Source organism: Ostrea edulis, chromosome 6, assembly GCF_947568905.1.
Source record: "Ostrea edulis chromosome 6, xbOstEdul1.1, whole genome shotgun sequence".
Classification (NCBI taxonomy): Eukaryota; Metazoa; Mollusca; class Bivalvia; order Ostreida; family Ostreidae; genus Ostrea; species Ostrea edulis.
Window position 1 is genome coordinate 65,204,708 of NC_079169.1, and position 144,179 is coordinate 65,348,886.

The 144,179-nt window shown below is 35.1% G+C and overlaps 4 protein-coding genes and 1 long non-coding RNA gene across 59 annotated transcripts in view; 1 reads left to right on the plus strand and 4 right to left on the minus strand.

Annotated features, from left to right (window-relative positions):
- Positions 1-1,654: 1,654 nt before the first annotated feature.
- LOC125683210 (di-N-acetylchitobiase-like) lies at positions 1,655-21,227 on the minus strand. 2 transcript variants are annotated; one of them, XR_007372826.2, is made up of 9 exons: positions 20,707-21,148; positions 17,835-17,985; positions 16,097-16,311; positions 15,051-15,225; positions 13,745-13,845; positions 13,333-13,524; positions 11,707-11,794; positions 5,493-6,298; positions 1,655-5,446 (listed from the first exon to the last, which is right to left on the minus strand). XR_007372826.2 is itself a non-coding variant. In XM_048924095.2 (8 exons), the coding sequence occupies exons 1-8, from the start codon at positions 20,833-20,835 to the stop codon at positions 6,006-6,008; spliced, it is 1,344 nt and encodes a 447-aa protein (XP_048780052.2). In that variant the 5' UTR covers positions 20,836-21,227; the 3' UTR covers positions 1,655-6,005. The 2 variants fall into 2 exon arrangements, 1 of the variants encoding a protein (XP_048780052.2); XM_048924095.2 differs by having other exon boundaries at positions 1,655-6,298; positions 20,707-21,227.
- A 3,387-nt stretch (positions 21,228-24,614) lies between these two features.
- On the minus strand, positions 24,615-66,950 carry LOC125646145 (calcineurin-binding protein cabin-1-like). Its single transcript, XM_056140420.1, has 41 exons — positions 66,817-66,950; positions 66,568-66,654; positions 65,114-65,224; positions 61,059-61,196; positions 60,164-60,265; positions 59,770-59,848; positions 58,963-59,092; positions 58,733-58,781; positions 58,339-58,439; positions 58,051-58,117; positions 57,411-57,912; positions 56,556-56,683; positions 56,018-56,100; positions 55,676-55,761; positions 55,264-55,492; positions 54,561-54,600; positions 54,263-54,339; positions 53,713-53,840; positions 50,335-50,405; positions 49,994-50,084; positions 49,001-49,140; positions 48,714-48,800; positions 48,399-48,523; positions 47,023-47,193; positions 44,891-44,992; positions 43,117-43,411; positions 42,642-42,696; positions 42,189-42,270; positions 37,721-37,783; positions 37,099-37,210; positions 34,437-34,604; positions 33,957-34,178; positions 32,754-32,855; positions 32,490-32,638; positions 31,081-31,910; positions 30,098-30,960; positions 28,151-28,261; positions 27,789-27,952; positions 27,033-27,273; positions 26,682-26,762; positions 24,615-26,439 (listed from the first exon to the last, which is right to left on the minus strand). Exons 1-41 carry the CDS (start codon positions 66,817-66,819, stop codon positions 24,937-24,939), a joined length of 7,968 nt encoding a protein of 2,655 aa, XP_055996395.1. The 5' UTR covers positions 66,820-66,950; the 3' UTR covers positions 24,615-24,936.
- Positions 66,951-71,074: 4,124 nt separating this feature from the next.
- Positions 71,075-129,273, plus strand: LOC125647905 (titin-like). 50 transcript variants are annotated; one of them, XM_056140423.1, is made up of 15 exons: positions 71,103-71,180; positions 77,867-77,991; positions 83,798-83,978; positions 92,332-93,547; positions 93,814-93,950; positions 98,155-98,241; positions 102,638-102,701; positions 112,323-112,365; positions 114,273-114,318; positions 117,599-119,332; positions 119,747-119,782; positions 124,255-124,317; positions 124,927-124,971; positions 126,181-126,323; positions 127,586-129,273. In XM_056140423.1, the coding sequence occupies exons 3-15, from the start codon at positions 83,802-83,804 to the stop codon at positions 127,758-127,760; spliced, it is 3,966 nt and encodes a 1,321-aa protein (XP_055996398.1). In that variant the 5' UTR covers positions 71,103-71,180; positions 77,867-77,991; positions 83,798-83,801; the 3' UTR covers positions 127,761-129,273. The 50 variants fall into 50 exon arrangements, 38 of the variants coding, with proteins under 38 accessions (XP_055996419.1, XP_055996398.1, XP_055996403.1 ...); XM_056140425.1 differs by lacking the exon at positions 71,103-71,180 and adding an exon at positions 71,532-71,773; XM_048874744.2 differs by lacking the exon at positions 71,103-71,180 and adding an exon at positions 71,891-71,971.
- LOC130046900 (uncharacterized) lies at positions 77,029-102,211 on the minus strand. 3 transcript variants are annotated; one of them, XR_008795963.1, is made up of 4 exons: positions 101,460-102,211; positions 94,900-94,954; positions 82,712-82,848; positions 77,029-77,414 (listed from the first exon to the last, which is right to left on the minus strand). It is a non-coding gene; the product is annotated as an uncharacterized LOC130046900 (long non-coding RNA). The 3 variants fall into 3 exon arrangements; XR_008795962.1 differs by lacking the exon at positions 94,900-94,954 and adding an exon at positions 99,265-99,383; XR_008795961.1 differs by lacking the exon at positions 94,900-94,954.
- The window catches only part of LOC125647907 (uncharacterized), a 21,019-nt gene continuing 5,719 nt past the window's right edge, over positions 128,880-144,179 (minus strand). For all 3 annotated transcript variants that reach the window (XM_048874767.2, XM_048874766.2, XM_048874765.2), the window contains exons 4-7: positions 143,143-143,280; positions 141,566-141,694; positions 136,762-136,853; positions 128,880-134,407 (exon numbers count right to left, since the gene is read on the minus strand). In XM_048874767.2, coding sequence (XP_048730724.1) covers positions 134,269-134,407; positions 136,762-136,853; positions 141,566-141,694; positions 143,143-143,280 — 498 coding nt within the window. In that variant the 3' untranslated portion in view covers positions 128,880-134,268. The remainder of the gene's footprint in view (positions 134,408-136,761; positions 136,854-141,565; positions 141,695-143,142; positions 143,281-144,179) is intronic.

The following is a 144,179-nucleotide window of genomic DNA, read 5'->3' on the forward strand; positions in this document are numbered from 1 at the left end:
ATATTGTACAAAGTCTCAAGTCTATCCAATACGCTATACAGAAGGAGAAGCGTTCACAAGATTTTGTAACAGACAGACGGACAGATTTAAAGTACAAAAACAATTGATCATATACCTCAGTATGAAAATTCTATGCGATGCGTAATCTGATTGGTTTAGACAGTCACGTGCCAGGGATGATAAAACATCATATCTCCCCATCATATTTCACCTCTTCTGCAGCCTCGTGCATTTTCAATAAATTTTAAGGTTAGGTAAACATAGTTTATTGTGACGTCACAATACGTCCGAGTCATTGTACTTCCATAGTTCATAAGGCTCAAAATATGCGGGTCTCTGATACACAGTTAAAATCGCCTGATTTTGGTTGATCAATACAAAGACAAGCAAGTAAATTAGCATTCAAGGAGAATGGAAATACAACAAGAGGCCCATGGGCCACATCGCTCACCTGAGTCACCTTGGCCCATATCTGAAGACTTTCCATATATATTTGCATGTAAAACCTTAGTCACTATTATGGCCCAAACTACCCTTTGCAAACTTGAATCTACACTATGTCAGAAAGTTTTCATGTATATGTCAACTTCTTTGGCCCAATGGTTCTTGAGAAGATTTTTAAAGCTTTTTCCTATATTTGTATGTAAAACTTTGACCCCCCCCCCCCCACTTGTGGCCCCACCCTACCCCCGGGGGCCATGATTTGAACAAACTTGAATCTGCACTATGTCAGAAAGTTTTCTTGTAAATATCAGCTTTTCTGACTCAGTGGTTATTGAGAAAAAGATTTTAACTATATATTTGTATGTAAAACTTTGATCCCCCTTGTGGCCCCATCCTACCCTTGGGGGCCATGATTTGAACAAACTTGAATCTGCACTATGTCAGAAAGTTTTCATGTAAAAATCAGCTTTTCTGGCTCAGTGGTTCTTGAGAAGAAGATTTTTCCTATATATTTGTATGTAAAACTTTGATCCCCTATTGTGGCCCCATCCAACCTCCGGAGCCCATGATTTGAACAAACTTGAATATGCATTATGTCAGGAAGCTTTCATGTAAATCTCAGCTTTTCTGGCTTAGTGGTTCTTGAGAAGATTTTTAAATGACCCCACCCCATTTTTGTGATTATCTCCCCTTTGAAAGGGACATGGCCCTTCATTTGAACAAACTTGAAAGCCCTTCACCCAAGGATGCTTTTGGCCATGTTTGGTTGAAATTGGCCCAGTGGTTCTGGAGAAGAAGTCGAAAATGTTAAAAGTTTAACAGACAGACAGACAGACGACGGACAAAAAGCGATCAGAAAAGCTCACTTTAGCTTTCAGCTCAGGTGAGCTAAAAACTGGCTATCACATCACTGTATTTCGTTGTTTAAACTTTCTATTTTGTTGACGTAACAGTGTTACCGTTAGGACAATGTCATCTAAAATACAATGTATAGATGAGCGGACCTAATTGCAAATGAATTTTCTTAGTCTTGCTTTGTTTTGGTATAATAGACAATTTATTGCATGAATGTTCGGGAGATATGAAGATTTATTCACCCAAGAAAAATCATATTCCCCGATGGTTTTCATAAATATTTTTACACGAGTCTTTTTCACAGAAGACATGTACATGTAGCATTTCACTGATCATTAAAAAGACAAAACAACACTATTCTTTTCTGCATTTCATTGGGCATCAAAATTGTATCATCGTGCAATAAAATTAAATGTTTAAAAATTACACAAATTACCATTTCAAAAATCAATCTTAAAAAAAAAAATCACACAAATCATCTAAAATGAAAGATCATGGCATTGATATGTATTCATTGTAAAAAAAAAAATTAAAATAGAAAAACATACATATTCAATTAATATGTTGACATAAAATTAATATTTTTTTTGTCCAGTTAAACACTACAGCACAAGATTTTGTGAATGTATTGTCGTAGGAAAGCATCAACACAGAAATACAGCAAGCAGCACATCAAAAAATATTTCAGCACACACTGCAATCCACTGATCACATTCAAGTACATATCAAAAAAATAATTGCCATACTGACAGAGAGGACGAAAAAAAATTAACTGTAGAAATTACAAAACTTTTTATTTTTCAAACTTCAAAATATTAAATTTTCTTTGAAATACAAAATATGTCTTTCTTTTTTTCAAGAAAATATAACGTGAAATTTTGGGGGTACAGTGTATATGCCCTTTATATAACTACATGCATAAACAATTTCTAATTCAGATACAGGCTCACGTACCTTGAATAAAGCTATTTGTATTTCTACTGAAGGGGTGGGTCTAATTTTCTACTCGCGAATTGAAGTCCCCACAAGAAAGTGAACTAAAGTAAAACTCATTTAGTGCGGACACGGCTACAGCGAATTTACAGATATAACAAAGTTTTTCTGATGTATTGACAGCATTCTTCATACTTCCTTCATTAAAAACCTGATAAGAATTTGGTTATAACAAGCTAATTTTTATTCCCACATGTATTAAAACTGTCTGTAATGAATTCTTTTTCATAGAAAATCATTGTGAATTACATGTGACTGATTGACCTCATTGTGAATTACATGTGACTGATTGACCTCATTGTGAATTACATGTGACTGATTGACCTCATCGTGAATTACATGTGACTGATTGACCTCATTTTGAATAACATGTGACTGATTGACCTCATTTTTCGCATTGTTTCTACTTTTCTTCTTTATCTTTGGAGTAGTTTGGACATCTCATTACTAATATTTTATGCACTCATTTCTCCATTAGTAACCTCTCATAATTAATATGTCTATGAAGAGAATTATCATGATTAACCATGTGTTCTAACAAGTGGCAGGTAAATCATGTTTCAGGTGGTGTGATATTCTAATTTAAAAAAACTAGCCAAATTTTATTTTAATCAAAGAATCTATTAATGATCATACTGTTAAATGTACTTAAAAAAATAAATTTTATATGGCGAGTTTAATTTTCTGAGTCAGTTGATTTAAAATAGTACACACAATTAAACAGCTGTAAGTTTCCATAATAAGCTAATACACTGTCATATTTCATCGCAATAATCAATTTTTTTTACCATCTACAGAAAGATGGGTATTTCGCATATTCTATGCTTTGTAAATTGTCCTTGCATCAAATTGTTATAAATTGTAAAAATAATTTGTTATACAAATGTAGTGAATTACAGCTGTATCGAAGTGTCAATCAATGGGACCCCAGGTATTCGCCGTAACCGAGTTTCACTGTACCACCACGAATGACAACTTTACAAGAATGAAATTATGCTCCCAACAAACACACACACAAAAAAATCTCAGACCATGGACATTTGTGATTTAACAGTTCATATGGTTTTCTACAGATTTGCGCGACATCTAATGCAGATTACAATTTTGAACCCATGCATAGTACATTTTTTTTACACAATGTGTACTGACAGAAAAAAGAAATAAAATGATACACATTCTGCACTCTAGTATATACCTCTGCAATAAAATGTGATAGTGTCCCGGTACTCAAATTTACAGCTTGTAATTGATACTTAACTTTTTCATTCAAAAGAAAACATCAATAGCAATGAGTAATAAAAGGCTTAATACAACAATGTATTTTATCTAAATATAGAGGGGCTAAAATGATATATATTGTACACACAATCAGTATTCAAATAAGGTTATCCCTGTTGAAAATTATTCCTTGTTACAGCATGCAGTTATTTCACATTGTGTACAGTGTTTGAATAAATCAATATTGAACTCTTCCCCTTTCTATCATAAAGTAAAAGATACAATGCATGTCAAAATTCAATTTTAAAACAACTTTGGTTTCTACACAAGAACATCATCAGTAATGTGCTATAAATTCATATAACAAAAATATTTACAGGTACAATACACAAATTCTACATCTCTCTTTAGCTTTGACATATAACATGTATGATAAAAAAGAACTGCAGTACAAAATGACTGTCATCTTATTTTATTTTCTTCTTCGATAACCAATATTTCCCCCCAATACATTTTCTAAAACTCTTATAATTTACCATGCAATAGATCTAGTAAATTCATACCGGTATAAGGTAAAAGTTCTAATCAAACCTGTAACAAACCCATTTTAAATGGTATCTGTTATCTGACACTGTCTTTTGCATAGTATATATTAAGTTTGTAAGGGAATTGCATTAGACAGTATATAAATTTGAAAAACTAAATTCTACTGTCACTTCATACTGGAATTAATTTCAGTTGCCCATTGGGTGATTTTAAAACATAGCAAAAATAAATTTATTCATAACTTTAATGTAGCAACTCTGGGCAGATTTAAACCTGGGGAAAATCCTTTTTCTGCTATACAGAACTGTTCCATCTGGTCGTCAGTGAAATTAATCATAGCATGATTAGTTGCACATTGGTATAGATGCACATTGGTATAAATAAAACTTGAATATGATCACATCCACGGGGAATTTAAGAATAAAATATTGTGAAACCAACAAACACAACACTTAATTAACTGCACCACACTAAGAATGCCACACCCCAGTATCACAACATCTATAACTCCTACACAGACTTTTGATAAAAAAAATTTAAGTAGTAAATGTATGTTATGAAATTTAACATTGAAACCGTAATATGAAACGTACAGTGAAATTCAATATGAAATGTTTGTTTGTGAATGTGACTCTTAGTTTACAACAATGATCCATGACTAAATGATCAATTTTAAAATTTACATGTAAGATGATACACGCAATTCATCATCTTTAAAAATGAAAAAAAAAAGAAGCCAAACTTATAAATGCTTTGCCCTCTAGTGGTGACAATTCCCTTTTCAAACTTCTGTTTGGTTTAATTATGTTGAATTCTAATCACCTACAAATGGTAGACTTAAATTGTTAAATCTCCATTGGTAAAAATGATTCAGCTACAATGAGATTATTTCAATCTTGATTCTCCTTTGACCTACCTCGTAAATAACTACATCCCATCACTAACGGATTTATAAAACGAATCCTGATCTTAAAAGATTCTGAATGTTACAGTGGTTTTAAATAAATCTTAAACAGACATCAACAAGACAAAAATAGACTGACAAGCAGGTACCCCTAGTCATCAACCAACAAGCAGGTGCCCCTAGTCATCAACCAACAAGCAGGTACCCCTAGTCATTAACCAACAAGCAGGTACCTCTAGTCATGAATCAACAAGCAGGTACCCCTAGTCATGAATCAACCAGAGGCATGAAAGGAGCACCCTAAATAGATCCTAAGTTGATGTGTTTTATTTTGTACACATGCTATATACATGAAGATAGCATGCATATCACTGATTTGTAGAAGTTTTCTCTCTAGCAGTGCATGTTATCATGTTACACTTCAAAATAAGATATAGACAGAATCTGGTGGGAACAGATCTACGTATGAAACGTATTCACATACACCTATACAATATACACGTATCTACGTATGAAATGTATTCACATACACCTATACAATATACACGTATCTACATATGAAATGTATTCACATACAGCTATACAATATACACATATCTACATACCATTGCACACAGATTATTGCGTGGTAGTTAATAAATAAAAATGATCATGCATAACAAATACAAAAGCGGAATGTACAAGTATATGTCTTACTAGGGTAACATTTTGTTTATGAAGAGGTGAGATTTCTATTCTCTGTTACCCAAGATCTAGCTCTATCTGTAGAAACAGGACATTTTGAGGAAAATCTGATGCAATACAATAACTTGGATAAACATGGGTACTTGAAATGCTATGATGATTTTGATCAGAGAACTCGGTGCACCGAAGGATTTCAACAACAGCTATTCATTCAATTCTAGTCAATTACAAAACAATAAGAGTAACCTTTGATTACTTGGTTAATAAACCCTCTCTCTCAGAAACTGCTTCTGGATAACTTAGAGAGAAATAATGAATTTTACAAATTGACAATAACTAACATGAGAATTGAATGCCTGTTCTATAGTGTGTTATCATCATCGTGGAAATCCGTCTCCTCTTCGTCTTTGTGGAACGGAAGTCTGAGGCCCCTCCTGTTCATTCTTCTCCTCATTAATGCACAACCAAATGCAAATCCCAGCAGACTGCCCAAGACAAAGCAGGCAACACTGACCCCTGCCACAGTGCCCGCCATGTTCAGATCGTGTTCCTGTATCTCGCCTTTACTAAACAGACCGTGAAGAATCCAGTTCCACTCCACGTCATCTTCAATACCTTTTGCAGATAAATCATCCCCGGTCCAAATCACCATTCCTAGAAAAATAAAATCAGTCACTTCACTGGATATCAACTCAGTATCTGCTACAATTATTGGCTATAGGTGTAGTTTCATAGATTTGTCACTCGATTAAATTAGAGAAAGTTGAAAATATGTGCACCTTTTAAGGAGATCAACCTAAATACATGATGGTCTTAAAACTGTGATAGATAAGAATATTCAACTAAAAAAATCAAATAATGTTTTGCAACTTTTTACAAGAAATCGTGAGTTATTGAATGTTCAAATTTTTCCTGTATGGATGTACTTCTTGGCAGAATATAAAAAAACAGCATTTTCACTTTATGCATTGTGGTCAATCTGCATAAGATAACCTTTCATCATCTCTTGTGAAATTTTCATCTGATTTTACCTTGGTAAAGTGGGGGATCTCCTTGCAAAAAGGCTTATCGTAAGATAACATTACTGCAAGTGCTATTGAAATCAAAACGTGGAAGTTTGAAATTTCCATTCCAATATTTTACATTTCACCTTGAAAACCAGTAGGATCCTAAATATTGGTGCATGGCAGTTTTCTTATAATATGTATATTTGAAATATATGCCCTCTTCTACTCATAACCAACATATGAAATATCATTATGATCAAGTGAATATTTCTCAAGATATTGAGTGGACAACATGTGGTCTACCAACCGACATACCAACAGGTGCAAAGCAACATGCCCCTTTTCTTTGAAGGGGGGCATAATAAAAACAAGACTATCAGTAAAACTGATGGATGCGCCCCGGACTACATCTAACCAAAGAACTACTTCATGATAAATGACAAGCACAATGATCAACAACTGTTGAAATATTGTTGAAATGGAGGTATTTTCATATACAGTAAAATATCTCTATCTCGAAGTCCGAGGGACCTCGAAAAAACTTCCGAGATATCCGGGGGTTCGAGATATCCAAAATCGATCTTGGATATTTTTTGAAGGAGGATATTTGATGCATAGTATGGGATTCGCATTATAAACAAACAAGAGGCCCATGGGCCACATCGCTCACCTGAGTCACCTTGGCCCATACCTGAAGACTTTCCATATATATTTGCATGTAAAACCTTGGTCCCTATTATGGCCCAAACTACCCTTTGCAAACTTGAATCTACACTATGTCAGAAAGCTTTCATGTAAATGTCAACTTCTTTGGCCCAATGGTTCTTTTAAAGCTTTTTTCTATATTTGTATGTAAAACTTTGAACCAACCCAACCCCCCCCCCCCCCCCCCCCCCCACTTGTGGCCCCATCCTACACCCCGGGGACCATGATTTGAACAAACTTGAATCTGCACTATGTCAGAAAGTTTTCTTGTAAATATCAGCTTTTCTGACTCAGTGGTTATTGAGAAAAAGATTTTAACTATATATTTGTATGTAAAACTTTGATCCCCCTTGTGGCCCCATCCTACCCCCGGAGCCCATGATTTGAACAAACTTGAATCTGCACTATGTCAGAAAGTTTTCATGTAAAAATCAGCTTTTCTGGCTCAGTGGTTCTTGAGAAGAAGATTTTTCCTATATATTTGTATGTAAAACTTTGATCCCCTATTGTGGCCCCATCCAACCCCCGGAGCCCATGATTTGAACAAACTTGAATTTGCATTATGTAAGGAAGCTTCCATGTAAATCTCAGTTTTTCTGGCTTAGTGGTTCTTGAGAAGAAGATTTTTAAAGTTTTTCCCTATATATTTGTATGTAAAACTTTGATCCCCCCTTGTGGCCCCATCCTACCACCGGGGGCCATGATTTGAACAAACTTGAATCTGCAATATGTCAGGAAGCTTTCAGGTAAATTTCAGCTCTTCTGGCTCAGTGGTTCTTGAGAAGAAGATTTTTAAATGACCCCACCCTATTTTTGCATTTTTGTGATTATCTCCCCTTTGAAAGGGACATGGCCCTTCATTTGAACAAACTTGAAAGCCCTTCACCTAAGGATGCTTTTGGCCAAGTTAGGTTGAAATTGGCCCAGTGGTTCTGTAGAAGAAGTCGAAAATGTGAAAAGTTTACAGACAGACGGACAGACAGACAGACGGACGCCGGACAAAATGTGATCAGAATAGCTCACTTGAACCTTCGGTTCAGGTGAGCTAAAAACCTGTTGCTGTTTCTTATAGTTTAATTCAAGTTGATAAATTAATATTGTGGAATTTCAAAGACAAACATTTCGTTTTTTTAAATATATATAAACATCCAATTGAATTCACAATGTGTTTCAAAATTAAGATGATCGTGCCTGTATGCTTACTTTAAGTTTACTGATGTCGCTCGACTGGGATGTAGTTTTTGCGTTGTAATGAAAGAACCCATCACGTAAGAAACAAAAAAGACGGATTAAAAAAAAAACTTTTAAATGTCTATTAAATAAATTTTCGTGTTTTCTCTGTACTAGTTTTAATGATGAAGCGTGTATTATTAAATGCGTTATCGTTATTAAGAGCGTAAGCTTCAAGCGTACTTCGACGATTTTGTGCGTTTATCTAACCCACATGTTAATGATAGAGCATGCGTCATTCAAAACACTGTCCCTGGAATCGGGTGTGTTAGTTCATAATTGGCAGTGAACTTTAGCCGTAATGTTGGATGGCTTCACTAATCACCTAAGCTGTTGGACTATTTATTGCGACCTGGGTCTGCTTGGAAAAGCGAGCGTGGATTAGCGGTCATTAATTATAATTTATGTAGCCCCGGGTGTGAATGTGCGACTTAACGACGCCAGGTATGGTAAGCAGAGCGGAAAATTTACTGCACTTCGAGATAAACCAGGTGAATTTAGGGTATGGGACCTAGAAAATACTTCGACATAAGCGGAGTATTCGAGATTACCGTGTTCGAAATATCAGAAGTTTTTTAAATCATTTATATAGGGAAAACGACCGGGACCAGCGGTCGACTTCGACTCAAGCGGGGTATTCGAGATAAACCATATTCTCGATACAGATATTTTACTGTATAAGGTTATGTTCTGAACGGCCTTGACCTTTATAAATTGACTCTGAGTCATCTTCGTCTGAACGCCATTTGCTTGTTATCTGTTGAAATAAGGAATTTTTTTTCCTTTTTAAGGTATATGTTCTGAGTGACCTTGACCTTTCCAAAATGACCTTGGTACAAAAGGAATTATGATAAATTTCTAATGATAAGAGATATGAGCTTGGATTGACGAGCGGACACAATGGCAACTATATGCTCCCTGGAAAATTTTTGGGGAGCTTAAGTAGTTGAGAAGAAATTTGACCCCCCCCCCCCTTCCAGAGACTTTGACTTCTCACTTTTCTGCATGAAAAGTTTGATAAAAATTGAACAAGAAATACAACTAATATCTTACACAGCAAAAATTTTAATTTCCTGTACAGTAGTGACCTTGACATTTACATTACTTTGGAAACCAATAAGAAAACAGGTCTTTAATTACTAATGGAAAGGCCGTGCTTTCACGTATCCGGTTTTAAATTTTAAACACCGACTAGAAAGTTCCGGTTATAACTTCTTTGTCTGTTTGTAGTTTACGAGAACTGTATGAGTCAAATTTAGCATTCAAATGTGAATCTTCAGATATATTTACCATGAATTATTATAGTGTCAAGTCCTCACTAGCTCCAATGGTACAAAGCAATGTAATATCTACACTGATCTCTAAAAGGCTCATAGCTTGCAATCTAAGGCTGAAGAAGTTAAAAATCATACATAGGCGTGACCCTCACAGTGGAATTCAAACTGTTTTAGTGTGTGGTTCAAAGAAACCCAGAATTACAAAGTCTCAGAAAATCATCAGCAAAGTTGTTGAATATTTGAACTTTTCTTCATACCAGTAAGTACTTTCAAGAAACAAAATTATTTGTATATGAGTTGTAGTTGCTAGAATCTACACGTATGTTACACTACATTTATTTTTTCTACAAGTGTGATATAGCATGTATGTATTTTTATGTAAGATATGATTGATAGCAAAAAAATAACACACACACACAAAAATTGTGAGAAAAAGGAAGGGGTGGGGGTGAAAATTTTCAGTATGTTTTACATATATATATATATATATATTGTTATATTCTGTTAATCTTGATTTTAAGACTGTATTTGCTTGCTGTTACATTTTACTATTTTCAAAGTGTGCAAAAAATAATTGTAAAACTTAAATTAAAAAATGGGAGTTTACATATTCAAGAGACCATTTTGCAAAATATATCTGGTCAACTACGGTAAAATATGTTTTTTTGTTAACCTTAGATATAATTCTAAATATTTTTAAAGAAAAACTGGGATGTAAACAATTAGATTTTGAGAATTTTTCAAAATTGCGATATTCTGTGATTTTGTTCTGAAGGATGTGAGTAGATTAAACAGCAATTATGTGTGTTTTCAATTGAATATCTTTAAAAATTGTCTCAGTAAATGAATATCTATTGGTTTTTATATATTATAGCTTAATATGATGTGCTTTGGTGCATAAATAAATAAAATATGAGATCATGCATCCTTGTGTTAAAATTTGGCAATTGCATTTGGGGATATATGTGCTCTGTAGCACATAGTATAAAAATGAACCCGCAAAGGTATGTTTAATATGGGTTTTTTAGTTTAATAGTTTATGAGTTGTTAAAGTTATTTAAATGAAAAAAAAATTTGATTGACAGAAATTTTGAATAGTATTTACCTACCTTAAAGTTGGATAAAGAAAACTGGATGATAAATGTTAGAATTTAGCTTTAATCTTGTATACAATAAATTTTTTAATTACCCTCCAGTAACCTTCAGTTTTCACCAGTAATCTTGAAAACCAATAGAAACCAAGGTCTTTGTACATAACGCTATACCTCATAGTCAGTCAAAATCTTTATTACAAGAAATTTTGGAATTTCCAATCATGAACTTGATCATTTATCTCTTAACTTTGAGAAGTGATAAGAAGCTTTCACAATCATGCAAGTCTAACAAAATTTGCATATAGATGGAGAAATCTTGTCCTTAAGCTACTTAATGATTTCCCTTAAAGTGACCTTGAGCTTTCACCTATAACCTTCAATATTTATAGGAACCAAATTCTCAAAAAGGACGTAAAACAACACAATGTAGCATTCCTAAAATTCAATATGAGGTCAAACGAAAGAACACGAATGGATGACAATCAATTCCAGAGTCCAAAAAGTGTTCCATGATATAAAATCAATGAAGACAATGCATCATCACGCGTGACAATGTAATTATGGTTTGTATAATTGCAAGGTCATTAAATCAATCATTCATATTCAGGTGTGTAGGCTGATCAATAGTAGTTAATTCTGAAATGATATCGGAATAATTTTCTTCTGCCTCAACAAAGCAAGTGTAACAACTGAATACAATAGAATTTCTGAATTGGTCAAACCTGACACTATAAATGCATGTGACTGACCTTTCAACTGTAGGCTTCTGATGAACATGTATTTGTCTAGGAGACTGTCATGTCCTTCATACCAAATCTGATGCTGCTGTCCATTTTTCTGTAATGAAGGCATCGCTGTGTTAAAGTATTCTGGCGTTTTATAGTCCCAATATTATATGCACAAATAACATTCATATCTATCGAAAATAAAAGATTAGATTATGTAAATTATGGTGTATGTCATGAGTTACTGTGTATGTTGTAAATTAGAGTGTATGTTGTAAGTTACTGTGTATATTGTAAGTTAAAGTGTATGTTGTAACTTACAGTGTATGTTGTAAATTAGAGTGTATGTTGTAAGTTACTGTGTATATTGTAAGTTAAAGTGTATGTTGTAACTTACAGTGTATGTTGTAAATTAGAGTGTATGTTGTAAGTTAGAGTGTATGTTGTAACTTACAGTGTATGTTGTAACTTACAGTGTATGTTGTAAATTAGAGTGTATGTTGTCAATTAGAGTGTATGCTGTCAATTAGAGTGTATGTTGTAACTTACAGTGTATGTTGTAAATTAGAGTGTATGTTGTCAATTAGAGTGTATGTTGTAAGTTAGAGTGTATGTTGTAACTTACAGTGTATGTTGTAAATTAGAGTGTATGTTGTCAATTAGAGTGTATGTTGTAACTTACAGTGTATGTTGTAACTTAGTGTATGTTGTAACTTACAGTGTATGTTGTAAGTTAGAGTGTATGTTGTAACTTAGTGTATGTTGTCAATTAGAGTGTATGTTGTCAATTAGAGTGTATGCTGTCAATTAGAGTGTATGTTGTAACTTACAGTGTATGTTGTAAATTAGAGTGTATGTTGTAAATTAGAGTGTATGTTGTAAGTTAGAGTGTATGTTGTAACTTACAGTGTATGTTGTAAATTAGAGTGTATGTTGTAAGTTAGAGTGTATGTTGTAACTTACAGTGTATGTTGTAAATTAGAGTGTATGTTGTCAATTAGAGTGTATGCTGTCAATTAGAGTGTATGTTGTAACTTACAGTGTATGTTGTAAATTAGAGTGTATGTTGTAAATTAGAGTGTATGTTGTAAGTTAGAGTGTATGTTGTAACTTACAGTGTATGTTGTAAATTAGAGTGTATGTTGTCAATTAGAGTGTATGCTGTCAATTACAGTGTATGTTGTAACTTACAGTGTATGTTGTAACTTACAGTGTATGTTGTAACTTACAGTGTATGTTGCAAATTAGAGTGTAGGTTGTGACTTAGTGTAATGTATGACTGATTGTATATCATAATGATGTGACTTATATTCCTCCTGATTAGTAAAATAAAGGAAGGAAAACAAAGCAAATGTAGCTGTTTGTAGCTCCTTACTATGACAGAATTTTACTGCGAGATTATCATAATGCCTACAGAATTTTTTCCATCCCAGACTGAACCCAACACTTGCACTCATCACCCCCCCCCCCCCCTCACTCCATATTCACCTCTATGACCCTATATCAAATTCAAGGAGATTCCAGCCCTCCACAGTGTCAGGCAAAATCTACCCACTATATCCTCACAGCTTCGATTGTAGTTTAAATCTACTGGATGCTATCATCAAAAGTTTCTACAATTACTCAGTGCATGGTATTTTAACAACTTACCATTACATTGATGTAGTCAGATCTGTAGATTTTTTGGAAATGATGCGACTTGGCAGACTTGTATTGCTCTGGATAGCTTGCCTTGATTTCTGCCAGGCTTATTTTCTTTCTATGGGACAAATCACACACTTCAGAGCCATTTTCTTTAGCAAATTTGCAGGTCATTTCGTCTTTCCTCCCTCCAGCTTTTTTCTGCAGGTTTAGTACAAAAATATTGTTAGTCATCAACATTATCTATAATCATGCAAGAAGTATGAAATGTTAAATTATTTTGTTTTGTCTAAAATGGGTATACTGTACACAATTTCTAAAACATAATGAGTTTCACTTGAAATCAGACTTTCAATATGAATTAATCCATCAGAGAAAATGGTTATCAAACAGTCCTAATCTTCTGAAGAGTCTTACGTACGTTTTTAGTAATATTCACACAAGTATAATCAAAACCATGCCAAGGAATTCCGATAATCAGCTTGTCTGGGGAAATGCCATGATCAATGTATAATTCCACACCTTCAAAGAGACAAGAAAATGTGTAATTAATCAGCCGTAAGAGCTTTATAGATCACAGCAATCTGTTAGCTGAAAATACAGGTAACTTCATTTATTAATTTGTCACTGTGTGTCGGAGTCATCTGTAAGAATAAGTAAGAGAATAATATCCTGCATTTCCAAAATGGAAAAAAGTCAGCTGTCTTTGGAAGAAAAGGAAACTTTTCGCCTGTGAAAGCATGTGTAGCCAGTATGATTCTGATTGATTATCTACGAAACAATAACCTGAATCACAGATCAAATATAGCTCTGGAGCACCAGCTGCAACAGGCTCTTAAAGTATTCAATGTACATGTATAATGAAAGATGATTGAACAATATTTGAATGATCTAAATGTTTATTGTAAAACAATGATGAGAGTGAGGTAGATCAAATTCACATGACTGGTAAGTGATTAGCAGTTGATCTTTTTTGCACTCAAGAATTTTTGGAAGAGTTATCTACCCTTGATAAAAATAAGAAATTTTTTATTTTCTAATTATATGAGTGGGAAATAATCAATTTTATTTCATAAAGACAATGGTTATGTAACTTTTCATTAAGAAATTAGTAAGAAAATATAATTTCCTTAAAAGATACTATAAAATATGCTCTTTCCATAGACTTCTATGTAAAATTCAAGGTAAAATAAATTAAACAGTCATCAAAATTTCGTAAATTCCTATGGTGAATTACTAAGTTTAACAAACTCTTCCACCATCCATTTATTATTATGAAATATGTTTGTTAACATGGAATACCTTAATTCTTATCCATACACAAGTATTAATGTTTTCATGATAAAACCCTTACCAAATAGTGAAGCTGTCATTATAAAACATTTATCAAAGACTAAAATTGTCATGATGAATCCTTACCAAACACTAACATGATAAAATCCTTACCAAACACTAACATGATAAAATTCTTACCAAACACTAACATGATAAAATCCTTACCAAACACTAACATGATCAAATCCTTACCAAACACTAACATGATCAAATCCTTACCAAACACTAACATGATCAAATCCTTACCAAACACTAACATGATCAAATCCTTACCAAACACTAACATGATAAAATCCTTACAAAATACTGACACTGTCATGATAAAATTCTTACAAAACATTACTAGTAACAGCTGTCAATGTAAATACTAACAAATCACTAAAAATACTTACCAAACACTACAGATGTCATTGGCATAGTAGCTTTGGCAATGCAATTTGTGTTGGTATCACACGTAATAAAACTTTCAGGACTCGTGATAAAAGCTGCACAGTGCTCTGCCATGTATTTGGACAAGCTGCAGTCACCGTTGTAACAGGGCGGCTTGTAGGGAACTATACAGAGCAACTGTAAATCAAAGCACACCAACAGGTAGGCTTATCATCAAAAGCTGGTCATAATGGTAAATTGCGGCCAAAAATTTTACAATCTGTTATTTTTTCAGGCAGAGTAAAACTTGCAGAATTGCATCTATTTGTCATTCAAATGATTTCAATGTCTTCAAAAATATTACTATATATTGAAAGTGAATCTTCTGATAATGTACATACTAGTAGGTACGGTACAGTGTAACCATAATCTTTACAGAACCTTTAAGGAGGATAACTAGTGATGAAACGATTGTCGCCGATGATCGATTGTCAGTCGTTCAGAGACCTACGATGCTACTAACTGATTACAAAATAAAAGTCGCCGACATCGTTGACCAAACAAAATCCGGAAATCACTTCAACTTTGTTCAAATCTTATTTTCTGTATGTCAAAACCGATCAAAAATAAGCAAACAAAATGGCGGGAGATATGAAGGATGGTAACAACGACATTCAGGAGTCAAATAAAGGAGTCTATCTCTGATATCTTTGATACATTGAGATTATAGATAAATTCCACTACTTGATATATTGAAATTCTGATTTATTCACCTGTGAACAAATGAAACAAAGAAGAATTCAAATGTTGTTTCCATACATTTAATGATTCTGTTATCTATTTTGAGGGAAAACACTTAAATGCCAATTCCAATTATAATCGATTACATGTGTCCGATTATTGCCGATAATCGATTATGGTTTTTGGTCCGACTGCCCATCACTAAGGATAATGCATCACAGAAACCTGATATGGATGGAACAACTTCAAAGTGGGGGATATGTACAACAATAAGGAAATCAGCCATTACAATAATGTGTCATACCTCCTAAGATGAACTCATTCTTACCTCAGCATTCTGTGTCGTGAAAGATTTGGTGACTATGAACTTCAGCAACTCCAACACTTCTGTGACATGGGTATTGTCAGCCTGGCATTGTCCTAACAGCTCAAGCAAATCTAAGGCTACATAGTCTGCATAAAGCCTATCTCTCTTTTTAATCACCTTGTCTAACCAACTTAACAGAGCTGGATCAGATGTGTTTGTATTTGTCGGTACTTTCTCTGAAAACCAAACAAAGCCTCGGTATTAGGGACTCAACTCCTTTGGTTATTCATGTCTAGGAAATTTACATTTTTATCCATTCGCAAAATTTTACAAGTACTAATGAATCCTTTACAATGATAAATCCTATATACAACTTACAAAATTTGGAATCAAGCAATAGTAAGTACTTATACTGAATAATTAAGGTGTTTGGCATATTTATGATATCTGTATTGTAAATATATATCCCTTACTGTATACACTGTGTATGATAATCTCGGCTGAGATTCGGCTTGGCTGACTATTTGGACTGACACCTTCACCAAATCTCGGAGCAGTCTTTCATAATTCATGTCTGGAAATTTACTTTTGGCTTTGGTTGGTGCTAGCAATTAATGAGCACTCGGGTAAATCTGCTGTTCGCTTCAAATAAGTGATTTGACTGTTAAAATTATCTCTCTATCACTATTAATTTTTCATTGCTTACCATCTAAGTATGAAAATCCGAAAATGAAAATAGTCACTAAATTTTTCGTTCAAATGATGACTTCCATGGTGCAATATTTTATCTCCCAAAATTGAAGAGTTCCAATAGTTTTTTTTTTTAAATTAGCGATATACAAGATGGTATGTGGAGATAAAATGTATCAGTAACTCGAAAATACAGACTATAGGAACTCTTCAATTTCAGGAGATAAAATATTGTGCCATGGAAGTCATCATTTGATCAGAAAATTTAGTGACTATTTTCATTTTCGGATTTTCACACTTAGACGGTAAGCAATGCAAAATTAATAGTGATAGAGAGATAATTTAACAGTCAAATCACTTATTTGAAGCGAACAGCAGAGTCACCTAAGTGCACATTAATTGCTAGCACCGACCAAAGCCGAAAGTAAATTTCCAGACTTGAAACTATGAAGGACTGCACCGAGATTCAGCGAAGGCACCCGTCCAAATATTTAGCCAAGCCGAATCTCAGCCGAGAGTATGTGTATGACTGTACCCTCAACCCATTAAGTGGCATCAATAGATTTATTTCATCAATCTGTATTTTGCAAGTAACATATATGTTTTGCATGTTGCTCTTTACTTGTATGCCCTTAAGGGTAGGGCTGAAAAGATACGCCCCCTTCACGATACGATACATATTGCAATACTTATGCCACAATTCAATACTTTCAATACGATGCAATTTACAGAAGAAACCAAAAATAACCATAAAGAAAAATTTAATTACTGTATTTTAAACTGATAAAGTTTATTATCATTTTTGGAAGACTTAAGGCAAACAACAGTACAGACCAAGCCTGATGTATTTTACTGAACCAGTTTGTAATTAACGTATCGAACCGAAAATTGAGGCAATGAATTGAACATTGAATCGAGAGTTTATATTGAACAGTATCAATATTTCAATTAATTGTTTCAGTCCTACTTAAGGCCCCAAATTGGTTTCAATAAAATCTGTTGTTGCATACGTATTTTATCAGAAAAACATACTAGATAAACTTTTTTGAAAAAACAGTTGATGCATTACCTGTAAATGCAAAGTTGGCATGATTTTGGTGGGCAGTACACATAAGTTTCTGGGCTTTAGATTCACTGACAGTCTCTGTGGCAATGACTGTGGTGATGTCATGCCAGAGCCATTTCGTGTGGTCTGTTTTGCCTTCTGCAACAATTGCTACCTGTTATGATAAAAATACATTTCAATGCTAATAAATTATTTCAAACTAGTTTAACATAACTTTACTGTTAGTCATTATGACTGTGAATACTCTGAATAATGAAGGGAAATTAACCTTACTGGTAATATGTCAAAACGTGCATTCATTAACAATGTTCAAATTAACAAGGAGATATATTCAAGAGCAGGTCAAATTCTTCAGCATTAAAGACACTGATATCATAATAATTTTAAGACCCAAATGATCTTTAAGTTTTTGAAAACTGTCAATCTGAAGGTTTGTTCACCATTGTTCAGATTTTTTACTGGTACATGTATTTTAATCAGTACCACATGGTCCTAATGTCCATTAAATCCCTCATTTAGCAGTAATACAGTCAATTCATTTTTAAAAGCGCTCAGAAAACATTGCTAACTTTTCTGTAAATTCGAATTTCCTCCCTTTTTTTGATGGTAATGTGTTATAATGAAGATTCGCCAATTATTTCCACTTGCTAAATTGACTTCAAAGTTATTAGGTATGTATCAATTAGACAAAATACATTTTTATTTTTCTCAATTTCATTAAATTCTCGATTCGATTTTCCCAGAATAAGCTGGTGGATTCCTACAGTTAACCTTTCCTTGGTTTTCCTTGTCACTATGAGGATGCCTAGAACAGAAATGTTTAAAATGCATTTTAGAGAATGTGAATATATATCCTTGACCTTCAAAATGAATGCCGACAATGTTTTAAAAGTCATATTGCTGTGACGCGAAAAGAACAGGGAAGGAAACTTAAAGTAAGTACAAGAAATATGAAGAGAAGGACCACCGCCCAGGCTCAGAATCAGATTGATTGTTTTGCTGTTTTCCACCACTCAACAATTTTTCAGTTATCTGGTGGCGCCCAGTTTTTATTGGTGGAAGAGAGAACCCAGATACAATTAGACCACCGACCTTCCAAAAGTAAACGGGGAAACTTTCTCACTTACCAGTACAAGCGGGATTCGAACCCGCGCCGACCAGAGATGAGAGGCCATGTGATTTTGAGCATGATGCTCTAACAACTCGGCCCTCTCAGAATCAGAAGAAAAAGAACAAACTGATTCATAAAACTGACCTATCTAAGACGGTATTTAATATAAATATGGAATTCAAATGGAACAAAGTAATGAAACTTTTAATTTAGAAATCTTATTAATTTTTGAGAACATTCCATTTGGCTGGAGTGAAAATGTGAAATCCACTAGCCCTACTGGCTAGGATAAGTTTTCATGAAGACTGGCACTGGTGTCAAATTATTAAATCCAAGTTAAATCTTGCTGAGATTACATGTAGTATAATGTACAGTAATACTGTATGTATGGATGAGTGCAAGAGGCACATGGGCCACATCTCTCACACGAGTCATCTTGGCCCACATTTAAAGATTTTTCCCTATATATTTGTATGTAAAACTTTGATCCCCTACTTTGGCCCTATCCTACCCCTGGGGGCCATGATTTTAACAAACTTCAATCTGCAGTGTTAGGAAGTTTTCATGTAAATGGCCCTTCATTTGAACAACTTGAATCCCATTCACCCAAGGATGATTTGTGCCAAGTTTGGTTGAAATTGGCCCAGTGGTTCTGGGGAAGATGAAAATTGACGACGGACAACTTTTGATCAGAAAAGCTCACTTGAGCCTTTGGCTCAGGTTCGCTAAACAGTCAATGGACAACAGGCGATCAGAAAAGCTCACTTGGGCTTTCAGCTCAGGTGAACTAAAAAATTTACGAATATAAAACCAAGTGAGATTTAAACTCTGCTTTAAACAGGTTGAGATCACTTCCCCCATAGTGAGGTTTTCTTGCTAAATTGCAACTATCCCTCTTTAGAAAGTAAACATTAATTCCCATAAACAGGTGTTGTGATGTTTTGATTGGAAATAATGGCAAATTCTGTGCAATGCTGAACAAGTGTGACACACACTCAACATGGCATGAATTGTCTCTATAGAATTGACAATTATTAATAGTCAAGAAATTTATGCATGTCCTTTAGTTTGTATATAATGTCTCTAATCAGTAGTGTTCTTTCACGTTATTGCCCCTTGAGGGTTCATAATTGGTCGATAAATCATATAAAATTCATATCATATCAACATCGCTGCATAAGACTCTTCAAGAGGGAAGGAGGCTAAAATACAATGCATATCATGTGTTTTAGTTTTGATTTGTATACAGTTTGCAGAAGTATCAAGACATTTTAGCATTTATTTTTTCTTCTTTTGACATGAAGCACAGAGATGTACCCCATGGGTGTTTTTCTCGGTTGTGCAGGATATATCAATTTACTCTCACTAAAGAGGAATAATCGCATTTTCTTGAGAACATATCGCTGTAGGGGAAGTGTTTACAACCTGTTAAAAGTTAAATACAGGACGTCCAATTCCACAGGCATCTGAATTTTAATCAGTAAATAGATATAAAATAAATAGAAAAAAGAAAAAAGCTATATCTATTTATATATATTGTGTGTGTGTGTAATTTTTTTTCTTCTTTCTATTTTAATATATCTATTTACTGATTAAAATTCAGATACGTACCGTTCCTATTCCGATACATTGTCATTTCAACACTTGTAAGGCATCGACTAAGACGAGTCGTACAGCTGTGCATTTACCTTCCCAATATGTTACCATTTAAAAAAAAAATAAACAAACAAATAAAAAGAAAGAACGTTGATGAGAACAACCAACCTCTTGATTGAAGGAATATTTATGAACTCTGCAGTACATCGGGTCGCATGGACACTGCTTCACGGCATAATCAGCTAAGGCCACACAGATATACGGTATGACGGAAAACATTAAGCTCGAAACTCTCATTCTGAGAGTTTGTATCACTGGGGTTATATTCAACAACTTGCGTTCACGCCAAAGTCAAGGAAAATTTCATTTCCGGAAATACAGGTAGTCTTCCGGTCTTTCAAAGGTATTTCGACTTTGAACAGTCAATCTTTAGCTCACTAATCTAATAATGTGGGTTTGGTTTGTTGTTGTTGTTTTTTTCCTCAGAATGAGGAAGAACTATAGTTTATACAACCACAGGCACCTGAATTTCTGTCAATAAGTGGCTAAATAAAGCCAAAGATCGAAAAATCCTACCCCATCTATACATGTATGAAATTCAGGTGCCTGTGATACAACTAAACCTCGGTGCTGTACTTTCTAAGTTTTTTTAATACACATACAATCAAGCTGGGCTTGAACATAGAAGTGATTCACGCCTGAGCATGCTAAATACATTAAAACAAATATTACTAGGGGGCTGGTGAGGAATAGACTGGTTCCCACGTTTTGAGTTTAATCTACGTCATAACAACATAAAGTGGAGCCAAAAGTTGTCTCTCTTCCTTTCAAAATTGCATACATGTTTTTAATTTTTACCATCAAATGTTAAAATTGTATAATATAACAATTAACAAACTATACATTTTAAAATACTTTCTTAATATTCTAATGAAAATTGCAGGATTTATATAATATTTTGTAGGAATTCGTATACCGTTTTCGAAACCTTTAAATATAATTCAACTAAATAAACTTTATAATGGCAGGCCACTACTTCTTAAATATAATCAAGTTTAGAAGACAAAATGATCCCATACAGTGTGCAAATTCATGTGTCGCCTGCAAAGGGTAAAATTAAATTTTAGATCCTGTTCAATACAGGAAAATTAATGTGAATATGTTGTAAAACTATTCAACATTTAAAAATTTCAAAGGTGGGCGAAATTATTTTGTTATGACTTGTGGACATAAGGAAAAAGTGAAGATAACTGTGGCCAATGTCAAATCCTATAAAGAATACAAAATTAAAAGAAAGATAATAATCACAGATTGACCCCTGGACACACCAGAGGTGGGATCAGGTGCCTAGGAGGATTAAGCATCCCCTTTTAACCATTCACACCCTGCGTAAGCCTAGTAACTATCTAATCAGATAAATGGAGCGAATTGACTTGTTTTTAAATTCTTATAAAGCAGAGTTTATTCAAAAGCTTAACATGTATTAAGAAGAGAGAAACTCTTTCTGTGACCTTCAATTTAACATTTAGATATATCAAGGATGTTTTTTCAACTATTAATTAACAATTTTCTTTTTCATGCATGTCAATTCAATATATATCCCTGTGAACTCGAAATAAAAGACATTGGAGTCTTCCACATCTGCTTTGTACTTAGATATTTTATTGAATTTTCAAAATAAATATTAATGGCAAACAACTCAACTTTTTTGACAAATGGGATGATTAAATCAGCTAAATCTCCATTGTCAACTTCCCATATTTATGTACATGATTGAAGCAATATTTCAATTATATGTTTTACGGTGTGACCGTTGAGTCGAGCGAAGACCCTTTCCATCTTGCAATGTTCAACAACTTTAGACATTTAATCTGCCTATCTATTTAATGCAGGAACTATAAAGCAATCGATGTAAAAAAGTGCATTGTGATGTCATATCAGCTGCAATGTTTTTGCTTTCCCTTTCAAACAAAGCAATAACAAAATATACGAAGGTAGGAGAAAGCTTGTCTGGAATTTAAAAACGTTTTTATTGGTTCTTTCCAAACAATTTATTTTATATCAGGGCCGGGTTGTCAATGAAGTATGTACCTCAGTGATAGATACATTTTTCAGAAGCATTGTGGGTAATCCCCTTAATTTTTCAGCTGATGAAGAGCAAATTATGTGACTCGCATGTGTAATCATTGGAGCAAGTTCGTCACGTTGCTTCGCTTGCTATCACCTGCACATGGTGTTTATCTCTCTCAACTCATTCGATACGCAAGAGCTTGTTCTGCATATGATCAGTTTTTAAATCAAGGCAGGCTACTGACAAACAAGTTGATGTTACAGGGGTTTTGACAGTCTCGTTTAAAGTCAGCATTTCGCAAATTCTATGGCCGTTATAATGATCAAGTTTGTCAAAACAACCTATCTTTGGGTCAAATGCTCTCCGACGCATTTCATACCGACTGATACCTTTTTTGGCACACCAATTTTGACAACGGATTACTCCGTTTACCTGATCAAGATATAGTGCTTATGGCAGATGTGACTGGTCGACATGGGATGCTTTTTGTTTCATGACACACCTTCTCAAGGTGCATCAAATGTCATGAGAGTCCTCACAGTGTGAAAGATATGACCCAGACATGATATACTTAACAGATGGGAAAGCCTATACTAGAAAACGGGTGCATGTATAATGATTTGACCTTGGGGTCAATACTTTAGGTTGCTGTTGGGCTATAACACATCATTTTATGGTGATATAAGAAAAATGAATAAAGCAGGCAAAAGGTTACACCATTTGATGAAACATGAATATGTCAAAATCTCGGACAGTCCCAGAAAGACATTAAATTAGTATTAAGCCTTTGTGAATCAGTACCCTAGAAATGCACAGGGTCTTTCTTCAACCATACGAAATCGTGTTGTAAAAATAGTACCATTATGTGACTATTTCATGTGAATTAGGTGGCTACTTGATGGTATCACTTTGACAATGTAGGTTTATATTTCAGGAGCAAGGCCCGGTGGTGAAAGGGTACTCCAATCCATTGACGTACCTAGATTCATGTAAACTGTTCATTGAGGGTCGTCCATGAAGTTTATGGACAAGAGTCGTTTGACACAACTAGCATCATACACTTACGAAATTCATACTAAAACTGGAACTAACAATGACCAGTAAAATGTTTATCACTTGTGTTTTATGAAAAAGTAACTTTTATAAAATATATGTACATGTTTTTTTTTAAAAATATTAAGTTTAAATTGTGAAACCAGTTTTCATTACACATAGAAGAGGGAGAGAGAAAATATACGTACATTATTTGATTTAATACTTTAAGGCTAGCTGCATAACAAATGCTACATGAACTCAAATTCTTTATGTAATTGCAATGAGAATTACCTCATTTGTGTCCTAAAACTATTTTTATGTCTCGATTTAAATCTGGATTATCTGGCACTGATCCTATTCCCACCATTACACTTTGTAGTGACATTATGTCAATGATACTTCCAAATGGCGTAGTTGTGTCACAGGTAATTTATAATCATTTAAGGAGGTATGCTACGCCAGAGAAATTTGATATGGATGAAAAGTGGAGGATATGTATAACAATATTTTGAAATTAAAAACTTTCAAATTTACATTATGTAGTCATAAAATACAGTTTCAGTTGAAAGCAATCTGGGAAAAATTTAAAACCCCTCCTGGGCTCAAACATGTGATCTAAAGTACATCAGTCGATGTGCTAACCTACTGTGCTACTCAGCTAGACGAGAATTATTTAAACGGAATAGACAAATATTGCTGATATTTATATTTTCATTCATGTTTTAAAAGGAAGTCAGCCATTATGATGATGTAGAGTACCTCCTTAAAGGAGAGATCTACTAAATATCTATAACACACAAACACAGCAATTTTCAATATGACACTGATCAACTAGTTTAAAAAGTACGAAGCATTTCCATGAACTTTATGGACAACCTGTCATACATGTATTTTAGGATTATCTTTGAATGATACCATAACTTCAAAAAGCTCTCAGAATGTCTATACATCAAATTCAATAAAAACTCCATCTATTTCAAACTTTTAATGTACCAATAGAATGAATGTAAAAACAAACATTCTATTTCTGTTGTACATACATAAAATCCATGATTTCCACAATGCTGCAAAATTTTCTAACATCCACATGACCATTCATCCACTTGAACAATTCTTTTCAAAATTCAAATCCATCATTGATAATTCACACATCTTCCTCTCAAGATACATTTATTGTCTTCTACATCTGATCACCATTACCATCAACTACAGACTGTTGTTAAACAGAATGTTTACCAACAGCCAGATTCTCAACAGGCCACACAAGCATCCACTCAGTCACCATTACACACTTAGCAATCTTCCACCATCAGTTCATCCTCAAATGAGATATTCTCCGGGTTGGCTACGTATACACTATTCTGGCTGTCGGAATCTGTCACAAACAACCCTGTGGATGGATCTAGATAGGGGAGCTCCTTCTCTGACATCTCATCCTTCCCAGGACCAGACTCTTTATCTGCTTCAATCTTTGAATCACCTTCCCCACATACCATACTAGAATTTGGATCATTTAGATCTTCACTTTCATCTATATCAGTTTTCAAAGTAGCACTAGATGTTTTTACATTTATTTCCATCTTCTGTTCTTGGCCAGTTCTTTTTTCGACTATTTCCTCACTGTCCTTCGTAAACAGTTGCTGGTTTGTTTCTAATCCCTTTGAAAAAGAAGGCTTGCTATTGGTTGAAAGTTTTACAGCCTCTTCCATGTCTTCTCCCTCATCAGATGATATAATTTCAATCACATCTTCAAGCAGAAGAGCTTTTTTCTTGGGATGATGCAGCTGGAGAGCTGGTCTTTTTGCTCCAGCAGTGGGCCCTGGTGATGACGCTTTGTAAATTCTGGGAGTAGGTGGGGTCTTTACTGGACCCGGTGGTTCATCACTCGCACTTTCAGTTCTTTCTTTCTCCATTTTCTGTTTGTTAGCTTTACTGATACCATCCTCAATCAAGGAGGATATCAGTGAAATAGCAGATATTCCGGAAGTTGATGGTTTTGGACTAATTGACAAATTATCACTGGACCTGCTTTGTTCACTTTTCGAAGCTGTACCCCGAGGTTCCTCTTTTGGTGGAGTTTTTTTTGTCAGTTCGGGCAGATTTTGAGGTGCTACATGCATTTGTAGTTTGGTGAGCTGTATGACTGGCTGTTGAGGTCTTGGTGCCAGTGAAGTTGACATTTTAACAGGTGATTGAGATGCTTGTGGCTTATTGGGTGGCACTTGCTGTTGAGGTCTTGGTGCCAGTGAAGTTGACATTTTAACAGGTGATTGAGGTGCTTGTGGCTTATTGGGTGGCACTTGCTGTTGAGGTCTTGGTGCCAGTGAAGTTGACATTTTAACAGGTGATTGAGGTGCTTGTGGCTTATTGGGTGGCACTTGCTGTTGAGGTCTTGGTGCCAGTGAGGTTGACATTTTAACAAGTGATAGAGGTGCGTGTGGCTTATTTGGTGGCACTTGCTGTTGAGGTCTTGGTGCCAATGAGGTTGACATTTTAACAGGTGATTGAGGTGCTTGTGGCTTATTGGTTGGCACTTGCTGTTGAGGTCTTGGTGTTGATGAAGTTGACATTCTGACGGGTGATTGAGGTGTCTGTACTTTACTGGTTGGTACTTGTAAAGAGGTGATGAGGGACTGCTGACTTTTTATTTGTGGGATAGGTGAGGTATTGTTATGAAACATTTTAATAGGAGATTGGGGTGTTCCTGAAGACCTGAAAGGATTGCTTAGAGCACGATCTGGAGAAAATATGGAGGAATCAGATTGACTGGTGTCCACATTTGTCCGAACAGTTCCCTATAATAAAAAATGAAAAACTGGTTACTGAATATCAAAGGAGAGGCCCTAGGGCCACAATGCTCATCTCTCATCTTAATACAAATTAAGTTTAACAATCTTATAGAGAGTGTTCATGTAGGTAATATGTGTTGTCCATTACTTCTGAGCATACTGAGTAGAATTTGTTAAAATTCAATCTTAGAATAGACTTAGAGACATTACCAGAGTCTACAGTCAGTACAGGTGTAACAAACGATTACCTGTCTCTGTATTGTGTTTTGCTGTTGGTAAAGCTGACACATTTTTATGGCTTGTTCAAGCAATGGCTTGTCTGTAGAAACCTTGGAAGAATTACATATATAATTAATTACATTTGTTCTGCACATGTTTATCATATACGTTATTCCAGCATGAGAGGGGAAGAAAAAAATTCAAATCTAACACGGGCTTCCTGAAACAAGCTCACATGTACTAAGATCCTTCTCTTCTGAAGACATTTCAATATGATAAAGTAATTCAAAAACAAAACAGAATTTTAGCCTATTGCTCTAATAATTTTCTCTCTCTCTGTACAATGAATGCAATCCAGCAATATGTCCCAGAGTATTTACCTCCTCCTTCATGACTGCCTTGTAAGTCGCTGCTAACAGGTTACTGATTCGGGGTCCAGCCGTTGTCTTCTGTTTGGAGATTCCATAGTTGTAAACCTTATAAGTCTCCATCAACAGTTGAATGGATTTTTGGGAGTCCTGTAATTCTCTGATTTCTGGAAGCCGATTCTTTACGGCACAGAGACAGTAATCTAGAGCCAGTCGTGAATAATGCAGTCGTTCCGAGTCACGCAAGTATCTCCTTCAACAACAACCAAAAAATACAAGTCCTGCATTTGACAAATCTAAAGTTAAGAACAGAGCATTCGACTAATGTAGGTTTTTCAGAACAACATTGATATTCCACATGCTGAAGAAATTTAGTCAACATTGCACTATGAGCTAGAGGCCCATGGGCCACCACACCCACCCGAGTCATCTTGTTCTTATCTTGAAAAAGAGTATCTTATGATCTTCAGATTTTGTTTTATCACATGCAGTGTGATCTATTTTGTTAACTCTCTTTTCATATAAATACTTGCACTAAAAATCACATATATTTAGTGTGACTATTTCCACAACCTTGCTTGTTTCGGTGAAATGTACTTTTCACGAATATTCAATTCATTTCATCAAGACATATACATACAAACTTATTCATTAGAACTACATTTTCACAAAAAGACACTCTTGTAAATCAATAGGAAAATAGAACTATGTAAGATGAAATTGATCGACAGTAGTTGTACAGAATGATGTTGATATACAGTCGCTTACTTTTCTGCATCAGGTGTCCTGTTGAACTGTAAGTGGAGATGGTACAGCATCGGAACATCCGTCTGCTCCAACAGAACCTTCAGTAGCAGGAGGACAGCTCTGTTGAGGTGTGTAGCAAAACTGCCAGCTCTCTCCACCTCGCTGATGGGGAGTCTCCACGTACCCTAGTACCCAACAAGTGGATCTTAGTCCATCAATCCATTTCATGTTTTAAAATATTTTTAACATTTCTTCTGAATCAATATCTTTATTAATTCCCTGAACTTGAAGTACTTTTCTTAATATTTATCTTAATCTGCAACACAATAACTCAGTTCTACTGAAGGGATTGAAAACAACATCCCGTTTATTTTTGTACCTACCTGAAAGAAGTTGTTAACTTTCTTCTCACTGAACAGTCCCTGTGCTGGCATGTAGCTCAGAGTCTGCCACTGGGGATTCCCCAGCAAAAGATCTCGAGCATACTGGAGGTTCTGTCAAAAATGAAATACCTCTGTTTGAAATGCCACAACTACATTGTTTTAAATTTACACAAAAGAATCCCTTGTTGAGAAATAACTTGAGATTTTACCAGCTTTGCAAGTCAACTACTTACTATGGAAGTAGCTATCAATACACATTTAAATATCAAACAAGATCTTCCAATTTCTTTCCAAGGCTTGAAGACCCATTTTGTGACCATATGATTACTGATAAAGGAGGTTGGTCCTAATCAAAACAGGTGTTATTTACCTAAAGTGGCCAGGGTCTACTACATGCTAATTGCTATACACAAAAGAAATACACAGAACATTTACAATTCCCCCCAACCTGATCAATACATTTGAACTCTGATGCTGGATCAACTTTCTTGGCTGAATGCTGTCAATCAGGGTCTGAGCTATTGTCTCTTATTTAACGTAGTTCCACCCTCTTGTGATGTCATAAGATTTCTCAGTCAGTGATTTAATAAGATTTATGCATGAGAGGAACTTAAATTTTGTTGGAGTCTTTTTCAAAAGTTATTGTACAAAATCTTGTTAACCATAAAATATTTAAAAAGTCTAAGTTATTTATGAATAATCAATTATATGTTTCTAAATATTGAATCCAAGGGTAATAACTCTGTTTTCATTAAATCATTTATCAAGTCCATTATGCGATAGATTTCCTTTATTTTTCATAAACATTTTGTAGATTTTTTTTTTAAAGAAACAGTTTCATGAAATTGTTATGGGTACTTTTATATCATTTTAACCAGTTTTTGTGAAATTCTGATAAAGCTGTTTAAGGAAAATTGCAATTTTCTGATGTTGATAACAGGTTTATGTTTGCTAATTGATAAAAAAAATTCATTAATACTGCAACATACGTATTTTATCATTTTTTATTTGTTACCAAGATATATCATTTGAAGAATCAACAATCAAATATAAGATTGAACCTATAATTCTAGAAGGGTGGAATTACCTTAATTGACAAGTGGTATGTTTTTGATCTTGGTCCTAATATATTTAAAGGGAGGTAACTTAAAAATAGGAAGTTAAGTACCGATTGATCGATTGTATCTTGCTTAACGTCTCTCTCGAGAATTTTTCACTCACATGGAGACGTCACCAAGACCAGTGAAGGGCTTCAAATTTAGGCCTATGCTCGGCGCTTATGGCCATTAAGCAGTGAGGGTTCTTTATCGTGCCACAACTACTGCGACACGTGATATAAGTTTTTAAGGTAATCTCCGAGGACCCGTGACATTCACACCTGATGCCGGGTGTTTGGCGATGGAACTATCACTACCTATTTTAACAATTTAGGTCTCTCGCAGCTGGGATTCAAACCCCGGCCTTCCGCATGCGGGGCGAACGCTCTAACCTCTTGGCCACCGCGGCGGCTTGTTAAGTACTGTAAAAGTGGTTATTTATGTTGGGGATTAAGTACACGTTTTTCCACGTCCAACATTATGCGTGGGGGAAAATATATATCATATCAAATATTTATAACTCAATGCATAAATAACGACTTTTACAGTACATTTACTTTTTTAGCGACCGTTTCTAAATAATAACTTGATATCAACAACTTCAAAACATACTGTAAATGTATTACATTTGGCTGTGTATTCTATTTAGCGCCTTTGGCGGAACGCAGCTTCCGCTAAATCAAGTACATCGCTAAATGCCATCCGTAAATCTAGATGTTTAAAGTAATTCAGGAATGCGCTAAATCAAATCTACGCTAACTTGTTGAAAAAACCATTTCCGCCAAATATCGTACACGCCAAATATAATACGTTTACAGTATATCAGCTTTCCACGTGTAATTGTTTATACCTTATGATATGGTGAATAGAAATACACATAGGCCAGTCTGTACGTGGATTTGTAGTGTGTGGGAAACCTGGACAAACACAGGTGTAATGCAGCCATGCACTTCTCTATCAAATCCTTACGAAGGGCAGTCCCCTCCAGTCTAGGCTTTGTCTCCTTTTCTACAGGCTTACTGGACTCGTCTTTTGTTGTGACCTGTTCCACCGATTTTGTCTCTTTTTCCACCGATTTTGTCTCTTTTTCCACCGATTTTGTCTCTTTCTCTACAGGTTTACTAGACTCTTCTTTCTTTGTGAGCTGATCTACAGATTTGGTCTCTTTTTCTGCAGGTTTAATAGAGTCGTCTTTCGTTGTGAGCTGTTGTACAGATTTCGTCTCTTTTTCTACAGGTTTACTAGACTCGACTTTTGTTGGGAGCTGTTCTACAGATTTTGTCTCTTTCTCTACAGGCTTACTAGGCTCGACTTTTGTGGTGAGCTGTTGTACAGATTTCATTTCTTTTTCTACAGATTTATTAGACTCGACTTTCGTGGCAACCTGTCCCACAGATTTTGTCTCTTTCTCTACAGGTTTACTAGACTCGTCCTTTGTGCTGACCTGTTTCTCTGCATGATCACCCCCTCCTTTGTGTAGAAGTTCAACGTTGCTGGTCTCTATTTTAACTCCAACATCCCGACACGGACCTCCACTTTGGGTCTGCCCTTGATCAGGTCTTGTAAACGGAGATTCAATCTCGACACACGTTGTCTTTGGTGATTCCTCTACAACGCTGGTTTTATCAGAAAGAGAACTAAGAATCTCCGCACTTGCCTTCAATGTCTCTTCTTCCATTAATCCCCCTGATGGTTTTTCTTCATTTTCATTTCCTTAAAATTCATTTTAAAAAATCATCATTACATCAACATACGAAGTACACTGTGTGTGTGTGTGCATGTGCGTGTGTGTGTGTGTGCCCGTGTGTGTGTTTATAATGCTACACTGCTTACCTTCTACTACAGCCAGTGATTTATCCTCAGTATGCTTTACGCTGCCTATTTTCTCCTCAGGGTCTTTCCGACTGTCTCGGGTTTGAATATCACCCAGTGTTTTTGTGTCCAGCACAGCACCTGCTGCTTTTTCACCTGACATAACAGAATCTTTGTTCTCTGCACTCTGTACAGAGCATGACGTCACAATTTCCATAACGGATTTTTCGGATACAACATTGGGCTGATCATTGGGTAGGAAAAACTTAGGTCGCACACTAGGGTCTACAGGTTCAGGAGAGGAGAAAATTTCGATGACATCCATGTTATTCTTCACGACCTCTGAAGCATTCATCACATTTAAATTACATGTAGAATGTGACTTTGACTCATCCACCATTTCTGAAGGAACAAACCCCAAAGACTTTTGTTTGGACAAAGGGTCTCTGTTGTCTAAATCTTTAGATGCACTTTCTTCCAAATTTGGTACTTTGTCACCCGAGTCCAGCTCCTCAGCTGATAATTCCATTGTTTGTGGCAGCTGACAGGATTCATGATGCCTAAATGGATTGGTAGAAAATATCTGCATACTGTCTTCTGTTTCCATGGCGCCTGCAACATCCTGTGAGGATTCGGAAGGCTCGGCACTTGGGAAATACTCGCTGCTGTCCATGCTGTTGTTGGCCGAGTCCTCGTTCTTCTCATCCATACTGTCAGCAGAATCCACACTGACCTTACTTTTGTCAACATTCTCCATCATGTTGGTTGATTCTTTGAGTTTTGAGTACGTGTGGTCTTGTTGGTTGGTCGTTGTCTTGTCCTGCTTTGTGTCATCGTAGTCCATGGACACACTAAAACCAACAGCAAAATCTGTATCACACAGGAATATTTACTACATTCACCGATGTTTTGGTAATAATAAAGTTATGCTAGTTCAATACTCATATAGGGAACATGTGCTTTTATCACAAACGGGCTTATTTTCTATGGAAAATTATTCAGAGTACAAAAATACATACCTTTCTACAAGATATAAATACAAGGAATAAAAGTCTGGGTTGTTTTCATCATAGGAGTTATATATATTACTGAAGATTCCTAAATATACACGAGGAAATTATTGCGTAATTTAGCAAGAAGCACCACTAGCGAAATAAAGTTACTCGCTTTTATTCAAATATTGCTGAAATACATGCAAGAATTCTAAATCAACACTCCATTCTCAAATCCATATTCTTATGATTTTGATGTCTATGAGTCAGTTCGAGATAAAGCACTCGCATAAAATAAAGATTTTACGGTACTCCATGAATACCCCAATAAAGCAAACAACACAGACATTTATTCCACAGATATACGAATGTGCATTGTTGGTGTAAATAAATCAAAAGCGTACAGTCAAACATGACTGACAACTAAATTCCACCTACTTTCCAGACTCTTCGTCTTTTTTCTCACATCCTTTGGCAAATGGAGAATTAGCTGCCTCGTCTATATAGTCAGCGAACAAATGGTACTCCTCTGAGTGGGAGCCCTTCATCAACAGCTTTAGTATGGAGACATGAAGACGGTAAAACATCTGTAAAACAAGGGCACATTTACGTGCTGCACAAATTCTTCTTTGATAATGTCCATTGTAATGTGTTTACATTATTTTACATTGCAATTTTTTTTTGACATATACACAAACTTGCCTCCAGTGCCTCCACAGCTAACCTGGGAGATGTGTGAGCTGTGTAGGCATAGGTAATTTTTTTCGGGTATGTGGCATTTTCTTCATGTAGTGCAAATGCAGCCTGAAACATGCAAGTTTGATAACAGAAATACCATATACTACATTGCAAAGAAAAAATATATGTTCTACTTGTATACATTTATAGTATTTTATGCTGTCCCCACAATGTAAATGGTTTTTCTGCCAATCCAAAATGAGTAAGTAAAAATCAACATTTGCCACTAGTCTTCTTTCTGATCACTGAAAAGTACGAGAAAACAGACATTAATAGCACATGCATCAGGTAAAATACACAAAATACTCTTTCATTGTTATTCAGATAACCTGTCCATAATCAACACAAACCTGTCTATAGTAATCTACACAAACCTGTCTATAGTAATCTACACAAACCTGTCTATAGTAATCACAAACCTGTCCATAATCAACACAAACCTGTCTATAGTAATCTACACAAACCTGTCTATAGTAATCTACACAAACCTGTCTATAGTAATCTACACAAACCTGTCTATAGTAATCTACACAAACTTGTCTATAGTAATCTACACAAACCTGTCTATAGTAATCTACACAAACCTGTCTATAGTAATCTACACAAACCTGTCTATAGTAATCTACACAAACCTGTCTACAGTAATCTATACAAACCTGTCTATAGTAATCTAACAAACTTGTCTATAGTAATCACAAATCTGTCTATAGTAATCTACACAAACCTGTCTATAGTAATCTACACAAACCTGTCTATAGTAATCTACACAAATCTGTCTACAGTAATCTACACAAACCTGTCTATAGTAATCTACACAAACTTGTCTATAGTAATCTACACAAACCTGTCTATAGTAATCTACACAAACCTGTCTATAGTAATCACAAACCTGTCTATAGTAATCTACACAAACCTGTCTATAGTAATCACAAACCTGTCTATAGTAATCTACACAAACCTGTCTATAGTAATCTACACAAACCTGTCTATAGTAATCACAAACCTGTCTATAGTAATCTACACAAACCTGTCTATAGTAATCTACACAAACCTGTCTATAGTAATCTACCAAACTTGTCTATAGTAATCACAAACCTGTCTATAGTAATCTACACAAACCTGTCTATAGTAATTCACACAAACCTGTCTATAGTAATCTACACAAACCTGTCTATAGTAATCTAGGTATTCCTTAGGAGACTTGTGCATCTTCTCCAGACACTTCCCCATCATGTAGTCCGTCAGCCATTCCTCGCTTTCCTCGTCCACACACTGTGACGCACTCTTATAACACATGTAGGCCAACTCCAACATCTCCACCTTAAAGCTGGAGGCTAACTGCTGCAGATCAGGCTGCAGAAAATCCTCATCACATTCAAGTTTTTTCTCCTAATAAAATACACAAAAATAACAATAGTAATAAATAAACATGTATGAATGAGCGTTGTCATTGATTAAAATCATATGTACGTATTCAATGGCTGTCATAGTATATTTTTTATCCAACATTGAAATTTTTTATGTTGTCCCAAAGAGGATTTGTGACAAAGACTCCAAAATACAAATATTGCTAATATTCTGTATGTATACATACTGTACCTGTTCTCATCGACAAAATTCATACAATGTACACGTCATATATCTCACCTGATTAAAGTTGAGTTGCTTGGAGGAATGAGCATGAAGCTGGTAGGACAGCGAGCCGTACTCCATCCAGAGTTTGCCATACGCATCCTCAATGTCTACCGCCCTCTCAAAACACCGCAGTGCTGCTCGAGAACGTTTCTGTAGTGACACGTCCAATTTAAGATCAGTCTGGGGGGGAAAAAAAAGACAATTTCAGACTTTAATGGTTAAAACACTACTATTTACATTCACTGAATCTTTTCTCTTATATTTCTATTGAAATTGCTTTCATCTGTGACAGTGAATGCATGTTTGTTGCAAACTAGTTCGATTCGGTTTTTTAGCACCACCTGTCCATGTAATCATTACCAAATATGGAGTGTCATTGGCTGTTCCATTTCACGTAATGAATGGGTCAACCATATGGTATTTTAGTACTTACATCTAGTTCATATTTTAAAACAATACATAAAAATATAAATATAAACAATAAAATGTCTTTCTTTGTTGTTTCATCGGGTGATGAAGGTAGCAATCATCGCAGAAAAAATTTACATAACCCAAGTTTTTCTGCAATGCTACTGTAGCTACCTTCATCACCCAATGAAACAATAAAGAAAGCATTCTATTGTTTACATCAGAGTAAACCTTTTTTTTTTTTCATTGAACAAGGCAAGAACAGTCTGTAGAAAATTCCCCATCTAATAAGACAACCATCTACTTTTATCAAAACAAGAGGCCCATGGGCCACATCGCTCACCTAAGTCACCTTGGCCCAAATTCAAAGATTTTCCCTACATATTCGCATGTAAAACTTTGATCCTTATTGTGGCCCCAAGGGGCCATGATTTTTACAAACTTGAATCTGCACTACATCAGAAAGCTTTCATGTAAATGTATACTTTTCTGGCCCAGTGATTCTTGAGAAGATTTTTAAAGATTTTCCCTAATTATTTGTATGTAAAACTTTGATCCCTTATTGTGGCCCCATCCTAACTCCGGGGGCCATGATCTGAACAAACTTGAATTTACTTTATATCAGGAAGCTTTCAGGTAAATCTCCACTCCTATGGCCCAGTGGTTTTTAAGAAGAAGACTTTTAAAGATTTTACCTATAGTTTAGCATTCCCTATTGTAGTCACACCCAACTCCTGGGGGTCATGGTTTTCACAAACTTGAATCTGCACCAAGTCAGGAAGCTTTCATGTAAATTTCTGCTTTTCCGGCCCAGTGGTTCTTGCGAAGACAATTCTTAAATGACCCCACCCTATTTTTGCATTTTTGTGATCATCTCCCCTTTGAAGGGAGATGACAATCCATTTGAACAAACTTGAATTCCCTTCATTCAAGTTTGGTTGAAATTGGCACATTAGTTCTAGAAAAGATGATTTTCTTATATATCAGCATGTAAAACTTTGATCCCCTATTATAGCCCCACCCTACCTCTGAGGGTCATGATCTGAACAAACATGAACTTACTTTATACCAGAAAGCTTTCAAGTACATCTCCACTCTTATAGCCCAGTGGTTCTTGAGAAGACTTTTAAAGATTTTCCCTATATATGTGCACATAAAAATTTGATCCCCTATTGTGGCCCCACCCTACCCCCAGAGGTCATGATTTTAACAAAGTTGAATCTCCACTATTACAAGAAGCTTTCATGTAAATTTCAACTTTTCTGGTCAAGTGGTTCTTGAGAAGATTTTTAAATTACCCCACCCTATTTTTGCACTTTTGTAATAATCTCCCCTTTGAAGAGGTCATGGCTCTTCATTTGAACAAACTTGAATCCCTTCCCCCAAGGATGATTTGTACCAAGTTTGGTTGAAATTGCTCCAGTGGCTCTGGAGGAGAAGTCAAATGTATGAAAAGTTTACAAATAGACAGATGGACAGACGATGGACAACTGGTGATCAGAAAAGCTCACTTGAGATTTCAGTTCAGGTCCGTTAAGGAGGTATGCTACATCAGAGAAATTTGATATGGATGAAAAGTGGTGGATATGTACAACACTATTTGGAAATTGAAAACTTTCAAATTTACTTTATCAGTCAAAAAATGCAGTTTTAATAGAAAGCAATCTCGAAAAAAATTTGAAACCCCTGCTGGACTCGAACTAGAGATCTACAGTTCAGTAGTTGATGTGCTAATCTACTGAGCTACTCAGCTAGGCGATGATTTTTGAAATGAATAAACAAATATTGCTTCGACGCACTTGCTCTAATGATTACACATATGAGTCACGTGATTTGCTTTTCAACAGCTGAAAAAAGATGAGTATTACCCGTAATGCATCTGGAAAAATGTCGCTGTCACTGCGATATACTTCAATGATAACCCCGTAAATAAGATAAATTGTTTAAAAAGTGCCACAAATGTTTTTAAATTCCAGACAAGCTTTCTTTTAGCTTCGTACGTTTTGTTTTGGTTTGAAAGAAAAATCATTGCAGCTAATATGACGTCACAATGCAAATGCGTTATATTTTCCCGCGTTAAATGAATAGGCGGATTGAATGTCTGGAAGTCATGTTGCAAGATGTTAATGGGCTTCACTCGTCTCAACGGTCACACCGTACAACATATTATTTTCATCCATGTTTTAAAAAGAAGTTAGCCATTATGACAATGTAGAGTACCTCCTTAAGAAGAACATACACAAAAAAGCCATTATGAAGAACATACAGAGTTGAGTTTCTGCTCCAGCTGAGACATTCTTGCCAGAGCGAGACCTGCCCAGGAGTCTAGTCGTTGTGGACAAACACAGATATCGTGCATGTAAAACTTGATGGCCTTCCTGGAAATGAAGGATACTTCAATACAGTAACTTCTCAACGAGACATAAAAGTAACAGCTTCACCAACTAAACATTCCTAGGGACATAAAAGTAACAGCTTCACCAACTAAATATTTCTAGGGACATAAAAGTAACAGCTTCACCAACTAAACATTCCTAGGGACATAAAAGTAACAGCTTCACCAACTAAACAAACTTTGTGACATTCTCAATGAACTTCAATTGAATTTTACTTTAGATTGTTTTGCATAAGAAAAAGTTTGTAAAGTAAAATTGTTGAGTTCGTTTTCACAGAAATTGTGCAATGTTATAAATACTAATTTACAAAGTCCTTTTATTGTGCATTGATTTCAGAATTTTGGGGTCAATCGAGAGTGATTAAAAGTAAATTTCAATACCGTAACATTTTTTTGTACTTGTTATTTGAGCTAACTTAACAATATGTGTTCCATGCCTAGAGGTGTCTTTGCTCTCTGACCTAGGTGAACTTACAATGTGTTCTGTACTTACGGATGTTCGTTGTTCTTAAAGTAATAGTCAGCCAGTAGGTAATATACTTCTTGTGTTATTGGCCTGAAATGAAAAATTAGCGATGCAAATAAAGAACAAGGTGCGAGAATTAGAAATACTTCTAACTCTCATGAGATCAATCAATGTTCACGAATTAGGAACACTTCTAACTCTCACGAGATCAATCAATGTCCTGTCATGAAACAAACAAGTTTCAGTATTTTGGGAAGAAAATGCACACATGTATACACGGATGAGCAATTTTTCAGTTCCTTTCACAAATAGAAAATGCATGCATTGATCCACAAGGATGTACATGTACAATGATAGACAGGTCCCTGGGGTCGTGAGTTAAATACAACACTGTCCTACAAGTACAAAATATAAACTGAATCCTTTTTGTAATCGTAAAAAAAATCACTCCAGTTTGTTCTTCATTCCAGACAATTTACATTACAGTAAAACACAGTTACACCAAATACACTTATAATGAATTCATGCTTACAGCAAAGTGATTTTCATTCACTGTAGTAAATAGAAATCTTACACTGATTGGATATAACAAATTACATTTACAATGAATCAAAATTTTTCGTCCCTGGCATTTTGCTTAATGCATGTTTTCCTGTAATTACAAAAATGAATAACAAGAGGCCCATGGGCCACATCGCTCACCTGAGTCCCCTTGGCTCATATTTAAAGATTTTTCCTATATATTCACATGTAAAACTTTGATCCCTAATGTGGCCCCAACTTACTCCCGGGGGCCATGATTTTTTCAAAATTGAATCCGGACTATGTCAGGAAGCTTTTATGTGAATGTAAACTTTTCTGGCCCAGTGATTTTTCAGAAGATTTTTAATGATTTTCCCTATATATTTGTATGTAAAACTTTGATCCCCTAGTGTAGCCTCATCTTACCGATTTTTAAAGATTTTCCCTATATCTTTGTATGAAAAACTTTGATCCCCTATTGTGGCCCCATCCTATCCTTGGGGGCCATAATTTTAACAAACTTGAATCTGCACTATGTTAGAAAACTTTCATGTAAATTTCCACTTTCCTGGCTCAGTAGTTTTTGAGAAGAAGATTTTAAAAGATTTTCCCTATATATTTATATGCAAAAATTTGATCCCCCTTGTGGCCCCATCCTACATCCAGGGGCCATGATTTTTACAAACTTAAATCTGCACTATGTCAGGAAGCTTTCATGTTATATCAGCTTTTCTGGCTTAGTGGTTCTTGAGAAGACGATTTTTAAAGATTTTCCCTATATATTTATATGTAAAACTTTGATCCCCTATTGTGGCCACAGGCACTTGTTTCTGTAAATGACTTATGACCTCTGTATACTAATAACAACACAAGGTACCTAGCTTCAAATGACACAGAATGGCACCCCCTGAGAATGTCGGCCTTTTGAGCCTCCAGGGAATATGCAATGCTAATGTATTTACTACCGTTGTATTGTACAATCATTCAACTTAAAAACCATGTATGACATGGCTGCATTCATTGCCTCTTATCGCCGAAAACTGCAACAAAAAATGGATTTTCCGTTTTATACCACGAAGTGCTATGTACTGATACCGCACAGAATACGTGGGCGATTTTGACTGGCTAGCACGCTCTTCTAAAATTACGTTTGGAATTCTTTAGAGTTATTTATAGAAAGATAGAGCATCAGAGATGAATTAAAAATAACAGGCAAAAGGATGATTTTAATGGTGACCATTAACCACAATTGATCTTATTTTATATAATTTAGTTACTAACATTAGAGGGGAAGTGCTACAAAAAATAAAGGGGACTCCATCCCCCCATATTTTTTCCCACAGACACCTGATAACTATAATCCTTCTGATTTTTTTTTTTGCGGTGACAATGCCTCCAAAATGTGTGGATTCCTTGTCTCTCTCAACCCAATTTCGATTGATGTAGTTGTTTCACGCTTTTCACAAACTTTAGAGATTGGCCTTCTACTGGACTGGTATAATATAGAATATACTTATTATAAACAGTATAAGATATTTAAGGCTTACAAAAAAGCAAGTTTACGATTACATAAATCGAAATTAGGATGGAATAAACGGGGAATCCACACATTTCGGAGAAATAATCGCCGCCCCAAAAAATCAGAAAGGGGGGGGGGGGGGGGGGGGGGGGGTGGTGGCCATACTTCAGATGCCTGTAGATTTTTCCATATCGGGACAGATCCGTAATATTAGGGATACGGGGAGGGGGTTCGTCGGAGAAGTTGTAAGTTGCACATGGCTTGTTTAAATTTCCTGACAGACAATGATAAAAATATGATAGTCATGATAAAGACCTTCAGAACCTTAATTAGTGTGTGCAAGGGGGTGGGGGGGGTGGGGGTGGGGGTGGGTGGGTGTTATAGTGTTCGTCATTGCTGTCTCAATTTTTTTCCCCCAGGCTGGGGGTGGGGTGGGGTGTCATTCTTTGCTCCAGGGCTTCAATTCATAACTTTCAAGCTTACATGCATTAATATCTTCTCATTCACTACTACATAGTACTATCAAAAATAGTGGAGGGACCATTCTCGCAATATATCTTCATTTACATGCATGAAAATAACAGTTAATGTTAAGGGTTGGCCAGTCGCCTCCGAAAAACATTGATATGTGCCTGCAGCGTTCTTGGTACTTATGGTGGGTTTCATAAAACTTCAATGTAACAACAGGTACTTGCCACATCAATACATATCACAAAGTCAATAACACATCACTAAAAAAACTTTCCTTGCTCCATTTTGCATACTTTCAAATAATCTTTTATCTGTATTTTCTCTGACTTTCCATAGATCTGCATGAAACATGCAATTGGCAGAAATATTTCTCATACTAGTTAACGAAGTTGTATTTACAGTAAGTCATAATTTCATTATTATCTTCATCAGAAATGATTCTGACACGAAAATATTTTTAAATCTCCACTCGGGAGGTCTTAGCTTCTATCTTCTGATGAGATATAAAATCCCGAAACGTACGAACAGCTTTGGTTTTTTTGAGTAACTAAAAATAGCGTACAGCGTCTTCAATTCAAAATTTTTATTTTGTTAACAAAGCAATATGTTCAAGATTTTTTGGTAATAAACATCGTATTAATTTATTGTGATAATAAAACAATGAGACTTTATTTTTCAACACAACGAATATACAATTTTCATTCTGTGCGGTATCAGTACATAGCACTTCGTGGTATAAAACGGAAAATCCATGTTTTGTTGCAGTTTTCGGCGATAAGAGGCAATGAATGCAGCCATGTCATACATGGTTTTTAAGTTGAATGATTGTACAATACAACGGTAGTAAATACATTTACATAGCATATTCCCTGGAAGCTCAAAAGACCGACATTCTCAGGGGGTGCCATTCTGTGTCATTTGAAGCTAGGTACCTTGTGTTGTTATTAGTATACAGAGGTCATAAGTCATTTACAGAAACAAGTGCCTGTGATTGTGGCCCCATCCAACCCCCAGGGGCCATGATTTTAACAAACTTGAATCTGCACTATGTCAGGAAGCTTTCAGGTAAATTTCAGCTTTTCTGGCCCAGTGGTTCTTGAGAAGTAGATTTTTAAATGGCCCCACCCTATTTTTACATTTTTGTGATTATCTCCGCTTTGAAAGGGACATGGCCCTTCATTTGATAAAACTTGAAAGCCCTTCACCCAAGGATGCTTTTGGCCAAGTTTGGTTTAAATGGCCCAGTAGTTCTGGAGAAGTCGAAAATGTAAAAAGTTTACAGACAGACGGACAGAGACAGACGACGGACGTGCGATCAGAAAAGCTCACTTGAACTTTCAGCTCAGGTGAGCTAAAAACCAAGTCTTTATCTACTCATAAGACATTCAGTGACTCTGCCAGGTGCCTCTCCACATCTCTTCGTTTTGTTAGGTACAAAGAAAAATACTTAATTAAAAGCATGTGTTCCATAATCAAAAACAAAACCTTAAACAGATACAAAAAATTCAATTTGACTGTTGAAGACATAGATCCCATGCTTTTGAATATATGTCATTCCAACTATTTTTTCTTTTCTGTAGTTTGTGTTCACCTTTTTGGGCAGCACAAACAATATTTTCTTCCATTCTCCATCTCCTTTACCTCATATTTAGATCTCTTTCACAGAAAATTTCATTTTTCTCTCTTTTTTAACAATCATAAAAGTTTGTTTGTCATTATTTTGAATCTTCAAGTTTAAGGTGTACTTATGTGCAAAAAGGTAAGGCAATGTAACATGCTTTTTGTGAAATGGATGAAATTATTATGCAGAATGTATGATGTTAATTGCTAAGCAGGACGTAAATAAGTAGGCTTTGTAAAACACTATCCAGAATACTATGCAATCTACATTAGACAATGTACACAGAGATTGCTGAGAGTACGGCAGCTCCAAATTCACATTACCGTTTAAAATCTTTATGTTTTCTAAACCATCAAACTTACAAAAATTCAATTCCTTCGGCTGTAGAGGGAGCCACGCTGCTGATGCCATCAATAAAGTCCTGTACCTTGTCCAATCTGTTGGCTGTAAAGAATTAAATAAACTGTTCAGTCTGTTGACTGTAAAGAATTAAATAAACTGTTATGTCTGTTGGCTGTAAAGAATTAAATAAACTAAGTTCACGTTGTAACAAAAGCTTGTTCAGACAGAACCATGGCTGTAAAGAATTAAATAAACTAAGTTCACGTTGTAACACAAGATTGTCAAGATTGAACAATTGGCTGTACAGAATTAAATAATGAACAATTGGCTGTACAGAATTAAATAAACTAAGTTCACATTGAAACATGAACTTGTTCAGATTGTAACACAAGTTTGTTCAGATTGTAACACAAGCTTCTTCAAATCCTAACACAAGCTTGTTCAGACTGAACCATTCAGCGGGCATATCCTACCTGGTTTTTCCTTTTCAGGTATAAATTGAACAATTCTTCTCAAAAGAGTTTCCACCTAAAATTAAAGGAGATGAATCAAAACTAGAGAAAATCAAAGTATAAAAGTTATTGTAGGCATGTTACAGCCGATCTTGTTACTATTCATGTGTGTGAAACCAGTAAAAATTACACCAAACTCAAACATTTTAAGAAAAGGACTATATATACATGTATATGTATGATAACAGCATTCTTGGTCCCATTAAAATTGAAAAAATGTTTAAGCTTTAAAGATAAATTTAATCATACTCAACATAGTGTGACAATAAATGACTCAAATATATGAGTTAATTTTAGTACACATCATCAAAAGTGATGAAATTTCTAAGTTTTACTAAAAAATTTACTTAAATTTCTTATTTTTGTGAACATATACATGTACACAAGGCTTTCCATGGATTCTCTGATATACAGAACCTGTATCTGTAGTACGCACCTCGGCTGACACTGTGTCTGTTTTAAAACTGTCAAACTCTGGCAAATTCTTCGGCTTGAAGTATTCAAATAGCTGGATGGCCTGATTCAGGGTGAGGGAGATGGGGGGCACATTGTGATCCTGCAGGTGCCTGGCTTTGCCCTTCTTGTTTGGATGACCATACAGACAGTAAACACACTGCTCATACATCTGCCTCAGGTCGTCCGTATACTTACAACTGTCCCTCATCTTCTTTTGCAAGATTTCCAGGAAAAATATCAGGAATTTCCCATTTGACTTGGTGCACCATGAGTGGCTGTAAATGTTTCAGAAATGAATTCAATGCATGATTGTAGGGTGTCATGGGTACAGAGAAAATCTAAATTAGCCATTTTTTTGTCATATGCAACTACTTTGGAAAATAAGCCCTTCATTTCTGGCAATGAATACATGTACATGTAATTCTCGAAAACATAACACATATTTGTATTGATTTCAGTAACATTGGGCAATAGAAAAGAGCAAGGGTCAGGTTTGGAAGAATTTTTTATTGAAGGCTCTCCTATTTTAACTGCATCCATTCAAACAGGCTTTTGTTTGACAAGAATCAAACTCATGTACACAACATCTGTTCACCTTACACACCCATATCCCAATTTGTTAATATACACACTGTAGCTAATGTACTGATATTTCATGACAACATATGTAACCCTCGACAGCACTGATATTTCATGACAACATACATAACCCTTGACAGCACTGATATTTCATGACAATAAATGAGTCAATCTACAAGCATTTCCCTGTAATAGCCTTATTCTTTTCAATACTCTCTTTAATTGTACTTGTTCAATTTTCATCTATCGAAATGTATGAAATTACAAACTTCTGCAGTAATACATTTTGTAAACACCACTATCTGTTAATTTTCTGGATGATCTGCGAGCTGTTGCATGCATGTATAATCAATTATCAATATAACAGGGTATCACTACTCATTACTAACAAGAGTACCGCAAATGGTACATAATACGCCCGTGAAAATGCTTACATAGGGTGATTTTCTTAAGCTATATTAAATTTGTAGAACTTTGCTTCCGGTCGTATCAGCCATCATCAGGCTGTGACATACTTTCTTTGCATTGTATAAATAAAGGGTCTTAGCCTAAGCTTTGACAAGAGGTAAATAGACAAACAAAGAGTTTTGTGTAAAATATTTCCCCCAATTTGACCAAGTTCAAAAACCTGTAAATATCTAAGACATAATTTTTTTTTAGAAATTGTTAAGAATTAAAATTCTTGCACTATGCATATCTTCAAGTTATCTACAAAGACCCTAGCTTCTAAACTGTGAGAGGAGTTAAAAGGACAAACGATGTTCTTTGTTTAATATATTTCCTAAAAACGGACAAAGATCAACAACCTGTAATTTTCTCAAATAATAAAGGAAATCAGAATCCTTGCAACATGATCTAGAGTGATCCACAAAGAAGCTGCATAGCAAGTTTCAGCTTGATATGTGACAGAGAAATGAAATTAGAAACAGAAAACCCCGAATGGACGGACAGACGGAAGGACATACAGACATTGCTGTACCATAATACATCCTGTCTAAAGACGAGCGTATAAAAATAACAAAACATGACCACAAAAAGAAAAAGTTGCCAGCCAACCAGAAATGCCATACTACTGAGCTTAATAATAACCTTTCAAGGACAGATCTACATGTATAACAATTGCTTTTCAAATCAAAACCTTTGACGAGTACATTGTACATGTATTACATCCCTACCTTCCTAAATACTCATGGGACACACTGAGCAGCATCAGTGATGAGGGCAGGCTGTCGTTTGTGCTTGGGGCCTGGGATTCTTGTTCTTCTTTCTCTTCTTCACTGTTTAAAGCATTGATAAATACAGTAACATTATGTTGGTGCACATTTTGTACAGTTAATTTAAATCTTAAACAAGGTGGAACAGGCAAGGCATACAGTGCCCTCTCCATTCCATTCCCTCCTTACATCAAAATTAAATCCCATCAGCCAAAAAATTAAATCCCATCAGCCAAAAACTGAGGAGTTTCTCTTTAAAAAAGTGGAATTCTTTGTGAGTTTCATAAAAGAGCTGCGATCATCAGTACATACATGCCAACTTTCCCGATTTGTGCGGGATTTTCCCGATTTGAAGCAGTTGAAAAGGCAAATCCCGATACCCCAATCGGGATTGCAAAAATACCCCGAAATCCCGATTTTCTAAAAATATCTCCCATTTTACGACAACAAACCCCCATTTCCAACCGGAATTTGAAATCCCGCGTCATTTCTGAACTGGCCAATCAGAAATCGGGACAATAGTCAGCCATTGCTGTTTACTTGTGTCGCATGGTATCGGAGTGATGTAATTTACTTGGTCTGCCCGTGTCGGGGTGCTTATTGGACAGTGCGAAGCATGTTTTGATAGTAATTAATCGGGAAGACGGATTTCAAATTGACATATCCTTTACACAAACGTGAATGGCAATGATAATAGTATCACCACCAAACAATCGGACATTCCCGATTTTTGCCTCTCGCTGACAGCATCCAAAATATGCAATATTAAAGGTACGTAAAATATATGTTTTTCCAACTATGATAATATAGGCTACCCGAATCTATCTGTCTATAGCGATGTATTACATAGTCTATATAGTGTAATATTTAATAGACTTTGTGATGCGTAATTTGCACAAGTCTGTACTGAATTTTATATTAGCAAGTAGCCTTTAATATTTTACAAGTAAAAACGTATATTTTGATGTGTTTTTTCCTGGTAATTATTTCAGATGTCATGGGTGCAAAGGTTTTGTTCGCAAACTTCATAGCAGGGCAGATCACTTCTTTTCTTGTTGCAATGCAGATTGTTCCACCAGACTCTGCAAGCCCATGAAATTGTTTACAGACAAGCAAGATCGCCTTTGTAGTCGTACCTAAATGCATGTGCTTTAATTTAAATTTTGATATATAGACCAGCCAATGTATATATGGTGTAAAAGGATGCAACTTTAAGTATTATTTGATAATATGTATGTGATTTGTTGGAGAGGATTTTTTGCTGAATAGATGATTTTAATAAAATACTTATCTATATCTTTCAAAGTTTTTTTTTTATTTAGTTTTGTTAAAGTTAATGGTCAAACACACTTGATGTATGATACATGTATAATGATTAGATTGATATTTTATTTGAAAAGACAAATATTTATTTTCATGGTAAAATGTCGTGAATTTTGAGCGTTGAAAAAAGGTCGTCGCGCGCAAAATCCCCCATGGGGATTTTAAAAAGTTGGCATGTATGTCAGTAGTCTTCAGAGACATTTTTAAGCACTGACCATTAGAGTCTCTGTTAACGACACACTGACCATTAGAGTCTCTGTTAACGACACACTGACCATTAGAGTCTCTGTTAACGACACACTGACCATTAGAGTCTCTGTTAACGAGACACTAGCCCAAATCAAACACAAAGTATTACTTTTTTCCAGTTCTGAAAAGAACTTTAAAGAGAGATTGAGTACATTAAACCACTGACAGAGTTTTAGTCAAACTTAGCTCAAGTACATTAGAAACACTATGTTTACTATAATTCTGATTCCAATCCTCACTCCAGTAGTAATATTGATGACAAGCACAGGCCTGATGACCTCGTACATGTAACGATTTTATAAGCCAAAACAACTTGGATTTTAGGCCTTAGGCTAATTTGGAAGACTGGGTCAGGGAATAAAACAGAAATTCAGATGAACAGATAGATAATTTGAGAATTAGGATATGTATCTGGTCAACTGAAATACCTAATTGTAAACTAAGTAAATGGACACATGACATGAGAATTCAGATGGAATTGCTTTCGAACAACATTTAAATGAAAGATGACTTGAACGTACAAGCTGATGACAGAGTAGAGAATCATCCATGGCAACACACTTCCTATTGGCATGTCTGTGGCCTTCTCCGGCACCGACATCATGATATCTATGACAGACATCAGATCTGAGGTCAGGCGAATCTTACGAGGCACAGTCAGCTCCCGCAAACTCTCTGGCTTCTCCAGATTTCTGTTAAAAACACAAAATTCCCAAAAATATGATAGTCAAAAAGATTTATAATAATTTGAATCTTTTCCCCTTTTATTATACGGTGTCCTTTTTAAAAATGAAGCAAACAAACAAGTCATATCTGTAAACACTTCATCAAAGTAACCAAATACAGTCAAACATGGTTATAAATAACCTCCAGAGCAGCAGAAAACAGTTCATTATAACCAAATTTCGTTATACAGTAAAAACTACAACTGTCCTAATGGGACTAATACCCCCCGCGGGGCATATAAGATGATGGGAAATATTTAAAGCAAGCACATTGGATATTTTCACATTATCTACAGGGCAATCAATTTGAACTTCTTTCCACTTCTTCAATTCCTGATTGACTTATGAGTGTAAAACGGTATTAGAAATAAACTCTGGACAAATTGTGTCTATTACTACAAGTACAACCAAACCAGAAAATGTCCGTAACTTCCATAACTGTTAAAATATTTCAATGAAAATAGAAGATGCACAACTACATTATATATATAAGATGAGAATAAAGTTTGAATAAAATCTGTTCAACGGTATTAGAATTAAACTCTGGACAAAGTGCGCAACCCCCAAAATGAAAAGAAAATGTGCGTAACTTCTATAACTGTTAAAATATTTCAATGAAAATAGGAGATGCACAACTATATAATATATAGAAGATGGACATAAAGTTTGAATGAAATATGTCCAGCGGTATTAGAAATAAACTTCGGACAAATTGCGTCTACGGACAAACGGACGGACAGACGGACGGACAAAGTGATTCCAGTATACCCCCCCCCCCCCAAAGGGTATAAAAACCAGTTATAATGAACCTCCAGAGCAGCAGAAAACAGTTCATTATAACCAAATTTCATTATACAGTAAATAACAGTTATAATGAACCTCCAGAGCAGCAGAAAACAGTTCATCATAACCAAACTTTGTTACAGTAAAACAGTTATAACGAACCTCCAGGTAGCAGAAAACAGTTTGTAATAACCAAACTTTTTTTTACAGTAAAACACAGTTATAGCAAACCTCCAGAGCCAGCAAAACAGTTCATTATAACCAAACTTCATCATAGCCAATCATATTTTCATTATTTTCCTCTGCTAGGGGATTAAATATCACTTCACAATAAGAGTGAATTCTTTATAAGCGTGTTTTACAGTACACATGTAGATATCATCTCTTACTTTAGAAAGGATGTCCAGATCTGGTTGAGAACAGCTGACCACTCTTCCTTCTGGGGGCTTGTTGTAGCTTTCTTGTACCCTAGGAAGGTTTCATGGAAGGCTATTTCACCCCACTGCATGGATCTCTGAAGAAAAAAGATATTGTATAAATGTAAAGAATTTTATTGTCGATAATTTTACAGAATGATACAAAATCTCTGCTCTTTATTTCACACCTACACTACTCAACAGAATATCTTTACAATTAAAATACTCATATTTGTTGTCTTTATAAATTTATACATAATCGTATTAAATTTGCAAACAATCAGTTACCTGCACATCTCCCATTTTAAACAGACAGTCATTTAGCAGACAAAGTTGTTCAATCCTTGTTGGTATAACAGAGTCAGAATTTTTTCTCTAAAAAGCATAAAAAATTGTATAGTTATCTATTATAGTATTGACATTTCAAAAATTACATGTATCATGTTTTCACTTTACAAATTAAAGACAACTAACTACCATGGGTTTCTGTATCATGTTTTCATTTCACAAATTAACGACGACTCACCATGGGTTTCTGTATCACGTTTTCATTTCACAAATTAAAGACGACTCACCATGGGTTTCTGAGTGGGCTGGGTCACAGCTTTTAATAGAAGTTCCACAACTTTATCAAATTCTTTGGCCTCATACAACTTTTGCATTTCATCCATAGACTGACTCCTCTCTAAGGAGTCCTGGTGCCTCTCAATGCTCTCTGTAAAGAGATTAAATAAAACAAGATGTTACATCTCTCTACATAATAAGTAATCAGCAAATGTTACATCTCTCCACATAATAAGTAATCAAATATTACATCTCTCCACATAATAAGTAATCAAATGTTACATCTCTTCACATAATAAGTAATCAAATGTTACATCTCTCCACATAATAAGTAATCAAATGTTACATCTCTCCACATAATAAGTAATCAAATGTTACATCTCCCCACATAATAAGTAATCAAATGTTACATCTCTTCATATAATATGTAATCAGCACATTATGTCTCTTCATGTAATATGTAATCAGAAGGGCTGCAACAGGTACCTGAAATAACCGAAAACTCTGGGTCGTGTTGTTCGGGTCTTGCTCGATTCCATTTTTACATATTTCAGTTTGGGTCCAGTATTTACTATAGAATCATTATTAGAAATCTGTTACAAAAGGGTGTCAAAATCCTCAAATGTGGCTGTGTTTTGATCAATTGAATGACAGTATGTAAGATATGTCAGACACATTTAAATTACACTACAGGATCAACATCGTCAATGACAAAACATTTATATCGAAAGCATGGAATGAAAACAAGTAGAAGTGACAATGCTGTTTCTAGTACCATGGATGTCGAGTCTAAACCAGTCCATGTCTGCGAGTAATTATTGTAACAAAATACAATAAAGGTTTTCAATTCTAACTTGTATATTAGATTTTTAAAATAGCTATACAGACCCGAACCGAAATACCCGAACCCAAAGTAAAAAATCCCAAAATTTTTGGAACCATAGTAATCAGCACATGTTACGTCTCTTCAAATTATCAGTAATCAGCACACATGAGAATTATACCTAATGAAATCCAGTTGTCACTTTGACAGTTCTGCAGGTGCATCTCAGAGACATTTTCATCTTCAATTCTCCACCTCAAAAATTCTTTTGCCTAGCAATAAACAAAAGATATTGAAAAACAGGTTTACATACAGAGGAGACAGTCATCCCATGAAAATAAAAGAATCAATTTAAATAGATCTACATGTACTGTAGGATAATCCTATAGGATCAATTTACATTGATCTACATGTACTGTAGGACAATCCTGTAAGATCAATTTACATAGATATACATGTAATGTAGGACAATCCTATAGGATCAATTTACATAGACCTACATGAACTATATGAGAATCCTACCTTGTGAAAGCTGCATGAGGCATACTGAATTTCTCCTTGTAGCAGACACAACCTTGCCTGCAGCCAGTAAGCTTAAACAAAAGAGACATTGTTATTATTTCTACAGGTACCTTCATTTCATTTTAATTTACCTATATCTATAAGTAATCACAATGAATTTTAACATCCTTGTCACTGACTGCAACTGTTCAGTGAAATGTAAACTCATAATCAAAGAGGCACATGGGTCACATTGCTCATCTGAGGCAACTTGCTCACACAGAAACCTTTACTGGAACACCTGAAGCACCTAGCTCACACAGAAACCTTTACTGGAACACCTGAGGCACCTAGCTCACACAGAAACCTTTACTGGAACACCTGAGTCACAGAAACCTTTACTGGAATACCTGAGGCACCTTCCTCACACAGAAACCTTTACTGGAACACCTGAAGCACCTAGCTCACACAGAAACCTTTACTGGAATACCTGAGTCACACAAATTTTTACTGGAACACCTGAGATACCTTGCTCCCACAGAAACCTTTACTGGAACACCTGAGTCACACAAATTTTTACTGGAACACCTGAGACACCTTGCTCACACAGAAACCTTTACTGGAACACCTGAGGCACAGAAACTTTTACTGGAACACTAAAAGTGGCTTCAAGAATGAGCTTTTAGACCACTCACAATATACCATGTGCACTAAAGATTCTCAAAGCAATCTCTAGATATCTACTATATACCAACTCTAACTCATGGCATCAAAATACTGTAAACGTACTTTTTTCCACGGGTTCATAAGTCCGCGGAATCACAATTTCTGTTTATTCCGCGGGTAGAAAATTGGGCGGATTTCTTAGATTGCCACTTAATGTCTTTCATTTACTTTAAGTACGCTGGGATAAATTTCCACGGAAAACTTGTGACCGCGTACATAGCGTAAATTAATACCGCACGGAAAAAAGTACTTCTTCAGTATTCCAATTAAATAAAATTTCATTTCAACATAAACATGCACATGTGCAAAAGGTAACATCAAAGTAAAAATCTTTCAGCCACTACTGCAAACCCACTCTGGCTTCAGGGTCATGGAAAGAAAAACAAGAGGCCCATGGGCCACATCGCTCACCTGAGTCACCTTGGTCCATATCAGAAGATTTTCCATATCTATTTGCATGTAAAACCGTAGTCCCTATTATGGCCCCAAACCTACCCCTGGAGGCCATGGTTTTTGCAAACTTGAATCTACACTATGTCAGAAAGCTTTCATGTAAATATGAACTTCTTTGGCCCAATGGTTCTTGAGAAGAAGATTTTTAAAGATTTTCCCTATATATTTGTATGTAAAACTTTGATCCCCTATTGTGGCCCCATCCTACTCCAGGGGGGGGCATGATTTCAATAAACCTGAATCTGCACTATATCAGAAAGCTTTCATATAAATCTCAGCTTTTCTGGCTTAGTGGTTCTGGGAAGAAGATTTTTAAAGATTTTTCCTATATATTTGTATGTAAAACTTTGACCCCCTATTGTGGCCCCATCCGACCCCCGGGGGGCCATGATCTTAGCAATTTATAATCTGCACTATATCAGGAAGCTTTCATATAAATCTCAGCTTTTCTGGCTCAGTGGTTCTTGAGAAGTTGATTTTAAAAGATTTTTCCTATAAATTTGTATGTAAAACTTTTATGCTCCCCTTGAGGCCCCATTCAATCTCCGGGGTCCATGATTTTAACGAACTTGAATCTGCACTATATCAAAAAAAACAACAACAACAAAAAAACAACTTTGAACCCCTATTGTGGCCCCATCCGACCCCCGGGGGCCATGATTTTAATAATTTAGAATCTGCATTATATCAGGAAGCTTTCATATAAATCTCAGCTTTTCTGGCTCAGTGGTTCTTGAGAAGAAGATTTTTAAAGATTTTCCCTATATATTTGTATGTAAAACTTTGACCCCCTATTGTGGCCCCATCCGACCCCCGGGGGCCATGATTTTAACAATTTGAAATCTGTATTATATAAGGAAACTTTCATATAAATCTCAGCTTTTCTGGCTCAGTGGTTCTTGAGAAGAAGATTTTTAAAGATTTTCCCTATATATTTGTATGTAAAACTTTGATCCCCTATTGTGGCCCCATTCGACCCCCGGGGGCCGTGATTTTAACAATTTAGAATCTGCATTATATAAGGAAGCTTTCATATAAATCTCAGCTTTTCTGGCTCAGTGGTTCTTGAGAAGAAGATTTTTAAAGATTTTCCCTATATATTTGTATGTAAAACTTTGACCCCCTATTGTGGCCCCATCCGACCCCCGGGGGCCATGATTTTAACAATTTAGAATCTGCACTACCTAATAAAGCTTATCTATAAATTTCATCTTTTCTGGCCCAGTGGTCTTGAGAAGAAGATTTTTTAATGACCCTACCCTATTTTTACCTTTTCTTGATTATCTCCCCTTGGAAGGTGGCCTGGCCCTTTATTTTAACAATTTAGAATTCCCTTTACCTAAGGATGTTTTGTGCCAACTTTGGTTGAAATTGGCCCAGTGGTTGTTGAGAAGAAGTTGAAAATGTGAAAAGTTTACAGATGGACGGACGGACGCCGGAATACGGGTGATCAGAAAAGCTCACTTGAGCTTTCAGCTCAGGTGAGCTAATAATTATCTAGCCCACATAAGGACACTTCCATATAAATTTGACAACCTGTATCCTTGTGGTTCTAATCTCATGCTGTAGCCACACTTACCTCTGATAATTCTGTAGCCATACTTACCCCTGACACAATGCTGTAGTCACACTTACCCCTGACACAATACTGTGGCCACACTTACCTGACAATTCTGTAGCCACACTTACCCACGACAATTATGTAGCCACACTTACCCAATACAATGCTGTAGCCACACTTACCTCTGATAATTCTGTAGCCATACTTACCCCTGACACAATGCTGTAGCTACACTTACCCCTGACACAATGCTGTAGCCATACTTACCCAATACAATTATGTAGCCACACTTACCCCTGACACCATGCTGTAGGCACACTTACCCAATACATTTCTGTAGCCACTTACCCCTGACAATTCTGTAGCCACACTTACCCCTGACACAATGATGTAGCCACACTTACCCCTGACAATTTTGTAGCCACACTTACCCCTGACACAATGCTGCAGGCACACACTTACCCCTGACAATTCTGTAGCCACACTTTAACCTGATGCAATGCTGTAGCCACACTTACCTCTGACAATTCTGTAGCCAAACTTACCCCTGACGCAATGCTGTAGCCAAACTTACCCCTGACAATTCTGTACCCAAACTTTAACCTGACACAATTCTGTAACCACACTTACCCCTGACACAGTTCTGTAGCCACACTTACCTCTGACACAATTCTGTAGCCACAGTGACCCCAGAACTTCAGACTGTCCCTGCAATCCAAATATATAGTCCATGTCTTCCTCCCAGAACTTCGGCATGTCTGATGGAAGAGCTGATTTTGGACTCTTCCTGAAACAAGAGTTGTCCTCTCATAATACAGTGTAGCCTTTGAAAGTGAAAATGGAAGAATGTTCCACATAAATGAGTGTTTCTTAGATATTTTATTTCAGATGTCTGAAGCCCAGTTACTGTTTGGTTCAGTAGTCCCTCAAATAGGTAATAAAAAATCAAGTGGTCTTAGCTTACATCAACACAGTCATGTACACCATATTGATATTCAAAACCAATGAAGACCAATCTCAAACAACAAGTATTTTACTTGTCTCACAGTGTCAAGTACATGTACATGTATATAATAATCAGTCATAAAAGTCATGACTGTTTGGGTACATGTACACATAGTAAGTACTTACTCTTTGTTTGGGTACAATGTATACATAGTAAGTACTTACTCTTTGTTTGGGTACAATGTACACTTGGTAAGTACTTACCCTTTGGGTGAAGCTCCACTTTTGAGATGTTTTGTTAACCACTGATCAAACTGGAATTCCAACTTCAACAACACCATCTACAAAGATATTTACTCTAAATTCAAAGGATAAACATCACCATATATCTACAAATATATTTACTTTAGATTCAAAGGACAAACAGGTATTATTTAAACATTTCACCATGCATCAATTTTTGAGGTAAATGTAGAGTGCTTTATTTTGATGTCTTCCAAACATCAAAATGTAAAAACATGTCATGAAAATACTAGAACAACTTTCTTTTTTATGCACAAACCTTTCCAAAAGATCGAATATCCTCCGCTGGTTCATCATTACTGTAATTAACAAATAAAAAGTTTTCAAAAGCCTTACTAATCACTGCGTTAATCAGTTTGGAGTATCGTCAGCGTGAAACAATTTCTTTTTGCTATTTAAAAGTGTGGCGAACAACAAGCATTGCTACTCATCAGCATGTAGATTTGTAAGCACCACATGAAAACCCACAGGAATCAATCAGGTAAACTAGACTTTTAGGTCTTTTAAAATATCAATTAGTCGGATTTAGTCCTATTCTAGAAGAGGGAGGGGGGGGGGGGGGGGGGGGGGGGGGGGGGGGGGTAATGTCTCCAGATTATTGTAGATAGAAATACATACATGTACATATATGTGACATATAAAATATCTCTTAAGTATAAATGAAACATCTATGATTATGTGGTTTTGTTTTTCTTTTTATTTGTTTTATCCTACTTGTTAGAAATGGTGTATATTCGCTCACTAAGCATAACAAATTATATGTATACATCCAAACCTAAAAACACACAACAAAAACATCCTCTGTGTATAATTCTAGAATACCAACAACAAACATTTAGCTCAATAAAATACTAGCAAGCTTCTAGAATTTCTGCACTTGACAAAAAACTTGTAAAACTACAAAATGGCTGGAAATACAGCTTACACGTGAATATTTGTACCCTGACATAAATTGTTCTGACCTGAGCAGACATGGCAGGTCTGTGTGTCTCCTCCTTCGTATGTACACCCTAACATAGACAGAGGTCAGCTCTTGGGGCCAGACCAGCTCCGACCGGTCACACAGGGCCTCCAGGAAGTGCAACATTAACATTAGCATGCCACCATTCTTCTGCTCCCTGACGAGGAAATCTCTCACATCAGCTCCTTCTGTAGCTGATAGTAGCTTCGCATCCAATCCTTTCCCATCATCTGAAAGTAATCTCAAGAAATCATTCCTCTGAAACAAAGTGGAAGCAGGAGCCACATTAGTTATTGACTAATCTATAGAATGGCCTAGGTGAGGGTATCAACATGCAGTAATTACCACATCTTTATAGACTTATACACATACATAATGACATGTAGATGAACCAGACAATACTAGTTTATAACCTGTTTTGTTGGGTTTAGAAAATACAGATTCCTCTTTTTCAGAGACAAGATCCAAGGACTCCATTTCCTCTTCGTCAACTCCAGATCTTAATAAACAAACAATATTTCTTCAGTAACAATTAAATACAATGTATCTTCATCATATATATATTTCTTTGTTGAAATGATGCCATGACCTAGTTTTAATAATCCTACAAATATTCCTTAAATAAGAGGTCTGAGAATTTGCTCCAGACACAATGCACTTGTCCAACTTCATACATGCGCTTCATTATTCATGATTTAAAAAAAAAGAGCACATTAATGCTTTACTTGCATGTATTTGTGAGTACATTTCTATACCTGAGACTGGATGGTATGAAAGTCTCGAGGATTTCTCTGAAGTTAACTCTCTCTTCTTCCCTTCGTGTGAAAGTGTTCCTCACCTACCACAAATACCAATCAAAATAATTGATGTCACAGTAAATGTTGATATCAATGTAGCAAGAAAGTTATTTTCAAATTTATATCAAGTTGAGGTAACTGTGCACACAAGCATTAAAAAAATATACATGTATCCAAACCAGTAAACGAGAGACCTATAGAAGCAATTTAACAGTGTGTGTGTTGGGGGGGGGGGGGGGGGTGGTAAACGATACACTGTTTGTGTACTTCATTTACTCAACTTCACAGTTTGTTTTGGTGCATCCGGGTGTGGACTACACATTCAGCCCCAACATATGGATCTGTACATACACATAGTTAAACTCATGGTTGTTTCAAATTGTCTCTAACCTATGAATGTGTTGAGTTTACACACAACTACACCTACAGTCCATGACGCTTCAACAACATTTTATATTCTTTCATTAAATTACGATAATATACTATCTTTCTGTACCCTGGCTGATCTTCTCTTCTCATAATATGGGTTCTCAAAATTGGATGTCCTCTTTCTCTTTTGCCCTTTGACCTTGCCCTCGGTGTCACTTGTTTCAGAGCTGGGGAGATCTTGTAAAACTGAGGTTACTAGACGTAACAAGGAACAAATACACATACATTTATAAATGAACTCATTCATATAAATAATTATGATTGATACATTCAATTTTGAACTAACTTACAGTAAACCAACTTTTTTTTATGCAATGCCTTCATTTCACAATTTACTAGTGATAAGCTGGTTTGTGGCTACAACTTTTTGTGACCGAGATACTGTATACAGGGTTATTTTTGTCCTTCTACACTTACAGATGGTTTTGCCGCATTTTAAATTTGCGAAGTAGCAGTTGTGTTACAAGAGAGATAAGAGAAAACAATTTTGCCCAGTCTTAAATTTGCACATTGACAATGAGGGTGAAAGGGATAAAAATAAATTGGGGCTGAATATTTCCCTGAATATAGAATTTAAATCTTAAAATACATGCGAGACATTCAAGGATTGTTTCGCAGCAAGAAACATTCACACTGTGATGAGTTTCTCGCAAAACTTGTGAAAATTCTCACATGCGAATAAGTTTGTTTACAGTACTATAAACATGAATATGTCCCCGTGTTGTAAAATACGCATACTTCTGTTGTAAATCCTATGAGTAGACTATATTTATGTGATGTCTGGATCATCAATTAATGAATTGCATAACTATAGGAATAGTATGCATAGGGGTAATTTACATGAAAATCTTGTAATTCACTCTATTTAATAATGCATTACATTACAATACAACAAAATGACTGTTGTTACCACTCTACTTACCTGAAATAGGAATGGATGACAAAAGTGCAAATGAAGTCGACACATCTGGAGTTGAAGGTCCGGAGGTCACGGGAGATATACTGGTGAAGATTTCTCGTTCAGAGATCACAGTGACAGAGGAAACAGAAATTACAGTCTCTGAAGCAGCAGTAGTCTCATTACCACTGACAGTAACAACACTGTCACTAGACGACACCACGGTCCCCACCGCAGTATCACTGGTACTAGTGTTAGTCACAGAAGTTGCAGTGTCCGACATAGTATCAGTACCCACAGTACTAACGACACTAACAGGAATGACATCTGTTGCTGGCTCTGTAGCTGGAGTGAGATCAACTTCCATTTCCTCGGCTTTTGAGACACCTGCTTTATCCTCCACCGGTGGAACTTCCGTAGAAGACATGGAGCTCGCAGTCAGATTTTGTTTTTCTTCATTTTGAGCGTCAGTGTTTTTGTCTTTATCCACTGCGTAGTCACTCAAGTCCACCCTGATTCCCATACTCTGTAATAGAAATTCCACCATAAAATTATTTGCATATTTCATGAACATCATTTTCCATGTAAAACAATAATCTGTTCAAGCATGAACACTTAAATTTACGAGTATTTACCACAAACATAAAGATACGAGAGCACTTACCATGGGTGGGTTTGATTTCTTGATCGTATCATATAATGCTATTAAACTCTCACCCAAGGACAGCCACCTGATATGTAAAACATCAGAAGAAATCTTAAACAACAGTGATGATAAACCCCAAATTAATCACAAAGTTTTGAAGCATTATTTACATGATGAATAAATCAAAAGTGTATATATGTGTGTGCACTCTGCAAAATTTCATTTACGTGAATTTATTTTCAAATGTCCTTCCTACAACATTTTCACAACTATGTGTACAGGTATTCTGATCCATGTTTAACTTACGTGTATGACTTAATTGGAACGGGAAGTTTATTTGGTTTCATAGGAGGGGTCTTGGCCAATTCCCTTCTTTTCTGTCTCATCGCCAACGCTTCATTGATAAACTGTAGAAATATTTTGTGCATATTATGTTCATGCTAAAAAAAAGTAAATATAGTCTTATCATAAGAACAGAAATAATTTCACATCTTCAAGCTTTTTAACAAAGCTTCAGCTGAGCATGTATAGGTACGAGTCATTTTGGTATAAAACTTTAACCAAAACTGTAGAAATTAAATTTCTCAGTGATTTTATATAAAATTTGTAAGGAAAAATTCATTATTACAACAGTGATCCACGGTTACATAAGACTTCACCGGGATTAGTTGACATCAAAGTGGAAAATTTAGAAATGTACCTCATCCATTTCTTCTTGATCTACATTTTCTTTGTCAATCAATGGATTACTACAATAAAATCAATCATTACTTTTGAGTTCATATATATTGATTCTTTGTAATTCCAATATCCTGTCTCATGGAAATTTAAAAGTTCTCGATTCTTTGTGCAGAAGACATAAAATCCACCACAGAGCAGAAAATTCTACAAAATACGCTAAATTTTATTCAATGATAAAGTCTATCTTACCATTCATTAAACATTTCCTTTGTAGCCTCTTTAAGAGATGGTTGTTCCTTAAAAATCTGATTCCGGAAAACTATGCCTTTAGGGTACAAGTAGTCTTTCTTTAACGCTTTGGATATGTAGTACAGACAATCTGAAAGCCATCGCTCAGAAATTAAAACTTAAACTGTACATGCCTGTTTATCATTAGCAATACTTACTGCCAATCAACTAAAAAAACAACAACAAAACATGAGGTATTTTCTAGTTATCTGTTGCACAAGATGTGGGAGTCTGATCAACCAACAGGTGCTGAGCAGTATATCTCTCCTTTAACAGAAGGCCACTACTAACTACAGATATATTATTACTACAGTAACTTGATCCAAAGAGTCGGATCACGCCGAGTTGACAGGCGCGGATCTAGTGATCCAACTCTGCGGATCTAGTGATCCAACTCTTCAGATCAAGTTACTGTAGTAATGGTAAATTTATCATATACCCCCTTACATTGTATTTTCAAATCCACATTTGTACATGTAATTCAAGTTATCAAAATCACAGACATACAGTGAAATTATATTTTGTGTACGAAGTTGATATTTTCCACAAAAAAATGTTGCTTTGAAGCATTGTGATGTCATCAGTTTCAGAGGATGCTGATACGGAATCCGAAAACCACAGTGTGGTGATTCAGAAAATCGGATCACACTTTCTGAAATCAACAGTATCAATAATTGATACATTGATGGGTATATAATAAATAAACATACCGGATATGATATTTCTTTACTTCAACAGATAACTATACTAAGCATCAGAATAACTTACACCAGTAATCATTGATGGTGTACAGAACTGTAACAATATTGTCCAGGCAAGGCCAGTGGTTTGGATTGCATTGTAGTCCCTGAAAGAACAAACTCTTTTTTTTTTACTAAAATGTTTCATATTCAAACCAATTAACTGTATATGAAAATGGCTTTGTCATTGAATGCGAATGCCATGTCCCTTATTTACAACATAATTACATTATTTCCATTTTCTGATCTCATGAATCAATACATAATGCATCAAAATTAAAATACATGTACATATGTATGAAGACAGATATAAAACGACCAATGATATTTGAGTGATAACCACTGGAAAACCAAACATATCTACAATATTCTAGTTACCTCTTTCTATAACGGATTAGAGTCTATATGTGTGTATACAATACCTGTTCAAACCCCAGTCTGGCGAGCTGATAGTTATGAAGTTTCAGAGCTATGGTACCTATCTTGTACCAAACAGTTGTCTCTGATTCATCGACTTTCACTGCCTGAAAAAAAAATAACATCATCAGGTACTGTATAACACATCATCAGGTACTGTATAACATTGTCACATGAAACTTGCTATCTTTTTCCAATTTTGAATTGCCTTTAGATAAGCCATACTTGTTCAGTAGAGTCTTCTTCAAACTTTTAGCTATTAATATGCCCTCTTTAACAAAACACAGCATGGACTTGTTAGTGCAGCAGGTAATTCACATCCACAATCAAATCAGTCGTTCATTATGTTACCAGACTTATCTCCCCTGAATTTATCATTCACTGTGTTACCAGACTTATCTCCCCCGAATTTGTACTGTTACTAGACTTATCTCCCCTGAATTTGTCATTCACTGTTACCAGACTTATCTCCCCTGAATTTGTACTGTTACTAGACTTCTATCCCCTGAATTTGTCATTTACTGTATTACTAGACTTATCTCCCCTGAATCTCTCCTTCACTGTGTTACAAGACTTATCTCCCCTGAATTTGTCATTCACTGTGTTACCAGACGTATCTCCCCTGAATTTGTACTGTTACTAGACTTATCTCCCCTGAATTTGTCGTTCACTGTGCTACCAGACTTATCTGCCCTGAATCTCTCCTTCACTGTGTTACCAGACTTATCTCCCCTGAATCTCTCCTTCACTGTGTTACTAGACTTATCTCCCCTGAATCTCTCCTTCACTGTGTTACCAGGCTTATCTCCCCTGAATCTCTCCTTCACTGTGTTACCAGACTTATCTCCCCTGAATCTCTCCTTCACTGTGTTACCAGGCTTATCTCCCCTGAATCTGTACCTCTATGTACCACTCCATAGCCTCCTCGTGGTCCCCCTTTTGTAAGGACATGGCAGCCAGGTTTTTGTAGATGGAGTACAGAAGCTGAAGCCCTGGGTGTATAATCCCCACTGTTTCGGTCTCAACAAGTTTGGCTGCCTGTTATAATTACAAAGAAATCAAAACTAATATACTTGGATGATAAAAATTTCTGTAAAACATTTTCTTGAAATTCATATTTTTGACCAACTTCAGGCTACTTTTACAGAATCACATTCTTTTCATCCTCACTAGCAGATGACTTGCTGCATTATCTTTGTAGGTTCATTATCAATTATATTTTGTTCATTATAGCCTCCCTCTCTTTCTCTCATTCAGTTGCCATAGAACTATTTGTTTATTCAAGAGCTTACTTCTAAAATACATTTGCTGACACTCACAGACAAGTTTTAGACACCATTTCCAGTGTACAACTAGTTATTTATGTGTTACAACCCTGCCGTACGCTTGACAGTTAAAGATTTCATATTAAACCCATTTTCGTCAGTTTTGTTTTGAACATACACATGGCAGAAAGATTAAAGACAAATTCCAGAAAGTGGATACATTTAGATAAACCATATTTCAAAACAAGATACAAAATGACACTGATAAATTGCAGAGTTTTTTAAATAGAAAGTGGACCAGAAAATTGATGAAATTTACTGGTCTGGACAAATATTTACAGGTCAGTATCCAAGTTACTTGTAAAAAAAAATTAAAACTGTAACACAAATTATTATTTAGTGTAAAGCCACAATGTACACAGCCTCATGACAGGGGTAATAGTAAATTCAGACTGTTTGAATGTCCTGCATGTGGCTTCAAATGCCTTATTGAATAAGTAGACTTGTTCTCCAAGGGCTGTGAAGGTGTACACACCAATGAAGCCCCACCCCAGTATGACCTACACACTAAATTCCATTAAATCTCACTGATGCATCTGTCCACATGACAAATTCGAATTCACATAACAAAAGTTGTACTATTAGCAGCTTCCATCCATATCTGCTTACGGTTCGAATGTGATCCAGAAAAATATGAAAAGGAAATCATCTAATTTCGCTCTTGCAATGTATATTCAATTGTTTTAAATGTTTGGTACTAAATTTCAAATCATTAAAGCACCTAAATTTACCCATTCAAATACACAGATTCAAACGCTTAGTCGATTTCAAAACTACATTTAAAAACCATGCACATAAAGAGGTTAAAATTCCGAAATGATCCTTTACACTTTACCGGTCTTTCGGACTGTTTATATACAACAAAATCACCAGACTTTAGAAATATTTACCGGTTTTGCCAATGAGACCTGCAGATTCAAAAATGCTGAAATTGTACCTAAAATTAGCAAGATTATTCAACATCCAAAAAAAATGATAATGGAAATCAATTTCTCAGTTTTAAGTTACATTTACTTTATCTTCATCATATTTTCACATGCCACAAGGCAGTTCAAAACCATATTTCCCAAGTGGAGGGACATGTCTGAATGTCAGCTCCAGTATTCAATGCTTAAGTAGTGTAATCTGGTAGTGGTTGACTGTGTCCTGGTTAGTGATGTTCCAATCATCAATATAATACGGTACCAGGGAATAAGGCATGTTCGCATGGTCAGATAGACATACTTTGATTCAGGCATATAAATGATGGGCCATCCATCAAAGAGAATCTTGATTTAAGCAAAGCCTTGTATGAATGACATAGATAAAACTGCTTTCAAAGGCCACTGTTACTCTGCACGTGCATATCGTGTTTTCAATACGCCAATTTCGAGATACGTTTGAGTTATTTCCCTTTGAAGAACTCTCGTAAATAGTAAGGCGCAAAACAACTTGTTTACATGCGGGAGTGGGACGAATATTCATCACTGCATAAGTGAATGTACTCAGTATGTTTCTCATACGCTGTTTCATCACCCAAATTCAACTGATACACAAACTAAGTAAGTGATAAGTATTCAGGGAGTAATGAAATATATGGAATTCTTATCATATCACATAATTTCGTTGATTGTAGGTATCATATCCAGGATATTACTTTCAAATATCACATTGTTTTTATATTTCTACTTTAGTAAAACATTCTTTCGATAGTATTTTGTATTTCCTACATTTACACATCTAAAGAGAAGCCGCTTTTAATATGTTTTATCGTCTTCCTCACTGACTGTAAGTTTACGCTGTCCCACTTAGGCACTCAAAGTTCTACTAAATGTACCTCCTACACAGGAGAGCTCCTATCTCGAAACTGGCGTATTGCTGACAATAGATCTGATTTGTGTTTTTGTTTTTTTAATAAAATATTCTTTCTTTTTTTTTTTTAATTATGCTGGATTACCGTAAGTTAATGACATGAAACCTTGATAAACAGGAATATAACTGAAGCAAACGATATCCATTTTTGGAGCGTAAACCCTTCTAAAAATCTATTGACTTTTATATATGTAATTAAAGGATATTAAGATAGTAAAAGAGTAACAAATACACACAGAAAATATTCATTTAAACTCTCTCAGCAATAGAAACAACAAATACAAACGCAGAAAATATTCATTTACACCTTTTTTCAGAAGATAAATAACTTTATTATAAAATTTCTCTATGTCCGATTATAATCGATAATTAGTTATGCCTCGTTCACACGAAGAATTTAATTCGCATTAAACGTAAGTTAATGCAAATTAAATCTGAACCGCGTTCACACGGAGATTTTAATGCGCATTAGTTTACTTCGAATTAAAATTGACGTCGCGATTTAATGCGAATTAAATTTACTTCGCATTAGCTCCGTGTGAACGCTAAGCGAAGCTAATTCGAATTAAATGTAGACGCATGCGTAATGGCAAATTTGGGTCACATGCATCATACTCATGGTCAGCTATATATATTAATGTTAGTTTTGTACGAAAAACTAAGCAAAATGATAATAATCACTAAAAACGTGTACAAACAGCGTGTCATTAGATAATGTCAGACGTAAATCTGTGCTCTGCATAGGCATACTGAGTAATACATGTGGAAGGAATTGTTTTTAAATACGACAACAATGTTTTAAAATAGTGATAATATGATTTTCTTTTTTACATTTTTTAAAACAAATATGCCGCTCATTGTTAATTTTTATACCATATGACGTCATAGTAGACTTATAATACGTATTAGTAATTAAAAATTACGTCATAACAGTAGTCAGCGGAATGGTGAAAAAGACGTTCCGAAGTTTTAAAATTGGGCCCATGAAGAAACAATAGATTGTCTAGATTGAATGCTGGTTGTCGGAGGAAATAACAAGTAATTTCTTGGGAACATATAAATAAACACGACAAAAAACTCCTTATGTGTAGATCAAAATTATGTATGTAGGCCTAAATTGTAAACATGTAGTATACTACATGTAGGCCTATATAGCGTTTTGAACAAAGAATTCTGTAAAGATCTACACAATATTCATTAAAATATCTATAAAAATAATTTTCAATAACATAGTCTATTCTTTAATTTATTTCGCGCACCCTTTGATAGAGATGCATACGAATTTAATGCGCATTAGTTTACTTCGCATTAAATATTACCGCCGTGTGAACGCTATTTAATTCGAATTAATTTAATGCGCATTATTTTACTTCGCATCAAATTTGATGCGAAGTAAAATTTAATGCGCATCCGTGTGAACGAGGCATTAGTTACAGTAAACCTATCATCGATTATGAAATTCTCACTGATTCCCATCACTAGTCCTGGTTGATTCTATCATACTATAATTTGGTACATTCGTAACAAGCTATTTTTGGAATGTTTGTGGATTTTCACTCCAGATATTCTTGTTTATAGCATAAGTTCTTTTGTGAAACATTGGGTCCTAGAAATATTATGCTTAACAAAAACACTATGTCACATGACTGTCAAGAAAAAAATGTAAACCAGATTCTAGCCATTAAACATAACAACCCAGAAATTGTAAATTCTACAGAGTTTTTTCTGACAGCTTAACTTTCGCATCGCAAGTCATTCTCGTTAGTGTCTGTGATATACCTCTCTAATGAACCCATGACTCAGAAGTTGTTCAAATGCCTCCTCTGCTTTTTGGATGTCTTGTCTTTGAAGTCCCAGGGCTTTGTTATACAAGGTGTAAGCTTCAGATTCCTATAAAATAACATATTTTATATCATAAAAGTATGGTACAAAATGTTCATTGAAATCCTTTAAAATTTACATTTTGATTCCTCACATCATAGTTCTACACAGTATCTACCTCAACCTCTCTTGTCCAATGTCCTTGGCTACATGACATGTATGATGTACACCACAGGGCAGGGATCAACACCAACGGTTGTCCGATAGCCCGAGGCAAGTGAAAACCCAGTTCGGACAGGTGAAACTCAATACACACTTGTCCGATGGGGCAAGTGATTATTTAAGTTGGAAATGCGATTATTATAATAATTGTGTTGAGCTTGATAACTATCAAATATTAGAACGTAAAGTCCAACTCCCTATATTACTGTTTTCTTTACCAAATCGTCAGATTATAGTGAAGGCCCATTCTAGTAGATCGTACTGTATCACCAACTGACAGAGAGAGATAATTAGAGTTGCTGGTTGACAGGATTATTAGAGTCTAAAATATTTTGGACAACTAAGTTTTTCATTCGAACAAGTAAAACTTCGAGTTTACTTGCCTGAAGAAGAAAAGTTAATGTCTATCCCTGCAGGGTCTAATAAGTTATCACATTTATTCATAAATTCATAAAACATTGCATGGAAGGGCACTCACCACACTATTCTCTTTAGAGAAGTCGAGAGGCATAGCCTTCATCGACTTCTCTTCGCAAGCATTCATATTTTGATTCTGGAAAACGTGTAAATGCCGGAGTCGGTGACGGTTTATGCTTCGACCGACGTTTCGACTCAGATGTGCCTGGATTTACGCAATAGACAACTTGTTTTCAAACATTTAACAGTGATGCACAAAATTGTCACAAGGAAATCAACACTTACTTGCTTTTAATCCATTTTAAACATGTAGATCTACCCTGTCCCGGGTTTACGTTAACTGGTCTTGGGAGCTGTCACAATAGGGGACCAGTTTAGAGAAAGCAGACTGACGTAAACACAGTTGTGATTTAAACCCGGGACAGGGGCGTGTTGAAAATGGATTAAAAGCAAGTAAGTTTTGACTTCCTTGTGACGGTTTTGTGCATTACTGCTAAATGTTTGAAAACAAGTTGTCTGTTGCGTAAATCCAGGCACATCTGAGTCGAAACGTCAGTCGAAGCATAAACCGTCACCGACTCCGGCATTTACACGTTTTCCAGAATCAAAACATGAATGCTTGCGAAGAGAAGTCGATGAAGGCTATGCCTCTCGACTTCTCTAAAGAGAATATCACCACACCCCTGCCATCTTCTTTTGCTGGTTTTATTTGTATGCAGGCTCTAAACCTTTGTATACTTGAAGGTCCCCGAGTGAAGTAATTCAATGCCTACCTCAGCCTCCCTTGTTCCAACAGCCTTAGCTCTGACATCACCACCATCACATTCGCTACTACTGTCGTTCAAGGCAGCTATTCGAATCTGGAGAGAAAAGTATTAGGTTAAGAGTAGATTGTAAACACATGAAGCTTGCTGTACATATATAGTGTTTTTGGTAAATCTTTGTTCAGATTACTTTAACAGGATGTTGTGCAATTTTTAAGTGCTAAACATTTTCTTTTTCTCAAATGATTTCTTACTTACCATTTTTAATCCATCATTGTTGTAGTACACAATTTGCAATATTTGCTGTTCGCGGCATCTTCTTTACTAAATTGGTCTCCATGTTCAAAATGGGAACTAGTCTAATGGACTGTCTAAAAACCAAGTTGGTTGACGGTTCTGTTCCGGGAAAAAGATTAGGTCATGTAAAATATATTATAGGTGGTATATTCCTATTAAGACTACGTTGAAACAATCGGGTATTTCCGCATCCGATTGAAAGCCTCTGCATTCCTCGGGTTTTTTAAAATAGTGTTTTGAAAATGGATGTAAAATTAAGTTTACAGGAAATCAATGTTCATTGTATTATTTTAAAATGAAAATATAGGCCTATATATATATAAAAGAAAAAGAAATAATATCTATATATATAATTCCCCGTATTCCCTTTATTTGAAACCCGGCAACATTCCGCGTTACGTACACTCCGGCAGCAACCACCCGCCTTCCATACTTAAAGCTATACCATTTTGTTTCTATTTATCTTACATTCATAATTATTTCTTAAGTTTATATGTATTCTACTTCTTTTAATCTGTGTTTATTTTACTAATATCTGTCTGTATGTATGTTATATGCAGGACCATATTGAAAACTAGCGTTATCGCTAAATATGTAATCCTGGATAAATAAAGGCTTATTATTATTATTAGACATCAATCACCGATTGTCATCAATTTCATCGGACAAAGAGGAATTCGTCAAAGCCGCCGGCATATACCAAAAAGCACTTGATGAAAGCGGCTATAAATATAAGCTAACATACGACGAATCGGCCAAAACTAAACAAAACAGCAGAAAAAATTGTTCCCGTAACATCACATGGTTTAACACCCACCCACCCACCCACCCACCCCATATGATAGTAACGTAAAAACAAACTTGGGTAAACAGTTTCTCAAGATTATAGATGAGTGTTTCCCTATAGGCCATGTTCTACGCCCGATTATCAACAGAAATACTATTAAAATATCATACAGTTGTATGTCATCCATGCAAAATGTAATTGACTCGTATAACGCTTCAATCAAACAAGTGCGCCGGACCGGGGATACATGAAACAGGTGTAATTGCCGAAACAAAGATCAATGCCTACTTAACGGTGAATGTCGCGCCCACGGAATTGTTTATTTAGCTAGAGTCAGAACCAATAATGGGCAAGAAGAGAGCTACGTGGGACTAGCAGACGCCGAGTTCAAATTAAGATACGCCAACCACACCCATTCATTCCGTAATCCCACGAAAAAGAATACCACCGAGCTCAGCAAATTCATATGGACATTGAAAGACAAAAATATTGACTACAAAATCACGTGGGAAATTTTAGGAAAAACGTCATCATACTCAAACATTTCAAAAAAGTGCAACCTATGTATTCTAGAGAAATTCTTTATAATATGTCATCCCGGAAAATCTTCATTGAATAAGCGTTCAGAACTTGTCAGTACTTGCCGTCATTCCCGTAAATTTCTATTTACTCAATCATGTGTGTAATCATGCTTATCAACTATCCAGTATGTTTCTGTGTAACATGTACTCAGTCCTGTAGATGTTTTTCGTTAGATGTCATTTTTCTCCTGACGAGTGAGGGGAAACGATCTCCTTTCGAAACAGCCTGTAGAGAAATAAATGTTATGTGATTGAACTCCATTTGATCATCAATTTATATATATATATATATATATATATATATATATATATATGATAGTAACATAAAAATTTGGGGCGAAAATTTCCAGTACCTAGTTGTGATTATTTAGTGCTTTGTATATATATATATATATAATTTCTTTTTATGCCCCCGAGATCGAAGATCGGGGGGCATATTGTTTTTGTCCTGTCTGTCATTCTGTCTGAAACTATAACCTTGCTAATAACTTTTGAACAGTACGTGATAGAGCTTTGATATTTCACATGAGTATTCCTTCTGACAAGACCTTTCTGTGGGTACCAACATTTTTGACCCCGTGACCTTGACCTTGGAGTTTGACCTACTTTTTGAAAACTTTAACCTTGCTAATAACTTTTGAACAGTAAGAGATATAGCTTTGATATTTCACATGAGTATTCCTTGTGACAAGACCTTTCAGTGGGTACCAACATTTTTTACCCTTGCCCTTCGAATTTGACCTACTTTTTGAAAACTTTAACCTTGCTAATAACTTTTGAACAATAAGAGATAGAGCTTTGATATTTCACATGAGTATTCCTTGTGACAAGACCTTCCCGTGAGTACCAACATTTTTGACCCCGTGATCTTGACCTTGGAGTTTGACCTACTTTTTGAAAACTTTAACCTTGCTAATAACTTTAAGGTCATATACGAAAGACCCGTGTGTCACGTCACGTGTCACGTCCCGTGTGAGGGTACGATAAAGAACACTCACTGCTACGACCCTGAGCACTAAGTATAGGTCTGAATTTGTGGTACTTCACTTACAGCGGGTGACGTCTCAATATATGAGTGAACAAATCTCGACGGCTGGGACGTAAAAACAACCAATCATGGCGCTCTGGGCCAATGAGGAAAGGGTGAAAACAACGAACAGTGATCAATCTCATCACTCCTATAAAGAATACAAGAATAAAAGTCACACCCGCCGTAAGCTCTATATATTGATCAAATCAATGGAATTATCCGTAGTCAAAATCAGTGCGTAAAGGACGGTCTAACAATTGGTATGAAACACGTCAGACAGCATTTGATCCAGTGAGAGGTTATATTGGTGAATTAGATCCTTTTATCGACCATTGCGAAATCCTGACTTTGAACGAGACTTTTAAAACCCCTGTAACGTGCACCAACTTATTTGTCAGTGGCCTGCCTCGATTTAAAACTTATCACACACCGAACAAGCTCTTCCGTATCGAATCTGTTGAAACATAAACACCAAATGCAGGTGATGATGAATTGATTTGTTGTAGATTGTTAAACGTCCCTCTCCAGAATTTTTCACTCGCATGGAGACGTCACCATAGCCGATAAAGGGCTGCAAAATTTAGGCCTATGCTCGGCGCTTAAATGGCCTTTGAGCAGGGAGGGATCTCTTATCATATTATCATACCTGCTGTGACAAGGGACCTCGGTTTTTGCGGTCTTATCCGAAGGACAGCCTCATTTAGTCGCCTCTTGCGACAAGCGAGGGGTACTGACAACTTACTCGAACCCGGACTCCCACGGGACGATGGTGGAATTTCGCTATATACATAAACACGGGGCGTATACCTCTCTATTCAAATTATAAGGCCTGGCTTTAGTCAGATTTGAGTTATTTATTGTACCAACGCCCACCGGTCAGCTCAACATATTCCGTTACGCTGCAACTCCAATATCATTATTCGTGGGGGAAAGTAGTCTCCGAGAATTGACACTGTATGGAGTTTGAATCATGACACGAGGCCTCCGTTTTAAGGAAGTTAGCTCCTGAGCTTTTGAGCACAACTGCACAGGATGCTACAACTAAGTATTTACTTGTTCAATACTGATCCCAATGGAGCAAACATATTGCACATTTATTACTGAACCCTATCCAGTTGAAAAAGTTTGTGTCAATTCAAATTTTGAAAGGGTTTGGCGGGGAGTATATTTTGTGGCTGAAAGATTGATTGATTAATCAAAAAGTTCTAAATCTGATATTACAGTTTCTGTTTTATCCACTGTGTGAATCCGAGATTCCCCTGACTCTTACCCACGCTTGTTTACTGTGACATAATAATAACTTTATTGCGAAAGACATACATCTTATAGCATTATAACAAAATTGAACATGGATAATAATTACAAAGCTGAAAATAAACGGCCAATTCTTTCAAAGACATCTAGCATACAATAGTATACAGTAAATACACTAGTATAGTGATAGTAAAAAAGGAGAATGACGATACAAATTACATATTATGGACTGTTCTTAGTTCAAGAGCTCTACAGATAAATTTCCCCAAGTTACAGAGTTCTTTACATGTGCGGGAGGACCTCCACATGTCAGTGTCACAATATAAAAGCGGGGGTAAGAGTCAGAGGAATCTCGGATTACCACTGTATCTTCTGTTTTTATACTCCTATGATACGTGTTTCAGTTTTATAATTTATGATACAAGTAGCTGAGACTTGGAACTAGTTCAAATGTTGTAATTCATTTTGGTTGATATATTTTTCCAAACAGAACACTATCGGGGGGTGGGGGTATCCACTGCCTGATTGTAACGTTTTGGGTTTGGCAGCACAGGCACTTGTTTCTGTATATAAGTTGTGTTATTATTAGTATACAGACGTCAAAACTTATATACAGAAACAAGTGCCTGTGATTCTAACCCGGATCCTGACGGTGATATGTGATTCTGTTTAGGTATGTCTCGCATCTTAAAAAGTGTGATGAACTATATGTTTAATTTGATAATTTATTAGTTTTAACTCTAGTAAATGGAAACAAATACACCTTTTAAACTTGTATCAGATAAAACAGCGAGTATATATGGGTACCTTTAAGCGTTCCGTTCCGTTCCGCAAAATACCAATAGCCAAGCAAAAACATTCATGAACTCTAAGCAAAGTAAATTCTTTAGATTACAGTATTGTCATGTTTCCGTTTATTATACAATGTCATATGTAAATCAAATTTTGCACCAGGTCATCGAACAATTGCAATACTCTGTGTGCAGTGCGTGGTATTGAAAGCGTGTAAATTTCCCTCTAGATTGGATTGATTCATTTGCATTCCTGCGGGGAAATATACATGTCGAAATTATATAAGCTGCACGAATCCAGTAAAAAAAGAGGAAATATTAGGATCATTATGCCTAGGTTTATGTACCTGTACTTTGTGAGTTCAATTGATTTATACACTTACAACATTCGTATCCGAACAAAAACCATGTGATAAAGATTGTTTCTGTCGGAGTTAACACACTTAAGGGTCACTCTGCAAACAACCTCGGACTGGTAAGTGTTTATATATAATCAAAATATTTCATTTACAACAAGTTTATATCCAAAGATATACAAATATTTTCACTGGCTACCACGTATATAAGACTATACACTGATCATATCACTTTTGAACCTGTTATCTGAAAGTTCACTGTCGTAAATTGTGCGGATTTATCTCGGTCTTGTACAGGGGCGTGAATGTGCAATCAGGTATAATGTACTTTGTTTTTATATTATTTATTACTTGTATCGAGGTTCAAAAATCATTTTTCCTTTTCTATTCGAATGGCAGTACATACTTATACGTAGAGCAGTAAATCACTGAAGCAAAAGGCTGGGGTTTTGCTGCGTGATTAGTTTGTAATGTCGGGTAGTTTTGTGAATGGACGCTGATGTAAACTATCACATCAGAGCTTCACAGGACATGGTTGGACATGTATATAAATATCTGGTGGAGGCTTGTTTCAAAGTAGCAGATAAACATGGATAAATACAGTATTGAAACTTTTCCCTTAATATTGAATACAAATCCTTTTACCTGGTGTAATATATTTCAAGAAAAGCCTACAGATTTTTCAATACTACTCTGGGTATTGATATTTTAAGCCTGTAACTGATTTCAAAGCCAATTTTTCAAAATTTACATGTTTTTAACAAAATGATTATTTTCATCTTTCTAATCAATAAACAAGTAAAACCAGGACATTCTTATTAGAAATATCACTTTCTTAACTATCCCAAAATAATAAAATGAAAATTACAGGTAAAGGTTATGCTAGCTAGATAATTTTGATAGTTTATTTTTGATATCATATAGGAATATACACATCAGTCTACACAATGACACTGAAGTCATTTTAAGGGAGGAGAATTGGTCAAAGTCTATATACAGGTATATATTCAAGTTGGACTCGATAAAGGATTGTGGTTTGATTGATTTATGAAGATGCATAAAGAAGATTGCATTTTATTGACAGTTGGTAGAGCACCTGACTAGAGGTTCAAGAGGACTAGGGGTTCAAATCCCAGTCTGGTCCATTGCATTTTCTCACTGTTAAATTTGGTGCTGTTGACCTGCCCCTGGAACTGACAGGTGAAAATGCCTGCCAGAGGATAAAAATCCTGGGTTGATGTCTTCAAGTGTGAAGACATTTAAGGAGTGAGGAATGTAGCGGTCAGCTGGGTTCGATCAACGGTGGCCAGATAGCTTAGTTGGTAGAGTCCTTCAGGGGCCTTGGTTGAAATCCCAGTCTGGTCCGTTGCATTTTCTCCCTTCCTGTTACAACTCTATATTTCAGATTGCACTATATTTCTGCCTTCTGTACACATTACAAGCAGATTCAGATTGCACTATATTTCTGCCTTCTGTACACATTACAAGCAGATTCAGATTGCACTATATTTCTGCCTTCTGTACACATTACAAGCAGATTCAGATTGCACTATATTTCTGCCTTCTGTACACATTACAAGCAGATTCAGATTGCACTATATTTCTGCCTTCTGTACACATTACAAGCAGATTCAGATTGCACTATATTTCTGCCTTCTGTACACATTACAAGCAGATTCAGATTGCACTATATTTCTGCCTTCTGTACACATTACAAGCAGATTGGCTTTTCTGTTATCCACTTTTAAGTTGATAGAACTGCCTTTGATATTATACAATACATATGAACATGCTTTTCTTGTTTTATTGGTGTAGTACAAGTCAATCCTTTGGAATATTTTTCTCATATGTTTGTGGTTTGTCCTTCTTAATGTCCTTTTGGGGCTCTGAATGAGAAATAAACATATTCTGTTCTGTACATCTCCATCTTTTTGAATATTATGTTTACAGTGTGACCGTTGAGAGGAGTGAAAACTTACAACACGACTTGAGGCAATTCATTTAACGTGGGAAATATAATGCGGTTGATGTAAGCAGTGCATTGTGGTGTCATCATTAGCAATCTAATTAAAATTAGATGTTAGATCCATTCGCGTACTCGCATACATCGTGTATACGAGTACGCGAGCGGATCTAACATCTAATTTTAATTAGATTGCATCATTAGCTGAGCGATTGTTTTTCTTTCAAATCAAGCAATTATCCACAACAAAACGTACGAAGGTATGGGAAATGGGAAAGCTTGTCTGGATTTAAAATCATTTGTGGTACTTTCCAAACTATTTATTTGTTTTAACTAAGGGGTTGTCAATGAAGTATTCGCAGTGACGGCGACATTTTTCTGGAAGCATCATGGGTAGTCCCCATCAATTTTCAGCTAATAAAGAGCAAATTACATGACTCAATTGCGTATAATCATTGGATCGAGCTTGTCGCATCGCGAGCTTCACTCGCTATGAATTCCCTGTGAGAGATTGTAATAGAATAAAAAAATATCGATACGGATTTTCTACTGCTTTACTTCAAATACCCATTATTTTGATCAGGTTTGATATATTTTCCTAAATTATAGTTGTTACTTTCATTTCTATTGGCTAGATGTTCCTATGTTTAGTATCTTCCATTTGATTGGTTACATGATCGTATATATACAGTCAAACCTGTATTAAGAGACTGTCCAACGGAGAATGGAAAAAAGGTCACATATGACAGGTGGTCTCTTAATACAGGTTGCCTATTTTCCGCAGTTAATTGATAAATTTCGCAAATAATTTGTACAATGGAGAAAATGACTACATGTATTTGGAATTTATCATTAAGAATATCAAGTACGGTTTTAATAGTTGTAAAATAAAATTAATAATACACTATAGTTAAAAATCTAGAATACAATGTGTTGCATCATAATTTATTATTCATTAAAAATTAGATTTAATCTGTTTAAGAATGATAAACATGCATTTCATATTACATACACATTTACATGAGATTTAAATTTCATTGATGAACTGCATGTATATTTTCTAAAACTTATAAACACTTTGTTGTAAAGAGTATTTATGTATAGCCTACTTGAACAGTGTAACTAAAAAATGCGATGTTTGTGGTAAGAAAGCAAATGATGAAGTGTTGTGTCTCCTTTTGTACAATACATGCTGGAAATATGTTATTCAATATTTGAGAAACATTAAATAAATCACAATATCCATTGTACATGCACAACAAATCCTTTAAGCTTTGAGCTAATGCAGGCAACTTTCTTGAACTCGGACGTGTCAAATACTCGATATGTCGTAGTGAGCCGCTAGTTCCGGTCATTATTCTGGAAACCTCGAGTATCTCATGCAGGAAAACTGCGAATACTCCGTTTATAAAATTTCAGTCCTAAGCACAATATTTACCTGATTTATATCGCAATCGGGCATATTTTTCACATAATGGTTTAACAAAGGGCAGATTTTCATTTCCGATCTAGCGTACCCGGCACTTTTTAAAGTTTGTCGAAATTCCCACCTTCAAATACACCGGCCTTGATTCCCTGATCCTTGATTTTGTTAAATAAAAAACTACTTGGGTTTTATTAATTAACCACACACGACCCTGCATGTTGACAGATTGGGCATAATAATTAATTCATAGGGCCTACTAAACAAGACCACCGCCAAACTTTGCATTACAAAATGAAATTGTTAGGGGCAATAATTCCCAGAATAGTCGTGCGTTTGAAAACGAAAGTGTTAGGGGCGATAATTCCCAGAATAGTCAGCTCAACCAAAATCGAAAGTAGTAATCGCGTTGTAATCGAAAAGTGTACAGTCATTAAATAAAGGTAAAATTTCGTGAAATACACAAAAAAGGTTGTAAAAATCATGGTCGTTGGTCGCGTCAGACAGGTGGTCGTTTAATACAGGTACAATATATAGAGTAACGTCTTGGGGGGAACTTTTTATGGTCACATACGACAGTGAGTCGCTTAATACAGTGGGTCGCTATGGCAGTTTTGACTGTACTTGAACACTCTTGTTGATCAGTGAATCGATGGTGAAGTTTGAAAGAACTGTATCTTTTCCTCTAACCTTTGCTAGGTTAGTATAAATTCTTTTATTAGGTCAAGTTCTAAATTTTTCTCTTAAATATTTTAACAAATTTTAATGGCTTCATCTTTTTATTACCCTTAATTTAATGTCAAAGTCCTCCACTCCTTTTTACCCGTTTATAGGTCTTTACATCCTCTCCTCCATTAAGCAGTTAATTGTTGATATATTGTTAATAAATTTATGAAACCTAAACTGTCTTGTGTGATTCATGATGAGTTGAGATAACGGAACCTCATAACCAACTGAACTGATTAAAAAGGGAGATACATGTTAAATATATAGATCTCCTATTACAGATTATTGAAGTGCTTTTAAAAGGGAGAGTGTGTTAAATTAACTTTTGCCCAATCCTTTAATGTAATAGTAAGTATTTCTGTTTCACTTTCTAGTCATCATTTTTAGTGACACCCATGTACTAAAGTTCTAAGAAAATAAACAATGATTATAATAAATCAGCACAATGTCACTGAAATATTACTCAGATTTTTTTGTTTCATTTTGTGTAGCAACATCCCACGACATGTGCCCCTTTCAGCTTTTTAGATAAATTCCCTACCCCCTCTCCTCCTGTTTCACCCTGACCACCTTTAGTAAAACTAGCTTGAGATATATGGGAAAAGAGCACCAATTCATTTCCCATAGACCTCAGTACTAACCCTTGGCCCTCTCACTAATTAACTATATTAATTTTAGACAAATCACCACCAATATTTGAAAGTTCATTCCAAGTGCTAATAAAAAAACAACAAAAATTAGATATATTGGGTCCTGTTGACTTTATAGGTCATAATTGTACTTTTTTACAACACATAACGATCTGCAGTGAATTGCACCATTCATTTCAAACACATCCTTACCATGGTAATTTCCTCAAGGTCATTTCTCAGTTTTGTGTCGTCATCTTATTATTTTATAACATTTCTTTCAATTCCAATTAACTAATTTCACTCTTGATATTAGCAAATCACACAACACCTAGACATTTATACCTATATCTGCTCAATCTTGGGTTAACTGCATCTGGTTTAAGCATCCTGGGGTATGGTACTTTCATTCAGTATAGACATATAATGATAGATGATGTATGGACACTGAAATATATGGGAGTTACTTCCCTTTACTGCCTGGAGTGATTGACTTTAACATATGGTTCCTCTCAGACATTGAGGGTCTAATCCATGTTAACATTAAATCAATTTGTTCATCTCCAGTGTAACTAATCCTAGGGAGTGTCCGACAAACAAAAATCATTATATCATAGATCAAAAATACACATATATATTTATACAAATTTTATTGATTGATATAAATGTATTTCAACAATTATATTCCATTTGTACTGTAGAAGCTTTTATGATCAGGTGATGGAAAGAATGATTCTTGTGAGACAATAACTGTTCTTTTTTCTTCCTGAAACTAGAGATAAATAAAATGGGGTAACTATAAATTTTCAGTGCATAGAATTGACATGATGGAAAAGTGTTCACACCCTCACTACATGAGTCATCCTCTCTATCCCTCTAATCCAGTCTCAGATTTTTTGTTGTCAGAGCAGCTGATATTCCTCCAATAATACTGTAATCACTTAGAAACATTTGGTTCTGGACCCTTACCATTGAGATTTTAGGGGGGTGCCATCCTTCGTTTAGTCACACCAGAGTCGCTGTGAGTCAATATAAAATATGAGAGAGAGGAAAAAATCAATATTTTCCAGACAATTTGAAATTCCCATTATTATCCTCTGTTAAGCTTGTTTGGGTGTCTTGACTCATTATAGAAAAATCCTTGTGTACACATGTATTTTCATTTTCGATTTAAAGGTGTGCAGGTGCATTTAATTTTTTTCCGCTTTATGTTGAAATGAACAGGAAGTGCATCAAATGTCATTTTAAACCAATTCACTACTTTTTTCTGTCTCTGGTTTGTGTATTATTCTATGAGTGATGGGGAAATATGATTAAGGAATCTGTGAGACACATTGTTAATTATCAGATGTTGAGGAGGGGGATCCTGGGACCCCCTGTCTGCTTGATAATTGGTTTAGTCTGGTGGGCATCAATGAAAGACAAAGTGTAGTAGTGAAAAAATTGCACATTAATTTCTCTTTGTTTGTAGATTTGTGCATGCCTTGCTAAAGCCTCCACTTGGTCAATAAGTCTTTTTCCGAATCAGTCTAAAAGTGAAAGAGGACAGGTGCACCCCACGGAATTCTTATTAGGAATTTTATATTATATAGTTTGGTAAGTGAAATGATTGATGTATTTTTTGCTTGTATTTTCCACTACAATGAATCGTAAGATCGGTAACAAAAGGCGATTTTAAGATCATTGCGGTACCTGGTAAAAGCTCTTTATTGATTTTATAGAATTTTTCACATGCTTTCTGAGAGAAGCTGTGATAAAATTCTTTGTTTATGAACCAAGGTCACTTTAAAATGCAATTTTTGATTTGTGAATGATGCTAATGTAATTTGGGTATATTTTAACATTTATAATCATTATATAGTAATGGAATGGACCAATATTAGGGGTACACATAGTTTGTATTAAATATAGAGAGGACTGCCAAAAGTCCGTAGAATGTCTGGATGTCCTCATTCTTGTTCAGAATAAGGAAAAGTGAAATCAGTCAAGGTAAAAAGCTTTCATGCATTCTACAATTCTCTATACAAAAGTACCAAGAGCTCTTCATTGAAATGAGGAAACTTAGTACTCGAACATAAAGGAGAGGGGCATGCAGGCATTGCTCCATTGGACTGTTAGTCAGGTAAGTTTGTTCTGATTGATAATTAGGTCATGTAGGTGGGGTGCCCCATTTAGATCAATGCTATGGGGATCAATGCTAAATATGTCAGGTCTATCACAACATGGAGTTCTTTATCACAACATGGAGTTCTCTATCACAATACAGAGTTCTCTATCACAAGATGGAATTCTCTATCACAACACGAAGTTCTCTATCACAACATGGAGTTCTTGATCACAACATGGAGTTCTCTATCACTATACAGAGTTCTCTATCACAACATGGAGTTCTCTATCACAACACGAAGTTCTTTATCACAACATGGAGTTCTCTATCACAACACGAAGTTCTCTATCACAACATGGAGTTCTCTATCACAACACGAAGTTCTCTATCACAACATGGAGTTCTTTATCACAACATGGAGTTCTCTATCACTATACAGAGTTCTCCATCACAAAATGGAGTTCTCTATCACAACACAGAGTTCTCTATCACAACATGGAGTTCTCTATCACAACACAGAGTTCTCTATCACAAGATGGAATTCTCTATCACAACACGAAGTTCTCTATCACAACATGGAGTTCTCTATCACAACATGGAGTTCTCTATCACTATACAGAGTTCTCTATCACAACATGGAGTTCTCTATCACAACATGGAGTTCTCTATCACAACATGGAGTTCTCTATCACAACATGGAGTTCTCTATCACTATACAGAGTTCTCTATCACAACATGGAGTTCTCTATCACAACACAGAGTTCTCTATCACAACATGGAGTTCTCTATCACAACACAGAGTTCTCTATCACAACACAAAGTCTTGGGTTTTGATGTCTATAGTCTGAAAGTCACATGTCACTTCAGGCTTGAGTCAGCTTACTTCGGCCAGCTAAAGGTTCAGCAGCGACACTTTTTTACTCAGGTGATCTATTGCAATACGCCGGTTTCGAGATACACCCTAGTTATTTCCCTTTGGAGAACTCTCGTATATGGTGAGGCGCGAAACAATTTCTTTACACGCGGGAGTGGGACTAATTTTTATCACTGCGTAAGGGAATGTACTCAGTAAGTTTCTCATACACTGTTACATCACCCGAATTCGATTGAGTACACAAACTAAGTAAGTCATAAGTATTTAGGGAGAAATTAAATACATAGAATTCTTATCATATCATGTTATTTTGTTGGTCATAAGTACCATATTTGAGATATTTCTTGCAAATATGACATTGTTTTTATGTTTCCACTTTAGTAAAACATTTCTTTCGACAGTATTTTGTATTTCCCACATTTACGTATTAAAAGAGAATAACATTTAATGCATTTCACCGTCTTCTTCGCTGACTGTAGGTCTACTCTGTCCCACTTAGTCATTCAAAGTTCCACTGAATTCACCTCCTACACAGAAGAGTTCGTATCTCGAAACTGGCGTATTTGTCTGCGTCTGTCGTCGTCGTCCATCGTGTATTAACATTTTTATTGAACATTTTTAACTTCTTGGTGAAATTTGATATGTATAGCTTCTTTGGGACAAGGGCGACATAAATTGTAAATTCAATAATGTGATATGTTAACATGTGTATACCGGTATATTTTTTGTTATTATTAGCCGAGTTGCAACGAAGTTGAACTAGGCTATTGGTTTGGTGATGCGGGCGGGCGTCAACAATTGGTTTCCAGATGATAACTTGAAATGTTTACAATCTAATCAAATGAAACTTTGATATATTGTTGGGTACCAGGTAAGGAAGACCCCTATTGATTTTGGAGAAAAATTGTCAAAGGTCAAGGTCACAGTGACCGAAAATAGAATGAAAATTTCAGAAAAATTTGGTTTCCGGATGATAACTCAGAAAGTTTAAATCCGAATCAAATGAAACTTTGATATATTGTTGGGTACCAGGTAAGGAAGACCCCTATTGATTTTGGAGAAAAAAGGTCAAAGGTCAAGGTCACAGTGACTGAATATAGAATGAAAATTTCAGAAATATTTGGTTTCCGAATGATAACTCAGAAAGTTTAAATCCGAATCAAATGATACTTAAAGATATTGTTATGTACCAGATAAGGAAGACCCCTATTGATTTTGGAGAAAATGGGTCAAAGGTCAAGGTCACAGTGACCGAAAACAGATTTAAAATTTAAAAAAAAAATTGTTTCCGGAGAATAACTTGAAATTTTTTAATTTGAATCAAATGAAACTTGGTTATATTGTTGGATACCAGCAAAGCAAGGCCCCTATTGATTTTGGAGAAAAAAGGTCAAAGGTCAAGGTCACAGTGACCAAAAATAGATTGAAAACTTCAGACAAATATGGTTTCTGGACAGTAACTTGAAAAGTTTAAACTGAAATTAGTTCTTCACAATTATAAATATGCCACATCATTCCTGACTTTACAATGTATCCCATGCAACTCGGCTTATGCACCCCTGGGTGCATATATTGATTTTTTCCTTTACATTTTATTTTCATCTTATTCCATTTCATTTATCTATTTTTTTTTTTACCACATCTTACTCAAAGGAGTAGACTCGGCTGTGAATCAGACTCGATCCCTGAGATCAGGAGTGAACAATGATTGGGGTAGGGGTGAGATCCCTGACTCAGAAATAAACAAATGTAGCAATCAGTATATGTTGCCCATTGTGTTGAGCTGATCCCACGTATGGAAATTATCTTCACTTCGTGTTGGTATCAGAGAAAGCTGAGATGATTTTATTTGGTGACTAATCCAAGCTGAAGGTGTTCTATGAATAGTAAAGACTAATAAACTCTGCAATCTACTGGTACTCCTGCAGGACATCTGAATAATATCTGAATGAAATTTATCATGTTTCCATCTAAGAGCTCTGGGATAAAAGGACCAGAGAATTATCAGTATTGACATCAAACTATGAATAGCCAAACCCTGTAAAATCTGATGAATAATTAATAGTATTTCCAGCATTTACTAAACCATGAAAGCATCTACTATATCTGCATGTAACTGTTTGTGGTAACCCAGTGGTAAAGCGTTCGCTTCGTAACCCAGGGAGGTGGTGAGTTTGAGCTCTGCTCATGCCTGATGGCTGGGTCAAACTTAAGACGTAAACATAGGTCGTGATTGCTCCTTTGCCAAACACCCGGCATTTAGCTTTGAGAATTATGGGTCTTTTGGATATGACCTTAAAAATGGAGGTCCAGTGTCGCAGCAGGCATTATAGGCATGTTAAAGAATGGCTGTATAAGCACTACGCATAGGTCTGAATTCGTTGTACTTCACCTACAACTGGTGACGTTGCAATATGAGTGGAAAATTCTCGACAGGACATAATTATAAACAAACAAAAAACCAACCAACATTTGCATGAAAATGTAGAAAATTGGTCTAAAATTTGATAACTCTACTATCTACCACCAGTGAAGAAAATTTGTAATTGCAGATTAAAAATGGCATTGGTGGCAGCCTAATTAGCTTTGATAAGATATAGCCCACCAAGTCTTTTATTTAGATAGATATATAATCAAACATGAAATGATACTGACAAAACAGACTTTGTAGTTAATTTTCAAAGAACCCAAGCATACATGGATCTCTGATGCAACCATCTTGTGAACAAGACTGGAATCTATCACGAATATGTGCTAGTATCTGCATTAGTCTGGAGTATTATACAACACATCATAACCCTCATTAAAACAATAAACAACAAAAACTTATTCATAATTCAAGACCTGAATGCATATACATCGAGTCAAAGCAATAAAATATTAAACTGAAATACAGAATTGAGGATACTCTTGACAATTGAGGCATCTGTAATAAGATTGCATGTCTCTGCCTTTGATGAATGTCACACTCTCGTAACCTGTATTTACACGTATGTAATTGTTGTATATGTTGTGAGCCTGCATATTAAACGTATCTAGTTGCGTATAATGTAGAGAACCTGCGTATTACACGTATGTAATTGTTGTATATGTAGTGAGCCTGCGATCTGTGAAAATGCTGTTTAGACAAAAAGAATCAATTATTTTAGATTCCCTTTCAAATTGATGAGAGACCATTATGAATTTTTATTTTTATTTTTTAGGTTATATGACATAATGAGATGACATTGCATGTACATGCATTAGAGACTGCTTCATGGCTTTATTAAAATAAAAACATTTTTTAGGCTAAGTATGAAATTCTCCTAAAATGAATGTTAGATAATGGAGCTCACCCACATCAACTTCCATACGACATATGTTGTCTGTGGCATACAGTCTCTGCTGGCAGATGGCAGTTTTCTCCGTCAGTGATGTGATTAGGAGAAATTCTAGAGATCTCTCAGTGCTCGTCAAATGCCTGTATCTCATTCTAATTAAATACATTAATAAACTTACAATATTCATTATGTATAATTACATGCAGGATTGGGCCGTAGTCTGTGTCTTAAGTAGCAGCTCTCACTCCCTCATTCAGATTTAGTAGATATATCCCTAGCTTCGCCGAGAATCTTCTGTTGAAGTGTATATGCCAATGACTTTCTGTCTTATAGGTTTGTTGACCCTTTAGAAAGGGTGTTTTTATTGTTCACAGTTTCATTGATGATTTATTGTTCTATAGAAACCCATGTTGCCTTTTGTCGTGTTTTTAGCATAAAATTTTTAATGTTGAGAAAATAAATGCTGCATCTCATATGATACTTGTCCAGCTTAGAAATACAACTCTAGAAATAATTTTCGGATGGTGCATAGACTTTACAGTTTCATTTTCAATTTAAAATCGACAGTTCTGGCAAACTGCCGGGATATTTTCGTAAGGGGGAATGATATATTGAAGTTTTAGAATTATCAGTGTTATTGGGATGCCTTGTCTGATGTGTGATCAGATGTGCCGATTTCTATCTGTAACATGCTTCAGGCGCAGCATAAACAAGCAATATTGTTCACGGGAGGGAAGGGGATGTTAAGGGGAGTTTGATATATAATTATTTCCTCCTTAAATTGCATATAGATTAATGTTGGTGTAAGTAAAACATTATGTAGCTATGGCTAGTAAGAGTTAGTTCCCTTTTTTTCACAGACCATATTAATTACAGAAATTAACTAATGAGTAAATATTGTACCATATGAATGGCATGTATGTCCATACTAGTAATGTTTTAAGAATTGACAGTCAAATAATGACAATATCAGCACTGTAAAATGTTGATATATCATTGGAATGATTTGCCACTTTCATGGTTTTATCAATTAACTGGGAGTAATATCCCATGAGACATCACTTATGGACAGAGAGGTGATGATTCATTAATTAATTGCAGGTGAATGATGGCGTCCCAGTTTGATTCACTACTCGATTTTGGGGACTCCAGTACTGTCGATTCTAAATCCACCAACAACCAAATGACTGACGATTTCGATCCATTCAGCACTCCATCCCCCTTAGATGCTAAAGGAGGATCTGGGATGGACTTGCTGGGAGAATTTAACTTTGATGCACAGGTAAGGAATTGAATGTGTTATGGTGTAGGGATTTTGCAATGTTCCATACAATGATGAATATAGCTCACTTGTTTGTTTTTGCTTTGTTTATGAAGTTATTGGGCACAGGTGTATTGTATAGCCATTAACTGATCTGAGGAAACATTCAGTAATGTTTTGACTAATGTTCAATTTCATTTTTATTTATTGATATCACCATGTTGGTATACAGTCAAAATAACAAAACAAATGACATAACAAAAAGAAAAGAAAAAAAAATTATGGCACAATAATGTAGTGTATAAAAATCCAGAAATGTTTTAATTTAGTGCAGTGTATAAAAATCCAGATATGTTTTGATTATAGTACAGTGTATACAAATCCAGAAATGCTTTGATTAGTGTGTATAAAAATCCAGAAATGTTTTAATTTAGTGCAGTGTATAAAAATCCAGAAATGTTTTAACTTAGTGCAGTGTATAAAAATCCAGATATGTTTTGATTATAGTACAGTGTATACAAATCCAAAAAATGTTTTAACTTGGTGCAGTACATGTATAAAAATCCAGATATGTTTTGATTATAGTGCAGTGTATAAAAATCCAGAAATGTTTTAACTTAGTACAGTGTATAAAAATCCAGAAATGTTTTAACTTAGTGCAGTGTATAAAAATCCAAGATATGTTTTGATGAGTGTGACAATTAAAATGAAAAAGAGCTAGTGAAGGTTTGATTTCAGAAGGTTTGATTTTAATAGGGTTGATTTCAGAAGGTTTGATTTTAATAGGGTTGATTTCAGAAAGTTTGATTTTAATAGGGTTGAATCTCGTTTCAGGATGTTACAATGTATCTTTAATTCTAATGCAACTGTTTTGTAATTTCCATTTTGATTGGCTAATGCACTAATGAACGAGCATTAATGAGACATAAAGCTTTCCATTGTGATGACATAATAGAATGACGCAAAAAAAACCATAACGTCAAGTGTTGAAACATTTCATGTAGTATATCATTTACTCAACGATATAAGATGTAAAATGAAGCAAAAGGCATAAACTGCATTAGAATGGGAGTAATTATGTTTTCATCTGTTATTTGTGACCTTTAATGCTGATATAACATCACAAACATCCATTTTACCGGCTCTGCTAACACATCATAAGTAAAACTAAGTTTGTGATCATTAAATCAGCATTAACGGTCGTAAATAAGATCGTTATTCCCTAAGTTCAATACATTTATCATTGTTATCATTTCTGAAAATGAATTTTCTCCCCATTTTTTTTCGATTGAGATTGGTCTCCTTTGCATATTTCTATTAATGGCAGTCATATTTTTTTTTAAAACATCAGAACTTGTGTTCTTGACAGAAAGGGTTGATTGAATACTTTGTTTCCTCTTTGATCAGATATTCTCGTTCTAGATTTTAATCAATGATTTTTTTAATGATTCAGCTCAAAATGTAATGTCAGAATGAAATGTACTTTTCCATCGCTGTTCACTTTTTAAAATCCTAATACAGTTAACCTGATTGGCTTGTGATATAAGAATGAAACATCTTTTTAAAAAAATGACAAATGACAAAAACTCTCATTTGTTTTGACATCTTTTTGAATAGAGGAATAGTAACTATATATTTAAAAAGATTCATCTTGTGTGAATAATTGTCAAAAAAATGTTACAAAAATAACTTTTTCGGATTCAAATTGACAAAATTGTAGTGCACAGATGTAATTTTTTGACATCTTGAAATAAACAATCAAGAGAATTGCAAAAAATACTTGGTTTTATGCAGGAAATATTCTTGGCTTCAATTATTGTACATCAACATTATAGGTAGAATTTCAATAAAAATTGGACAAAGATATGACCATAGTGTCTCTAACTTTACTGCTGTAAAATATCATGACCCATGATATAATGATAGGTATATTGTTCCCCCTAGTAATTTGCCGTATCATCTAACTATGTTGTGACAGTATGATTATCAAAAGGGAGGTAACTCTCTACATTGCTGATGATTCAGCATCTTATCTGTGCCTCCTCTCTCCAATTGAGTGTCTGTATCAGATGTGTTGATAGATATATATATATATCTGTAGGATTTTGGAGAGAAAAATTGCAAACACAGATTGGGAACTCTTGGTTGGAGAGAGAGAAAGAGAGAATCAGAAGTATTCTCTCTGCACTTTTGTCTTGGAAAATCTTGATAATTCTAGGTAAAAAAGGAGAGAAAGAGAGAGAGAGCACTATAGAGTAGAGGAAAATAGGCAAATATATTTATTAATTTATTAAGCAATATGCCTCTGAAATGTGGAAGTCTTTCTCTAAAGTTTCGATAATCTTTTGAACAGTCAATATTTTGAAAATTGGTCATATATACACAGGAGTATGTTTTTATTTTGCTTAAGGATTTTTCACCCGATTACTTACACAGTGTGTTTGACTGGATTATTCAATGTGACAAATAAACGTGATGACAGAGTTACTTTAGTTATCAATAAAATGTTTAATTAATCAAAATTCCTACCAATCCTCAAATAGAACCCGGTTTTATCATCTAAAAGTTTTGCGATACTTTCCATTAATGATAGTTAAGGTACCTTTTCCTCAATGTCTACATTTGATATACTGTAGCGATTGACTGCGACAACTTAAACATCCACATATAAGCAGGGATGGGCCTTTTAAACACATATACACTGAAAACAGGGTAGATACTCATATAATCATGTCATTGTATGCAAAGAATAATAGACCTAGTCTGTATACCGTATTTGAATACATCAAACTGGAGCAAAACAACTAGAAGCTCTTAAAGTCTGTTAAGTAAGGAAGTGCGCATGGTTCTCCATTTTTCTTTCATAGCATACACCTCTTCCTCATTTCAAGTACTGAAGCATTCAGTAATTGCAACTTGTTTAATGACTTGGTGAGAACTTCTCAGGAACTGGGTTATGATGCCCCCTCAGGGGTGCCTCAATCAGTCTAGGCCAGGCTCAACAAAATAGCTCCATACTTGTGATGTGTGACGTGAATTTTTAACTCAGCAGTCAAACAGTGGAGAAATAAGTTTTTTACTGGAACCCCTGGGAATTGCAGACTCTAAACGATTGGTCCATCAGAGATGTAAGTTTCAAGTGGCAGGGTCTGATTGCATGGTAATTCTTCTGGTAACAGTAGTGAGTTTAGTTTCTGTTCCTCCACAAGGAAATGATTATACCTGACATAAAGACTTGAAGGACTTTTAACTTGTTGACAAACAGTATAGGTAAGTGGACAGTCTAATCATTGAATGGGTGTGTCCGTGTTGTTTGGATTGTGTCCTAGTTTTTCAGTAGGTGATTAGGAAAGTGTGAAAAAACACTGAACAGACCCAGAGGATTGTGAAAAGTAGGTGCATGTTTACTCTTTTATTTCAAAGATATTTGTTGAATTTGAGTAGGTATTTGAATGTATAAATTTGCTTTTTCTTTTGTAATATGTCAATCAGTGATTTATCATGGACTTTCTAGAGCATTGATTATGATGAGGGGGGGGGGGGGGGGGGGGGGCTGTGTGGTTCTGCAGTTGGAATTATGTAATCAGCATAGCAGGGTTTGCAATATGAGACCAAAATATAATATAATTATTTATGATATTCAGAATGTATGTCAGATGGTGTAACACAGGGGGATGCATCCATTGTCTTAGTAAAATATGAGTATATAGTCAGACTGTCTAATAAAATGAGTACTGATATGCAGCCCGAGGAGAAGAGGGGGGAGAGAGAGAGAGAGAGAGAGAGTTCAGGTCTTGATTACAGGTCACAGTTTCACAGTGGTAGGAATATTTAATGTTATTCACTGTAGTACAGGCAGGCCTGGATTTCTCAAAAGAAACTTAAGTCAAAACTTGGACTGTCTGAGATTTTACTCAAATTTTGACTGCTCAAATAGTAGAAAATTTAAGTTTAAGCCAGGTCATATAAAGACCCAGAATAAGTTTTAATTATTTTGAATTTTTTTTCCCAAACAAAGAAAACCCTAAGAAAATACACTATTCAGCATGTTCAGAGTAAAAAATTAGATATGGGGTTCAAATTGACAGAAAGAGGAAATGTGATGGCATAGAAGGAAGGGGAAAAGTTTATTAAAGTGTGAAGAGATTCGGAATGTGTTTGAAAAGAGAAACACTACATCATAAACTGAGTATTAAGCCTAGCTGCTAGGCACATTCTCTAAAAGCATATGGTGGCAGATAAGCTGCACTCCCAAATTTTCATCGTACTGTGAGTCAGACTCCATCAATTTCAGGCAAGGAACCTTTTGGAAATTTTTCTTTGGTGATGCATATGACTCCTGTTGTTTTTTTTATTTCTTGGTATAAAAAAGATTTTTTTTCTTTACTTTTATATGTCTTTATAGGCTTTCGATATTATTCTATAAGAGGAAATTAACTGATATTGAAGAGTTTAAAGTTTTTGGATCATGGACAGTACTCGAGCATTTGGCTGTGTTCATCCTTCAATGATATCTATGTCATATGCTTCATCCAGGATGATACAGTAAATGAAAGGTGATGTTATGAAAGCACAGTCACTGTGATATATTCATTGATTCAGAGGATGAAGTTGGCAGGTTCAGGTCTTATTATAACGCCACATGCTTTCCTTTTTTAAGGTTATAGATGATATGTTTTTGAAAAGTGCTTAGAGAGACTAGGAAATAAAAATTGAATTTTCAATGTTATTAAAAGTATGGGAAGCTTAAAAGAAATAGTGGAATCGGTGCTGGAGTTTAGGAAGATATGTGTAATAATAGACTATTAGAGGGAATTAGTGGAATCGGTGCTGGAGTTTACATACAAAAATAACGTGTTTGTCTAAGAATAGAATTCCCCACAAAGACAGAGAATGTCTGATTCACTGTTGTTTTAACAATTTGGCAAAGAATGCAAGATGAAAGAACTTAAATTCTTTGGATCCTGTTTAAAGCTAGGCTGTTGTTCTCTATAATTAGAGGGCACTGTGGCAATCAAGCTGGTTGGAGTTGTACATGAGAGTAATGATTTGTCCTACGTTAAGTCTAAATATGTCACTTGTATTTCCAATTCAAATCGGGGTTTTTTCTGTCAGAGATTGAAAAAATGTTTAGGCTTGAAGAAGAACTGTGACATTGAGTGAGTAACATTTACACTTACAGTCCCCAGCCCCACACTGCTGCAGAGAATCAACAGTGTGCACCGGCTCAGCACTGCCAATTAAATCAAAATGGCATTTTTTCTTCAAGCTCCATGCAAAATTACATAATAACCCAATTACAGTGCCGTACCAACTTCCTGAATTATACAGAAAAAGCCGACATTGTACGAAACACTTTCACAATAAACAGGATGAAGTGACAAAAATAAAATGAATAGGTTAGTAAAGGCTACATTGTTTCGGTGGTTTTTTGTCTCTTTTTTTATTTAGAAGGACGCGTTTGTTGAAGTTATCGCCTTGAATTACTTTGTTTGAGACAGACAGCTGTCATAAGTCATTAAAGGTACAGTGTATGTTGTTTAGTTGAGTTAATGGCAATTTTTAACATTTTCAGAATTCCTTAGTATGTCCGACATTGGACTTTAAAAAAAAGGAATTCTGTAATGAAGGATGTTGGTTTTCAATACATAATAATTATAGTTTGTTGCTGTCCAATGAAGATAGATTGTCTCATTATAGCATTTGATTTAACGAACTTTATCATGTAATCATGAAACAGATTGGCATCGTATATCTGGATGATTAATAAGTGTTCCTAAGGTCAGGGAATATGTATCATTATGAGACTCCTGTATGTGTATGAAGAGTTCTAAGGAAATGCATGTAAAGTCAGCGAACCATGCAGTAACAACCATAAAAAATACCAGGTATCTCAGTTTTACCTGTCCTGTAAATGAAGAATATTTGATGCCTTATCTGGTATGTTATCAGCGTAGTAGCCAGTACTCTGATCAGATAATGGCTATAATTCATTAGAAGGACTGGTAAATTAAATTAGTAATTCATTGTGCGAGGCCACACATAATTAAAGTAGCAATGCAAAGGAAACAATTGTTTAAATGAAAGATATTACCTGAGCCAAAAAAAATAAAAAAATGCAAGCAATAAAGGATGTTGAACTTGTGTAAGCTTATCAAAAAGGTGGTAAGAATGTATGTAAATTGGATTTTGGAATGACAGAGAAAATGGGTCAACCAACCCTTGTTTATTGTCAAAAGATTTTTTTTTATGAATGAATTTAGTAATGCTGCAATTTAAATTTTCATTATGAATAGGTGGTCTTCTCATCTGAATTCATTAAGTTATACATTTTTATCTGAGTGAGAGACATAATACGTTAGTAGGAATGTGAAGGTTAACTTGCTTCATAATGAAAGTTCACTCATAATTTCCAAATTACTATTCTCGTCATTAAATTTAAAGGGAAGAAATTGGTTTTATGCACAGGTACTAACACTTCTACTTGACTAACGTCCATTCATACTGTCTATCATCAAATGATTGTCCATTACGTTTTTTTCTTGACCTCGAAGAAAAAGGTGTATCCCATCTAGTATTGACAGTTGATGCATTTATACCCCGACTGACCACAGACCAGTCTAAATACAGTGACAAAAGACCTGCACTGCATTCTTTTAAATTCTTGTCTTTTCAATCTCCCAGGGTGAAGTAGGTAGGTTTTTCCTCTAATTTATGAATGTTTGTCTCTAACCAAGCTGTGTTCAGGGTTTCTTAAGGGACTGTGTTGAGGGTCAGATTGCTTTTTAATGGTTTTTGGTGACTTGTAGACAGGTAAGGAATTTCAGACAGGTACATGGTGATGTATTCTGTATTTTATTTGGAGTGTAAAATTACAAAAATTACTGTTTTTGTCACTTTCTAAGGAAGCTGTCAACTTTTTAAACATTTTATCTCTTATCTCGAAAGAGCGTTTTTTGAAGAAGAAAAAAAATGTTTCTTAAATTTACAAATGGAGAGATTTATCTTGAATTTGGTATTTATGAATAATGTGAAAGGAATTGTAAGGTTAAGTTGATGCACAAAAAGTAAATAATAAAACTTGGGCTTTAGTAGAATTTGAATGGTGGCCATTTAGAGGCTATAGGATGAAGTTACTGGTACTTGTATTACAGAGATACAATTTTTTTCAATTCGTTTATTCACTCAAAACCAGATGACGAGTATACGTGGTACAAACAAAAATATACATATGTAGTGGAAATGGTTAGGTGTTAACTGGTTTGAATTAAATTGTTTCTGGAATACCCCTTATATCATTTCTGATCCAGTCTGTTCAGTCACTCACTTTGATTGCAACAAGATGGTTAATCGTTTCCAGTATTTTTCTTGACCGATAAAACATATTAGAAAAAAAAAAATCTCAAGTCTTCACCCACGCAGCAAAAGTCAACAAAACACTGGATGATGTTTTGATAAGACTTCAGGTTCAGGAAATTTTCATGTACATGTAGAATATGATAACAGAGTGCATATCTGCTTAAGCTGGTTACTAAGAAATGACTGTGAGAATTTAAGGAATGGAATTGTCATGTTCTCTTGCTGGAATTTCAATTATGTGGTATTCTTTAACCATCCTGCATACCATTGGTTGAATTCCCCATGATGCATTTAGACTGGTGATGTTGATAACAGTTAAATGTCTGCTTGCACAAATTTTCTTTTCGATTTTGATCTGCTGAGGGTGAACCACTTCAAAATACACAACCCAGCGCCTTGTTGATGCTTTTAGTCATCCCAAATTAAATGTAAGTACACACACCAGAAGAGTTTGCGAGTTCAACATTTGTGAGTAGTCTCTTTGTGAATTAGAGAATTTATAGTTTCAATTCCAAAGGAACGGCATTGGGGATAATTCGCTACTAAGATTACTTCTCCCCAGATGTTGTATGTTTCAGTGAAAATAAAAGAGGGGGGGATGTCAGATTTGCACATGTCAGGAAAAGTTTTGAAGCAGATTACTGATTTTTTTATGAATATTGGCAGATCGTGGGTCAGGGAAAGGAACAGATGATTTTGTTTCTATTCCCTGCTCTGTGTGTCTCTGACATTATTATTACTGATTGGTTTGTTGGATCAGCTCTGAAATGGTTAATATCCGGCCCTGTGAAATTGAGCACATCCACACAGGGCTTTATTTAATGGAACTGCTGGAGGATGCATACAATGAATATAACTCCTTATTATTAGAAATGATATGATTAAAGAATGTATGTAAGAGCTGTCTTCACTTCATGAAAGTACACAGAAAAACAATTTAAAAAGAGATATCAGATGATTCATCCTGGCTAATGCAAACAGCAAATCTGATTTACATCTTTATTTATCATTTCAGTTTAGCAGTACGCAGAATCCACCTTCAAATGGTCACGGAGTGTCTGTGAATTCTAGTTCCGATTTAAATCCCCTATACGCCCTGTCTATGCAACAAGACAATATGGAAGAAACAGAACCGGTGAATCCCTTGTACGATATGAATTCTGTTCCTGAGGTGCAGAAGGGAGATTTGATGATGTCTTCAGGTTCTTCGAATCCTATGTATGATTTCTTGTCCACGGAGGGAACAAATGGACACACAAATTCGAATGACTTATTGGGAATAGAGTCTTCCAATCAAGCAGATTTACTGGGAAGTGAGACAAATCATGTGAATGGTTCCGTAGAGGTGGACGCAAGTGTCACTCAAAGTGAAGGATTAGATGGACAAAATCAAAATGGTGGAGAAACCATTGACGATTTCGATCTTTTAGGTGGAAATGTAGAGAGGACACCTGCAGTTGATGAATTCCCTCCCAAAATTGAAGCCATTGAAGATCTAGAACAAGAAAGTGGGTCAGTAGAACAGGAAGGAGGATCAAGTACATCGGGAGAACTTCTGGTGGACAGTGATGTTCCAAACACAAGGCTTGTTCCGGAGGAGGACCTTCTGGGGGAAACCAGTGCTCAATCACAGGAACCCGAAGACTTGCTTGGAGGAGCTGTGGAACCGCAAGTCATGGAAGAAAACAATGTGGAGGAAGCAGTTAAGGAGACTGTGGAACAAGAGGAGCAACTTTTGGTGGAAACCATGACCCCTGCTGAGGAGGGACCATCTATGACAAATGATATGGACCAAGGTGAATCTCTAACAAACCAAGGGGGGCCAGAATTGGGGGAACTCTTAGGAGATTTCTCTCAGAATGCTGAGAAGACAGAACAAGAAATGGCACCTGAAGAGGACCAAAAAACAGTGGAAGTTCCACAAGAAATAGTGGAAGCTCCACAAGAAATAGTGGAAGTTGAACAAGACAGAGTGGAAGCTCCACAAAAAACAGTGGAAGTTCCACAAGAAATAGTGGAAGCTCCACAAGAAATTCCAGAAGAAACAGTGGACGTTCAACAACAAATAGATGACGTTCAACAGCTGGAAACTGCAACAGACCAAAAAGAGGAACTTCAACAGGAGGAAACTGCAACAGAACAAAAAGAGGAGGAAATTGCACCTCCTCAACCCGAGGAGGAAGTCGAGGAGCCCGCTCCAACTGAGGATGTTTCTCAACAATTTGTTCAAGGTTAGTAGAGCCATAATAAAGGTAATGTTCTGTGTGCTTATTTATTTTCTTGAGTTTGAAATGGCTTCTGTTTATAAAGGGTTCATTTGATGATGATATTAGCCATTATATGTTTTATGAAATTATTGAAACGTTCACTTCTGATACAATGTGAAACAGAAACCAGATGCTGCATTAAATGTTATGCAATGAAAGTAATGTTTAGCAGTCGACAAATTATTAAATGAATATGATTTTACTGAAATGTATTTTGCTGATGTTTGTAGATGAGAAGGTGGAAGTGGATGAGAACATGTCCTCACAATCCAAGGATCCGCTTCAGTCTGACAGTCTTGTTCAGCCATTGGTGGAGGAACTGGCAATTACCAGAAGTCCTAGCTCCTCAGAGGGTGAAATTGAGCAGGTAATGTTGAAACATTTCCTGATATTCATTCATGTATAACATGCGAGTGTAGATGTCATGTTTTTCATCTTCTTCCTTTGAATGTTTGACATTCATGAAGGGAGTTCTCATCTTTGTAGGACCTTGTATATTGTTAACTTCAAAGAAGTGTGAAAGCTTTTTCACAACTTAGATTAAAGTAGGGCTACTGAGGTCATCATCACACATTATTATGCAGGTCTTCTAATGGCAACGTGATGAAATAGATATGAATGGTAAAAAATCATTCAATAGACAAATGATGGACAGTCCCAGTTGTAATTAAGTCATCGATTTCCATTTTGTGCTTGCGGTGCATGTTGTTGAGGGCACTGATAGTAAATGTGTTATATAGTTTGATGATAGATTTCCTGTGTATGTGGGTAGCTGATGGTCTGACAATAGTGGCTACTAAGTACAAGTGTTTTGTTCTTATTTTGTCCCTATATCCCATAGTTAAAGAGACATCTCATCATGGTGACACAGGTGCTTGTTTACAAAGGCTTGTCTGTAAACAGTCTGTGTTAATAGCGAACACTTGAAATACGCTTCTCAGTTATCTAGTGAAGGAAATTCATAAACAAACTTTTAAAAGATATTTCAATAAGATTTTTTTTCAGAAAATTGTTAAAAGAAGAATCAAAGAGTTATTTCCCTTGATATTTTGCACAAATTGTTGCTGACTGGAAAAATATGTCTCAATTTATGAATCTGAAGACCATGACTGAGATCTAATGTATTCAGTATGTTGTCAATCAAACATCTTCACGTGTAAATAAAAAGTATATTAAGATTCTATACAACCACCGGATGTTCATCTATGGCCTGTGATTCCACTTATTTCATTCATAAGATACCAACTATAAAGGATTTGTTTAATATTTCACTTGTGCATCGCACTCATGAAAATATAAAAAGAATGCTGTCTTACTCATGAAATAAATTCCATATCCAACCACAAAACATTGACTATCCTCTTTATATACCTAAAACGAGAACATGAAATAATTAACTAGAAAGTGCTATAACTTCTACCATGTAAACCAAGTGCTATTTTTCTTTGCTATTTTTGTGTGACTGTCACAGATACATTTTAATTAAACATCATCCATCAAGGAGCATTATTGATTTTAACTCTTATTTCATTTAAATACAGTACAAGTATCATGAATTCCGTAGTATTTTATAAGATGCGAGTAAAATGACAGAATATGCACAATCATGTATACAACGGAGCCATTAATAATGCAATGTTAATTGCACTGCTTTGTTTAATAAGACAAGGTCCTCTGATTAAGCAGAAGCTGTGTGTAGTCATTGATTGCAGTCTAAGTTACCTGTTATCCTCGTCCAGGTAAGGGGACTAAGAAAGACGCCACAAAAGCTTATTCATTGTGCTGACTGGGATTAAAATGATTACAAATACATCATACAAAAAAGATGTTAGTGGCTGTCTGTGTTTCTATTTATAAACATGGGACTGAAAGTTAGGAAATGGCTAAAAATAGAATATGACAGGTGAGGGAAGACAAGAAATATGGAAAATGAGAGAGAGAGAAGAATGGATGTTTTTGTGATAAGGATTATCTCATGGTCAAGGTTCAACATTGACTAACAGAAACTCCCTATTGCTGCAATGTGAAGATTCAACCTTGATATGCAAGAAGCCCAGGTGTGATTTACGGTGCATGCAGCTTGCAATAAACAGGATCAAGACGTTTTATGATATTCCTACATTATCAGAGGTTTAATGGACTGTGACTGATGAGTGATATATTCACGAGTGTTTTGTTTCTATATACAGGTGTTACTGCATGAAAAGGTTGACTAAGTAATCAGAACGACTCCTAGACCAGTCACAATGAACAATCTGAACCCTGTGGCATTAGTGTAATCTGTCAATAATAGCATACAGACAGATGACACACCTCTAGAAATTGTGGTCACTTCTGCTTTTTCGTACTTTTTGTCCCCACACATGAACAGTGTCAATTGTCAATTGTATGTAAGTGTATTGGACCCACATTCAACACATATTTTGATATGAAGCACTTGTGTGAATATTTCCACTATACTGACTGTGACTGAGGGCAGACTTAATCGCAGATTCTAGGGGGAAATTATATGAACGTGCAATAAATTTGTTAAAGGTACTAAATTATTTATTTGACCTTACTTTCCACTGTGGAGGAGAACCAGAGCATACTTACCTACAACATTTGGACTTCTAGGACTGAAGTACAATGCCAGTGTAAAAAAAAAATTGACCTGAATATTTTTCGAAGGAAAGTCAAGGACATATATTTTTTGTCACAGGGTGTTACAGTCTCCTGAATAGAAGACAATGTAGGGGGTATTGTTTTTCGGTAGTAGGTATATTTTATGTGAATAAAGCTGGCATGAATTTACCCATTGCTTAAAGCCACAGAGGAATTTTATAGTTTACCTTGATTGGAATTTTAAAAAAATTCTGATCACACATCTGAAGATCTTGTTGACAAAATGGAGGGAGACAATAACAACACAAATTTATGTGATTTGGACAGCAGTGACCTTACCCATCAAGATGCCTTCAATTCCTTGTTCACTATGGAGATTGGAATTGCCAAGTTGGAGCACTCTTATTTAGACAACCACATGCTGCGTGCTAAAGTTGTGCAGAATCCCAAGTCGCCAAAATCACGACCTGACAAGAATGTATTGTGTGATTTGTCAACAGATGAGGGTACCCTCAATCCTTCGGGGTACTCAAATCACGAGTATGAAGAGATAGGGAATGTGTCCAAGGAAGGTAACTCTAGTGAAAGCTTTGAGAGGAGCAGAAGCTTCAGTTCAGAAGATGTGTTTGCTTCTGGTGAATCTGATGACTATTTGGAGCCGATAAGTTCACCCAAGTCCATCCATACTGATGATTCTGGACCCAGTAGTCCCCCCACAGTGGAAAGAAATTGTAGTCCCACCATTATGAATGAGTATGAAACTTTATCACCTGTTAACCAAGATGTTTGTACAAGCTATACCACCTTAACCCTGAAGATGCCAAATCAAAGTACAGTGAATGACAGCACTGAAGCCAAAGAGACAGATATTTATGAATCTTGTGATACATACGAAAACGAAGTATATGTACCAATGATGATAAACACAGGACATAATGACCAAAGTGTGAATGAAAAAGAGGCAGAGACTTCATTTGAATACCAAAGAAATGACTTTCTTCTTGTTGATGTTAAAGATAGTTCTAAAGAAAAAGATGTCCTAGAGCAGCAACCAAGTGGAATGAATATTTATACTAATGAGGCTGATATGGACTTCATTACAGATGAAGTGGATGTGAAGGATAGTTGCTCTGTAAGAAGTGTCCAAGGATCAGTGGCATATTTAGATGATGATGATGTGTGTGATGTTAGTTGCGATGTTGGAAATGAAATGGAAGAAACAGAAAATAACTTTGATACAACCGACTCCGACATTAAAGGTGAATTGGACTTGTCCCCATTGGGACCAGTGAATCAAGTCGAGGATGAGATATATAGGAATGAATATAGGATGGAAAGGGGGGATAATTTAAATGCATATCAAGAGGAAAATGAAGACGACCTGAAGGATAACTGCTCAGTAACAAGTGCTCAGGGATCTGACTCGTACTTAGAGGACAGTGTTTCTAATGTTACAGCTGACATTACGAGTGTCTGTAAAAGTGACTATGAATCTGAGGAAGACATCGGTGAGTCTCATAGGATGAAATCCATGGGGAAGAAACATGAGTCGGAACAGTATTCTAAAGATGATCATCACTTTTCTAGTAGTACTACCTCTGATTTAGCTTTAGACCAAATTCCATCAAACTTGGTCAAAAGGCTATCTCAACAATTTTCAAAGTCCATGGGTGACTTGAGATATGTACCATTCCCCTTTACTGCAAGAAAAACTTCTCTTCCAAAACATAATAAGGTAATGTATGTATAGGACAATTGACTGTATAGGGGTCGCTTTTGATCTACTGCTTATCCACTACCCTGCCCTTTTTTATATCATCTTCTTTGTCATCAGTTCAGATACATACACAAAGTAGAAAAATGTCGTGTATTATTAATAAGCAATATTATCGTGATGTAAAGCTTGTGACTTTTTGTGAGCTGCATGTTGGATTGTCCGTATTTGTTGTAATTTTGCATGTACTTAGGTCACCTACAAGTCTTCCACAGTCCTAGTCTTGTCTCCCTCTTCCAAACCCATTGAAGGGAGACAATTCACTTATGACACAAGCTTAGTGAGTATGTCGCAATGTGTAATGCATGCTGATATTTAAACTTCCTAATGCAAGCATACTCATATATGAAAAATGTTGATGATTTAAACATCATTCTATACTTTCTAATGCTAAGCATACTCAAATATATGAAAAATATTGATGATTTAAACATAATACTTTCTAATGCTATGCATACTCGTATATGAAAAAATATTAATGCATATATAACACACAACTAACTGTTTTTACTTATTGTGTAAATAGGTACTTGCGTAGTGTTCAGATTTCAGGGAGTAAAATTTTAGTCAAAATCTCTTTCTCTTTATGTCCTACTTGATGCTTCCTATTGCCTACATGATTTTTTGTTTTGCAACAAAACACGACTTGTGTGCATAAAGGAATATAACTCTTATTTAGTATAGGAGAGGAAATTTTCCAGAGGATAAAATCTGGAGTTTTTTTCTCTGGGTATATTCACTGAAATTTGAAAAAAGCCATGTGTTAACAACTTTCTGCATTAGAATAACATAGGTATGACAAAAGTAAGGACATTTAAAAAAGAAATAAGTACTTTTCGGACCCTGTAAGTACAGATTAAGGAGATTAACTGACTTTTTTTCTAACAGCCAAGGACCAATTAATTAGATTACAACTTGAATGTTATGACTGTCTCTCCATTAACTGTGGCTTAGAGCTGGGATTTTACCCGTGTTCCGGTCGTTTTTAACACTATAGGTAGAGTCAGATGACATGTGTACCTAAGATATTGACAGAGAACATACTTTGCTTCCGATTTTAATTGATTATCGTATTGCATTGTTCAGAATCATGCAACATTGATGATATTTTTTATGAACTGATTACCGACTGCCAGGTATAGATAGAAACGTATATGATGTTAGTGGCTTTAGGAGTGTTTGTGTCTTATACCACATGGAAGGTAAGTCAAATAAAGTCAAATTCAATGTACCACTTCCATATCGACTCTTAATTCATTGTTGGCTTATTAATGAATCATGAAACGTGTCATACTGCATATACCTGTTCACAAACTGATCACATGGGGTGGTTTCTGGGATGGTAGGGGGTATCAAGGGGGCATCAGACTCCCTTCCTCGAAAACTACATCTAACATCAACATATTTGACAATGATGGACCTCTGAATGAACAGAATTAATATGTGGATGCAAGATTGATTGATTGAATCCCTCTCGAGAATATTTTACTCATATGGAGATGTCACCATTGCTGGTGAAGGGCTGCAAAATTTCAGCCTATATATGCTCGGTGCTTATGGTCTTTGAGAAGGGAGGGATTTTTATTGTGCCACACCTGCTGTGACACGGGACCTCGGTTTTTGTGGTCTCATCCGAAGGACCACCCCATTTAGTTGCCTTCTACGACAAGCAAGGGGTACTGAGGACCTATCGGTATTCTAACCCGGACCCCACGGGATTGGATGTAAGAAACCAATGTCAAGAGTTGATATCAACTGAGCATGCAATATTGCTTGACAATTGTTATATAGTCACCAGGGTCGAGTTGCACAAAAGTTAGTTAACTTTGAATGACAGTTAACATCTAGTTATCACTATATGAATGTAAAAGTTGATGGCAAGTTAACTGTTACTTAAAGCTAACTAACTTTCATGCATTTATGGGTCCAGCATATTAATGAAAGCAGATATATATTCACTGTGTATGGTATCTTGTGTATTATGATGTATAGTTTACACTGTGATGTAATATGAAGCAGAGCAATGTCACTGCTAACAGTGTATATATCTCAAATTTCCAAAAATCACATGACATGTCTTAAATTAATGGAAATCTCTGATACATCCTACATATATGTATATATAAATCGTTATATAATTTGACCCTCCCCCATCCCTTATGTAATAAACATTTTAATTCATTACTTAATATTGATATTCAACAGGAAATGTCTATAAGATTTATGCAGTATATCCGACATGTTTTAGTTGTTGCAATATGTGTACCACAGTATATGTGATGTTATGTTTTGTATAATGTATCAAACATGGATAAGTTAAAACAAAACTTAGATTGCTGTAAATTTACCCAATACACAACTTCTACCCTGACAACAGTGATACACTGACCACTGAATGATATATTGACCACTGAATGATACACCGACCACTGAGTGATACACTGACCACTGAGTGATACACTGACCACTGAATGATATATTGACCACTGAATGATACACCGACCACTGAGTGATACACTGACCACTGAATGATATACTGACCACTGAGTGATACACTGACCACTGATCAATACACTGACCACTGATCAATACACTGACCACTGATCAATACACTGACCACTGAATGATACACTGACCACTGAGTGATACACTGACCAGTGAATGATACACTGACCAATGAATGATACACTGACCACTGAGTGATACACTGACCACTGAGTGATACACTGACCACTGAATGATATATTGACCACTGAATGATACACTAACCACTGAATGATACACTGACCACTGAATGATATACTGACCACTGAGTGATACACTGACCACTGATCAATACACTGACCACTGAATGATACACTGACCACTGAGTGATACACTGACCACTGAATGATACACTGACCAATGAATGATACACTGACCAATGAATGATACACTGACCAATGAATGATACACTGACCACTGAATGATACACTGACCACTGAGTGATACACTGACCACTGAATGATACACAATCAGTACCTATCCTGTGGGGATCTAGAATAGGTCCTCAATACCCCTTGCTTGTCGTAAAAGGCGACTAAATGTGACGGTCCTTCGGATGAGACCGCAAAAACTGGGGTCCCGTATCACAGCAGGTGTGGCACGATAAAGAACCCTCCCTGCTCAAAGGCCACAAGTGCCAAGCATAAGCCTAAATTTTGCAGCCCTTCACTGGCAGTGGTGACGTCTCCATATGAGAGAAATATTCTTGAGAGGGACGTTAAACAACATTCAATCAATCAATCAGTACCTACTTCCACTTTCAGATTATGATAGAATTGTTAAAATGACAGCAGATAGTGGATTAAAAGTAGATCGTTGTTTGTTGATAAATTGCCTACCATGCTATGATTAATGCACGAAGCTTTATATTATCTAAATAAAGCCAAAATAATAAACTTAGCATTGTAAGAAAACTATTAATGCTTAGTAAGTTGTAACAATATTTACACTTACCGATATTATATCAGATAATGATCTTTATTCAGCCATAAACTGGAATTGTGTGTACATGTACGTACATACCTATTGACTAAACTGCTGCATGTTTCTTCCCTCTTACATTAGAAATCATGGCTCTGCTAGTATAGGTACTTGTTACTGTAGCAAACAACTGTTATGTCATCTACAATGTAGGACCCAGAGGGTAAAGACTGTATGTCATCCAGATAATCACCGGGATATTTTTGGAAGTATATTCAGAAATTGAATTTTCATATTAGAATAACTTATTGCCAAATCCTACAAAGAGTCTATGATAATTGTTAAGATATCTACTCAGCCAAAATGACAGAAAACCCAAGGGGATCCTCTGAACATTCCATACACCTGATGTAAAGATAATTAACTCAGAAGGCAGTTGTCTCCCTTAATTTATTTGGCAAGTGCTGCTCAGTGTTTTGCCATTTCAGAGGTACCTGATCAGATTATCGTGGTGACTATCATTATTTCCTTGGGCAAACTTCTACCCACTTCCTCATTTTCTTGAGAAAAGAATATGCCTCTTCCAAAATGAAAAGTCCTTGCTCTGGGCAAATATGAGAAAATTCTGGTTGCAACTGCCTTAGAACAGGAGAAGACAAAGCTGATAGATATGATGGGTGTTATTTATAGCTTGTTTTGAAGCTCTTTTCAACAAATATTTTCTCTCCTGGTGAGACGTGCACATGTTTAGTGAGTCGATCTTCACTGTAGGACAGGAATATCAGTATATACTTGCACAGTGTGTAGTGAATTCACCGGAACTAAGCATTTCTTATTCAACAATTAACCTTTACATTGAGAGACTTTCATTGATATTGTGATTTTGCATTGATAGTATTGAATATTATAACAATATGGCTTCAAAATTTGGAGCTAACTTGAAGTCTGTTGGAAAACCATCCTCTTCATCTAAATTTTCAAAAGGAGAAAAGGGGAAAGTTTCAGTATCTTTAAAATCGTCTAAAGATGCTGAAGCAGAAAAAATAAGTTCATCATCCAAGGGAGAAGAGAAAGCAAAAGTTAATGTGTCTTCTAAAACCAACACAACCACTAAAGCAAAAGAGGAAGAAAAGGGCAAAATTAATGTACCTCCGAAATCCTCTAAAACTGAACAAAAGGGAAAACTGACGATTTCTTCTAAATTTTCAAAGGAAGAAGACAAGGGACCAAAGGGACAGAGGATCACCAGAACCAAGGAAGAGGAAACCCGTGTAGGTAAGTGACCAGTGGTGATCCCTTAATGACCATTGATCCAAGACCTTGTTGGACTGATGCATCCAGATACAGGTAGGTAAAGGTGAGTAGCCAGGAAAGTCTGGGACTCGAAATTCAGGGTTATAAATTTACCACAGGTAACTTTACAAACTTGTATGTTGTCATGAAAAGGCGATTGTCTTGTTGGATCATGGTTTTTCAAGATGAGTTTTGAAAACTGTACATTTGTTTTTATATTGTCTGCTATGGAGTTCTGAGGAAATGATGTGGATAAATTCTCTCTAGGTTTGCACACATTTTTGTTGTAGCATCTGAACAAGAGTTGACTTTGAATTCCTTGGAAATTCTTGACATAATGGTTAATTTGACTTGTGCAAACAGATTTGTTGAATTTTATTACAAAGTCTTCAAATTTGAATTGTTTGTTTAACAAATTTAGCTACATGTAATACAATTAGGCTGGCAAACATGGAAAAGGTTTTTGTCAGTTCCAAGACTTAATGTGGCATGTTACCTTGGCATTGAGTGGAGATGATGCTTACAGGCTCTTGGAGTTAGAACAGATGAATCTGTGGGAAATAATTAAAAGCACTGAACAAAACTTATAAAGATGCTGGTAGGTTTAGAGGAATCCTGGAGACAAATCATTAGTGATGGAATTGTTCTGGATGATTTCTTAACAGCTTCATTGAAAATGTAAACTTTTGCTGTTGAAATGCCAAATTTTAATTTAATTACATATAACTACATGTATGTGCATAGTTGTCCAGTATGGAAAATCAGATTTATGGACATTAGAAATGGAACAGTTACTTATTGAACTAAAAGAATTCAAAGATATAGGTGTCTGTTTCATTGTGTTCAGAACCAAGTGGAAGAGGTGATCACATGCTTCTCATACCTCTGATTAAGTGTCTCACCACCTCAGTGGATCACACAGACATTTGTATGATGAGTGTCGTACCATCTTAGTGCATGGATCCCAGACATTTGTATGATGAGTGGGTGGTAAAAAGTATGCAAGAGTGTGAGAAGTAGTTCTCTCTTAACCTCACCAGAGAACCACCATGGTCATCTTTAGATTATACAATTATTTTTGGTATTCCGAATTACTTGGGTTGCTTTTGCCATTTACCTGATGAGCTTGATTTTGGTTGTGTTTTTTTTTTTTTTTTTTTTTTTTTTGAATAGAATTTAGAACCAATCTAATCCTTTATTTGATTCTTGTCACATAGAAGTTCAGATTGATGAACATCAATCTCAAATTGCTGTCACTTTGGGGATACAGCCTTCATCAAGATGGGCAATAGCAATTTAACTTTTTATTTTTTGGTTTATACATCTAGATTTTCAGATAACACACATAACTATGACATACAAAGAAATCACCTGGGATAAAAAAAAAAAAAAGGGAAGGTGATTCTGATTACCCCCAAACAAAAGAAGTCTGTAATTGTCGTATTTCATTTAAACGTTCATGAAGCCTGCCAAGAGCATCATTAACACTGACTGCATAAAAGCAAACATTGAGATGAGCTGCACTTGGTTTAGGATTCCTAGCTGTATTTTAAATGACCTTGCATTAAGGTCATGTTTGGTATTCCTGATAACATTAGATGTTATAAAATCAGTTTTCTCATATTTCAAAGGCAGCTTCATAGTAGGATTCCTAATCAGATTCAATCCATCTCTTCTATATCTTTGACGGTGTGTCAAGCTACATTAGAGGTCTCTCTAGCACAGTCAGCTGGTATCCAATCACCAGATTGTGAAGTCTACACTACACACTTAATTACTGATACAAAGTCTACCAATATAATTCTCTAGGTCAAACAAACAAACAAACATAAATAACATTTTTTGGAAATTTGACAGTTTCAATTTCAGATGATAAACCACAGCAAAATAAATATATGATAAGATTAATGATAAACTGCACTGGTAGCTGTGGGATGACATAATTTGTACTGTACTAAAGTAAGGTACCAGTCACTGTTGTCACCGACTGTTAGAGATTACAGCAGACAAATTTATAATCATGTGTATCAGTCTCTCAAAAGCATTAGTTATAAAGTAGGTTAAAAACAGCAGCAGTAGCACCTCTGTTGACAGTCATTGGAGGGCAAATTTTGTAGGCTTAGATCTCCACATATCTGTCAGTATGTGTGTGGGGGGGGGGGGGGGGGGGGGGTACGAGTACGAGGGTTGCAACCCCCCCCCCACCCCCGCATCTACTTCCCTATGGTTGAATGTTTTAAACAAAAATGGTAATTTTTTACCATTTTGGGGTGTTTACCCCTCCGGCTCTTTTTGGACTAAAAGGTACAAACTTGGGTCACAACTCTCTCTCTCCCTCCCCCTCTCCCCCCCCCCCCCCCCCCTTCATTGAAACTTTTCTGGATACATCACTGCATATATATACATTATAAGTGACTCTACTGTAAGGCAAGCCTTGCAGGCTCAGACCTGCTCTGCATATTTAAACATATATACATGTATACCATAAGTGACTCCTTTTGACAGTCATGTGAGGGAAGACGAACATCTGCAGGTTCAAACCTGCTCTTCCTATTTCAACATATCTACATGTGTATCAAAGAAGGAACCATGTAGTGTTTTTATTTGTTTTAAGTTTTTGAAACTATAGTCATTACTGCACTTTGGGGGGACCAATATTTTGAAGTTACTTTTTTATCTCCAGATATTGGCAAAGTATTTGATTTAGTAAGCCAGAGTAAATAAATTGACACTTTCCCAAGATTTGCTGAGGTGGTGCATTTTCACTTTTTGTTGGCCTAAATTGATTTTACATACACCCATATAAAGCCCTCATGTATATATATTAGTTTGGGATCTAAGAATAAATTATTTTCTCCCGAGCACTGTATTTAAACCATTTTATGTCTAAACAAAGACTTGACAAACAATTCCACTAAAACCTAATACACGTTTTATCAACATCTTATCAATGAATAATCCAGTTATTGAAAGCATATGAACTTATCATTTGTTTGATAATCAATTATTAATGTCCTAAGGGGCTAGGCAAGGTTAAAGTTCAAACTTTATTGTCAAATTTAGCGTACACCTTTCGAGAGAGAAAAAAAGTACATAGGCAGCACTCTATACAGCTGCATGGATGGCTAGCCGTGTTTTGAAGGGTTGTCTCTGAATAAAAAGGACTTGAACAGTTCTAAATTGGATTACTGCCTGCTGTTTACACTTTCAAAACAGAAAGTGGAAGTCAGAAATTTGGAAGTCATATCACCCACCCCCATCAATCAGGGATCTATGGTGTCTCTCAAGTGATTACGGACTTACTATGTTGGGGGACGTAGATTTCGAGCAAGGTATGTCTGAAAAGTTAATTACAGCATTAACTGACCTGCACAAATACAGGTGGGCTAACTGATTTTACTGGGCCTCCAGTCCCATTCATCAATATGATTATTGCCTGCAAAGTGGTGCTATTCAAGCAGAACATGGACATCATTTTTGTTTAGACATGGCAGATTGAAAAGTTTTGAAGGTGTAATGTGGAGTAATGATGTGTCTTACTGTTCTGATATTCAGTCGACAGTTTTACCTGAAATGCCACCTGTACATATACTGTTTTTAAATGTTGATTTAACTCTTCAAATCTCCCAAGACTTGTATTTAATCAACATCTTATTCCATTTTTTGTTGATCTTCCACATAGAGGAAGTTGTTGAAAAATCTTAAGCTAATCTTCGTGTGGACTAGATTTGGGTGTTACGTATGATTTGCTTTTTATCTACAGAGATTTAATTTCAAAGCGAAGTCATCAATGTATGCAACATGTTTTTAGAGTTTTTAAAAGTCTTCCATTTTTTCTTTGATTTATTTATTGAATGTTTGAAGGTCAAGGCTAGAAAGGGATTCAGGCACACACATGCACTTAATGTAAATTCAAACATCAGGACTGCATTGCCATTATGTACAATTAGTGATATTCCTAATACATTTATCAACCCAGTAAATTATGAAAAACTTTAGTTTTACTGTTATTTGTGATAGCAAAGAGCTGATATTCATAGTAATTAAATAAATGTTTATTCAGTATATACACACATACAAACATACATACATACAATTATAACTGTAATGAAAACCGGAATGCAGAACTTTATATTGCATACAGAAAGCTGGGATATAGATTCTGTTTCAGAAATATTCAATTTTATTTCGAATAGAATTGTTTTTATTTGTGCTTTATGATATACCGTATTGGTATAGAGTACCGTTTTTATTGTTCAAATGATATGAAGTTAGGATATATCTGCTGATCAACATTTCTTTTTTATGAGTGCACACTTAGGATTTATGTAGTTTTCAATCAAAATTTCAGGGGGATTGACAATTAATTTTAGGGGGATTGACAATTTTCCTTGAAGGTGAAGGACTAACTGGGTCATCAGATATTGTTACATGTCTTTTCTAATTTTGCTCTGACCATTAAGTTTTTGAATTGTGTATGCAGTTTTTTATTGGATTACCCAACTAACATTGTGTCAGTTTGAAATCTCATATAGGATGGAGGATAGACTGTAGACATTAATTGTTGTCTATGTAGTTAGCAGTAGCACTGTACCTGCTGTGAAGTAGATTTGATGAGGATTCAGAAATTCCAGGTGTTAAGGGGAATAACTCTTAATTTTACAGAGTATTGAGATATCACTCCTTGTTATGGATTGTACTGTACATTGTATATCTTTGTATAGAATTCAATATATTTTGATGATGAAAAGTTGCATCCATCATCATGCTTATCTTGGATTGTCTCTCTAGAAATGCTGTTCTGTCCTACTTAATTAACTAATGGTAGAAGTGTTTTTTATAAAGGTCGATGGCTACTGGGATACTCACACCTATAGATGTTTTTGAATGTTTTGAATGCTGTATAAAACTAACATTGACAGTGACTGTGAAATGTTTGAACATTTTTCTTTTCCTTCGGATAGATTGTATATTCAGTGCACTACTTTGTTGGACTTTATTATAATGTAATCTTTGTGAGAATTCCCAAGGGGTGCATTTTTCTTTCAGTAAAATGTACATACAGTGGTCATTATCTGAAATGTCGGTCCACCAGCACAGCCATCTGAGATGCTTTGACTGCAAAATCTCAGTATCAAGTGTATATGGCAGTAAGATGCCTCGAGTTGAAAAAAAATTCCACCAGTTTGCTATTTTTGAAAAATCCAATTTGAGTGTTTACCTTTCCTTGTGCCATTTATTTCCAGGGTTTTGCTTATATTGATTATGGAGTTCTCCTAACAATAGGATATGTTTAAATCCTGGAGCAGTTTGGTACAGTTCTAATTACTTACCATTCAGAATGATTGGACATAGACTCATTTCTTCTTGGTTCATTATCATGCAGCACCCGACAATTTAAAACTTATGTAACATTTGACTACATATTAACAAGTGTCAGTAGGACTTTTCTCACAGTGTGTATGCTAATGTCTCAGAAATATTTGTAGTTATAGAATTCCATTCTTTGTCTGCTGGGAATATCGGAGCCTATATAAGTAATGAAATGAGATTTGTGATAGCCTGTTATCTGGCAGAAATTTTCACCTGTCCCAGGTACAGTTTATAGCAGTTCGTTCTACTTTCTGTTGGGTACAAATGTTACTTTGAAGCGTTTTATATGGTCGTGTGCTTTTTTTTTTTCGGCAGCGAGGAAGTGGAATTGTTTTTTATGTCCATAAAAGCATAGGTCTGGGTGATATTGTCTTCAGTCTATGTACATTTCTGTTGTTTAGGAATTGGGATATCAATATAAGTACCTCTGTAACTTAAAAAGCTGTTGAATTATTGATTGGTACATAGCTTACTGAGGACTTTTTCTGACGTTATGGACATTTATTTAGTGATTTTTTAACACATGTTGGAGGTCTTCCGTACAAGTATTTGGGAATAAATATAATGAACATATTGTGCTCATTTTCAAAATCAATATGGAAGAGGATTTATCATTTTATTTTTTGTCGTAAAGTAAACCGACTTGGATGTTTGGATACTTGTGTTGCTTGAAATGGTTGTTACTCTGTACAAAGTGCAATCTTTCATATCAAGCCATTTACATATGGTATGAATAAGGAATCTTAAACTTATACCCTTGGTCATTAATTCATGTGGGATGTGTAGAGAATTGGGTCATTAATTCATGTGAGATGTTTAGAGAATTACACTGTTGGTTTTGAATTTGTGACTCAAACTTAAAGGCCACCGAGTGATGATATTGTTACCATCAGGATGTGATTGCACATAATGATCTGGTATAATAGGTTTTCAGAGGACCATGTTCTCGTAAATTTGTACAGGTTGATAAGGTGACATAACTGCTGAAACTAGCTGGTGTTTTTTTAGGCGTGGCCTTGTCATTGTGTTGTGTGAGAATAGACCTTAGTCTTTGGCCTAGGGGTTCAGACCGACCAGCAGCCACAGACAGGGAAGGTGGTCGACTTTAGGGCCATAAATGTGTGTATTGCTAGATACTGTGGTCAAGATATTTTTACTTGATATGCAGTGTCATAGTTACGATCATTGCTTATCTTCCAGTGTTCTGCATAAATACCAGGAATTTTCACCACTGTGATATATAATCTTGCAAATGTTACCTGAATATCTGTGCTGATTGTTTCTGTTGATTTGGAATTTGAATTCATTATAAATATCGCCATGACGAGTATCAGATCACCTGGTCATAAACCTGGACTACCGACCTGGTATAATGGCTACATACATCAATTTAGGACTACCTCTCTGCCCCGCACAAGAAAGGAGCGAGAGCAACTGCTCGTGTCAGAGGATGAAGGTAATGGAGTTTGGTAAAGTTTTGCAGACTACCATAAAATCTGTAATGTGTTTATTTATTTGTGTTTTCACAGGTGTTAGTATTTACTGTTCCTGGAGTAAATGTCCTACTTTGTTCCTAATTGTTCTCTTAAAATTCGGAATGGCAATTTAAATTTGATTAATAAAATTAATTGATGTAAATGACATTGGGTGTAATTAACAGGCAAAAAAAAATATATTGTATGTCAATTGAGTGAAATAAAAAAAAAAAAAAAAAAAATTACGTTCACAAGGTTTCAGCATGAACAGTCCCCGAAGACAACATTGGAATCTGTTTCATCTGAACCCTCAACATTGTTTGCTTGGCTATATTGGCAAACAAAATGCAGCACCACTGCAGGTCCCCTAAATCTGAGTTGTACTAAATCAGCAAAAAATGTGAAGAAATTTGAAAAACTACAGTCCTGGTGTACACGCTTTATGTGGATTGATATATAGAGAACTCTGAACGTCATTATTCACGTATGATTTATCTTCGATGCTTAGGTACCAGGTACTTTTGATCGAATGTTATTTTCTTGATGTGTATACTCCTTTTATTTCAAAGAAAAACTCATGGGAATGGGGTCTCAATTTTGAGCTATAGACAGTTAATTCACAGTTGTTTTCAAAACATTTGTCCTTTTTGTTATTTTCCTTCATGATGTACATTTACATGCTGCAGGGCACTCTCACTCCAGAGCCATCTGTTTGTAAGTAATTAACTAAAAGCAGATGAAAAACGAGGTGAAACATTAGACAGTGTCAAGTCAACAGGAAGGCTACTGATGTTAAGAATATCTATTAGCAATGTGATTGAATACGGTAGTCAAAGTATTTTAATGGTTTATTTTAGAAATTCTTTTTCTGCATGGTCTCTGTAAAATTTCTATGCAAATGAGTTGGTTCTCAAGTTTAAACTACACAATCAGTGACATAGTTTGCATACATTTGTTGTTAAAGTAGGTGTAACATGTGTAAAGCATACAAAGCTGGTTATGATTGTAGATAAGATGGAATTATGAATTTACGATGACATAACAAATATGTACATTTTCTGCTATTTTCTTTGAAATGATCAAAAACTGCCCTTTACAACTCCCGTTAGGCTTGAGAAAGGACGAGCCTCAAGCGTATATCATAATCAGACTGACATGTTAATCTTCCAATGATAATGTTGCAAATACATTATATCAATCTAGTTTTGATCAATGAATTCAGTTCGGATGATTGACAGAATGGTTGACATTTTTGACAATTATCAAGGAAATTGCGAAAAATCACCAATTTAGAGGTATTTCCCAAAATGAGTCTGTTTGGAATATATATTTAATATGAACTTCATCTTAATAGTTTCTGAATATTTTAACAACAAAAAACAACAACAACAACAAAAAGAGCAGAGAAATCAAAGAATATTTGAATTTTGGGGCCAGAATTGCATGGTTATATGATCAAACCCACTGAAGTCCTTTGGTCTTTCCCTGTGAAAATTTGTTGTAATACTAAAAAAAAAAAAAATTTCATTGAAGTGTGAAAAAGTTAAGAAATATGAAAACAAAAACTGGCTTGCATGATTAAGTAGCAAGTTGTTGGTACTGAGATGTACTGACCTGTCTGCTTTTCATGTTTGGTAACTCAGATTAATTCCTACCATCTGTTGAATGGAATGTACTAGAAATGATTTTGCTGTCTGTGAGTTTTCCACCAAAATACTGATATTTTAGGATTTGGTTGGAGGTTTTTTTTATTGTGAGAAAAAAAGTTGTCTTTGGAAATTTTTTTATTTAGTACCTGTAATTTTGATATGTGCAAAATATAGAGATAGTTAGGAAACTGGAACAATGTGTGTGTGGATTTACTAGTGTTTGGATAGTTTGCAGATTTCTTCATTTTTTTGACACAATCTTGAGAATTGTGTGAGTAGTAACATATGGATGAAGGTACTGTACAAACAAAATTATCTAAGAGAACAAGTTGGTATTTAGAGTACGCCCATCAAATGAAAATTAGCACTGAACAGGCAAGTCATGTGAGTGATGTTCAGGACTTTTGGGAAAATGGTAAGTATATATATGGTACATATGTACTGCAAGAATTCACTTGGGAAATAAATTTCATTTTTGAAAATACATAAGGGTAAAAAATATGGTGCTTCACACAGGCATATTTCATGAAGCATGTTAGCACTTCATGAAAATTATGCTGGCCTTGAGCATTTTAGTTCATAACCTTATATGCATCTGCAGAAGTAGAATTTATTCATATTTACTTCCTACTTTTATTTCTGTCTGAATTCCCAGATGTTAGAATATATGTACAATATTTATCAGGATTCATATGTGCAATTGTTCACGACTGCAGTGCGTTCATGAGGAAATGGCTACCATTAGAAATGGTAACGGATTAGGCCTATAGATTGTGAAGAAGTTTTCATTTTTTAAAAGTAAAAATGAAAAGAAAATGAAATACAGATATCCAAACATTTTCATTGCTGTTGAGAAAAAAAAATCAAAATAAACAATGCAAGATTACATTTTTGATGAAAATTAAAACAATTCATACCCATTAATCAAAATGAAGGAGTATTAAAAAGGATAAACAAGCAATATTTTTCAAATCTTGATAAAGTGTCAATGACTGCTGTCTCTTTATGTTCACATAGAGTATATATGCATTATTCCAAAAAACAAAAAAAGAAAGAAAAATGGATGTTTGAATAGTTTAATATCATATTTGTATTATTTTTTTCAGAGGAGAGCGGAGCTGGTCAAAAGACAACTCAGACAACAAAAACGTATGTATTAGTATTGAGTGTTGACTTTACTTGTAGAAATCTATCATATTGACATTACCTGTAGAAATATATCAGTATTGAGTATTGACATTACCTGTAGAAATCTATCGGTATTGAATATTGACATTACCTGTAGAACTCTATCAGTATTGACATTACCTGTAGAAATCTATCAGTATTGAGTGTTGACTTTACCTGTAGAAATCTATCAGTATTGACATTATCTGTAGAAATCTATCAGTATTGAATATTGACTTTACCTGTAGAAATCTATCAATATTGAGTGTTGACTTTACCTGTAGAATTCTATCATTATTGACATTACCTGTAGAAATCTATCAGTATTGAGTATTGACATTTCCTGTAGAAATCTATCAGTATTGAGTGTTGACATTTCCTGTAGAAATCTATCTGTTGAATGTTGACATTACCTGTAAAAATCTATCAGTATTGAGTGTTGACTTTACCTGTAGAAATCTATTATTATTGAATGTTGACTTTACCTGTAGAAATATATCAGTATTCACATTACCTGTAGAAATCTATCAGTATTGACATTACCTGTAGAAATCTATCAATATTGAATGTTGACTTTACCTGTAGAATTCTTTCATTATTGACATTACCTGTAGAAATCTATCAGTATTGAGTGTTGACATTACCTGTAGAAACTATCAGTGTTGAATGTTGACATTACCTGTAGAAATCTATCAGTGTTGAATGTTGACATTACCTGTAGAAATCTATCAGTGTTGAGTGTTGACATTTCCTGTAGAAATCTATCAGTGTTGAATATTGACATTACCTGTAGAAATCTATCAGTATTTAGTGTTGACTTTACCTGTAGAAATCTATCAGTATTGACATTACCTGTAGAAATCTATCAGTGTTGAATATTGACATTACCTGTAGAAATCTATTAGTATGAAGTGTTAGTTTACAATACTAGTAGTAATATAAAACGCGACCCAAACCCGCAGTCTACAGTTCAGCAGTCGACATGCTAACCTCCTGAGCTACTCAGCTAGGCAAGGATATTTGAAATGAATAGACAAATATTGCTGATATTTATATTTTCATTCATGTTTTAAAAGGAAGTCAACCATTATGCTGATGTAAAGTACATCCTTAATGCAATACAAGCTGTAACTGACGTAAATAAATTGAAAAATGAAAGAACAAATATTTTAACATATTTGTGATTGATTACATGTATATATAACTTTGAATCATAGAATCAGAGTGAATCTGAAGCAATAAACCCATCAAATCAAGCAGAAAATGTTGATTCATGAATCATCATCTTGTCAGCAATTCCTACTCATAATCTCTGATGTGTATTGATCTCTTGAGGTCACCAATTTGGAAAAAAGCGAAAGATAGGCACTGAGCACGTGTCAGATTTGTAAACAATATAACATGCCAATTTTATAGAAAATTCACTGTAAAAATTTTATTTGAGTGGCACATTTACGTAATTATTACTTTCTCACACTTATAGTGCTTGTCATTCATGAAACGATTTGATATTTTAAAACTACCAAAACGTGTAGTTACTCACGTCAATTTCTGTCTTTGTATATGACCTCAGTCTCAGCAACCTGATTGTGTTCAGCAATCATCGTTCTCATGTCTGTGTATACAATGCAATGGCGGTTTATACGAAATGCTCAATGTAGGTATGCTCTCAAACAATATTCCCTTGTTTATTTTGCTGAATTTTTCTTCAGATCTTGGGGATTATATCAGTTAGACCGATAGGTGATATTTGGTGCATGATTGGATAGTTACAGCTTGTATTACTTTATCGGTGATACATATATCTTGTATAATTTTATTCACAATCCAATACAGCAAACTTCACTCAAGAGGGGTAACTCTTACATGCTTATTTTGTATATTCACAGGACAACAGTTGTTCAGAATGGAGATATCAGCAATGGCCCAGAAGGGGTGAGTGTTAATGAAACGTCAGTGTAATGTAATGTAACAGTTTGTAATGTACTGCAACAGTTTGTTTGTAATGTACTGATTTATTGTTTGGTGGTGGTGGTGGGGGTGTGTCTATAGAATCTAGAAATGACACACTTTCGCTGATTGAATTTTGAGAGGACATTGACTTGAGAGGGATCAGTTGAATTCACCAGCAGTGTATTGATATACTGTCTCTGTGAACAATAGAATCAGAATGAATACGCATTACACAGTGTATGATTTAAAGGTTTCTCCACCCTTGTGTGATGTATGTCATCAAACTCTGAGGGAAAATTTAGGAATGACAGAATTTGTTAAAACCGACATATATCACTAATACGGGTTATATCAAGTGTGATCATTCTTTATTTAGTTTCAGTTAATTATTTTCACATCAAACTTGACATATCTGTACAAAATTTTATAAAAAAAGTATTATTGTAAACTGCTGTAAGATGAAAACATTTCCCTGTTTATAAATATCGATGTTTTAAATTTTGCTTTTAGTTTCATTGTTTAAATACAAAGCATTAGACCTGAACAATATCCACATTTATTAGAATTATTAAACATTAAATGATTATTTTTAGGCATCTATTGTGTTATTAGAATAAGGTATATATTGAACAACGCACATTTACATGTTATGATGATATGTCTGTTCAATGTATCATGTTTTTTTGGCACAATAAATGTTTTTAAAAAAGGATGACATTTATATAGCATTCATATATCTTTTGGTAATTTGAAACCTACTCCCTACTCATACACCTATGTAAAATTTACAGATCTAAGCATATTGTGTGCAATATTCATACAGCACCCAGCCTGGTTGAATGTGGTAATAATCAATACCTACCATCATTTTGAGATGTGTGTAAATTTACTCTTTCATAACAATTTATAAATGCTTCTAAGGTCCCCTTAATAACCTTACAATATCAACTGATTAAGACATCAATATAGTCATGCATTTATAAAATTCTGAACCCGAGTTGTACTCAGTTTATGCAGTAGATCCCAATAATTCTTCAATTTATTGATTGTATTTTCATTCTATGAGTTCAAGTATAGGATTTCTTAGTTATGTAGTGTAGGATCTCTTCATTGTGGATATCAGTGAGAGAAATACCAAAGTAGGAGTTATTGCCCTTTAAAACAATTTTTTAATATTTATAGAAAATCTAAACTTTTTCAAAGTCATAGTATACCTGATTTTTAAAAAAAATTATGTCCAGTGATACCCAGTGATTGATCATAAGCTGATGTTATAGCTAAAGGTAGCTCCACCCTCGTGTGAATAATATCAATATTGTTCAAAGTAGAAAATAAATCATTAATTTCCACTAGATATAGTTTAATTCAATCAATAACCGAAGACTTATGTATATGTTGCCACTTTTTAAGACATACATAAAGAGAGGTAATTTATATCAATGTTAGAAAAATTCGCATTTTCATTAAACAGCATAATAGATAGTCAAAATGACAAAATTTCAATTAATTAAACTGCTATTTTATAAATATATCTAAATTGATTAATACATTTTTATGAGAGAAATACCAATTTAGGAGTTATTGCCCTTGACAGCATTTTTTTTTTATATACATATAGATAATCAATTATTTAAAAAAAATCTTAACCTTTTTCAAAACCAGTATTATACCAGTGATCATACAATTCCTCCAAAAGCTATATTTCTATCATGCACAAAGTTTAGATAAAGATTTTGCAAAAACCTATGACGTCACATGAGAGTGGAGCAACATGAAGACAAAACAGATTTAAATTGTAATCAGTGTTTGAATATATAAAGTAAGTAGCTCTTGTTCGACATAACAGTAACATGAGGTGCAAAATACATGCATGCATAAATTGTTTAATAAGCATCAGGGTTAAACATCAGCTACGGTTAGATAGTACATATGGGTACAACCAAACTGACTGCAAAGAAATAAGTCTCCTTATGGAATCTGTTGTTGAGAAATAGATAACAAAAACCAAAATTAATTCATTTCTGATTTCATTATTTTATTTGCTGCCCATATTCTTACTTGCAAACATTTCCATGTTGCTTTTGTTCATGAATTATACCTCTGATAATCTTCAAGAAATTATAGCTACCAGTTAGTTATGGAGTACCTGGAAAAAAAAAAACAAATAACGAAGAATAGAAGATTAAATTTCTCTCTTCCCCCCCCCCCCCCCCTCTTAATTTACTGCCAATCTGTCATATGGGTACCAGTTTGTGGGTACCTGAATTAACTCGGGTGACCTATTGCAATTGGTTGTTGTACGTTGTTCGTTAACAATTGAACATTTCTAAATTCTTGTCGACTACCATTCCAATTCTTTTCAAATTTGGTATGAAGCATCTTCGGGACAAGTGGGACATATATTGTAAATTTCAGGATTCCTGCACCCTCAAGGCCATAGGGGCGGGGCAAAGCAAAAACTGCTAAAAATTGACCAATTTTCAAAAATCTTCTCTACACCTGCACATCTTAAAGAAAAACTAAATACAAAGTGATATATAGCAGGAAGGCCTCTACCAAAATTGTAACTGTCAGGATCCCTGGGGTAAGGTTCTGACTCCAGGATGGGCCAAATTTGGTATATATAGTGTATATATTCAAAACATATAAATGATATCTGCTTTAATGCCATTGATACTAAATTGATACTAAATGGATATTTAGAAAAAGTAGGTATAGTCCTTTACCAAAATTGTAAATTTCATGATAGGTTTGGTTTCAGGATTTGAAGGACTTCTTTAAGTTTGCTGATACTGTATAAAATCTAGATGGATATTTTGGAATTATAGAAGAGAAGGATGTACAAAAAAAGTAGTTAATTTCGCAACCCCAAGATTTTGACTCTAGGATGGGTCCAAATTAGTCATATCGTTTAATGTTAATACATGCATATTATATTATGTAAAGCCTTTCATCAGTGTATGCACTTTTAAGGGCATTGAAGATTTAAGAACACATCTTGTTTTATACTGTTGCTGAATTTAGCTTAGATATTCAGAACAGGAAATTTTTTTCTAGATTGCATAGCCCTTGGGACTACTGATACTTTTAACTATAGTACTTAGGTGACCGATAAGGCCTGTGGGCCGCTTGTTTATTTCAATATGGTTCATAATGAATATGATATTCAGTAACGACAGTAAAAATTTATTTATGTAGTTATTAAAAATCTCCCATGATTAACCACATGTTCCCCCCTGTTTAATTACAATGTGAATTTCAGATTGATGAAGACAATAAAGCTAAAAAGCCAACGGTCCAGGAGGAGATCATGTCTGTGGAGGGAGGAGTCTATGAGAATGAACCAGTGCGTGATCCCGAAGTCGTCAGAGAAAGTGATCCCAAAAACATCGGAGAGGAGCTACCAGAGATTGGCACAGCCAAGAGCATGCTTCAGAAATATGCCAAGATTCAGGAAGAGTCTGTTAAACCTGTGGTCGGAAAAAGGCAGGCCACTCCACCAAGAGGTGCTGGTCCAGCAGAATATGTAAGTGAACCAAGGACTGTCATTGAAAAACCAGAGCAGAAGATTGAAGGAGGAGTTTTCGAGAATCAGCCAATCACTGAGGAGGGAGTGGTGAAGTCTTATGAGAGTGTGGAAGATGTCAAGCCAGAGCAAGGATATGCTAGAAATGTACTTGCCAAGTTTAAGGAAATTGAATCCCAAGTTCAGAATCGTCCTCCTCCTTCACCCAAAAAAGAGCTAACTCCAGATCGATTTACCAAGGGAGAGTATGTGAGCGAACCGAGATCCCATTTCGAGACATATGAAGGAAAAACAGAATCTGGTGTTTTTGAGAGTCAACCACAAGAGGACAAAGATGTTGTCAAGTCCTACGAACATGAAGAGGAGGTCTTACCAGAGCAAGGCACTGCCAAAAATTTAGTTTCGAAATTCAAAGAGTATGAGTCACAAAGTAAATCCCCGTCTGCATCCAGAACAAAGAAAGAATTGACTCCAGACAGATTCACCAAAGGAGAATATGTATCTGAACCCAGAGCCACTTTCGAGCAGTATGAAGGCCAGGTGGAAGCAGGAGTTTATGAGAGTAAACCTATGGAACGTCCAGATGTTGTCAAATCTGGAGATTATTATGAGGAACCACTACCCGAACAAGGCTATGCAAAGAATGTTATTTCTAAATTTAGAGATGTTCAAAAAGGTGGAGGCTCACCAAGCAGTTCACCAGCAAATAAACAAAAGGAAATAACTCCACCTAGAGAAGACACATTTTCTGGCATTCTGGAAAGTCAACCAGAAGAAAGATCAGATATTGTCCATTCATATGATGTTCGAGAGGAAGAGTTGCCAGAGACAGGAACTACTCGAAATCTATTGAACAGATTTAAAGAAATCCAGCATTCAGGATCAAATTCTCCAGTCTCACCAAGGCTAAAGAAAGAATTCACTCCCCCACCTCAGTCAGGCATTTATGAAAACACCCCCCAGAAAAGTCTTGAGGTGGAGCAAAGAGTAGCAGAGAGTGGAATCTTAGAAAACACCCCGGACAGGAGGGATGGTGTTGCCAGAGAGGAGGAACCGTCTGCTGGGACAGTCGAATTTCCAGAAAGAGGCTACGCAAAAAACATGGTATCCAAATGGAAACAGCTTGAAAGTGAGCACAGCAAATCAGCTTCACCCTCCCCCAGATACAAGGAATTCACCCCTCCTAGGGACGAGCCCAGAATTAAGAGCCCCCTGAGTCCCAAATCACCTGCAGGGACTAACAGCAGTGTTCACCCACGAGATTTACCAGGTCAGTACCAGGAACAAATGGAGCCAGGAATATACGAGAACCAGCCAACTGACCGATCGGATGTCGCCAGGGAGGAAGACACTGATTGGGATCAAGGCCTGCCTAGAGAGGGAACCAGCCAATCTCTCATAAGCAAGTTCCGATCTGTGCAGGAGGAGGCTAAGAAGTCCCATGAAGTGCCCAAGCCTATTTCCAGGAGGGTGAGTAAAATGCATGATGTGGGATAGTTCCCATTGCCCCCTTCATCCTTTGTAACAGGTAACATCATCAATAATCAGATACACCAGCTGTAATTGATGGTACATGCCTCTTCCTGGCAGCCATTCCACCTTTGTTTGAGTATCAGGGAAATTTATCATTTTCTTATCAGTTTGAACTACCTAATAGTCTTACAACACAGCTGCCAGGAAGAGGTGCTTGCTCTTGCTGCTATCCAGACAACCTTCATAACAGTTATTGCCTAATAATACACAGATTTGAGATCTGAAGTAGACAATAGGTGTGTTGATGTTTCTAGATACAATAACTTCATACCATGCATAAAGCAGATTTTTGTGCATATAAAGTGTATGCTAGTTTTTCATGCATGTTTCCATCGGCATCTTGTGTTTTAGGATTCAACAGATGGTACAAAGAGCCCCAAAAAGAAGGTGGGTTTGTTGCTGTATTTGAGTTATTGCCCCTTGTCACATCTCTGCACGATGCACATTTTTTCACGCTCTGTAAAGGGTATAGCACAAACCAATTTCATTGCAGCTGTTATGAATTTGTAAATTCAAGTGTACACATATATTCCTCAACTATGGGTTTACAGGAACACTGATGAGCTGAAGGTGGTTTAACTGCGAGTGCTAACCTATTATTATTATCTTAACCCATCTAATCAAGGTGTATGCAAGGTGAATTGCTCTCAGACAGCTAACATTAAATATACTTGGCTGTGTTAAATCAGTAATGCCAAAGGGTACCATTTCGTGGTGGATATTTTTACCATGCATACTGAATGTCTTTAGAATGAAAGCCCAGTTTTGTGAGCATTGCCATGATTTCTTTATTACCGCTATAATAACAACAAAAAGTGCTGTGATGATACCATCTGCCCTGAGTTTGATGGTTGGACAAATGATTGCTTACATAAAAGTGGTCTGGTCATATATTATAGGGCAAATAAAATTAGGCACCATACATTTGGGAAATTGAAACAATCATGAATAAGGAAAATATCAGTAAGTTATTAAAACATGGCGTAGTTACATTTTTTGTTATTAAGGAAGATAAACATGGAAAAGACAGAGTATCTGCAGCTTAAGCAAAACTTCTAGTCAACAAAATGCAACATGTTTTTGCAGCACACTCCTAGTCTATCCAATTAAACTTAGCAGAAAACATTAAACCTACGACAGCTGTGGATTAAATCGATACATAGTTTGAATCTCTGTTCATGGCCATGCGAGATCAGAGTATGAAACAAAATACATACACATCTAACTTACATAAGCCCCCCTATAAATAAAACAGCTGACCTGTGCTCTCTGATGTGTAATGAAATAAATTCACCCTTGAGTGGCCCCTAGGCCGCTTTATATTATCCTGTGTGTTATGAACTCGTCATAGTGGAACACTAATAGTGAGGGAGGAGAGGAGTGGAGCTCTTAATTCAAAATAAAAACTTAACAGTGTGTAAAATGACGGAATTATCTGCTATACAAAAACGGGTCAAGGTAATCCTAATTTATTTCCTTCTTTATAATAGAGAAAGTATAGATCATGATTTATAATAGGATGTTGATAATGATAACGGGTATTTTTAGATATCATCAGTGTCATTGTTTCTCTTTGAAATAAGTCTAAGCAAGTTGTTAATGAACATATTCATTTTCTGACTAAACATTAGTCTTTCACAAGCAGTTAGTATGAGTAATACTTTTTAGAGGGATTGACTTTGTTTAATCCTGTTAGTTTAACTGTTATTACACGCAAGTCAAATATTTTTAAATTTAGTCACAATTTTAAAGTTTCCACCTCAGGATGGTATTGTTTAACTCGACAAGGGTCTTTCAATTTCATTGGTGCATGAACATACTTTAATATAATGTAGATGTATGACCTATTATCATATTCTTCTACATGGACAAGGCTATAACACAATATTTCTATACATACAAGTATTTGCGGAAACAATTTCATCTCCTGGTGTTAAATGACATCGTGGTCCTTTGTAATAAATAGTCCCATTGATGGTCTTAAATTTCGTTACAGTTGTTTCACTTAATACATTTCCAAATATTTTATTTAACCATGGGTGTAACTTTGTTAAATTTGATATGACACGCAAATTTTTACACTGAATATCAAAGTTGGTTGCCTTGAGCTAAAACGTGTAGTGTTAATGAAATACACACCCCTGAGCAGATTTTTCAATACAGATTGCAAGATGAAGTAAAGGGAGGTTTGACCTGTTTTACTTTGGTGCATTTTCTGAGGTTATGTATTTTGCAAAAATCGGTAGCAGTCAGTACGAAATGATAAGGTTCGCATAATTATTTAAACTGTTTTGGAGGTGTATTTGTATTCAGTTTCCTTGCATTCTGAACAGGGATGGTTTCTAGAACAACATGTCAAAAATACTGCAGATTCAGGATTATTTCTTAAAAAACTCTTCATCCTGTTCATGCTCTTGGATTCAATGGCAACCCCTCCCATGTTTGTTAAAACTGACAACAGATGACAATGCTGCTCTGTGGAGAAAAATTGACTTTTAGAAAACATTTTTTTTTTTCAAAACAGCTACACTTTGTTTGAAGATATTGATTCTGTGACAGTATAATGGTGGTTAGCAGCTGGCATGAGAGAATTCTGTGCTGAAGACGGACTGAATCTAGACTGTCAATCAATACTCCATTACCATTCTAACTCCCGGAGAACCATCATAAGCTGCTGCGTTTGGGTATATGGGCCGGGTTATTGAGTATTTTGTCGGGTGAAATGGGAAAGCATCCAATGCAGAGCATTACATATACGTCAGAACATCACAGTTTTGTTTGACTTTAGGCAGGACAAAACAGGAAGAGGAAATGCAATAAAAGTGTGCACTGAAATACTTGATTTGTAAATGGAAAACATTAAACATCATTTAGCATATAGAGAATTCACCCCATAAGAGGAAAATTAAGGTTAGAAAGTGTTTATAGCCTTCCGGTGTACTTAATTATTCAACAATCACAGAAAAGCTTGTACTGTATAATCGGTAATGGCTTGTATAACAGAAGAGAAATGTTAGTGCAGCTTTTGTATAATACTTTTAACTCGGTATTATTTCAAGGGTCCACATTCAACGTATCAAGGTCACTGCTTATTCAGCAGACAATATAAGGAAATAGCTCATTGACAGTATGAAAAAATGATAAGTAATGGATAGGGTGGACATATAAAAGCTTGCAGCTACAAGGAAACAATTTACAGTTTGAGGGATTTTTACCTTGGTAGTACTTCTGTTATTAAAATGGAGGAAAATGAAGCAATAGCAAATGAAAGGGTATGTTTCACCTTGCATACATCTTGTTTATAAACTGTTTCTGCAAATTTAGAGAAGTTTTATTTCATTATTTTAGTGTTCGTTAAAGTTGTTTGTGTGGATTTAGTGTCAGAAACTCTGAGCTGTGGCATGGTGGTTGTGAATGTCAATGGCTTAATTTTGGGATTCTACATTGACAGTAGAAGAATATCAATTGTAACCCTACAATTATATTCTTATAAAGATGTACATGTGTTTATAATCTTCAATATTATTTAAAGTTATGTTATTCAGTGAAACTAAACCACACACTTAAAGAGAGGGAATGAATTAACTTTTCTTTTGTTTTAAACTTCTGTGCACCCCTGCAAAGATTTACAGAGATTTGATGCTTAGTAAATTCCGATCTCCAGATGCAGAGTCATATCTCTCGTATTTGTACTTTTCTTGTACAGGGTTTATAATTGGGGGCTGCTATGGTAACATTTTCGAAATATTCTCCGACAATATTCTCATTGATGAACATGTTGTAGAGTATTTAATGGGCTCCATGGGATGCCAACAGGAATGTATTTTTTTTTCTTTGCCAAAATAAAAACTTTACAATTAGTCCTTTGTACCTCTTCATGACATATAATATATATACACCTTATTATGACTAGCAGCTTATCAACAGAGTGATTGTAGGTATGTGTGTTGATTGGGGGGAAATTTGTGTATAAATTGGTAGATATGAACTTGTTAAACAGCTTTTGACAAGAAACACATGGTTTTTGATATAAACATCCACTATCTCAGACTTCTACATTGATGTCTGTTCAAAATGTTTTAGCTTCGATAACAAAATATGACCATCTGATAATAGAACACACCTATCTTTCATAAAGACTTTGCGCTAGCTGGTAAAAATATTGGAATTGTTAGAATTAGTAGCCCGTATAATCGCCTGAACCATGGTGCCAGGGAACATCAGTTTTATGCATTATTGGTGATTTGAGCCAATTTTGCGGTATTACACCTGTTATAATCTTGTCCATGGGTTCTCCTGAGTTTATTTTTGTAGGTATGATTAATAATTTAGCCCCTAACTATCACGCATCTCACAGATCAATACAGACAAGTCTTGGTCGAATGTCTGTACATGCATGCATGAATCTACACCATTTAATTAGTGGGTAATTGTTTTGTCTGCTCTGATTTGTTCCCCACAGGTAGTGTAGGAGGGGGTTTATAGGTAAATTAAACATTAGTTTTTAGATGTTAATTATTTATTTTTAACCAGAAAATGCTCTTAAGTTTAAACTTTGTTGCAATGTACAAGAGTGCTTACATGAAGAAAATACTAGTTCACTTGGAAACCAATATGGATTGGGACTTCACGATCAGTAAACAGAAGTGGGAGGGTCAGGGATGGGAATTCTCTTGCAGATTCCTGAATTCTTTGAGGTATATAACATTGGACAGACAGACACCCCAGATGTGGGGGGTTTCTTTATCGTCACTAAATGACAAATCTCCTATAAATCAAGCGGACCAATATCTTTGCATGGATTGCACTGTGTTGTTGATTACTAATATAACCCATGATTTTTTTCTTTGCCCGTACAGATGTTTGAGGAAAGCAGTGACTCGCCACAACGAGGCGAGTCTTCTCCCTCGTCAGTAGGAACAGTAAGTCTCTCCACACCTGGTATTAAAACCTCTAACCTAATATCTTAGTTTTGGGGATTTTTTCTTCCTTTTCTATTACTTTAGTCTCTTCTTAATTTTTCTAGTGCTGTCCTAGTTTTACTAAGTACTTTGTTCCTTACTCTGTACAATCATGTCATTATCTGACCTCTTTGTAACCCTTTTAAAGTAGTATTATAATTTTCTTGCGCTTTAGTTGCAAACATGTCCGGCTATAATAGACTCCAATATAAAGCTTTCTGGACTTTAAAGACCATTCTAAGATTAAATCTTTGACTGCATGAGATACAGATTTCGTGAATTCTAATCTGCTTCTTTAACATATACATGATGTTCAACTTTAGGATAACATTTATGTATGTATAAAAAGTGTAATGATCACAATTTTGAAAATCCTTCAACACATGGAAAATTTAATTTTAAAACATTTGATGGAGAAATGAACTAGTAAAGAGAAGACTTCAAAATCACCATAATACATTTTAATTTAACAGTTACCTCCCAGTGTTTTGATAGCGATTCTTTTTGCATGTTATACATGCATTATATATACTGTATTTATATTATCGATATGACTGTACGATTTCTCAGGAAGATGAGTCAATCCTGGCTCCCTCGACAGAGAACGGAGCGAGTGTAAGTGTTCCGTATATACACATATGGCCTGTGGGCAGTGATGTCAATCACTCCAATATATCTATCTTATAGCTGTCAAATACAATATTGTATATATTCCTCCTCGGATATATCCATTGTTTTCTTTATACAGCTTTTAGATGATTGTGTTTCGGTATTTTCTATGGCCATTATGACACTCAGAAATATAACTCGAACACACCCCAATGTATGGTTGTGTCTCTCCCGGGATCACCCTTTTGTCTTTTTCTACTTTTGGTGTGCAATTTCTAATCTATCAATTGTAATTTACTAACACAGCTGCTAAACCATAGATTTCAACATTAAATCATGTATTTCAACATTAAATCATGTATTTCAACATTAAATCATGGATTTTATCATTACCGTACAGACGCATTAAATTCATATGATATTTGGCAATAGTTGCAGAGTTAATTCAACATACCAAATCAAGCTACAATAGATTGCTTTGGTTTATAAAATGATTGCAAGTAATTTCTGTTAGTGTTTGCTTAAAATCAGTTTCGAGGATTAAATTGCCATAGTTTTTGTAATTCATTGGCTGCTTATGTTGCTTATCCCAGGAGTAAATTAACGGATTGTTGAAAAATAACACTTCCCTCATCACTTTCACCTGAAATCTGTCAAAAAATCACAAAAAGATATGCTGGTTTTACCAAGAGATAACCCTTATCGTTAAATCGACTTATGAGTCATCTTATTTCCGTAAAGCTTTATGAATCATTTCCCACTGTTTTGAAGTTTGGATGTATTGAAAAAGACAAAAATATTTTTGTATCATAAATTCTGCTGTGATTAAATTCCCGGATTCCAATTTTTTCACACATTATCACATGCGTATATATACATGTACTGTTATATATCACTACACATTTGCTTTTCAGTGTTTCTATTAACTGCATGGAACTAATTTTGAAGTCTTTTAATTATAAATGTTTTAGTTTTGTATCATTTGATTAACCGTTCAAATATAATACAGCATCTTGTTGCAATGTAATATGGCATCTGATTTTGAAACATAGTGTAGCAAAAGAATTAACAGTATGTATCAAGTTCACTGATACCAACAACTCAATATGGTTGCCATAGTAACAGCATGGCTGATGAAATTGAAAGATTTTTTGCCTGTTGTGTGTTGCTTGTGAGTTTTTGTTATGTTTATGTTTTATAACTCTTTCTGTGCAGCCTAAAAGTCCCTTTGTCGCAGTTCAGTTGGAGAAGTGTGCAGCATGTCAGAAAACCGTCTATGCCATGGAGAAGATTGAAATGAATAAAAACTGCTACCACAGGGCCTGTTTTAAGTGTTCCCATTGTAACTCACGATTAACGTAAGATATTCATACACTGACTTTTCCTTTTTTTTACATTTTAGTTTTATGTTTTTATCGCAGGTTTCGCCACCTCCTTTATTTCTAGGCCAGATGATAACGACCCAGATACAGAGTTTTCAAAGAAGGAAACCATTAGACTAAATATTTTTTGTTTTTCTACTATCACTGATTCATAACAAACAATTAGTAGTTTGTATAAACCTATTTTATATGAACGATTCATATTTGAGCATGTATGAAAGAATATATTACAAATTAGACTTATGTGGAAATCATAGATAGAAGTGCAACTCTCTAACATTACTAAATGTAGAACATATGTACACCGATTTAGTCTGTAGAAATCTGTTTCCCCTAAGGATGAATTAAGCCAAAGAGCAATACAGATCCATGCTGTTGTTTTTACCCTAAGAGATAAGGAATCAGTCAACCAAATCATGAGGTGAAGAGAAAACTTGAACCTTCACCTTCAGCTGTTTTATTGTGTGTCGCTCTAGTTGGGTTCAATTGAGTAAATCATAGCCTTTAGTACTGTGTGTGTAAGTGCAGTATGTTACTGCATGTACAGCAAAAGCCTGCAGGATGCCGATGTGATACATTTCCTTTCCCATCATTGGTTTCCTTCCCCTGTGATGAAGGCCAATATCCTCCTTCTCATAACCAGTCCAAAATATATACATTTGACCTAGTTGATAACATTGACTTGTGCCATTATATATATACATAGTTTGATTAACATATCATTTAATTCCCTGGTGAAAGGTCCAAATATACCAAGGAAGTTTGAATTTATCTGTATATATATACATGTATTTGAAACAGTTTGATTGCATGTGGGTGTTTATTAGAGTGTGTGTAAATGCATTTTCAAAATTTTCTGAAGTGTGTAGGCATGTTTTTATAAGAAACAATCACAGCCAACCACTTGCAAAACTTCAATCACATGATGTGTATTATACATTTATACTTGTACTGGTATTTTAATTAAGTGGCAACGTAATGTTCCTATTTTCAATGTACTATCTACCTCTTAATCATATGTTAAGTCAAAGGTTCAATATTTTTTATTTATCAAGTATGTTTTAATTCAAAAATCTAGTATTCTTACAGCATTTCCTATTGTTATTGTATTTAAATAAATGTTTTAAAGAAGGACTTGCACATTGATTACTGTTAACGATGTTTTACCTTTTTAACAAAAAAATCATAATTATAATTGGTCACGCTAATCAGATGCAAAAATTGTCTTTTTTTCTTAGGGCAAAAACGTTCAGCATGAATGAGGGAGTTATGTACTGTACTAACCATTTCAAGCAGCTTTTTGCAAGGAAAGGAAATTACGACGAGGGATTTGGACGTCAGCAATATAAAAAGCGTTGGCAAGGTGACCAACCAAATGGGGAACAACAGACAGTTCCGGAGCCCACCGCTTGATGTCGTGTGCTTTATTTTTTGTCATTATGTAATTTTTTTGTGTATCATTGTATGATCAATATTGCCAATTCATTTGCCCATATTATACAGACATATATGTTACCATTGTGGAGAAAGAAAAAAAAACCAACAACATGCAAGCTCAAAAGTGTGTATATTTTGAAAGATGGAATACCAGCTTTTGATATTGGACGATTGAGAAAACAAAGGGAGGTTACCATCTCGTAGACAGAAAGTGGTGGATGTAGGGCTGGGATGCTTCACCAGAGAAGGGTCAGTGCTAGCTACGATCCGAATGTTAGCAATTGTTTTTATTTATACCACCTGTAAGGATAGAATGCTATTTAGTATTTATTGTCAGTTCTATGAAAAGTGTTTTACCATATTGGGACAATTGAGTACACATGTATGTGTACTAGTCGTATGCTGTGACAACACCACCACATTCGAAAATTCATCTGTTGAACATTAAAATAGTAATAAATATATTTGTTTTCATGCCAGAATATATATGTACAAGTAGAGTTTCTGTTAACAAAATTTGGTTCGGAAATGTAATGTGTGCCCTGAATATTTGTGTTAGTTTGAAGATCTCAGGCATGCATATGTCTTCCATTGGTTTGAATGAAAATTTGAAAAACAAATTAGAATCCCAGTTTATAGTTTGCATTGTTACAAGGTCCTTGAAATGGGCTTGACATTTGAAAATTGTGGAATGTGTTACATGAAAACATGTATACTATGCTAAAGAGTGTGATATGAGTGCAATTTTATTTAATAATATCAGTTGTTTGCAGATCTTTGAAATATCACTTTATATTTTTTGGTCAGCTGTACCATAGTCATTTGTATGTTTCTATACTATCATATATCACTTTTATAGAGTTCTACACCAAAGACTGTCTGAAAGGCAGATAATCATATTTTAATTTGTATGTATTATTGAATATTGTGAAGCTTCTCCAATTTTTTTTTTTAATTTTTAATTTTTTTTTGCTTATTGAAAGAAATATAATTTTCTGTTTGTCCTTGATTCATTATCATGTTTTGTTCGGACTAAACAGTTTAATTATTGCATGATAAAAAGCCCTGTTTAATTGAAGTACAAAATATTTTGGGGGCGGGGATTGTGCAGTGTAAGTTCTCTCCCTTGTAAATCTGTGCATATTCTTAAGATTCAAGAAATGCAAGATAAAGTTGAGTTGTGTTTGTACAATATTTGACATGTTTTAGTCACCTGATATTTTGGAAATGCTTTGACCTGAAAGTTATTTGTGCAAGCTACTTTGGTATTAAGAATTGTGATATATGAAATAATGTGACATGTGTCACACTGGTAACGTGATTTGATCATGTGACAATCTAGTTTGTCCGTAACTTTAATGATTGATGTCTCATTCATATAAACATCAACTGAAGGTTTATATATATGTGCTTTCAACCGTAAATTAATTATCAAGCTATAGCAAATATTACTGCATAGGACTTTTGCAATAAAAATTTTTTCCAGTAATAGTTTTGTTTTTACATCCTGGATAGAGAAATATCAAAAATTATGTATTGACCTGCCATCCGATCCATAAAACCCCCATCTTAATCATTATGCAATACAAAACTTGGTATCAAATGAAAGATAATTAACATACACAGTAATTCACCAAAAGAATTTTCAAAATTGACAAGACATATAAGAAATATCTGTTATAGAGATTAACATTAATCCCTATGAGAAAAAACATTTCTGACATATGAAGTCCATTAGAATATAATCTCCAAAGAAAGCTCATGGTGAAAAGATTCCTATTATCATGGTCTTTCAAAATATGCAAAGAAAAGTAAAGGTCATCAAACAAATTATGAAAATATTTAATTTTTTCTACAAGGGGAGATAACCCTGACAAAAAATCTCAATCTCTACCCAGAGTTATCGTTCCCGCTACGCTCCACTAATACCTCTGTCAACGTCTAAAAAGTTATATCAAAACATACAAAAACTAACTTAGCATATCGAACTGTAATGATAATATCTGAGCAAATCAAACACTTCTCTGAATTTTTTTAAAATCAGAAGATGGTAAATATGAGACACCTGAGCGAATTAGAAGGTTTATATAAATATTCATTCATTCAATAATACTAGTATAATCATGGAATTCGTTGTTTTTGTGAACCTACTTAAAGATTTAAAGCATAAAACTTAAACTTATAAAATTATTATCCATGATGCTATAGGTATAGGTAAGTTTTGCCAAGAATCTTGACATTTAGACGTTGACAGAGGTGTTGTAGCGCAGCGTAATGCGCCCTTTGGTGAGAGATTGAAAAAATCTAATTCACTATAAATAGATGTGACATCATCTACTCTATCTGCCATCTTTATCTCGCAAAAAATCAGGCATTTTGTTTTCACAAAACATTTGGTGCTAGAAATGTTGACTTTTTGTGAAAATAAATGCCTTTATGGATCGGATACCATAATTGATTTCATCAGGTCAATCAAGAAACTGGTATTTTACTAGTCAATCGGTAAAATTGCAAGAGCATTGACAGTCTTGCAGGGGAGCTCAGGCGATTTTCTTACACTTAATACAGATGTGTTGTTCTTTGGGAAACCATTTTCCCCAGAGTGCTACAGATCTGTAGCTATGATCATTTTAGACTGAATTGTATTGTACATGTATATCACAATCTTTTATGAAGTTTTCAAAACCTTTAATAATTTTCTGAAATGATTAAAGATATTTACAGAAATGAATAGAAACAACCATTGTAATTCATCATTGCATGTAAATTAAATTGAACGATAAAGGAAGTGACCTATTTTGTTTACAATTCACTTACAGGTAGTATAGCAAGCATGTGTCCAGCCAGTGTAGGATTACACCATAAACACAGACTATGTGTGTAATGGTGTAAAAAAGCTCAATCAATTCCCCTGATTCCAATCATGACATGTACATTTTATCAGTGGAGCTGCCTTTTTTTTTTTTTAGCTTGCCTGAATCAAAGACTTGGCAAGGTTATATGTCCATCTGAAGGTGTGTATAAAGTTTGGAATATGGACCATATTTTGAGGGAAATGTTTGAAATGTTATGCATAATAGCATTGGGCTAAGGGCTTTTCAGAAACAAAATGAAGGAAGCAGTCCGTAATCAAAGGATGATAACTAAAAAACTGGAAAAAGCTAGTGGAATTGCTAAGAATTAAAGAACCGCTGATCTGATATCAACAAAACTGATACAAAAGCATCACAAAATAATGAAGACTTAAGGATGTATGCTACACCAAAGAATTTGATATGGATGAAAAATGGAGGATATGTACAACAATATTTTGAAAGTGAAGACTTTCAAATCTACTTTATTTAGTCAAAAAATGCAGTATTAGAAACCAGTCTGAAACAAAATTTGAAACCCCTGTTGGATTTGGACTCGCGATCTACAGTTCAGCAGTCGACGTGCTAAACCTACTTGGCTACTCAGCTAGGCGATTATTTTTTTAAACGAATAGACAAATATTGCTGATATCTATTTTCATCCATGTTTTAAAAGGAAGGCAGCCATTATAATGATGTAGAGTACATCCTTAATTTGGTCATGGCATTACCTCAGGGAAAAGGGAATCCAGGTGTTAAGGACACATCTGAATTGAATTTGAGAAGAATTTTCCTGATTACAACTTTGTAACCAAGAAACATTGGAGGCTCAAAGATTCTCAGAATACCCAGGGCCAGGTGAATTTTCCCAAAACTTATCAGGTCAAGGTCACAAGTAAACAAAATCAAAAATTCTTTATCGAGTCATAACGAAGTAAAGTAGTCCAGAACGCACGTTTCGTCCAAGAGTGTATAAAAAGGACAGGTGGTAGCTAGGCAGTTGAAGGTTATTTGTAAATACAAAATACTGGGCCTTTACTTATTGTAAATCATAACATCTTCATAAGTTGTCAGTCTTTTGCAATCCTTTGGGGTGTTATGTACAATGAAGGAAATTTCTGAACAACCAATTGCTGCAGGAGCAATTTTGCTGAATAACAAAAAGAGGATCAAAGGGTCGAATTCTGATCAGATTCGTTCTACTAGAGAGAGAAATCAGTATTTCCAAATGAAGGAATAAAGATATATTAATATAAACCCCTATCATTGAAATTGATCCTAAACCACATCTTGGCATTAAATGTTACAGCCACTTCTTGACCTGCATGTCTCATTACTGAAGGAAATGCGTGCACCTCTAATTTCTCCGAATGTTGACAATAACTCATTCTTACACATAGGTCATATGCTGGTCAAGGTCATCACAAAAAAAAAAATACCCCTCCCTTTGTAATGGAATGACAGTAGAGGTACATAGTTTTATCATAAGAAATGTGCAAGCACACATACCAATTATAAATAGCATAGATAATAAGGAGGCAATGGAGTTGATATAATTTTCATTTTCCAATGTTCCTCAATATAATTTACTTTAATTTTGTAACAAAATTAACACATCAACAGGAACATTATAGCAAATTTTTAAGATCATTGAACAACTGCTTAAATTACTGTGTACATTTCCAGCAGCATGTCACAGCTGCTTATCAGATGAATTTGAGTCACCCAACTTCCTACTGAGAGAAAAAACCCAAATGCTTATAGGAACTTTATTCACAATTTTCTTTATATTAATAACAAAATTTTTTTTTTTTTTTTTTTACAAAAGTTAAAAATGTCAAAGTTTAAAAGCACACTAAAATTTCTTGCATGATCCAAAATCCATACAAACACATATTACATAGTATTTATGCTTTTAGGGATAAAAGAATTCATATAGCAAGTCTGCATGTGGGATTTGGGAAATCTCACCCTCCAGTTGAATATTTTGGTCAGAAATAAATCACGTCAAGTCCATGACCAAAATATTCAACCCTGCAGGTGAGATTTCCTAAAGCCAACACGGGTCAGTTCATGATGGATTATTTTTCACCCTCTAGTTTGTAATTTATATGAAAATTCATGTAACATGGTTAAAAGATAAACATAGATAAAGTGTCTCATTCTCTCACCAGAGGGTGCAGCAAGCAAGCTTTACTTACACCTCTCTCTATCAATGCTTGGAAAATAGGTTCTACATCACATGACAATTTAATAACATGATCTATAAATAGTAGAAATTATGGATAAAAATTGCAATCCATGCAATGTGGCAAACAACAACTTAAATATGTATATTTCTTTTATCCTAAAATCAACTTCTTTTTTTTTTTATTGATCATTAGTATCAAAATGAACGCTCTCAAAACCTGTCACTAGGAAAACTGGATTGGAGGTTGGGGTGCATATGACAAACAGATTAAAAACCAAATAAGGTTTCCAGAAGAATTAATTGGGAGTAATGAAGCAAATGATGATGTCATAACAAACTAGATGTGTCAGTAGGAAACAAATGCTCCTGCTGAAATTCACATTTTGAGAACTGAAAGTCAAGGATGTGAAAATAACACTAGATGCAAATGAATTAAAAGGGTAAAAATTTAGTACTGACTGGACCATTTAAAGTCCAAGGGCAATAACTCTGGTAAAAGTAAGTTAATTCCTGGATCATAAACACAATAAAAAAAATTCTTATTATCTAAAAGAAAATCAGAAGGAAAATAATTGTCCTGGAAACAGTTAATGATTAGATATTTTCAAAGTAACATTGATGAACTAGAATTCGACAGACAGGCAATCAATATGAAGATAAATACCAAAAATCTGCTCATTTGCAAAGCACAGCCAAACAAAATTTTGAAAAAGTGAATAACAAGAAATTTTCAAAGTGTAAGTGCAATAACTTCCGTGAAAATAGGTTAATATGTAACTCAAAATTGATCTGTACATCATTAATGTAAAAAGATGTACAAAATTAAACCCAACTATGACAAACAGAACACAGTAACACTACATGTTCCGATCATTTCATGGAGAGCCACAAAAAAGTCCATTGGAGTATGCTGTACCGAGAGACAGGTAATGGGATCTTTACCCATGTTCATGACTTTGAAATTTTTGGAAAATATGTCAAGGCCATATCATCCCCATATCATGAATACTGTAAGTGAGGCTGATCATTTCTGCAATTCAAAATCATGGCAATAAGTGTATGCAATTGTTAACAGATTTTTCTGAAAGTTCTTTAATTCAAAAACAAAAATAAGACTTGTGCACCGTCATGATGATGGAATGGATTATTATGAATTGTAGAAATGAGCATTCTCACATCCCTCTGCATGTGGATTTCCTCACAACTATTCCCGTGTGTGGCCATGTAGGCTGTCTATATAAAAAGCAAGATGTTGCCATCTATGACTTACATTTTTCCACACTAGTTCATCTCAAGAACCAAAATCAATGTCACTTTCATAATGATATCAATCGCAAGTCTCTACATTTTCAAAGTCTTTCCTTACAAAAATCCACATCAAACAACAGATACTTCTTGCATCTAAAACCTAAAATGACTGGAGTCACTACGAAATTGTCTGTCAGCTGATGTCGGCATCTAGCTCCTCTAGTATTCTTCGTCTGGTCCCCGAGTTTTGTTCTCTGGTCGCAGGAACACTGTTGAGAGGATGGTGTCTTTCATAGTAAGTTTCGTAATATGAATCTGTAAATGTGTCTGTACTGCAAGTGGAAAGAAATCACACAAATGAACTGTACCATCCAATATGATATATCTGACAGTATGAAGATCTGTCATTCATTGTATACAACAAGAAGCCCATGGGCCACAATGCTCACCTGGGTCACCTTCGCCCTGCTGTTCTTCACACAATTTTTTAAAAAGACTTTTACCCTTTTTATTCCTCCCAAAAATGTTGACACTATATCATGACCCCACTCTAGCTCCATGGGGTCATGATTTAACCAAACTTGAATCTACACAACATAGGTATGCTTTAAAATCAATATTACTATGAAAATAGTGTAGATTCATTATATTCCTGAAGAAGTAAAGAAACTTGTCTAGTATACTCAATTGCTTTTGCAATGAAATATAGTTTAGATATAATTTAAAAAAAAAAAAAAATATATATATATATATATATATATATATATATATATATATATATAAAGCACTAAATAATCACAACTAGGTACTGAAAATGTTCGCCCCAGCCCGGGGTCGAACCAGCGACCTACGGCACCCACCGCCTAGCAAGATTGTCAAACCAGTGCATAAGTCCACTCGGCCACAACGACTTCCCTAAAAAAGGAAGCTTTGTTATGCTCCTAAAGCGCTACTTATACACACTGATGCAATCCCACACAGTCGCTGTGTCATTCAGTGTTTAAGATATTTTATAAGGAGAGTGGATCTCTCGATGCAATTGTATAGAATATTTAATATAAAGCACAAACAAACAATTATAACATATATATATATATTCCCCCCCCCCCCTATATATTCACATTTAAAACTTTGATCCCTATTGTGACCCCAACCTACTCCCGTGGGCCATGATTTTCAAAATTGAATCTGGACTATGTCAGGAAGCTTTCATGTGAATGTAAATTTTTCTGGCCCAGTGATTTTTCAGAAGAAGATTTTTAATGATTTTCCCTATATATTTGTATGTAAAAATTGATCCTCTATTGTTGCCTCATCTTACCCCCGGGGGCCATGATTTTAACAAACTTGAATCTGCATTATGTCAAGAAGCTTTCATGTAAATTTCAACTTTCCTGGCACAGTAGTTTTTGAGAAAAAGATTTTCCCTATATATTTGTATGTAACACTTTGATCCCCTAATGTGGTCCCATCCTATCCCCAGGGGCTATGATTTTAACAAACTTCAATTTGCACTATGTTAGGAAGCTTTCATGTAAATTTCCACTTTCTTGGCCCAGTAGTTTTTAAGAAGATTTTTAAACATTTTCCCTATATATTTCTATGTAAAACTTTGATCCCCCTTGTGGCCCCATCCTGCCCCCAGAGGCCATGATTTGAACAAACTTGAATATGCACTATGTTAGGAAGCTGTCGTTTAAATTTCCACTTTCCTGGCCCAGTAGTTTTTGAGAAGAAGATTTTTAAACATTTTCCCTATACATTGTATATTTGTATGCAAAACTTTGATCCCCCCCCTTGTGGCCCCATCTTACCCCCGGGGGCCATGATGTTAACAAACTAAAATCTGCACTATGTCAGAAAGCTTTCATGTAAATCTCAGCTTTTCTGGCCTAGTGGTTCTTGAGAAGAAGATTTTTAAATGACCCCACACTATTTTTGCATTTTTGTGATTATCTCCCCTTTGAAAAGGACATTTGAACAAACTTGAAAGCCCTTTACTCAAGGATGCTTTTGGCCAAGTTTGGTTGAATCTGACCAAGTGTTCTGGAGGAGAAGTCAAAAATGTAAAAACTTTACAGACAGACGGACAACAGGCGATCAGAAAAGCTCACTTGAGCTTTCAGCTCAGGTGAGCTAAAAAGCAGGAAACTATGCAGTTCCAAAATATATTCAAATTACTTTGAATATATTTTGGAACTGACTAATCATGGTCTTGCTGTTCTTGAGAAGATTTAAAATTATTTCCTATATATTAAAATGTAAACCTTTGGATCCGTATTGTAGCCCCATCCTAAGCCCTGGAGTCATGATTTGATTAAAGAATCTACACATGTCAGGAAGGTTTCACATAAGTTTCATCTTTTCTAACCTAGTGGTTCTTGCGACAAAGATTATCAAATGACCCCACCCTAATTCTACCTTTCCTTGATCATTTACCCTAGAAAGGGAGAGGGTTTCTTCATTTGAAGAATTTAAATTCCCATCACCTATAGATCCTCTGTACCAAGTTTGGTTGAAATTGGTTCTACAGAAGTTAAAAATGTTTATAGATGGATGGACAGACAGATGGATGGGCTATGGACAATGGGTGATCAGAAAAGCTCACTTGAGCTAATGTTATGATTTTCTTTTGCCTACAATCAATTAACAAATTCACACAGCAACTGCAATTACTAATACTTACTAAAAATAGTGATAGGCTACACAGTAGTAGATGACGAGAACGATGATGAGGAAGATGGTGAGGATGGAGTAAAAGATGGCGCTATCACTGGGCTGAAAATAAATAATTCATACTGTACACATATATCTAATTAATAAATAATTTATACTGTACACACATATCTAATTAATAAATAATTCATACTATCTAATTAATAAATAATTCATACTGTACACATATATCTAATTAATAAATAATTCATACTGTACACATATATCTAATTAATAAATAATTCATACTATCTAATTAATAAATAATTCATACTATCTAATTAATAAATAATTCATACTGTACACATATATCTAATTAATAAATAATTCATACTGTACACATATATCTAATTAATAAATAATTCATACTATCTAATTAATAAATAATTCATACTGTACACATATATCTAATTAATAAATAATTCATACTGTACACATATATCTAATTAATAAATAATTCATACTATACACATATATCTAATTAATAAATAATTCATACTGTACACATATATCCAATTAATAAATAATTCATACTGTACACATATATCTAATTAATAAATAATTCATACTGTACACATATATCTAATTAATAAATAATTCATACTATCTAATTAATAAATAATTCATACCGTACACATATATCTAATTAATAAATAATTCATACTATACATATATCTAATTAATAAATAATTCATACTGTACACATATATCTAATTAATAAATAATTCATACTGTACACATATATCTAATTAATAAATAATTCATACTATACACATATATCTAATTAATAAATAATTCATACTATCTAATTAATAAATAATTCATACTGTACACATATATCTAATTAATAAATAATTCATACCGTACACATAAATTAACTAATGGAACAATGACAACTGTGCATAACATTAAATTAAATTCATTTTCTTAATACTTATTGAAAACTTAATATCTGAATAAAATCTTCAGGACCCAATTGCATGAAGGTTAGTTAACTTTAACAGTTAACTTCCCATTAACTCTTACATTTATATAGCATTACTGTGAATTTACAGTAAGTGTGAACGACTCAGCTTCTCAAGTTCATTCGAGGTCTCGGATAGTTGGTTTCAAAACAAATCTGTCAATGATGACGCATCAAGGAAAGAACAATCACTGCGATTGGACCAATATTTAAAGGGGCGGGAATAAAAATAATTTTAGATGGGCACACGTGTCTCATTACATAATCTTTTAGCATGATGAAAGAGACTGCGAAAATGGAAAACCGATACCAACTAAAACAATGACATTGATTTTAAAATTACATGCCGAGGGTTTATATTATGGTAAAATCAGTAAGAAATTAGGCATCGCAAAGTACACGTTATAAAATTGTCAATCATGGGAACTCTTGCACCGAAAATGTCGCCAACGAAGCTCACACCGGATGTACTTTTGTTTATCGAGTATGAAATTAAAAAGAAATCAAGTGTATATTAATAGAGAAATCAGACAAAATTTATTAAGAAGAAGTATTTGTACCCCTGACAATGTACCATAGGTGTCTTTAATTTGTAGAGCTGCGAGAAATTTTTTGGGAAATGACTTTCAAGAAACTGCAAAGAAAATCTAAGAGAAGCATATTTCGTCTGAACACATGGACTCGTCACGAAATGTTTGTCTTTTTAAAATTTGAAAAATTTGACATCGTCTATTCTATATTTACAAATAAATGTGAATATAGAATAGAGAGGGTCAATTCGTGACGAGCCCCTGTGGTCTGAACACGAACGAAGTGTTGAAAACTTCTTTGCTACTGATTTTATTGCAATTTAGGCCGAGTCTGTTATATAGTTATATATATCTATATATCTATATATATATATATATATATATATATATATATATAAAACTTTAAACACTTTAAAGTTGAAATATTTCGACCGTGTTACCGGTCTTCTTCAGTCATGTTTTCTTGTGTATATGTATATATCCAAATTGTGTTTTTAAAAAAATCACAGTGTCCGGTATAAAATATTAAAAGAAATAGAATAAACAGTACTGTTTATTCTATTTCTTTTAATATATATATATATATATATATATATAGACGAAGCGAGTGTCGCGTTCGTACAACGGGTAATCGCAATCATGGACATAAAGTTAGGAGTGGACCATTGATATAGGTCCAAAGGTACGCCAGTATCGCAACATTAACAATCAACCTTTGCTGTGGTTTATTATGACGTTATAGAAGGCGCGTCTAATGCTAACGAAATACTGAATTTCTTTAATAATGTGTTACATGTACAGGAGAGGGATGGTTTGGGGAATTTAGTTTTTGCTAGAATTCACAGAACTTGCCGTTGTTCATTCAATTAACAGTATCTAGCGATGGTTACTTCCGAATTTCTTACGAAAATGTGGGTATATATAACAGTAAAAGACATCAAAGCATCCAATTGCCATGTGTTGAAAATAAATGTTTTCTCGAAGTAGAATATCTATTGATCTTATTACTTAATCTGACAAATTATTTTAGGGGCGAGATCAAATGTTCAATGTTAGAGAAAACTGAGTTCGCATAGTTCTCACCAAGACAACCCCCCCCCCCCCCCCCCAATACAAAACTAAATATGAAGTATGTTGAAACTAATCGATTAACAAGTAAAACAAATGAAAGTGTACATTGAAACTATTAAACGTTTATTAAACTGTATTATGTAGTTTTAAAGTCAATTGTCTTTTTTTTCCACTGACGTGTAATCGATGTCGGATGACAGAAACTTAGTTTTTACTCCCTCTTCCCCCTAACTATTTGAATTTAGAAATTTTTCCGACATCGATCTTTTCCAATGCTTTGCAAGATTTCGAAAATATCCTCTGAGAGATTTATTTTAAAATAACGATATGGAAACTGTGAATGTGAAAGAGACAACAAAACAAAAGCATTGTTCTTAAACGGACAAAATCGCCTATAGAAACATGTACTGAAATTTCTGATCACTTACAACTGACAAGTATCTACAGGAATTTAAGGGAGTAACCTTTCAATTTTTATTGGGATATAGAGGCAACTGCGGATCCTGCCTTTTCCCGCAGCATTTTCGATCCCGTCATTTTCTTTTTTTCAATATTCAGCACTATTTGAATTCTGGGATATTGCTATCCTGCCTTTTCTTTACATATCGGAGCTCGCCTTTTTCATCCTGTATTCCCCCTCCCATACTTATTGATACTGCGATGGATCATAAGTATAGCACGGTTATTCCTGTTTAAAAGATAAAATTTATAAGGTATCTGATAAAAAGTTATATCTTCTAAAGTTTACGAGATATCTTGTATCTTTTATAAGACATCTTATATTTTTTTCTTTATAAGATATCCCATCACTTTTATACATGTAGATATCTAGTATATATAAGATAAACTTTACAAGGCATTTTATTAACGTAATCTCAAATCGCCGTTGTTGTCAAATCAAAACCGATAGCTACGTACAGTGCAACTTACACTGAAATCAAATAGTGAAACTTACACTTGTTAGGCACGAGATAATATAATGCCAAATACTTGGGACCGCCTACCTATAATTTAACCGACCTATCAAAAGCGCTCTTTAAAATCACTCGGGGACTTTCCAATGAACTATCTGGAGCACGTCATGTACTTGCCGATATGTCTCGTTCACACTTACTGTAAATCCACAGTAACTGTCAGTTAAACTTAACTAACTTTTGTGCAACTGGATCCAGGTGAATTTGTATGTAAAACACAGGGTAGTATTTTCATGTAAAATCACACATTTTCATGGGCTGAGAAAAAAGGTAAGTTTGTAGGGCAATCTCTACTAGAGTGCGGTTTCACTTTCATCTCCGCTCTTGTTTCTGATGTAGTTGGATATGAAAATAAAGTATGCTTAGAAATCATTGCAAAAAACCTCAGAAATATCAGTACTATAAGCACATTATAAATATTATCTTATCTTATCTATATTATTGACAGGAAAAAAGATATCAATAAAATAGTTTTCCCCATTCTATATAGATAAAGTCAGAAACATTAAAATTCTGTCATTTAATTGTTTAATTTCGTTAAAATTCTTTCATTTAATTGTGTCACAAGATTCTTGTAATTTAAACAATAACAGGTGAAAGTGAGGCTTGCATAGCACCCTCTGGTGGAGATTGGTTTACAATGTCTTTATTGTGTGGCTGAAGAGTTGTCTTTCTCGAAGGTAGTTCTGTAGAGGATAAACTAAGGAAAGTAGTTCTGTAGAGGATAAACTAAGGAAGGTAGTTCTGTAGAGGATAAACTACATCTCGTACATGTATATCTATTTCATGAAATCTATGAAAATTAAACACCAGTGAAAATAACAGATTTTACAGTACTTAAAACTTTTGCATATCTCGATCAAACGAAGTTTCCACAACTAATTTTCTTTAAATTATCTATGATATGAATTGTAAATATATGCGTACATTCTTAAAATCATCAGACATACTGAGGTTTCATTATTTTCAAGGGTTTTTGCCAAAGATACAATTTTAAAGTATGTAAATTTATGAGCAGCTACCCATTATCAACCATGCACTTTATTGACCACTCAGGTGATTTTGTGGTAAATTGCTCAAATTCGAAAATGATGAAAATTGCTCTTCAACGATTTTAAAACACGGAAACCACAGTACATGACATAATTTAAGATATTTGATTATGAGCACGATAAGATTTATTTTAGAATTCTTTTAGATAATTCAAAATTTTGTTTGGGTTACGTATCAACATACCTCTTCTATGGCAGACTCCCAATACTTCTTACAGGTGAGAAATGAGCAGATATTTTGTGTCGAATGAGTTATTAGGAATTCTGTAGCATTTTTACTCAAGCCATCAGGAATACAAGCGCTCAACAATTTCTGCAAAAATATACTCTTATTTAAACTTAAATTGATGTACTGTTTATAATACTGTTTTAAACTAGCCATCACTAGTTCATGCAGTTTTTATGAATCAATGTTTATTTTCATTGATTCAAATTACAAAAAACTGTGCAGCCTAGTAGAGACCGAAGGGACACAAAGCTCCCAACTCCTGGAAGGTTTAGCAATTACTGACCATGTGGTTAATATAATGTATATAAATCTCTCCTTCTACCCTCTTTTTACCATATTAAAACTAGAAGAATGTATGTGTAATGTATGTTATGACTATGACAAGAAAAATGTCCAAATATTTACACCACACAATCAATGCCAAATTCCAGGAGTTTCTGTCCCTGAGCCACCATTGGGTCAAGCAGTTTCGAATTCAATTTGAATTGTTGAAAAATGAAAACAACATCTTCTAGTCTGATAAACCATGCAAAACATGCCAAAACCAATAAGTTACCCCCCTCCTCCCAGGTAATGCAGTTTGAAACATAACTTTGAATCATTGAAAAATTACTATAATATATCTAATCCTGGCAAAAACCACAACATGTACATACAACCCACAGACCACTTGCTTTACTTTCCTGCCCCCCCCCCCCCTCCCCACTACTTTTGATTTGCCTCTGATGCCTGCCTATGGATAATAAGAGCTGCACATATGCCTCAAAATATGCCCACTCAATAGATATAATAGTCATTAAGAAAGTTCAAAAGATTAACTTTCAATAAACCATTCTTTGTTTTGACAGTGTTACATCAAAGAGTATTAATAAAATGCTAGTTCTAAGATGGCTTTGGTAAGTTTACTTTCAACTGAAGAAAAATTTCACTCTTGAGAAGCAACAATATTACTTTTAAAAATATCCTTAGCACCAATGCATGGGACACATGAAGTTAGATTAGTCTTATTAGTAATGTTTGTCATGATTACCCATGAAAGTGTGACCTTGAGAAATAAAAGGCATCTTCCTCTCACCCAGGGGATGATGTGTACCAGCCTTGAATATCCTAGCCTTATTAGCACGATTTTTAATCTTACTACAAGGTGCTAATGGATGAACAGAATAAACTCACAGACATACACACAGACACTGTATCATACCATAATACAACTCGTTCATGATGTTTGAATATGTGGATTAAGTATGAAATTTACCCAAGAAAGTTTTACCTTGAACTTTGACCTTGAAAAACATTAGACTTCTTCCTCTAATCATTGGTAACATGCGTACCAAGTTTGATGATCCTAGCCTTATCAGTAATGTGTTTATATATCTGGCCAACAAGATGGTGACAGATGAATACACTGGCAGACGGATAGATGCAATCCTATAACAGGACTCCACCTCGTCTATGACGGGCATATAAAAACGAGGTAAAAGTAATTAATGAGGAGTACATTGCTACACTGTATTATATACTAAATTCCAAACCTCACAATCCTCCATTAGGTCTTTCATGTCACTCTCCAGACACAAAGAAACGTCCCAGAATTCCTTCTTCCGTCTTCCCGCAATGATGTCACACCTCATGATGTCACAGTAGTCCCCAAAGCAAACAGCTGACTGGTCCTTGTAGAAGTAAAATAAAAATTCAATTTGGAAAATCAAGTGCAATAGAATAAAAGTTCTTGGTTCACAAATCTTAATTCTGACCTAAATTCAAAACTAAAAGTGCTTCACAGGTAAGTCAAGGCTCTCCATAGAATATCACAGAGCACTTTGTGCCTTTATTTCTCTGTACCAATATATGATGCCATAATGGAAAATGACAACAAGTCACTGCAAAGTTGAGCTGTTATGACGGCGAGAGTGTCATAAACTTTAGACCTACTGCATGTAAAATGTCAGAACACTATTGGAAAATTCACATGTCTTCATTGTATCTCTAAATCTTGTATGTCTGAATATTTAAAATAGTTTGCTAAATTACCCTTGATTGAAATTCAGCGAGTTCAAAATGCTTTTTAAAAAATACTCTTTTGAAATGTACTCCGTTTTATACCAGTGGTTAGAGGTAGAATTTATTATGTGTTTATAAAAGAGTCTGGCGCAGGTAATGATGAGGATTGATTTGAAATCTTTTGTGGAAATCTGTTAGTGGAGTTTGTTCTCTAACTGAATCTTGCTGGGAAAAATGTGTGATGGCTTTGTTTGAATACAGATTACAATGTTGAGTGGGGAATACCCTCAAATGTGTTGGTAAGATGAACTCCTCATGAAATATTTTGTACCCAAATAATACCACTTTTCCCAAGCACATTTCGGGTACACAAGCTACGAAAAGTTTATTTATATAACAAATTTTTTTCAAAAATTGTGTTAATCAGATGTGCCAAAGCGATTTATGTGAAACTAGTGATGGGCAATCGGGGGAAAAAAATTAATCGATGATCGGATTAATCGGATGCACCTTTTCGATTGATTAATCGAAAAATAATCGAATTTTATTCATTTCAAATTTATAGCAG

What these genes read in the sequence shown, in the direction of transcription:
- LOC125683210 (XM_048924095.2), bottom strand. Translation starts at nt 20,835, where the DNA reads ATGAGAGTTTCGAGCTTAATGTTTTCCGTCATACCGTATATCTGTGTG. An exon ending in AATGACATCTGTAGTGTTTG is followed by an intron (nt 13,846 to 15,050) that starts GTAAGTATTTTT and finishes GTCTCTTTGAAG; the next exon opens with GTGTGGAATTATACATTGAT. An exon ending in CAGAAGCCTACAGTTGAAAG is followed by an intron (nt 6,299 to 11,706) that starts GTCAGTCACATG and finishes TTATTTTTCTAG; the next exon opens with GAATGGTGATTTGGACCGGG.
- LOC125646145 (XM_056140420.1), bottom strand. An exon ending in TTCATACCATCCAGTCTCAG is followed by an intron (nt 55,762 to 56,017) that starts GTATAGAAATGT and finishes TTGTTTATTAAG; the next exon opens with ATCTGGAGTTGACGAAGAGG. An exon ending in TCCCATGAGTATTTAGGAAG is followed by an intron (nt 43,412 to 44,890) that starts GTAGGGATGTAA and finishes AAACATTTACAG; the next exon opens with CCACTCATGGTGCACCAAGT.
- LOC125647905 (XM_056140423.1), top strand. Translation starts at nt 83,802, where the DNA reads ATGATGGCGTCCCAGTTTGATTCACTACTCGATTTTGGGGACTCCAGT. An exon ending in AATTTAACTTTGATGCACAG is followed by an intron (nt 83,979 to 92,331) that starts GTAAGGAATTGA and finishes TTATCATTTCAG; the next exon opens with TTTAGCAGTACGCAGAATCC. An exon ending in CAAAGAGCCCCAAAAAGAAG is followed by an intron (nt 119,783 to 124,254) that starts GTGGGTTTGTTG and finishes TTGCCCGTACAG; the next exon opens with ATGTTTGAGGAAAGCAGTGA.